Raw genomic sequence first — 132,815 nt, 5'->3', positions numbered from 1 at the left:
TGGAATCTGCACTCAGACAGCTGTGTGACCCTGGGCAAGTCACTTAATCCTGTTTGCCTCAGTATCCTCATCTGTAAAATGAGCTGGAAAAGGAAATGGCAAACCACTCCAGTATCTTTGCCAAGAAGACCTTAAATGGGGTCAAGAAGAGTAAGACACGACCGAAAATGAAACATTTTACATGTGAATGTGCATAATGTCATGTATATGTGAGTATACTTGTTTTTTGTTTTTCTGTTAATGTTCATTTGGCTTTGTTTTGTGTTATGTTTGTGTTATAATATCTATTTGTTAATTTGTTGTTTTGCATATATGCTAATATTTAGAGATAAGTTGAACTTTGTATATAGACCAATTGATAGCATTCTTATTGTTGCAACTAGCTAGCTTTAGTTTGTTAGGTAGCCATGCTTATTGCTTTTGAATGATTGATTACTGGGTATTATGATATTCATGTACTTTTGAAATCTACTGTATGTAGTTAGGTATGTTGTCACTTTAGTTCCCTCCTAGGTTATACTCTGTATAGTGCCATGTCTACTGCATGTACTGTTGATGTGTATTTGTTTTATTTTCAATGGTACCGAAGTTTGGCTACTTGGGATACCATGAAAATCACCCTTGTTGTTTTAAAGCACTGATGTTTGTACTGATACTGTAGAGTTACAGGTCTTGGACTTGCTCCAGCTGTTCTTCCCAAGGTAATGCAAAGTTTCAGCCCAAGGAAGCAATGTAACCTGAGTCCCAAAGCCCATTGGTATGGGCTCTCCTCATTGGTGGAGATCAATTCCTTGAGCCTAGGGATTGCCCTCCTTTTAAATTCTCAATAGGGCTACCTCCACTCATTGTACTCAATTCTCAGCCCACTTTCTTTGCTGTTTCATATGCCAATGGGCCAATCAGAATCCTCAAAGGGGAGCATCCCTTTCTCTATGACCTGCTCATTACCTCCTATAATCTTGTCAGATGAATTGTGGGCGGAGAGGAGAGTGAGGAGAGTGATTACTCAACTAATCAGTAGCTAGCTCTCTAAAAATCTGTTGGCTGGTTGCTGTATATATGACTCTTTGGTGACCCCATTTTGGGGGTTTTCTTGGCAGATACTAGAATTGTTTGCCAATTCCTTCTTCAACTAATTTTACAGATGAGGAAACTGAGGCAAACAGGGTTAAGCAATTTGTCCAGGGTCACACAGCTAGTAAATGTCTGAGTCTAGATTTGAACTCATGAAGAAGAGTCTTCCTGATTCCAAGCTCAGTTCTCTCTCCACTGCACCACCTCAGAAATGACATAGAGAAAAATAGAAAGAGGTATGATGGAGAGAAAGAGTGTGATTAATAAATGGCTATAGGTCTAATGGTATTTTGCAAACTGAATGCAGTTTCTGAAAAATAAAAAAAATTGAAAAATGTGATTTTAATTGAAATTTTTGACCAAGCTGATACTAGTGATCACTGCTGATACTTGAGTATAAGCTAATAGTTTACAAAGAGCATTATATGCACTATGCATGTTTCATTATAATATTAATGATATTTCTTGGCACATAGAGGTAATAAATACATATTGAATTGAATGATGTAACATTTTAAATTCATTAGCTAGAAGCATTTAATTTATTTGAAAGCAGTTAGCAGAAGTAGGATCCTAGAGAATTCCTTTTAAAACCAAAATCAATGGATGAAAGTAAAAATATATTGTTCATTCCTGAACAGTGTAATTTATTCATGTAATGGATTTAAATCATTTAGATTAATGTCCTAATACTGCCAAGTGAAATTTCTAACCTTCAGTGTACTAGCAACATAATTCTACTTCTCAGGGCTTTTATATTCTTGAAATGATAGGATTGAGATAGTCCAAAAGACAGAAGGAAAATTTAAAGAGGTGCTTTTTTTTCACAAGTTAGCAGGTTATGACAGATCCAAAGGCCTCCTCAATGGAAAAGTGACTGTTTTTTAAAAGTTTCATTTTTACCCCTTCAAGGAGCCAACTTTTTTCCGGGTAAGGAAATGGAATCCATTAATTTGTTGTTAAATATCTTGGCAATATTAAACATTTAACAAGCCTATTGCTTATATGCTGAACAATAATTAATATTACCCTTGGTTTCTATACTCTTATACCCTATACCCTATCCCCTAGAGGTAGGCTAATAATATGTACAGCACTGTGTGATAGGACTATCTAACAGATCCAACCTCAACACATGTATTAGGATAAGGCAGCAAAGCAGAGACACTTTTGGGGGGTGTCAAAATTGAGGAGGGGAGGAGGTAAAAGCCTGAAGCTCTACCTCCCTTGACACAGTTTTCTGGTGGCTTCTGCCTATGTTGATGTGGCTTCCTGGTTACCTAGAGGATTGAAAATTTCCATTGACGTGTTTTGGAGTCCCTTCTAACTTAATAGATATCCAAAGACTACATAAGTAATCATGGCCTGCCTGCTGACCAGACTATTTTCCATATGGAGATCATCCACCCTTCCCCCACTCCACCCCATATATCTGTAGAAGCTAAGTCCCACTGTATCCTTCTTGCATATTTTTACTATGTAAACCTTCTTTTATTAATTGCTCAGTTAAATACCATGGTCTTATTTCATTCCAACTGTTTTGTGATCTAACCTTTTGTTGTAATTCCCACGGAGACAGTGACACTTTCAAAAATCCCACCAGCCACTGACATCCTAGAACTGTTTGCAAGGAATTCAGGGAAGATGAAGCAACCAAGTGAACCAAGTAGAAACCAGTGGCCCCTTTGGTGAGCAAAGATACACCTTACAATCAGAGCAACTTTTTATAGTTTGGTGGTTACATAAAATCCAGTTATGCAAACTAAACTAAGACTATGACTACGTCACCTATAAGAAAGGTGAAGGGTGGATATATAGCACACTGACTGACAAGAAGGGGTCTCTAGAGTTCACAGCATGGAGAAAACACACAGCTGAATAACACTCTCTGGAAAGTCCAGTGACAGATACCACTTAACACCAGAGACCCGCTGCGGGGCAAAGTATCTCTTGAACAGCTTGACTCATCCACCAATCACTTTCTAAATCCCGCAAGAGACAGGACCAGAGATCCTGAGCCCCAGTGCAGTAGAGCAGGCAAACACCAACGCCAGGACCCTGTCACATGCCTCAGCATAGCCAAGGGAACAGCAGACTCGAGCTCTGAGAACCATCACGTGCTTCTGCATAGCCCTAGGGAAAGAAGCAACCTGGGTGGGAGGGGCAACCTCCCCCAAGCCTCATTGTAGCGCCTGGCAAAAAAGCAAATGCCAACCTTACCAGTACCAAAGTAAACAGGGAGCTACCAGTGCCAGACACCTGCCATGTGCTTCAGCATAGCCCTGGGCAAACAGGCAGCCACCAGCCTCCAGACCTCCATGTGCTTCAGTGTAACCCCAGGAAGACACAGAAACACCCCACCAGCCTCAGCACATGCCACACTAGGACCCTGGCTCAGCACCAGGTAAACTGCTGACCCCGACAGCCTCCAGTAATGCCAATCATCCCTCATCCCAACCCCTAAGTGCAGCACCAGAAACGGGTCCCATTCGGCCTCAAGACAACATTAGTAAAGCACCAAGTAAACAACCAACTCCTGCAGCCCCTGGCACAAGAAGCCTAAGACAGTCCCCTTCCACCCCAGAAGCAGAGCTCAATTTTAAAGCAAAGGAAAAAAGCCAAAAAAGATGAGAAAAAACAACAACAAAAGAAAAAAAGAATTTGACCATGGAAAGTTATTATGGTGATAGGGAAGATCAAGACACAAACTCAGAAGAGGACAAAAGTGTCAAAACATCCATGGGCAAAACCCCAAAGAAAAATGGGAAATCATCTCAAGACCTGAAAGAACTTATGAAAGAGCTCAAAAAGGAGCTTAAAAATCACATAAGAGAGGTAGAAGAAAAATTGGTCAAAGAAATGAAAGTAATGCAAGAGAAATATGAAAAAAGAGTCAGTTGCTTGAAAAAAGAAAACAACTGTTTAAAAAGTAGAATGGCCAGATGGAAAAGGAAATACAAAAATCCACTGAAGAAAACAACTCCTTAAAAAGTACAATTGGCTGTATGGAAATGGAAATATAAAAGCTTACTGAGGAAAACAACTCCTCTTTAAAAGTTAGAAGTGGGCAATTGGAAGCTAATGACTCTATGAGAAATCAAGAATCAATCAAATTCAAAAGAATGAAAAAATGGAAGAAAATGTAAAATACCTCATGGGAAAAACAACTGACCTAGAAAACAGATCCAGGAGAGGCAATATCAGAATCACTGGACTATCTGAAAGCCATAATCAAAAGGAGGATATGGACAGCATCTTTCAAGAAATTATCAAGGAAAACTGCCCTAATGTCCTAGAAGCAGAGGGCAAAATAGGTACTGAAAGTGATGGAATCCTAATAAAGCTGCCCCCAGCCCCAGTATTCTAACCTTCTGTTGCAACAATCTGGCTAGCAACTGCTGTGGGGGTGAAAAACCAACACAAGCCCAACAACAGGAACACTGCAAGCACGGGTTCTTTTGATCTGCTTTACTGTGGAGGGTAGCATTAAGGGGGTTAACAATCTTATTTCAATCCAACATATACATATATCTTTCACTTAGTTCAGAGGAAAAAGCCAGCATCCTGAACTTCAGAGCATATTGGTCATCAGAGCAAATACAAACAAATTACAAGCATACATTTATAAACAGACAAAACACAATTCATAGTTACCAAGAAACCATCAACATCTGAGTTCAGCCGGGAGGCTCTTACAGCAGCTGCCCAGAGTCCCGCGCCTCCAGGAGAGAGAGCCTAAAGCAAATAGCCCTGTTCCCTCTTTTCATACACTCTTTAGCTGTCATCAAACGTTATCTGAGCGACCAGAACTCAGGCTTCTACTATTGGCTCTGGTTTTAGCTTAGCTTAGGATGCTGAGGGCTTCACACCCACGTAGGCTTAGCACCTAGTAGATAGGGGTTTGGGCCTGGGGTTTAGCACCTAGTAAGACTCAATCAAAGACACCCAACTTAATTGATATTACACCTTCTTATAGGCTCCACTGAGCAGCAGGCCCACTGCCCCTACCTAGCCACTCACCCCCTCCCCCCCATGCGCACACTCTTCTTTATATATGCCTCATTGCTTATTAGAACAACAGGTGTGTCCATGAACTCATATATCTCACAGAACAGTAAGCATGTCTATGTTATGAGATCCTAGCCACTGCCTCTAGCTAGCCACCAGACCCATTCTTCACATTTCCCATAGAAACAGCAGGTGTGTCCATGCACTTGACCACAATCACATCCATCTAGTCTCAGACAAGGACCATAATAGTTAGCCAATCAGAAAGCAGCACCACCAGGCTGACCAAGCAGGATGTGAACCCCAAAACAATATAAGGGACTTTCCCTAAGTAGGCACCTGCACAGTAATAGTAAAGAACTGATCTGGAATAAACTTATCATGTAGGGAGGCTTATTATAATATCACTATCATACATATGTACCCCCCAAATGGGTTTTTCTATATGCATTGTAGGCAATCATATTCACAGTTCCTCAGTGGCTGGGACTCCTCCCCTATCACCTAATCCCTTTTTTTAATATTCATAATTTCTGTTATGTAATTGCATCTTCACCCTATAAAAATCCATCTTGCTTTCTCTGAAGTTGCTGGTTCCTCCTGGAACTTAGCCCACTTCATGAGAGGCATCAGTCTCAATAAATATACTTGGATTAGAGGTGGTCTGACTCTGAATTCTTTGAGGTGGTTCCACTACAACACCTCATGAAACTGTAACAAAAGAATGCACCAATCACCTCAAGAAAGAGATCCCAAAATAAAAACCTCAAGGAACATTATAGCCAAATGTCAGACCTATCTGGTCAAGAAAAAATATACTGCAAGTGGCCACGCAGACACAACGGAAATATCAGGGAGCCACAATCAGGATTACACAGGACTTGGCAGCTGCAACTTTAAAAGCTCAAAGGTCATGGAACATGATATTTAGGAGCACAAATCAAGAATCACTTGCCTAGCAAAATTAAGCATAATACATCAAGGGAAAAAATGGTCATTCAATGAAATGGAAGGATTTCAAGCCTTCATAAAGAGAAGACCAGAACTAAACCAAAAATTTGATCACCAATATCAAGACCCAAGAGAAGCATAAAAAGGGGAAAAGAAAACATAAGGGACTCAACAGAACTAAACTATTTATATCCCAACATGGGAAGATAATACTTGTAATTCTTAAAAATTATATCACTAATAGTATAGCTAGAAGGAATATACATAGACAGAAGGTACTGGTATAAGATGAATTTGAGGAAATGAAATAAAAAAAATTAAGGGATGAGAAAGAGGAGTACAATGGGTACAGAAGGAAAGGAGAGGTAGAATGGGGTAAGTTATTTCACATTAAGAGACACAAAGACCAATTACAATGGAGGGGAAGATAGGAGGGCAGACGAAGGGCTTCACTTGAACCTTATTCTCATTGGTATTAGCTCAAAGAGGGAATAATATACAGAATCACTATAGAAATCTATCTTATCCAACAGGGAAATAGGAGGTGAGGAGACCAAGTAAAAAAGGTGGGGGAGTACTGATAGAAGGGAGGGCAGATCAGAGGACACGGTAGACAGAAGCAAAACACTGGTGAGGAGGGAAAGGGTGAAAGGGAAAAGAGGACAAAGAGGAGGAAGCAAGGATGCCCATTATTGCCACTATTATTCAATATAGTACTAGAAATATTAGCTATAGCAACGAGAAAAGAAAAAAAATTGAAGGAATTAGAATAGGCAATGAGGAAACAAAATTATTGCTTTTTGCAGATGAGATGATTATATACTTAGTTCTAGAACCCAGGAGAATCAACTAAAAAACTACTTGAAATAATGAACAACTATAACAAAGTTTGAGGATATAAGATAAATCCATATAAATCATCAGCATTCCTTTATATGACTAACAAAGCCCAGCAGCAATATATAGAAAGAGAAATTCCATTTAACGTTACTGCAGATATTATAAAATACTTGGGCATCTACCCCTCAAGACAAACTCTGGGAACTATATGAACACAATTACAAAATACCTTTCACACAATTAAAGTCAGATCTAAACAACTGGGAAAATATCAATTGTTCATAGGTAGACCAAGCCAACATAATAAAAATGATAATTCTGCCTAAACTAATTTACTTATTCAGGGCCATACCAACCAAACTACCAAAATATTATTTGATGGAGCTAGAAAAAACAAAATTCATCTGGAAGAACAAAAGATCAAGAATATCAAAGGAATTAATAAAAAAAATACAAAGGAAGGTAGCCTAGCAATACCAAATATCAAACTATATTATAAAGCAGTAATCATATGCCTAAGAAATAGAGCTGTGGATCAGTGGAATAGATTAGGTACACAAGACACAGTAGTCAATGACCATAGTTACCTAGTGTTTGATAAACCCAAAGACCTCAGCTTTTGGGTTAAGACATCACTATTTGACAAAAACACTGGGAAAACTGGGAAAGACTAGGACACAAACTAGGTATAGATCAACATCTCACAATATATACCAAGAAAAGGTCACAATGGGTGCATGATTTAGACATAAAGGGTGACACCATAAGCAAATTGAAGAGTAAGTAATAGTCTATGTGTCGGGTCTATGGGGAAAGGAAGAATCCATGACCAAACAAGAGATAAAGAGCATTACAAAATATAAACTAGATAATTTTTATTACATTAAAAAGCTTTTGTACAAAACCAATGCCACCAAGACTATAAGTAAAGCAGAAAGCTGGGAAACAATCTTGACAGCAAATATCTCTGATAAAGGTCTCATTTCTCAAATATATAGAGAACTTATTCAAATTTATAAGAATACAAGTCATTCCCCAATTGATAGTCAAAGGATATGAATGGTTAGTTGTCAGGTAAAGAAATCAAAGCTCTAAGTATATGAAGAAGTGATCTAAATCACTTGTGATTAGAGAAATGCAAATTAAAACAACTCTGAGGACTACCTCACACCTATCAGATTGGCTAATATGACAAAAAAGGAAAATAATAAGTGTTGGACAGACAGGATGCGGGAAAATTGGGACACTGATGGTGGAGTTGTGAAATGATCCAACCATTCTGGAGAACAATTTAGAACTATGCCCCAAGGGCAAAAAACTCTGATCCTTTGATCCAGCAATTCTACTATTAGGTCTGTATCCCAAAGAGATCACAATAATGGGAAAATGACCTACATATGCAAACATATTTATAGCAGCCCTTTCGAGGTTGCAAAATTTTGGAAATTGAGGGGCTGTGCATCATTTGGGGAATGGCTGAACAAGTTGTGTTTGTTGTATGAATGTAATAGAATTTTATTATACAATAAGAAATGTTGAACAGGCAGTTTTTAGAAAAACCTCGAAAGACTTGTACAGATTAATGCAAAGTGAAATGAGCAGAACCAGGAAAATATTGTACATAGTATCAGTGACATTGTGTGGTGATCTGTCACGGACTTCCGAAGCCTCGTGACTACGCTCGGGGTTCCCCCCAAGCCCCAGGCCTCTGCCTAAGCAAAGGGCCTGATCTCGCGGATAATGTACGGGGCGGGAGCCGAACAAGATGGTGAATGACTCCGTTTATTATTTCAGCAAGCAGCACATTTATACCTTTAGTGACGTAGGTACATTCTTTGGTTACGTGGATGAAAGACAGGTAAAGCTAATACACCTGGGTCCTAGGACCACCCTGACTCCGCCTACTCTCCTCCCCCTCTCCTCCCACACTACCCAAAGCTCCCTGCGGGCAGGCAGTCCAGGCAAAGACCGGAAACTCCACGTGGTCCGGAAGTTCCACATGCTCTGCCAGAGAGCCGGAAGTTCCACGTGGTCAGGCAGGTCCGACCTGGAATCTCTAGGGAGGCAACAAAGGCGGGACCCCTCCTCCTGGCTCCACCCACATCCCAAAGCCCTGAGTCTATCTCAGCAGGCCCCTGGGCCTGGAGGTCCGAGGAGGACAGGGCTTGGCTCTAACTCTGCCCGTAACAGTGATCAGCTATGAATGACTCAGCTCTTCTCAGCAACACAATGATCCAAGACAGTTCGCACTGTCTTGAGCTCACAGAGGCAAATGCTATCTTATATCCAGATAAAGAACAAGAATGGAAGGACTTTGAATGCAGATCAAAGAATTTATTTTTTCATTTACATTATTCTTCCTCGTGTCTTTTTCCTTTTATTCTATTTCTTCTTTTACAACTGTGATTAATACGGAAATGTTTTACATGACAGCACATTTATAACCTATACCAAATCACCTACCATTTTTGGAAGAGGGAAGGGGAGGGAGGGAGGGAGAAAAATCTGGAACTCGATATCTTGTAAAAATCAATGCTAAAAATTGTCTTGACATGTAATTGGGGGAAAAATACTATTAAAAGAGAGAGACATAAAGACATAAAGGGGCAGCTTGTGGCCTTAAGATTTTGGTGCCCTTACTGACTCTACTGCTGAAGCCTATACAAGTAATTCCAAATCTGATCCATAGAGATTAGTTACAGTGACTAACTAAAAACTCTTAACAATTTATCAATCAACATCAATGGGAGAAGATGGTGCTCTTAGTACTAAAGAAGATAGGGCTTAGAGAGGTCATAATAACTACTACTGTTTGAGAAGCTATCATGTGGAAGTGAATAGATTTGTTTTGCCTGCCTCCAGTAGAGAGAATTAGCTGCAAGGGAAAGAAACTGTAGAGGGGAATGATACTCGCATTACCCAGCTAGTGGTTGGAAATGAGTACTTCCTCTGTCTTAAAGAGTTACATGTGAAGAGCCGCTAGGTGGTGCAGTGGGTAGAGCACCAGCCCTGGAGTCAGGAGGCCTCACACGCTTGACACGTGTGAAACTTGGGCAAGTCACTTAACCCCAATTGCCCTGCCCAACCCCCCCAAAAAAACAAGAGTTACATGTGAGTTGTTTGCTATCTTATGAGGTGATAGAAATTAATGTTCTCAGACTTTATATTTGTTTTTTATTCCAAACCTAAATAATAATAGCTCGTATTTATGTATTGCTTTTAAGCTTTGCAAAGTGTTTTACTTTCTCTCATTTGATCCCCACAACTACCCTGTGAAGTAAGCACTTTTACTATCCCCATTTTACAGAGGAGGAAACTTAGATTGAGAGAGGTTAAGTGACTTGCCTAGAGTCACGCAGGTAGTAAGTATCTGAGACGGAATTCAAACTCGGGTCATTCTGATTCCAAGTCCACTTGTGTGTGATCTTCCCCAAAGAGAGATGCTTTGTTTTGTCCAATTCCCATTCTTTAGCTTTGAACTGTAATGAAAAGAACTCTGCATTTGGAGGCAGGACATGGGAATGGAACCTGGATCTGTGACACATCACTCATATGCTACCTTTGGCAACTCAGTTAAATTATTACCCAACGTTTGGTTTTCTGACTGTAAAACGAAAGAGAGTGCTAAGGTGACCTTTACAGGAACTTCAGACTCAAATCATCTAAGGAGCCAAAGAAATCAAGAGTTTCAACAAGTTCCCCCTCTGTGCTTTACTGAATACATTTACAATGTATCCACAAGAATAGTCAAAATATGAGGTCAAGCCAGCCTCCGGTTGTGATTCTGCAAGCCTCTGGTTTCAGAGACCCATTCATTTTGTAGGTGAAGAATCTGAGTCTCATAAAACTGGAAGTGTTTTGCCCTCCAGAGTTCTCTTTCTTCTATTCTTCATGTATTTTGACTGTACCTATTTATCTTAGCTAGACCATGAAAATGAAAGCTCCTCAAGGGCACGGAGGACTGTTTTTGCTTTTTCTCTGTATCCCCAGACATTTAGGCACAGTGCCTTGGCTAAAGTATTTAATCAATGCTAGCTTAATTGTCTAAGGTCAAGTATACAGACAGGTGGAGGATCTGAACCCATGTCATAGAAGAGCTTGATGGGACTTTAAACACCATTTAGTCCAACTCCTGAATTTTACAGATAAGGAAATTGAGGCACTGAGAGATTATGTGAATTGTCAAGAGTCATGTAGTTAATAAGTGTCTGAAATGAAATTTGAACTCAAGCCTTCCTTACTGTCCTACCCAATGTAGCCCTATGTGCTATGTGTTAGTTACACCACTCCGCCAGGAGATGAAGGAAAGAAATTTTGAACCTATGTTGCCACCCTCAACTTTTAACCATCCCACCCCCCCCACCCTCCCACCCCCTCCCTTACTCCCTCCTCCCCACTCCTCGTTGTTTTATTGACCTGTTGTTGAGACTTGCATATTGCTATTGTAATTGGTAAAAGACCCGAATTCAAATCCTGTCCTGAATAATTACTAGCTGTATGACCCAAGGTAACTCATTTAACTTATCTCAATGTTTCCTTTGCTTTGAAAATGACATAAAATAACCGCACCTACCTTATAGGTTTGTTGTAAGAATCAAATTCAATACCAAGTGTAAAGTGGTTTACAAATCTTTAACGGTTTATAAATGTTCTAGCTGTTGTTGCTATGTTATCTGTATTCTGCCTCTCCTAGGGCTTTGAGATTAGGGTTTTCTGCCTTTACCCAGCTCAGAGTCCTGTCCGGCAGACCCCCCAGGAGCTTTTAGGGCGGGGATCTGGTAGCAGTGAAGCCACAACACGTGATGGAGACCTGTCCTGGGGCGTGAACTGAAGAGTGTGGAGGCAAGGCAGATGTGAGGCAAGGGTGATGGAGGAATACTGGAGAAACTACTAGAAGTTGGACTTCAACTTTAGATATCCTGAACAAGCTTCCAAGAGGAAACAGCATGGCAAACACAAGAGTGCAGACGCTGGAAAAGGCAGGCGAGGACTGGCACAAGAGCCGACAAAGCCCGAGGCAGGGCTTGGATAGACGGAGAGGGGCAAAGCCTGACTAAGATGGGGGCAGGGCTTAGGGCTGGTGTGGGACAAGTGAGGGCGTGACTAGGGCGTGCTCGAGGCGGGACAGAATCAGCCGTTCTGGGCAGTTAATAGCTGTTGGGAGTTTGCGGAGATGTTCTAAAATCCCTTTATCATCTCAAAGACTCAAACCCTAACCCAAATTGGTGGTCATGATGTTGGATCAGAGGTTCCCCTGGCTATGGGCTCTGATCCTGGCCTTTATGGTCACACAATCATCCCCTGATTTTACCCAAATACCATCAATCACGGATCCCAAATTTATCCAGGAATGTGTCGATATGCACAATCAGGTGCGCACTACAGTCGAACCGGTTTGTGGAAACATGAAATACATGGTGAGAAACAACTGCATAGAATTCTGATAATTAATCATAGTTAACATATATCTAGCATTTTATGGTTTACAAAGCCTATATTTTGTTTGAACCTTGAAAGAATCCTGTGAGGTAGGTAGTAGCATCGATATTCTTATCTCCATTTTACAGATGAGGTAATCAAAGCCTGGAGAGAAGCAAAGGTTAATAATTTCATAGACTTTGGGCTAGAATGGACCTTCTAGGTCATTTTAGTACAACTGCTCATTTTTCCATTGAAGGAATCAAGAGTGGTGAAGCCTTTATCGGAAGGTGACACAGACAGTAAATGATGGAACCAGGTTTGAAACCTGGGTGGTCCAGCTCCAAATAAGCATTCTGCCCATTGCATCATGCTGTACTGTAGTGTCTATGACAAGAAGGAATTTTTTTAAAATCACCTACTAGTCCAGCCTCTTCATTTTCGAGATGAGGAAACTGAGTACTCTCAAGGTCACACAGATAGTGTCAGTCCTCAGATTCATGCCAAGGACTCCTGATTCTAAATGCAGTGTCCTTCCATTACATCAAAGTAGCACAAATATCTTCCTTGATTGGATTGCTTCCTCTTCCTCCTTCCACTCCCATAATCTAATTGTAATCATCACAGTTATTTTATGACTGTTATATATAAAGGTTGGGAACACTTTGCCATTTTATTTTTTGTGTACTTTTAAAATTTTTCAATAACATGTTTAAATATTTGACTATTAAATTTTGATTATGTACCATATCTTTTTCTCATTATCATGCTTTATTCTCTTTTATCATAAATTCTGATCTCTACTCTCTGGATGGTCTGACTATGTACAGGAAGCCAACTCAAAAATAACTCCCACGTCAGTAATGTCTCCACAATTTCTCCCCACCCTTTTCTCATTTTTGCATTGAAATCACCAAATATCAGAGTGTTTGATAATTTGATATGGAAAGTTTATCAAGTTCTTAATCAGATTTCTCTACCACTTCATCCTCAGCAACTAGCATTGGTACTTCAGCTGCAGTTATTTTAATGGTGGTCTTTTACAAGTACTTCTCATTAGTCCAGTAATATTTGAAGACCAAATGTCTCATTAGATAATGTTTCTTGGAGTTTTGGGAAATAGGATAAAACTCACTGTACTAATTCCTTTTTTTTTCCTCTCCAAGGATCACCTGAGGGCCACCCTTCCATTCAACTGTAACTTTCTTTCTTCTCCCAGTTTCGTTGATGGCAAGAAGAGAAAGGATTTAGTTTCTCCAGTAATTTGTTCTCTCATTTGTCACTGAACGACAATCTCACATTTAGAGTTCCAACATTCAAATTAAAGTTCAAAAAGGATGTGATTCTTAACCATCCATCCCTCCCCTCCTTCATATCTCCTTTCCTACCAACTCTGTGGCCATCCCTGCAGAATGTCATACATAAATAACAAAGAGCAATAGAGTACTTTAGGTTGGGTAGGTACTTTATATGTATCATCTGATATGATCCTTAAAACAACACTATGAGTTAGGTGCTATTTCTATCCTCAGTTTATAGAAGAGAAAACTGAGGCAAAGTGAGGTCACGAAACTGGCACAAAGTCACATAGTAATTTATAAATGTCTAACGTAGGATTTGAACTCAGGTTTTCCTGACTCCAAGTTCAGTGTTTTACATACTGCTACTACATAGGACTGAGGACCTTTAAAAATGTTTTCTTTATTTCATGGGTTGTTATAGCCAAAAGAATTCCACATGTTTGGCATTCAGACAACATGGCCAGCCCACTGGAGTTGCATTCTCTGCAGTAGAATTTGGATGTTTGGCAGTTTAGCTGGAGAAAGGACTCCAGTGTCTGGTACCTTATTTTGCCAAGTGATCTTCAGAATCTTCCTAAGTCAATTCAAATGGAAGCGATTCAGTTTCCTGGCATGGTGCTGGCATACTGTCCAGGTTTCGCATGCATACGACAATGAGGTCAGCACAACAGCTCTGTCAACCTTTAGGTTGGTAGGCAATCTAGTATCTCTTCTCTTCCATACTTTCCTTTGTAGCCTCCCAAACACTGAGCTAGTTCTGGCAATGCTTGCATCCACCTCATCATCTATGTGTACGTCCCTGGAAAGTATACTGCCACAATAAGTGAACTTATCCACAGCATTCAAAATTTCATTTACTGTAACTAACAGTTCCATGTATGGATGGTGTGGCGCTGGCTGGTGGAGAACCTGTGCTTTCTTGATGTTAATTGGTAGGCTAAAATTAGCCCAAGCAGCAGAAAAATGATTCACGTTTTGTTGCATCTCAACCTCAGAGGCTGCATTGACTATGCAATCATTTGTGAACAAAAAGTCTTGAACCAACTGTCCCTCCACTTTAGTATTGACTTGTATAGCTTTTTCAAGTTAAATAATTTACCGTCAATGTGATAGCTGAGCCTGATACCATTTTTGTTCTCAATGAAGGCGGTCTAACAACTATCATGCTGGTAAACCCTGTGGAATTCTCAGTTTTTCATTTAGTAGCTTCTGAATTTCCCCATCACTTCCATTAAACCAGTCTTGATGCTTAACGGAGTGTTCTGGGCCAGATGAGTAAATTCAGTACTGTTCACCAAATCTCTGATCAATGCCCACACCTTTTCTACTCCACTGTTGCCAACTCTGCATTGGCTCAGTTTTCCCTCCACTTTAGTAACAAAGTATTCATGTGTATTGGCAATCAAGATGGGCTCTTTGCACTCATTCAACCAAGTGCCCTTGAAGAGTTTGACCTTTGTTTCCTTGATTAAATTAGCAGTCCTTGATGACCTCTTTGCCTCAAGGGAAAGCCCAGTTTACATGGGTTTGAGTGATGTGTTTGTGACATCAGAGGCTTTTAGACCATGTGAGTTTAAGTCGCATTTATTTATTTATTTATTTAACATATTTAGTTTTCAGCATTGATTTTCACAAGAGTTTGAATTACAAATTTTCTCCCCATTTCCACCCTCCCCCCCACTCCAAGGTGGCATATATTGTAGTTGCCCTGTTCCCCAGTCAGCCCTCCCCTCTGTCACCCCACTCCCCTCCCATCCCCTTTTCCCTTCCTTTCTCATAGGGCAAGATAAATTTCTACACCCCATTGCCTGTGTATCTTATTTTCTAGTTGCATGCAAAAACATTTTTGTTTGTTTTTGAACATCTGTTTTTAAAACTTTGAGTTCCAAATTCTCTCCCCTCTTCCCTTCCCACCACCCTCCCTAAGAAGTCAAGCAATTCAACATAGGCCACATGTATATCATTATGTATAATCCTTCCACAATACTGTTGTGAAAGACTATATTTTGCTCCTTCCCAACCCATCCCCCTTTATTGAATTTTCTCCCTTGACCCTGTCCCCTTTCAAAAGTATTTGTTTTTGATTAGCTCCACCCCCATCAGCCCTCCCCTCCATCATCCCCCCTTTTTTTTTATGTTCTTCCCTCTTCTTTCCTGTGGGGTAAGATTCCCAATTGGGTATGTATGGTATTCCCTCCTCACAGGCCAAATCTGATGAGAGCAAGGTTCACTCATTCCCCCCTCACCCGCCCTCTCCCCTCCTCCCACAGAACTGCTTCCTCTTGCCACCTTTATGCGAGATAATCCACCCCATTCTATCTCTCCTTATCTCTCTCTCTCAGTATGTTCCTCTTTCATCCCTTAATTTGATTTTATTTCTTTTAGATATCTTCCCTTCATCTTCAACTCACCCTGTGTCTGCGCTCTCTCTCCCTCTCTCCCTCCCTGTCTCCCTCTCTCTCTATATATATACATATATATATATATATATATATACACATAGATATATACATACATACACATTCACCCATATATATACATAAACATATATGTATGCATATTCCCTTCAGCTACCCTAATACTGAGGTCTCATGAATCATACACATCATCTTTCCATGTAGGAATCTCAACAAAACAGTTCACCTTTAGTAAGTCCCTTGCAATTTCTTTTTCTTGTTCTTTTTCTTGATTGCCTTTTCATGCTTCTCTTGATTCTTGTGTTTGAAAGTCAAATTTTCTATTCAGTTCTGGTCTTTTCACTGAGAAAGCTTGAAAGTCCTCTATTTTATTGGAAATCCATACTTTGCCTTGGAGCATGATACTCAGTTTTGCTGGGTAGGTGATTCTAGGTTTTAATCCTAGCTCCATTGACCTCCGGAATATCACATTCCAAGCCCTTCGATCTCTTAATGTAGAGGCTGCCAGATCTGGGGTTATTCTGATTTGGTTTCCACAATACTCAAATTGTTTCTTTCTGGCTGCTTGCAATATTTTCTCCTTAATCTGGGAGCTCTGGAATTTGGCAACAATATTCCTGGGAGATTTCTTTTTGGGATCTATTTGAGGAGGCGATCGATGGATTCTTTCAATTTCTATTTTGCCCTGTGGCTCTAGAATATCAGGGCAGTTCTCCTTGATAATTTCTTGAAAGATGATATCTAGGCTCTTTTTTTGATCCTGGCTTTCAGGTAGTCCAATAATTTTTAAATTATCTCTCCTGGATCTATTTTCCAGGTCAGTGGTTTTTCCAAGGAGATATTTCATATTGTCTTCCATTTTTTCATTCCTTTGGGTCTGTTTTAGAATATCTTGATTTCTCATAAAGTCACTAGCTTCCACTTGCTCCAATCTAATTTTTAAAGTAGTATTTTCTTCAGTGGTCTTTTGGACCTCCTTTTCCATTTGGCTAATTCTGCCTTTCAAGGCATTCTTCTCCTCATTGGCTTTTTGGAGTTCTTTTGCCATTTGAGTTAGTCTGTTTTTTAAGGTGTTGTTTTCTTCAGTGTATTTTTCAGTATTTTTTTTGGATCTCCTTTAGCAAGTCATTGACTTGTTTTTCATGGTTTTCTCGCATCCTTCTCATTTCTCTTCCCAATTTTTCCTCTACTTCTCTAACTTGCTTTTCCAAATCCTTTTTGAGCTCTTCCATGGCCTGGGACCAGTTCGTGTTTTTCTTGCAGGCTTTTGGTGTAGGCTCTTGCACTTTGTTGACTTCTTTAGGCTGTATGTTTTGGTCTTCTTTGTCAGCAAAGAAAGAATCCAAAGTCTGAGACTGAATCTGGGTGTGTTTTCGCTGCCTGGCCATATTCCCAGCCAACCAACTTGACCCTTGAGTTTTTCAGTGTGGTATGACTGCTTGTAGACTAGAGAGTTCTATGTTCCACGTTTGGGGGGGAGGTGCTGGCTCTGCCACACCCGCACTGCTCCTTCCCTAAGAACCCTCAACCCGGACTGGGCTTAGATCTTCAGCAGGCTGTGCACTCCTGCTCTGATCCGCCACTTAATTCCTCCCACCAGGTGGGCCTGGGGCCGGAAGAAACAACAGCTGTAGCTGCCCCACCTCCACTGCCCCTGGGGCTGGAAGCCGAACCTCGAACTCCTACTCCTGCAGCTTTTCCCACTAACCTTCTCAGCAGTCTTTGGTGTTTGTGGGTTGAGAAGCCTGGTAACTGCCGCAGCTCACTGATTCAGGGCGCTAGGGCCCCCTCTGCCCGGCTCCTGGTCTCTTTTGTCCATACAGCTCAGGCTGGGCTCTGCTCCACTCCGTTTCCAGCTCCCAGCTCCCAGCTCCGTGTGGGATAGACTTCCCCCAGAGACGATCCAGGCTGTCCTGGGAAGGAGCCCTGCTTCCCTCTGCTCTTTTGTGGGTTCTGCCATTTTTGAATTGGTTCAGAGCCATTTTTTATAGGTTTTTGGAGGGACTCGGTATGGAGCTCACGCTAGTCCCTGCTTACCAGCCGCCATCTTGGCTCCGCCCCCTTAAGTCACATTTTTGTGACAATTTTAGGTCATGTGGATGAGTCGCATGTGTGACTCACCTTTGACCCTGAACAAGATATATAAAACCAGGGGTTGGCTTTCTCCCTTGGAGCTCTGAGTCACAGCAGGAGTGGCAGATGACTCTGAGCCAGCCATTGTCAAGCTTCCTGGCTGAACTCAGATGTTGGTAACTACGAATTATATTCAGTCTGTTTATAATTTGATTTTATTTGTTCTGAAGTCCAAGGTGGTGGCTTTTTCCCCTGAACTAAGTGAAAGATATTTGTATGCTGGATTAAAGTAAGATTGTTAACACCTTAACGTTGCTTTCCTTAGTAAAGCAGATCAAAACGACCTGGGCTTTGCAGCGTTCTGTGTGCTGTTTGTTGTTGGCTTTATACCTCCATAGCAGCTGCTAGCTGGAAAGCAGTCCTGAAAAGTGCTTAGCAGCTCTCACACCGTCTAGGTACTAACTGATTTTTTTTTAACTTTCATCAATTTTAGTATTAGTCAACTAACATTCATTAAATACTCACTGTGTGTTGGAGCAAGTGCTGGGGATATAAAGAAAGTCAAAAAACAGCCCCTGCTCACAAGACACTTACAATGTAGTTGGGGAGACAATATTGAAATAACTATCTATGAACAAGACATATATAGCATAAGGAAGGTGAAAGCATCAAGGGGGATCAGGAGATTCCCCCTTTTGCAGAAGATGGGACTTTAGCTGAATCTTGAAGAAAACCAGGGAAGCCAAGAGGCTGAGATGATGAAGAGAGACTAGCAGGCATGGGGGGACATCCAGTATGGGTCCAGGAAAGGATGCTAATGTAGTTAACACTCTTGTTCTAAGACCAGACCACTTTGAAGTCAGATAAATCCTATTTAATAACTTTTTATGCTACTTCTTGGAAGCAAGTGACCAGTGGTAACACTTATCAGCTTGATTAAGACACTTAGTTCCTTTCAGTAGCTTTCTGGGTTGCCATTTTAATTCTTCTGAGTTGGCAGTTCTCTACCTTTCATATCCGTACAGCATCATGAGGAATTGAATGCTGGTTATTTGCAGTAATGATTAGTTTGGAATCATTGGCATTTGCAGGAACAAACAGTTTGGAATCTTTGAAATAATTATGTAATTTCTGAAATACAATCTAACTTGATCTCCTCCTACTGGAATCAAGGGAGAATTCACTATCCTTCTGCTGTATCTGTCTAGGATCCTGTAACTCAAAGTGCTGATCTTCCAGTTAAATGTCACACAACTGAAGTTCCTATCAAGTATTCACCCACCCCTCTATTCCACACCTGCTTCTATCATCTAATTCTGAACTTTGTTTCCTGTTTCCTCCTCGCTGTTTCCATTCTCATATGTGCTTTATTGCATCCTAACTCACATTATTGCTATTTGTATCCATGTTATCCCCTTTTTATTCAACCGTATATTTCTTGGATGAAAATCAATAAACATATATTAAGTGCAAATGCATGTAGGTCCTGTGCTAAGCACTGGAATCAATTTTTGTTTTACAGATTTACAATCCATCTGTACTGAAAACTTTCTAGAATGGAGCAGAGAAATGTTTTTTAGAACAGGATGTTTATTTGGGCAAAATAGTGCATGCTGAATACTCTAACTTCAAAGTAGAGTGCTGAGCGCAACATAAATGCTCAATAAATATTTGGTTGACTGCTCTGGTTTTTGAAGGAAATGAAAGACATGGATAAAATGAGACTTAAAAATATTTCATATTCGTATGTAGAGAAGTAGAAATTATTGCTGTTGGGTTTGAAAATAGATCCAATAGATAGCAATTTTCTTTGTTCGTTTAAGTCAAATCTCAACCTTTTACCAGAATTGAGAATGTATAACCATGTAAAATGGATTACATGAGGTTTTTTTATGTTTCATATATCATATATCATAGCTATAAGAAGAATCAGCAGACAAGTCTGACAAAATTAGGAAAGACCATTTACGCAAGTACTAGCCTGACAATGAACGATCTGCGTGTTATCTATGAACCAGCCTAATTAATTCAGAGAAGTTCATCTCTAGGTTGGTTGAAAGGTGATGACTCGTTCATTTGTTCATTTGTTCATTCATTCGTTTGTCTGTCACAGTAACTCACCAAGACCACCCATGATGTTGCAGAAGGGTTATGATTGGTGTTGGTATAAGACATATCCCTACTGACAACACGGCTCATTGATCAGTTACTAAGTAACCAAGGAGATTAGAGTATAGCTAATATAGCTAAGACTACACATTTGTATTTTACAAGAATAATAAATGTAAACTTTAAAAAACCCTTATTTTACTTCAATTCCTAACTGTGCCAAATTTGGTTGCTTTTATTTTTCTCTTTCAGAGTTGGGATCCTGCTTTAGCAAAGTCTGCCAGAGCATGGGCAAAGAGATGTGTTTTCCAACATAATAGTCTTATAGGCCAGAAACATGAATGCCATCCTACTTTTAGTACTGTAGGAGAAAATTTATGGATGGGCAAAATAACTGACAATGTTGTCAGAGACAGTATTACGGATTGGTATAATGAATCCCGATATTTTGAATTAGCCACCATCATATGTACAACATTCTGTGGCCATTACACTCAGGTAAATATCTTCTATTCTTTTGCCAATTTAAAACATGATTAAGATGATATTTTAAAAATCAATTTTGGAAAAAATTGTTATGCTTGATACTGTGTTCATTCTGTAGAGACTCAAAAATCTGCCTAGAGGTGGTTTATTTGGTTTAATGATTATATACCAATTTGTAAAACACAATTAACCTCCTGCCCCCAAATCTCTCTTTGGAAATATTTCATATACATACATACACACATACATACGTGTATGTTAATTATAACTATCATATGTTATTATGTATACAAAAGTCATATGCTCTCTTGCCCTCAAAATATTTACAATGTACATGAGATGATCAAAATAACACATACGTTTTTGCAAAATTATCAAGTCTGAGATCAAATGGTAGTTATAGACTTGATCAGAGTTGGAAGGTGTTTATCTGAGAATGCTTAGTGGAGAAAAACATTATCTGGGACTTGAAGGAAATGATGCACAAGGTGTAGAAAAGAGGAGCAAGTTGGGCGTGCCATTTAAGAAATAACAGACAAGCAAAGACACAAGGGCAGAAATTATTAAATTAGGGAACAGAATTTTCTAAATATTTCCCAAGAGTGCATATCTTTAATTCATTTGCATTTCAGAAACCTATACGGAAACTGATTCCATTAATCAAAACTCCTTAAAACCATTTGCTGGGCTCTCTTCTTTATGCCTGAAGGGAACCCCAAAGGGAAAGGCCCCTCACCCTATGCTTCTCTTTCATTCTTTATTATACCCTGCTGACCCATATAATGCTTCATTTGTATAAAAGTAGAAAGAAGGGTTTTATTAGATCACTTTCAGAAAAAACTCTTTTTTGGAGTAGAAGGGAGGTTGTCAAGGTATCCATGAAGTACTAAATGGCTCATTCCCTTGCTGCACCCCCCCCCAAATACAGTTTATTCCCAGATTGTCATGTAATGCAAGCATTGCCTTATAATTTTCAGGGTGTTTTATTTTTAAATCCATTTTCCTCTAGGTTGTCTGGGCCACTACCTATAAAGTTGGCTGTGCTCTTAAAATGTGTCCTAATTTAGGAAAAGATTACGTACTGTTTGTGTGTGATTATGCACCTGCGTAAGTAATTTTGTTGTTTAAAAGTATTTTTAAAATGGAAATAAGCTATAGAATTGTTCGCTATTAAGAACAGTAACATTAAGATCCATAAGGATTATGTAATTCAAGGGGAAGAGATCTAATAAAAAGGGGTTGGGCAGGAGTACTATATGGAAGAAGATGTAAAACAATGTAGCTCTGTAAAACACTATCCTCTACCTCCTCCAGAAATTATTAAGGCATTGTCACAGAGATGTTGGAGGATCAAATATGGACATGGTTGTCTAGAACTGTGGTTTTCAAAGGGTGTACAATGGCTAGTGTACTGCAAGTTTCTTTCATTAGTTATGATGCACAATTTTTCTCTGAACAAATTTGTTTAGAAATTCAAAAACTAGGAAGTACCTATTTTGGCCACCATGATAAGTCCAGCTCCTTTCGTATTTAACAGGCAACTCTATGAACCATTAGAATCCAAACATAATGCCTAAACTGAAGTTGCAAACTTTCTATTATTTTGAAGGGCCTTCTGGCTCCCTCCCCTACACTTCCACCTCATCATACTCTGAGACATAATCATTCCCTAGTCATTCCAAAGTACCTGGTTGTTCTTTGCTGCCTGCTCTTCCAGACTCCATATCAGATCACAATAACAGCTCTGACTTTGGAGAGGTACCATTAAACTTTCTCTGATAACAGAAACAAAAGTTAGGCAACATGGCCAAAGTAATATGGCCAACTGTGCCTGAGACAGGGAATGTTTTTGCTTTTCTTTGATCCCCAGTATTTATCAAAGGGCCTGGCTCTTAGTGAATACTTAGTGAGTGAGTAATTGATAAATGCTTGATTAATTAATTGCCAGGGCATGTAATTTCTCATATCCATAAAGAAAGGGGTGGTGTGCTTCTTTATCTCCTTCCTAAGGAGGAGACTGGTTGTTAAGATTAGAGTACAGCTACCCTGTAGTGTTGCTTTTTGCTTATTATCTTAATTCTATATTTTGTTCCTATAGTTCTACTTAATTAGCCCTCTGTCATTTCAAGTCATCCCACATTTCTCTGAATTCCTGATATTCGTTATCTATGGTGTTATGTATTTAGATACCAAAATTTATTCAGCCATTCAAAAACTGCTGGGTATCCACTGTGTTCTCAGTGTCTTGCTACCACAGAAAGTGTGATCCTGAATAATTTGGTATATGGGGAGTCTTTCTGTCTCTGATACACACACATGCACGCACATGGGCGTACACATCTCTTCCTGTGTGGCATCTTGTGTGTATTTGTCTGTATATATGTTTATACATATATTTATATACATACGTGTATATATGCGTGTATGTGTGTGTGTGTGTATATCTTCTTAGATAAAATATCTTGTGGAAGAAAGAATGCCAGACTTGTAGTCTGGAGAATCTACCTCTGATGGCAAGTTCAATGGTCAAAAAACTTAATCTCACTGAGTCACAAATTCTTTATCACTAAAATGGGTTAAAAAATATGGGCAGCACCAATCTCACAGAATCATTATGAGCATCCCGTGAAATAATATACAGAAATAACTTTCTGAATTTTAAAACATATAAATGTCACTTTTTAAAAAAATAATTTTATCTAGTACTTTTTATAGAGGTATGACATAATAGAGAACTGACCTGGAAACCAAGAAGAACCAGGTTTAAACACTCCTTCTAATACACACTAGCTGTGAGACTCTGGGCAGGTTACTTCTTGGTGCTCTCTAAGGCTCAGAGCTGCAGAGAAGGTGCCAGCCTGCATTGGTAGAGGGAGTTTTCTCAGCTGGGATTTCCCTATACCAATGAAATCACAGGTCCAGGCCTTTTTCCTTTCCCATTAATTTTCATATACAGGGCTTTCTGATAGAGATCAGCATTGTTTGCTTCATATAAAGAAATTATCTTCACAATTGTGATACATGCTACCAATACCTGTACTTTCAAAAAGTTACCAGCCAGTGCTTACAAAGAAATAGTACATATAATAATACATATAATACCTAAACTTTATCTTAATCCATGAAACAACATGACGACTTTGAGGTCTCTTCTTGCACTAAAGCCTGTCTAAAAGTGATACAAATCAACAGTGTATCTGAACCCATGGGCAACTAGGTAGAATAATGGATAGAGAGAGAACCCAGGCCTGGAGTTAGGAAGACCTGAGTTCAAATGTGGCCTCAGATATTTATTCTCTGTTTGACCCTGGGCAAGTCACTTAATCCTATTTTGCTTCATTTTCCTCATCTGTAAAATGAGCTGGAAAAGGAAATGGCTAATCATTAAAAAACAATTAAATCTACATTATTAATAATTCCTGTGATAATTTTCAAAATCCATTTGCAACATGTAGAATATTAGGGCAGTATTTTGAGTAATCATCTATATCATTGAGGAGGACCTGTGTTGGGATCAGATGAGAAGGCAGAGTAGATAAGGATTTGGACACACAGAGACAGGACAGACACAGCTCAAAGGTAGTCATCACATTTTCTAATGCAGTGTAGCTAAATTCCAAACTGAGGGAACAAAACCAAACACCCCAAATGGAAGGAACAAAACCTAACAGCCACTGATTTGGAAAGCTGTATCACAACCAATGGCATAGATTGTCACCTCTGACTTTCTCTGGTCTCTGTTTCACACTTAATTGTATTCTTATGCAGCAATGATCATGTAACCAAAGAAAACTAGCTCCTGATTGGTATATTATGGAATTAATGGGCAAACAATAAAAATATATTACAAAAGGCGTATACTATATTTTCTGTATAGTATTTGTCCTTCCATGTAGTTTTTGAACCTTGTTTTTAATTAGAAAATTAATTTTTCAGTTGAACATATCATCATTAAAGTATTTTGTCACATCCGTTTACTACTCTTTGCAAATTCTTTTTTTGTATTGTGAACTTGACAATCATCAACAAACATGAACATTTCTACATAAAAAACTGGAAAGGATTGCATTTAAAATAATTTATATTATGTATAGATTTTTTCTTTTTAAAATACATGTGAAATTTAACACAGTGATATCAATACTTCCCAATTTGTACCTCCTAGAAACTCTGCGCTTGTATGTGTTTTTAAATGATCCATTGGCACATCTTTCTCTCCTCTGTTCCTTTCTTTCTTTCTTCCTTTCTTTCTTTTTTTCCTTCTTTCTTTTCTTTCTTTCATTTTTTTTATTTCTTTCTCTCTTTCTTCCTCCTTCCCTCTCTCCCTCTCTTTGTTTCTTTTTTTCTTTGTATCGATATCACTGTCCTTCAACTACCCTTTACAACTGTCCTCTCTGCAAAATACATGCTTTTCTTTGTAACAAGTATAGTCAAGCAAAACAAATTCACACACTGGCTGTGTTTAAGAATGTATGTCTCATTCCACTACAATACTCTGTCACTTCTCTGATAAGAGGTAGGAAGCATGCTTCATCATCAATCTTCTAGAACAGAACAACCATGGCCCACAATACTCCCTAATACTGCCTGAACCAGATTAAAATGTAATTGGGAGATTTGTTTTAATTTTGAATATGTGGATTTTTACCTTTTATTCTGAAAGAAGATCCTTGTAGCAGTATCTATGAAGTCTTATAGTATTTCTCTTTTTTCTTTTTTTTTGAAATTTCTTTTTTATTAATTAATTTATTTTTAGTTTTAGTTTACAACATTCAGTTCCTCAAGTTTTTGAGTTTCAAATTTTCTCCTCTCTCCTCCCCTCTCTCAACCCAAGATGGCGTGCAATCCAATATAGATTCTACATATATCTTCACACTAAACATATTTTCACAATAGTCAAATTGTAAAGAAGAACTATACCCAATGGAATGAACCATGAGAAAGAAGATATAAAACAGAACCCAAAACAAAAACAAACAAAAAGAAAGAACAAATAGTTTGCTTCAATCTGCATTCAGACTCCATAATTCTTTCTCTGGATATGAATGACCTTTTCCATCATGAATTTTTTGGAGTTGTCTTAGAACCTTGAATTGCTGAGAAGAGCCAAGTCTATCAAAGTTAATCATCACAGATACCATGAGTCTGCAATTGTGTGTAATGTTCTCTCTCCTGGTTCTGTTCCCCTCAGCATCAGATCATATAAGTCTTAGCAGGTTTTTCTGAAGTCCATCTGCTCCTCATTTCTTACAGCATAATAGTATTCAATTACATTCATATACCACAACTTGTTTAGCCATTCCCCAATTGATGGGCATCCCTTCAATTTCCAGGTCTTGGATACCACAAAAAAAGCTGCTATAAATATTTTTGAACATATAGGTCATTTTCCAACTTGTGTGATTTCTTTGGGATACAGCCCTAGAAGTGGTATTGCTGGGTCAAAGGGTACATATATTTTTATAGCCCTTTGGGCAAAGTTCCAAATTGCTCTCCAGAAAGGTTGGATCAGTTCACAACTCCCAAAAATGCATTAGTGAATTGGGAGATACTTGACAAAATAAATAAAAAGAGAATAAAATAGAAAATGTTAACATGTGGTTTTCCAAGTCAGTATATGGCCATCAGGGATCCTTACGCACAGTTTAGTGACCCTGTTTCTATTTGAATTTGACACCGCTGTTCTAGATTCATGGTAAACCATTGCAATGATTAGAGTTCTAAGGCTTTCATTGTTGTTTTCCTTTACAATGTTGAAGTCATTTTATAAATTGTTCTCCTGGTTCGGCTCTCTTTACTCTCACACAAGTCTTCCCAGGTTTCTCTGAATCTATCCCTTCCATACTTTCTTAAGGCACAGCAATATTCTAATTCATTCACATAGCATAATTTGTTCATCTATCATCCAATTGATGGGAACCTCATTTATGTCCAATTCTTGGTCCTCTCCCTCAATCTTTAATCTCTTTGGTGTATATGTCTAACAGTGCTATTGCTGGGTCCAAGGGAGGCATAGTTTATTGACTTTTAGGATACAATTCTAAATCATTTTCCAGAATGGTTAGACCATTTCACAGCTCCCTAAACAGTGCAGACAGTGTTTGTCCTTCCAATGTACCCTCAACAGTTGTCCTTTTCTTCTTTTTTCTTGTCATTTCTATCAGTCTGTTGAGCATAAAGTAGAACTTGAGAGTTGTTTTGCATTTCTCGTTAATAACTTTCATTATTTTTAAAATGAATTCTGAGGAATGTTAGGGAGATGGGAAACATGTCTTAAATTATCAGAGAAATAAATTTGAAGGTAATGTTTGACATATCTACTTGAATAAACAATGCACAAATATAGTGTTGTTTCCTACCGTCTTTGCTTCCCGTAAAAAATGGCCCAGAAAGTTTGTTTTGGGGTTAATTAACAGGAAGTAGTGAAGTAGTTGCTTTAGAGATCCTTCTATTGGCCAATCAACATTTATCAAGTACTTATGATGTACCTGGCAGTGAGTGCTCCTACCAAAGTCGTCCCACCAAAGTGTTTGATTCCATTGATTGAGAAGTTTGAAAACTGTGTCTAGTATCTAGGTTCACTGTGGAAATCTAACAGTTGCAGCAAGATGGTCAACAAAATCCTGAGAAATTGGGGTGAATCCATTTAAATGCTATTCACTATCCTTTCTCAATAATGGCATTAATTCAAAATAAGTTATCTTTTTTCTCTTTATTATACTTTTTGTTCTTACTAGCTTCTTGCATCTAAAAGGCAACTGTTTTCTGCTTATATTGAGTGAAAATGAAGATATACTTTCCTGTCTTCAAAGAATTCTTTAAATTCAAAAGTGAAATGCCCCTTTCTGAATACTAGTTCATTAGAGTTTGTTTGTTTGCTTGCTTGCTTGCTTGCTTGTTTGTTTGTTTCAATGGGTCTGAGTCTAGAACTTTTCATCTTTTTGTGGTTTCTGCAGTTTGGTAGAGCCTTTGCAGAATAATGTTTTATATTCAAAAAATTAAAATACATAGGTTTAAAAGTAAGATAATTTTATTGAAAGACAGGTTCCAAAATATTTGAAAAAAAGTTAGTGGACAGCAGAACTCCTGGTCTAGGATGTATCCTAACCCTGTAGTATGCAATTAATGTTTCCTGAAGTGAATTATATTATTCAGAGCTTTCAGAAATCAGCATATTGTCTTAATTGATTTAATCATAAACTACTCATAGAATTTAAAAATAAACAATTGAAATGATAACTATTGATATCTACCTAACTAATGAAAATTATTGTTTTTATAGAGGGAACTTGGTTGGAATTCGTCCTTATCAGAAAGGACTGCGATGCAATCATTGTCCGGAAGATCATTGTGAAAATAATCTTTGCAGTAAGCAACAACAAACAACAACAGTAACAACAAATCACAAAAAGAATTAAATGGGATAGGAGGATTTCCATAGTTGAATGAGTTTCAAAGTTTTAGCTTCTCACTGAGTACAGAATGTTAGAAGGGATAATTATCAAAACAATAAACATTTGCATAGTTCTTTAAGGTTTGCAAAATAATGTTTTTATATTCAAAAAATTAAAATTTTATAAAAAAAGTTTATTAAGATTTATTTCATTTTATCCTCACAGCAGTCCTGGGAGGAAGATTATTATCCTCATTTTACAGATGAGAAACAGAGGTTAAGTGATTTGCTCAATCACACAGCTCAGTAAGGGTCTAAGGTCAAATTTAAACGTCTTGACTTCTTAACTGCCAAGCCTGGTGTTCTATCCTCTGTGCCACCAACCCATACCCAAACAAGAATATGCTCCACAGTACAGTCCACAAGTAGGCCTCCAGCCTCTGTCTGACAGGGAATTCACTCCCTTTGAGGGCAGTTCATTCCACTTTTGATTCTAATTGTTAGGGAATTTCTTTTATATTGAGCCTAATTTTGCCTCTGCAACTTCCATTCATTACTCCTAGGAGTAAGGAGAACAGGTCTAAATGCTCTTCTGCAAGACTGCCTGTCCAACACTTTAAGATCATTGCCTTATCTATCCTAAGTGCTCCCTTATCCAGGCTAAAGATTTTCATTTCCCCATATGGCATGATGTGAAGGCCCTTCGATATCTCTGTCCCTTCTTCTGGGGGGCTGGCTAGCTTGCCAGTATCTGTCTTAAAACAGCAAATGGAACTATAACAAGGAAGTGAAATCTCTTCAAGGATAGAGATGATAATATTGGCATCTTCCAAAGCTCAATGTACTATCGCTATAGTAGTCATTCAATAAATCTTTGTTGAATGAACAAAAACATAAGGCTACTTTGAGTTCACTTAATAATAACATGTTCTCTCCCCACCCCATCCCTTAGCATAATTCCTTAACCCTAATGTCTTTATCTGAAAACAGTGCTGTTCTTGGAGTCAGGAGCGCCTTGAATTCCAAAGCAAACTTCAATACTTACTAGCTTTGTGAATATGAGCAAATCAGAAGTATTTCTTCATCTGCAAAATGGGACTTTCCATGCTTGCCTCACAGAGTTATTATGAGGGCCAAATGTGATCATGTATGTAAAGGATTTTGTGTGATAATGACTCTAAAGTGCTATATAAATGTCAAGGTCACTGTTATTATTGTGAAGCTAATGGAGAAGAAGGGAAAGGGAGGAGAACAAGCATTTATATAGAGCCTATTATGTGCTAGAGAATATGCTGAGTGCTTTAAAAGTTTTATTTCATGCAATCCTCACAACCACCCTGGGAGGTAAGCGCTGTTATTTTCCCATTTTACAGATGAGGAAACTGAGGCAGATAAAGGTTAAATGACTTGCCCAGGGTCATACTGTTTGGATCCAAAGCTGGATTTGAACTCAAGTCTTCCTAACTCCAGGCCCACTGTTTTATCTACTGTACCACCTAACTTCCACTGGAAGGAATTTTAGGCACCATGATAGATTTTGCGGGGTAAATACTTTTTTTGTAGTTAGACAAACTTTTTCACCTTTCAAATAACATCACATAAAAGACTGCCTACTCCCTTTTTTCTGGGCCTACCTCTCCTCATACTTTTCTAGAGACAAGGAATAACTACTGAAGATATGATTTTTGCTGACTTGCAAATTATATACAGAATTAAATATGATTATTCAAACTTGTAATCATTCTCACACTTGGTTAGTGAGGTGCATGTCTCTGTCAAATTGGCTGGAGTACAGAAATCATTTGAAGAGGCAAGGAGATAGAGAGATTTGGGGAATTTGGGTTAATGGGGCACTCACTGGGGTCTTGAGGCAGCTAAGGGGCCCTAGGTTATGGCAAGGCCTCAGTGCCAGGATGGTTAAAAAAAAAAGGGAGGGGATTGAGAGGTACCAATAAGAAATCTTTCGTACTTCATAATTTTAGCTAGGATTGACATGTGCTTTGTACATAAAAAAACTTTTTACAAATGTTTTCTGATTCATAGTTGCTATTAGTAATTTGAAAGCATCAACTTTTAAATGCCGTATTTGCTCATCCCTAATCTTTCTATTATGTGTTTAAAACATAACTCAGACTAGCTTCCTAAATTGATAACCTTATTTAAAAAGTGAAAACAAAAACCCTAAAGACCTTTTGATTTGTATTTTTTCTCTTTCTAGGAAATCCAGCACGTGACAAAGTCTTAAGTATGTATACATTCAAATATTTAATTATTAGTTAAGTTATTTGTTTGGTGTGACATTATGCTAACTATTCTGTCTTGTTGTAACAGGTTACCCATATTGGAATCCAAGATGGGAATTTCCTCGTCGGATTACATGTAATCCATTCTGTCAAGTCTGTGTGTCACTTAGACTGGGAGGAATGGCTTTAGCCACTGTGGGTGTTATTGTGCTACAAAGGATAAAGCCACACATGCATTTAAGGACTTAGTTTATGACTAAGGCTTAGCTACCATCAATCCAATTCTCTACTAAATCTCCATGCCCTAAATGTCACTTCTATTTGAATTAAATAGCAGGTCAGAGGAGATCCTGTAGAGAAGAAAAGACTGGACTAGCGAAATAAGGTAGTAAGGCTGACAAAGTAATTTATGTGAACGTGGCATTATGACTACATAAATGTGAGGAGATTCTCATATTCCTGTTTCCCAATAGAATGAGTGCCTTTGCATTAAAGATAAAGTAGCTGTAAACTATAAAACAAATGAATTGATGTATTTTGCTTTAGCTCCAAAACTTAACTTTGAGAACATTGCCACCAAGATTCACAATAAAGAACAAATGAGCATTTTTAGTTAGATGTGTGACATAGGGGTTGCCCAACATATTTATATAAGCATATTTTTAAAACAATATTAAAATTATAAATGTTAGGATAGCTGTATAGCAATTAACAGTGGAAAGAAATCTCAAAATGAAACATGACATTCTGATGTAATTCATTGAAAGGGAAGTCTCCAAGCTGACTATAAACTCTCAGTAAGCAAATTCAGAGTTTTTGAAACTCAAAAATCATATTTTAGGACAAGCCAACAGGAATGGCTTTATTCTGACCAAGTTAAGATAACAGTACAAAAAATTTTATCTTTTTAAACCTAAAATAAAAATGTGAGTAATGAATGAACATCTGCTCTGAGATGAACAATGACCAAAATGTTAATTTAGCATTTTCCTACGTGGTGACAAAAGAATTAGCTTTTAGTTCATTCAGTTTTTAAAGTTCCATTCATTGCCTGGGTACCAAATTGACTTAATTTTTGTCACTGTTAACCAATATTGTAAAAAAGAAAAGTATTTTGTAAAATGAATTGTTGTGAAATAAATAGTATTTTTCCATTAACTTCCATTATACTGTGAGAAATATATCCTCGAAAGGGAGTGGGGAGGAGTAGCTTCTCTGACATTGTGTATTTCAGCTGAAATAGCAGTGTTTTTCAGCTAGCAAATGCCTATATTGCCTCTGGGTTATTGGATATTTCTACACAATAAAAACATTAGCATTAAAGTTAAAAATGCCAATCTGCAATGTTTGTGTTTCCAAGTATTTGAATATTTCCATTTATCTGAATAATTGATAAAATATAAGCAGATATGTCCAGGTTCTTTAATTTTTTAGCTTTTGAATCTGGTGTTTTGTTACATCGTAGATGCAGTCATTGCCTTTATCAGGTTTTAATAATACAAGTCCTTTCATTATTAAAATTTGAGTAAACAACGGCTAACAAACATGGTTTAGACAAGATAGAGAAAAAGTCATATGAGAGCAATACAATGTTGGAATTCACATTGCTTTGCTATTTATCTAATTTCCATTTGCCATTTGATTTGTTGTCACGCTGTTAAACTTTTGTTTAAAATTAAATGTATAATTAAAACATCATCTTAGAACAGAAGTCTTCAATTACTCAGATTAATTACAATTAACAGTTTGACAAGATATTTGAAAGATTATATTGTAAAGAACTACATGTGTATACATATATAGAGATTAATAATTTAATTGGTCCATGCAATATGATAAATATACAATATATAATACTATATATATGTACACACATATGTGTGCATATATGTACACGTGTATATATTTCTACATAACAATTTAAAATAACCTGATTTTCGCTGGCTTTCTTAAAGAATTATACTAGAGTTGATATTTTCTTAGGGTTTACTGTTAACATTTTTTAAAATTTAAAAACAGAGACAATTAGAGAATTTCCAATTAAATGCACAGGTCCCAATGGTAGTCCTTAGGCTATGTAAATTACCATATTCATTGTTCATAAAGTTTGTAGCAATCTGTAGTCTCTAACAATGTAAATATTTATGTAACTGTATTCTGCAACCCACAAATAAAATTAATGTACATAATAAAATGCTCACAAAACATAAGGAAAAAGGTCTTCATTTCTAAATGTTAGAATTCACTTGCTGTTATGTGATCAGGAAGATGATTGGGAGTGGTCACTGTTCCCCATATCTTTCCAACCTAAAAACTTCCAGAAACAGGAAATAGCCACCAAATCTATAGTAATTAAAGCTAAATTCACAAGAAGGCAACTACCACAAAAGGTAGAAGCTTCATGAAATAACATTGGAGACCCTCACTCCAAACCCCTCCTCCAAGCCTAACCTACCACAGGATCTCTTCAAGCAAACTCACAGGCCTGTTTCCGTCTGGTTCCTCTACTGTAACAAGTCAGGATGACTTACTCTCCCTTCCACAAATGCTTGTCCATGTGAAAGAAAGGGAGTACAACTGTCCATTTTAGCAATCATCATTTCTACTCCTTTTCCCCCCTCTTTCTTCACGTGGCTGGACAAAATTTCCAATTAAATACACAGTTTCTGATGGTAGTACTTGGGCCAAGTAATTAAGTTACCGTATTCATTGTTCATAAAGGATTTTTTTTTAAAAGTGGTATCCCAAGGACCCACTGGGGTGAACTTTTGGCTAAAAAAACCTAATAGTCATTTAGTTCCTAGGTTCCTACTCTCCACTCAACCTAGTATTTAGGGACAGAGACCTCCAAAGAGTCATAAGGGCCCAGAGAGGGATTGCAGGATAATCTGATTTAGATCTTCAAGGATTGTTGCTCATTCATCCCATTTAAAAGAGGGGATCATGAAAGTGACATGAGAAATGGGGGCCATCAAAATAGCTAAATAGAGAATGTGGGTTCTCCAAAACACTAAAAGTCTTAGTCTCTGGGCTTCTTTTATAGATTGCAAGGAAGGAAGAAACTACAGATTTTTCTGGACTGTGTCTGGGAGGATCTGGGTTCTCATCTACTCCATTTCTCAAAATTTGGCACAATTGGCTATATCTTGTATTTTCTTAGGGATGATCTGCCTAGAATTGTCCTTCGTATGAGATATCATCTTGTCAATATTACATCATGAATGTAGTGGTAGATGGCAATACTGTCAGGAAGAAGGGTCTTTTCAAATATCTGCCAACCAGACTGTGAAAATATGAAGTACAGTTCAAGTAGCACTAGAGAAAGACAGGGAGGGAATATTGGATTCCTCCCCATCTGAAAGCCAATTGTTTCTGGCTAGTCTCAACTATATAAATAAAAAAACACATTAAGTTCGTAACTGCATACCACTCACCAGTGGCTTAGATTACCTGGAACATTACATTGATAAGGTTAGGAATGGCTTCATCAATTGATGTGACATCTTTGTTCAACTAGTTGCAGTCAATGTAAGTCACCAGAGACCGTGTGTTTTCCTCACTAGACACAAAGAGTTATTGTAAAGGGATCCAATGCAGTAAAGTGCTCTACCCTCCAATTCCATCTCCATTTCTAGAGAGGAAATAGCTTTCACTCCTTCTAACACCCAATATTCTTTAGTGTTAACTGTAGGGAAAAGGCTCAGGAAATTCCAAGCGTTTCTGTATGTCCCATTGCCACAAGAATTGATATAGTTGTTAACATAAATGTCTGTATAAAGCTCATGATATTTTTTTCTCTAAGGGCAGGGGGAGGGAGAGCCATCCTTCAAAAATCCTCATGGAAATTAGGCTGTCCCATGGATCAGTTGGGGGTACCTTGGTATGATAGCCTCATATCCAAGTGAATTAGGTGCTTTCAAATATGCCTTGTCCTTAGTTGGGTTGTAGGGCGCTTAATGCCATGGAGTTGAATGTTGTCCTACAGTTTTATTAGTACCTCTGTAAAAAAGTGATCTATTGCTTCTTTTCAACCCCATGTTTCAGGAGCCATACCTAAAGCTATCTCTAGAAGAGTCTGCTGTCACCCTCCTACTACTACTATGACTCCTGCCATCATCCAAGATATACAGAAGGCCACTCTTGTTCCATTCTCCTAGGTACATTTCACCAGTTGACCCGTTCATACTAGTATGGTAGTGTGGTAGGGGAGGTCCATAGTTACCACTGAATGAGTTGTGTAGAAAATTACATATGGAAAATAATGGAAGATGTTAATTAAAGGTTGGGTAGTGCTGTGCACACTCAAAGGGCATTTATATGTCAGAAGGATTTGTAATCAAGATTTGTAATCTTGAAATCACATGTAAACACAAATTTTAACATTCGATGCTTATTTCTAGACAGATATCATGGAAGATTGGTGTATCATCTCATTATAATTACATACCCAGTGAAAGTGCCATGTCAACATTTACTTATATCTTAGGTTCTTTCTTAGGTAATGGTTTATTAAAAGAGGGAAGGGGAGGGGCAGAAAGAGAATAAGCATTTATATAGTACCTAGTACACGCCAGGCATTGTGCTAAGTGCTTTAAAAAAATAAAAACAAATATATTAAATTACTATCTTTCATGTCACTATCCAGTCCGGCCAAAATGGCCTTCTTGCTGTTCCTCACACATGACACTCCATATCTATATCCATGCCTCTGTAGGGGCTGTGCCAATGCCTAGAATGTACTGCTTCCTTACCTCCACTTCTTACAACCCCAAATTTCCTTCAAAGCTCTAAAGCCACCCTCTACATGAGACCATTCCTGATACATTCAGATGCTAGTACCATCCCCTTCAACTTACCTTGCATTTATTTTGTACATCTTGTCTCCTTGGATAGAGTTTAAATGCATATTGATGTATTAAAGTAGTATATTATTTTTTGCTTTTATCAAGTCAATTTGAGAGCTTCTGACTCTCAGCTTCAAGAGAGAACATGGAAGAAGCAAATCCTACTTCAGGTTGCTGAAGGAAAAAAAAAATCTCTGAAAGGACATGAGAGGCATTGGCAGTTTCCACCATACCCATCAACAACACAGATAATAAGGATTAATTCCCTGAGGTCTCTAGTGTGGCAAGCTGAGGACAAGGTTGGAAAATGCCAATGCCTCTCATGTCTTTCCAGAGTCTTTTCCTTCAGCAATCTGAAGCGCTATTGGCTTCTTCCGTTTTCTTTCTTGAAGCTGAAAGTTAGAAGCACCCAAATTGTCTTGAAAAAATTCTGGAGCGATTCAGAACTTGAAGAGAAGTGAAGAGCTCTTCTTTCTCCTGCAATTGCTAACTCTGTCCTGCCCTTCAACACAGGCCAGTATTTGCTAAAAAGGAAAGAGACTCCTACCATTGGGTTTGGGGACTGAGGTGACACATTAAAACCCGAGAAATAAATAAAAATGAAAATAAAGTGATTCTAGGAAGCATTTGGAATTTTAGAGTGTAAGGATCAAACTGGAAAGAACATGGGTTCTAAAGTATTTCCCTAGGGGGCAGCTAGGTGGCGCAGTGAGTAGAGGGCTGGCCCAGGAGTCAGGACCTGAATTCAACTTCGACCTCAGACACTTGAAACATTTACTAGTTTGCCCTGCCTTCCCCGCTCCAAAAAAAAAAAAAAAAAAAATAAAAGGAAAGAAAAATAAAGTATTTCCCTAGAAGTTGAATGTGGGGCTGTGAATTATAGATAAGGATTCTTAACATTTTAAATATGTATGGTGGACCCCATTGTCAGTCTGGTGAAGCCTGTGGACCTCTTTTTAATGCTTTAAATGCAAAAAAATGAAATTCCATAGAATTATAAAAGAAATATAATGGAAATTCCATAGAATTATAATAGAATTATAATTCCATAGACTTATAATTATAATTATACAGTGCCTAATTATCTTGAAATATAAATTTTTTTAAAAAGTTCATGGATCCCAGGTTAAGAATCCTTTCCCTAGAGTGTTTCCTTCAGGAAGTTTGCAATCTCCTTCTTCAGTTAAGTACGGTCTTGCAGGTATGAGGGATCCTGCCATTCAAAGCATGGGGCAGGTGCAAGGTAGAGTGGGAGGAGAGGAGGCAGGTCCAAGGTATCCTGACAAATCACAGTCTGGGAGCTCTGAGTGGGCTTGGGATAGAAGAACCCGAAGGTGGGGAGTGCTGGTGTAGCGAGGGATCCTTCCAATCAAAACTTACGGAGCTGTCATGGTAGGTGACGCTGCCCTCCAACCAAAGGCTTGGAAGCACGGGGAAAGGAGAGGGGCAGAGGGACAGACAGGAGAGAACTCTCCAATCAAAGCCCTGGGAGCTCTGGGAATGGGCAGGGCAGACAGGAGAGAACTCTCCAATCAAAGCCCTGGGAGCTGAGGGGGCACGGGAGGGGCGGAGAAGAGGCGGGGCAGGTAGGAGAGAATTGTGCAATCAAAGGCTCGGAAACTGGACAGGCACAGGCTTGCTGCGCATGCCTGGTACCCGAGGCGTGAGGCACAGTGGCCAAGTTGAAGCCATGAGGCCTTGCCTGAGCGTTTTCTTGCTCCTAATCCTCAGGGTCAAAGGGTCGTCAAAGAGCAACGTTCCCGAGATCGATGATGTCGAATTTATCCATGAGTGTGTGGAGATGCACAATTTGCTTCGGACACGGCTTACCCCGCCAGCAGCCAATGTCCAGTTCATAGTGAGTGGACTTAAAAATCCTTTACCGCTTATATTTTAGTGTCAAGTATAATTAGCAAGTTATAGTTAAAACTAAAAATATTTAAGAATTGTCAAATGGTTGTATTTTAGGATAATTGATTTCCTTTGTAATCTTTTGCATTTTATTTTTGGCATTTAGAAGCATTATACTGAGAAGGGAGCCATTGTCTTTCACCATGATGCCAAAGGGGCTTGTGGCTTGTAAAAAAAAAATTAAGAATACTTGATTGAAGCCAACCCCCTCATTTTACAGATGAGTTAGTCAATAGCCATTTATATTAAGCACCTACTATGTGTGCCAGGCACTGTACTAAGCTCTGGGAAAACTGGTGATGACCCTGCCCTTGTTGGCTGGGGCCCCACTCAAACTCTACGGGTTGCCTCACCACAATGCCCGATGGGGTATGTCTTGTCTCCAGAAACCAAAAGGCTGATGATACATTGGATGTAACAAGGGGTCTCTCTCTTTGGTGGGATTGTCTCACTGAACACCCAGGAACTTGACTTGTTGAGTGGGCTGCTGGATCTTACTGTTGTTGGTAGCCCAGCCATCACCGTCGAGCAGCAAATGAGGCCTTCAGAACCTTAGACAATGTCCTTACTCAGCCCAACCAGGATGTTGTTATCAGTGCAATGGAAGATGGCCATTCCAGGGGCACAATCGAAGAAGCCAGTGTACATCCCATTCATTGGAGGCAAGTTGTGGGAGTTTTCCGGGAAGGACAGCAAAGGTGCACTGTCTACCTTGTCATCTGAAGAAGGCTCATCTAGATAGATGAAAAACAGCATACCAGTGTCTGGAAGTAGGGGTCAAGTGGCCCATGGTGGTAACTATCTTCAGGACCATTGAAACAGTAGGTGGGACCTCTTTGTTGAAGGTCCAAGTCAGTTATCAAGCTCCATATGCCACTGGCTTTGTGTACTGGCCAGACAGGACTATTTAACTAGAAAGTGGTCAGTGACAGCAACCTTGTATCCAGGAAGTGTAACAACAATGCTACTGTGGCTGTGTAAGGCCAATAACACCAGCACACAGGAGGGTTACTAGCACAGATTCTTTGATCTGCTTTTCTAAGGAAAGCAACTTTAAGGGGTTAACAATCTTACTTTAATTAAATATACAAGTCAGCACTTCAGAGAAAACACAAACAGAAATTACAAGCAGAAACTATATAAATAGAGCAAAATAACACAAATCAACAGACAGGCTTTTAGCTGTCTGACCAAGACATTACATACATAGTTACCAGAGAGAAAAGCACCAACATCTGGGTTTATTCAAAGCTGGGGAGCTCTTAATGGCTCTCCAGAGTCTTGTCTGGTCAAATCACATGACACTTCCAGTGAGCGGGCCCTAAGCAAAATGCTAACCTCAGAGTATATATACACGTCTTCAGGGTCAGTGGGCATCACAATCATGCGACTCAAACTCATGTGACTTAGGCTTTCTTGTGACTTAACAGGTCATCAAAGACTCTTGATTCAAACAAAGGACACAGTCAAAGGCACTTGATTGCCTTAGTGCTGAGAAGCACTCCAAAATAAAAGACAACAAAAAGTCCCATCCTGCTTGCCACTACAGGAGGGACTGGATGATGGTGAGTAGTCTTGCTCTCACCTCCAGATATCTGACATTGCTTCACTGGCATTATTTGATGGGGAGCCAAAAGGTAAGAAGATTATATCTGGAGACACTACCAACTATATTGAACAGCAGTCAGTTGCTATTTGGTGGGGGCCTATTTCTGGTGCTTTGCAGTATTATTAAAGCAATGCAGGATTAGTTCCTATATATACTGCTTTCTGCAGAAGGGGTTCACAGTCTACCACAAGGGCTCATATAGCCCCACACTGATAGTGACAATCAGTTGGGTGTCCCACGTTAAGTATTCATGTCCAAACAAAACTATCAAAAAGTGGGTCACCCGGACTGTTGGGACTTCCCAGGATTATAATCACTTAGGTGCCAGTGTCCAGAAATCTCATGAAATGAATTCTTCTCATGAGAGCCCGTTGTAGTGACAAGGCTAAGTGAGATACTCCTAGTCCACCTTGGTGTCCTTGATATACAGTTAGGTCAGGGTAGAGACAGGCATTGTCAGATATTTGGCCTCCAGATGAAGTGATGACTCCCTAAGTGAAAGGCCTTCCTCCTCCATCTCTCCCAGAGGTCCCCATTCTGATCTCTTGCCTATGTAATTGCTCTGATGATCCTCTTAAGTCCGCTGTTGAGGTTCCCCTTGGGGACCTTTCTGCATCTCTGTATTTTCTCCATATGGTGAGATTGGGAGTTCTCTCTATTTCTTCCCTCTTCTCTCCAAGGTCTAAAAGCCAGAGGATGAACCTTCTGCCTCTAGCCCTACTCTTGGATGTATAGCCCACCTAAACTATGGACAGTAGCATAAGCATCTTACCTTTCTCTATGGCTGGGTCTGTCCTTGGTTTCTGCTGCCCCCCACCTCACCCAAGGCCAAAAGCTGTTTGGGGAAAGGCTTAAGTTCCCCTCTAAGATCTGGGAAAGGTAAGTTACACATAGCATTCCTTCTAAGTTACCCACTTTCAACAAGAGGGCCACAGGTCAAGGACAAATCATCTGGCATGTTGGCATTGCCCTCATTGTCATATAATCAAGGGGCTACTATCAATTGCCTCACTATCCTAATTGTCTCACTGTGAGTAGTCAGTTGGGGGGAAGGGTCTGGGGGGGGTGAGAATCTCTTGTAGGTAAATCGTAATAATGAACACTTGAACTCATTCTAATAAGGGAACAATAATGAGTTTGCCCTAATCATCTTATCTCAGCAGTGAACATGTTGCCTGCTATAGGGCATTGGTATTGACCCAACTCCTGTGTTTATCTAGGTGCCATCTTGCTATAATGGTTGTTGAGGGTCCATCATCCATTTACCTAGAGGGTCCTTCTCCTTTTGCTGGAGGCCATCCCATTTTGTGTCTGGCATTGAAAAAGGGGATAGTTTCACAGTGGAGGATCCAAAGTGGTCTAGAATTCAGAATCCCACAGGGTTCCTGTTTATGGACTATGTATTCCATGATGGTCAAAAGGAAGAGGCTTGTTAATACATTAGAAAAAATTTTATGTAATTGAATGTCATGAACATGGTAATAGTAAATCTAAGATAGGACAGGATGTCAGAATACTTTAATATGTGGTACAGAATATTATATAAAACACGGCAAAACAGCCAAAACAAACCCAGGAACTAGATGAACACAATTACAAAACACTTTTCACACAAATAAAGTCAGATCTAAATAATTGGGAAAACATCAGTTACTTGTGGGTAGGCAAAGCAAATATAATAAAAATGACAGTTCTACCTAAATTAATTTACTTATTCAGTGCCATACCAATCAGATTGCCAAAAGATTATTTTATAGAGCTAGAAAAAATAATAACAAAATTCATCTGGAAGAACAAAAGGTCCAGAATTTCAAGGGAATTAATGAAAAGAAATGCTAGGGAAGGTGGCCTAGCCATACCAGATATTAAATTGTATTATAAAGCAGCAATCATCAAAACTACTTGGCACTAGCTAAGAAATAGAGTGGTGGGTCAGTGGAATAGGTTAGGTACACAAGGCACAATAGTCAATAATTATAGTAATCTACTGTTTGATAAACCCAAAAACCCCAGCTTCTGGGATAAGAACTCAGAATTTGACAAAAACTGCTGGGAAAGCTGGAAAATAATATGGTAGAAACTGGGCATAGACCAACATCTGACACTGTATACCAAAATAAAATCCAAATGGGTACATGATCTAGGTATAAAGATTGATATTATAAACAGATTAGGAGAGCAGGGAAGAGTTTATCCATCAGATTTATTGAGAATGGAGGAATTTCTGAGCAAACGGGAGACAGAGAAAATTATGAAATACAAAATGGATAATTTTGATTACATTAAATTCAAAAGCTTTTGCACAAATAAAGCCAATGCAACCAAGATTAGGAGGGATGAAGAAAATAGGGAAAGAATTTTTACATCTAGTGTTTTGATAAAGGCCTCATTTCTCAAATATATAGAGAACTGAGTAAAATTTACAAGAATACAAGTCATTCCCGATTGACAAATGGTCAAAGGATATGAACAGGCAGTTTTCAGAGGAAGAAATTAAAACTATCCATAGTCATATGAAAAAGTGCTCTAAATCACTATTGATTAGAGAAATGCAAATTAAAACAACTCTGAGGTACCACATCACACCTATTAGATTAGCTAACATGACAAAACAGGAAAATGATCAATGTTAGAGAAGATGTGGGAAAATTGAAACACTAATTCATTGTTGATGGAGTTGTGAACTGTTCCAACTATTCTGGAGGGCAATTTGGAACAATGCCCAATTGACCCAGCAATACCACTTCTAGGTCTATATCCCAAAGAGATCATAAAATGGGAAATGACTGTCATGCAAAAATATTTATAGCAGCTCTTTCTGTGGTGTCCAAGACCTGGAAATTGAAGGGATGCCCATCAATTGGGGAATGGCTGAACAAGTTGTGGTATATAAATGTAATGGGATATTATTGTGCTATAAGAAATGATGAACAGGTGGACTTCAGAAAAACCTGCTAAGACGTATATGAACTGATGCTGAGTGAAGTGAGCAGAACCAGGAGAACATTGTACATAGTAACAGCCACAGTATGCAATGACTGACTTTGGTAGACTTAGCTCTTCTCAGCAATGCAAAGACCTAAAACAGTTTCAAAAGACTCATAATGGAAAATGCCATCCACATCCAGAAAAAGAATTGTAGAGTCTGAATACATTGAATTCATCTGAATACACCAGATAGATTGAAGCATACTATTTGCTTTCTCTTTTTGATTTTTTCTTTGTTGTGGTTCCTCCCATTCATTCTTATTCTTCTATAAAACATGACTAATGTGAAAATATGTTTAATAAGAATGTATATGTAGAGCCTATATCATATTGCATGTCATTTTGGGGAGGGGGAGGGAGAAGGGGGGGAGCAATTTTAAAATTTATAGAAGGGAATGTTGAAAACTTAAAATAAATAAATTAAATAAAAAAGGCAAAATGAAAAAAGGTAAAGTTGCATCAACTCTGCGTAAAATGTTTGCAAACAACTACAAGAAACAAAATAGCATGATAAGAGATGGAGCGCCTTTCAGCTGTATAGTTTGAAGATCATAATCAAAACATTTCTCTTAGCCAACTTGCTCTTCAGACAGAAGTTCCAAATTTATAATATTTGAGGCAGTGAAAGAAAATGGAAATGAAGTGGAGTGAAGAAATTTACTGCAAGCTTTGGTTCAGTTGCTTTAAAAATTAAGTTCAGTTGTATAATGTTAAAATTATTAGAGAGGAGGCCATTGCAGATGAGGATATGGCAGCTAAATATCTTGATATTTTAAAGAAAATAATCAAAGAAGGTGATTAAGGGCAGCTAGTTGGTGCAGTAGATAGAGTGTTGGGCCTGGAGTCAGGAAGACACATCTTCATGAATTCAGATCTGGCCTCAGATACTTAGTACCTGTGTGACCCTAGGCAAGCCACTTAAGCCTGTTTGCCTCAGTTCCCTCATCTGTAAAATGAACTGGAGAAGGAAATGGCAAACCATTCCAATATCTTTGCCGAGAAAACCCCAAATGGGATCACAGAGAGTCAGACATGACTGAAAATGACTGAATTTTAAGTTGATTGGTGAGTTCCCTCTGTCTCTCAGACAAATCTCATTTTTCTTCTTCATTGGAATTGTTTCTCTTTGTGTCTTTGGTATTTCATTCTTGAGCATACCCTATCCCTCCTGAGCTAATTTTACCTGAATCATTTTAGTCTATGGTATCCTACTTATCTTTCCTCTGAACTCATTGAAATCTGCCTTCCCAAAATCTAGGGTGCAAAGAAACTAAACTAGTTACCCTCTCCTTTTGTACTATAAATTCCTAAGCTTCCCATCATTTCTTCCCCAGTTCTCCTGTTGGCGAGAATCAGATCTGTAATAGAATATCTCTGTTTCTTCTAACTTTTGAAATATGAAATTATCACTAAGGCAAGTAAGGAGGTTATTAGCTTCTCTGCTTTTAGGCTAAGGGTAGACATGGGGATAGGCAGACAGAGAGACAGATGGCTCCAGCAGATGTTTGGATGATTGAAGTCCCTTATTGCTACTATAACATTTTCAGGGCATGTTTCTTAGATGCTTAAAGAATGTTCACATATATCTGTAATTGTGAAACGCCCACAAAGTTTATTTTCTAATCCTCCCAGGTCATTCACAGATATCTCATGGTTTACTGCCAGCACTGCCAGAACTGATGAGGCTTTAGGCTTCATGGCTTCCTTATCAGGACTTTCATTGACCAGGGACTTGGCTTCCTCCTAATAGCCTTTATCTAACACTTCAAAAAGGTTATTTTGATTCAGGCCTTCTAACTGTATTTAAAATCTTCTAGGCCACCTTGATACTAGAACAAAGCAAGACATTGAGAAACTGTTAACAGTTAAGAAAAATAGGTTATGAAGCCACAGCAAGGAAAGATTATTCAGCAAGGCCATAGTATTGACTTAATTGATCACAATTTTCCTGCAATTGTGTTGGCCGTGCCAATGTGGACGTGGACCCTAAAGGAGGAGCTTCTGCTTGGGTTTGTTTTTATACTTGATCCACTAGTAAACTATGTCAATGTCTTGACAGTTTCACTATATTTTTTATGGAAAAACTCATTTAACTTATGTGACAGGAAGAGTTTATGTTACCACTACCATAAGTCCCAGTCAAACAAAGTTATGTCTATAACATTTAAGGATGAAAATGGTAGGACAACAAACAAAAAACAATTGAAAAGATCTGCAAAGATTTTTCTTTGGTCTAAACACTTTAATTTTTTCAAATAGTATTTTATTTTTTTTTCCAGTTACACATAAAGACAATTTTTAACATTCATTGTTTTATAAATTTTGAGTTCCAAATTTTCTCCCCCACTCCCTAAAAAGGTAAGAATTTTAAATAGATTATACATGTGCAGTCTTATAAGACATATTTCTATATTAGTCATGTTGTGTAAGAAGAAACAGACCAAAAGAAAAAAAGTACAAAAAATAAAGTGAAAATAGCATGCTTCAATCTTCATTCAGACTCCCTCAGTTCTTTCTCTGTGGATAGCATTTTCCATCATTAGTCCTTTGGAAGTATCTTGGATTATTGTATTGCTGAGAAGGGTTAAGTATTCGTAGTTGATCATTGCACTATGCTGCTGTTCTCCTGGTTTTGCTCACTTTACTTCTGTGAAGATTTTAAAACAAACTTTCTTCACAGTCAAAGAAAGGGGAACCACCACACTTGGACTTTAACATCACCCTCCCTTAGGTAGATGGTAGAGATAGAAATGACACTAAGTAAAACAAAAATGGAAAAAGTACCTGGATTAAACGATCTATATCTATATCTATCTATCCACATATATATATATATATATATATACATATATATATATATATATACATATATATATACACACACACATATGTATACATATATACACAAACATTTATGAAATTGGTGCTGGAGTCAACACAGTTGTAAGAAACAATGAAGGATTAATTAACAAGGTATCTAAAGGAAGGAAGACGTCCCATTCGGAAAAGTCTGGAAGATTTTTCCGACCTTATTAAGATTTGTTAAAGTGCCTGAGAAGACAAGTACTGATCTACCTACGTATTTTCCCATATATATAAAATTTTGGTTAATATTACTGTGTCATTCTTGATGTAAGGATGTCAACAGGGAATATCCCAATTTTTAAGCCCTGTTCCATAGAAGACCTCCCCTTTACCATCACACAATTTACTGAAAGATAAAGAGTACAAGATCTCTCTGTGGTTATTGTTTGTTGGTTACCAAAAAAAAAAAACCAAAAATCAGATGATTCAGTAAAGTAAAACATTGCCTTAAAGGCTTTCTTACAACAAAGTATTACCCATCTACATATCAAGATCATGTAAGATTTCTTGAGAGATACAATAATAGATAACTTGTTTAATAATTCTCTTATCATAGATCAGCTAAGGCATAAAAAAAGAGTGCTGAAGATATTTGCCAGTGTGATGAAGGAGATGTAGTGTAGAGTCCAAGATGATGAGAAATTTATCTTCAAATAACAGGGATTCTTAAACTTTTGTGTTTGTGTGTGTGGTTGAGGAAGACTGTGAGCCAGGCACTGAACTCTTTAAGGAAAGAAGAATGTCTTGGAGTTTGATAGATAGATGACAGCTAACAGGATTTTGATTGGATGGTAGATATGGATTAATTAAACCTCAGCAGAGGAAAAGAGGTTACTGAATCGTAGTAGTAGAGGACACATGGAAAAGAGTTGCCCAGCATGGGAAGACATGGATAGGTTGCAATATGCGTAACTGGAGAAGACATTCAAGTTGATGAGAGCACAGGTCCATTTGGGTGTATTTTACATGTGTTTTTCAAATGAAGCAATTTTTAAAAAGTTCATTCCTCCATTCTTTTTTTTTTTAACAGAGATGTTTAATCCATTCATATTTAAAGTTACAATTGTCAAGTTTGTACCTTCACTAAACTATTTTATATTGTATTCCCTGCTGTCCTCTTTGTTGGGGCAGTATTAGTCTTTCTGATTTGTTTTGTTTATAGTAAAATATCCCTATGTCCTCCTACTCATTCCCCTTTCCTACCCAATTCCAAGTTCCTAGAATTTACTTTTATTACTGCTCTTTCTCCTTCTAATTTGTAGCTTCTCTTTCCTAAATATATATTGTTCCTATTTCACTCCCTCCTTCTTTACTCTTTCCCCTTCGAATACTCCAGTCTAATCCCTCCTGTTTAAATTTTGTGCTTACATCATCTTCTCCTCTTGGCCTTATCAATCTGCACTTTTGGAAGACACTTGCTCTCATTTCTGACCAATTGTATATCTCATTTTAGAATGCTGAAACAATTTAAAGCATAACTCAGATTTATTTGTTTTGGTTTGCAGACTTGGGATGAGGGTTTGGCAAAGACTGCCAGAGCCTGGGCAAAGAAATGTGTTCCTGAAGGTAATATTCATTTAGAAGAAATGAGAAAATCTCATCCTGTTTTTAGTGGCCTTGGTGAAAATATATGGACTGGGCCTGATAATGAATATTCCGCAACTATTGCTATCAAAGCTTGGTTCAGCGAAGCCAAGTTCTACAATTATGAAAATAATTCATGTTCAGGCATCTGTTCTCATTATATTCAGGTATGTATTCTTCATCCTATTGTTTATTTCAAAATTTCTGAAGTGCCTAAATTCTTACTGATTAGATTTCTCAGGGATTATTTTTAACAACTTAAGTAGATGAAATTATTATTTGTAATAATTCCAATAGAACTAAAACTATTTTTAGTATTTAAGTTTCATTTCAAAACTGTATGGACTAAAATAATTTGCATACAAAACCCATATTTTATTAAAGGATATATTTAAAATTCAAAATGTCTTGATGTCATTAACCTTTTGTCCATTAAAGAAGTGAAAAGCACTCCTTTGAAAGTAGTTTAGAACCCCAGCTTCTGGGATAAGATCTCACTATTTGAAAAAAAAAACTGCTGGGCAAACTGGAAAATAGTATGGCAGAAACTGGGCATAAAACAATGTCTTAGACCATATACCACAATAAAGTCCAAATGGATACATAATTTACATAGAAAAGCTGATACTGTAAGCAAATTAGGAGAGGAAGGAATAGTTTATCTGTCAGATTTATGGAGAACAGAGGAATTTATGAGCAAACAAGAGATAGAGAACATTATGAAATGCAAAATGGATAATTTTAATTACATTAAATTGAAAAGTTTTTGCACAAATAAAGCCAATGCAACCAAAATTGGAAGAGAAGCAGAAAACTGGGATTTTTTTACAACCAGTGTCTCTGATAAAGGCCTCATATCTAAAACATATACAGAACTGAGTCAAATTTATAAGAATACAAGTCATTCTCCAATTCATAAATAGTCAAAGGATATGAACAGGCAGTTTCCAGAGGAAAAAATTAAAGCTATTTATCATCATATGAAAAAACGCTCCAAATCACTATTGATTAGAGAAATGCAAATTAAAACAACTCTGAGGTACCACATCACACCTATTAGATTGGCTAACATGACAAAACAGAAAAATGATAAATGCTAGAGAAGATGTGGGAGAATTGGAACACTGATTCATTGTTGGTGGAGTTATAAATTGATCCAGCCATTCTGGGGGCAATTTGGAACGATGCCCAAAAGGCTATAAAAATGTGCATAAATTTGACCTAGCAATACCACTTCTACAGCTATATATCCCAAAGAGTTCATAAAAATGGAAGAAGGACCCACATGTACAAAAATATTCATAGCATTTCTTTTCATGGTGGCCAAGAACTGGAAATTGAGAGGATGCCTATCAATTGGGGAATGGCTGAACCAAGTTGTGGTTTATGAATGTAATGGAAGAAATGCTGAACAGGTGGACTTCAGAAAAACCTGGAAAGACTTATATGAGCTGATACTGAAGGAAGTGAGCAGAACCAGGAGAATATTGTACACAGTAACAGCCACAGTGTGTGATGACTGACTTTGAAAGACTTAGCTCTTCTCAGCAATACAAGTACCTAAAACAACTCCAAAAGACTCATGATGGAAAATGCCATCCACATCCAGAGAAAGAACTATGGAGTCTGAATGCAGATCAAAGCATACTGTTTGCTCTCTCTTTTGTTTTGTTTTGTGTTTTTCTTTCTTGTGGTTCCTCCCATTCGTTCTAATTCTTCTATACAACATGACTAATGTGAAAATATGTTTAATAGGAATGTATATGTAGAGCCTATGTTGGATTGCATGCTGTCTTGGGGAGAGAGTGGGGGAGAAAGGTGGAGAAAATTTAAAACTTACGGAAGTGAATGTTGAAAACTAAAAATAAATTAATAAAAAATAATGATAACTTTTAAAAAGTAGCTTTAAAAGTAATGTAACTTAAAACAAGTAATTTAGAAGCAGGAAAATAAAATAACTTCTTATAATGTTCACTTTAAGCATTAGGAAAACTATAGACTGTATTTAGACAAATAAGTTATTCTACTGTCTGGATTACATTATGCATTGTAAATTATGCAATAATTACTAGAGCTCACTAGGGTATTGTTAAGTTCTATAATTTTGTTTCCTCAGAAATTTGATGGTTTTTTTTCCACTGAGTTGTACTACAGTCCATCTGGAGTGCATTAAAAATTGTTTTAAGCTATTATTGAATCTCAGTGGTACTGTATTCCAGCCTTACAGCTGTCTACTGTATCTAGACTTTATTTCAGTTCTTCTTCTTTCAAATTCATCATGCCTTGTGAGGGTAAAAAACATCTTATTCAAACATCAAATTGGTCATGTTGCTCCCTTTAGAAGTTTATGGTGGCTTGTTATAAAACACAGATTCCTTCAAATTCATTCAAGGCCTTAATTAGCTATACCTTTCTGCCTTTACAACTTTGCCAGTATAAGTATTTTCTTTATCATTGTAAATTGCAAACTAACCTTGCATTGTATGGAATTATTACCTCCATATTTCCATAAATGCTTAAAAATAACATGCAAAGATTTTCTGGAGTTTTTTTTAATGTTTTGTGGATACTAGTTGTGATAGAATCAGTGTTTTCTTGATTCACCGTCACAGAGTTCTCTGACTTCCTTCCCACCATGCAACCTCATTGGACCCAGCTTTCCTGACATAGCATCTTGGCTTGGGGACATAAAAAGTCAAGAGGCATCTAGGTGGTGCAGTGGAAAGAGTGCTGGGCATGGAGTCAGGAAGACCTGAGTTCAAATCTAGCCTCAGACACTGTGTGACGTTGGGCAAGCAACTTAATCTCTGTTGCCTCAGTTTCCTCCACTGTAAAATGGGGATAATAACAGCATTTACCTCTCAGGGTTGTTGTAAGGATCAAATGAGATACTATTTGCAAAGCACTTAGCACCATGTCTGGCACATAATAAATGCTTAAATGTTTATTCCCTTCCCTTTCCTTTCCCCTTCCCCACATGTAGTCGATGCTTCTCAGATTCTCAATTACCTAAACCCACATGAATCACCATATTCTGATGATGTGCTGACTAGATGTGTTTCCAGATTGAGGTGAAAGAGATTGCACATCCCGGATGAGCCCTTTGAGTTTGGGGCAGCTAGGTGGTGCAGTGAGTAGAGCACGGGCCTTGGAGTAGGAGGACCCGAGTTCAAATGCGGCCTCAGACACTTGACACATGTACTAGCTGTGTGGCCTTGGGCAAGTCGCTTAACCCCAGTTGCCCTGCCAAAAAACAAACAAACAAACAAATGAAAGAAGCTGCTCATCCAGGGAAGCTAAGTGACACTATACTCTTGCTGTGTATCCTTGCTGTTTGAAGACAGTAAACTTCATTTGTTCAATGACCCATGAGTGCCTTGTTTCGTCTCAAAATCCAATCTGAACTCAGAGAGCTCTGGGTGTAGAGCTGTGTTTACAAAACCAACACTTTGACTGGCTATCCATTACACTTTATTCTTAGTGTAAGTTTGGCCCATCTTTTCTGGCCATACATCAAGGGTCCCAGCCTTGACAATGTTTTTTATGCTGCTGCTTGTGTGCAGGTCATTGTTGGTAACATGTTACAGCTTTCTTAGACTCAGATTGCTTTCTATTGGCCTTTTATTCACTTGCAAATTTGCATCCTCTGTAATGTTGATGTTCCATGATTCATAGTCACATAGTATAACCGAGATCATGTTGGTATTTTTAAAATGTGCATTTGAAAAGTCAAGCAGATTGGAATCATTGGAAGTTCTTCTTCATTTTCCAAATTTAATTTTGTCCAACTTAAGTCTATTCAGTTGTGGACCCAGCTCCTTGTCCTCTAGCACTTGGCCAAAATAAATGATCAGTAAAGCAGAATTCATTACTAAAGGCTCTTTTCAGACGAGGAGCCTTCCCTGCATGTGTTAGGTATCTATACTCATTGTCTGCATTTTTTTTTGGTCTTCTTACTTCTTAAGCATTTGCATTTTTCTTTCAGACCTCATGATGAAACTGAAATTACCCTCCCTGAAGTTATTGATTTCTTTATTTCAAAATCCAATGACCTTTTCTCATTCTCCTTGACTTGTCTTCAACATTAATTCGACACTATTGACCACACTTTGCTCTGGGATACCTTTTTCTCTCTGAGTTTTTGTGACAGTGATCTCTCTTGATTTTTCTCTTTCCTCTCTGCATGTTTCTTCTCAGTCTTTTTTGCTGACTCAAGAGGGGCAGCTACATGTCAAAGTGGATAGAAGTGGACTTCGTAGAATTCAGGAATATCTGAGTTCAAATCCTCCCTCAGCTCTTGCTAGCTTTGTGACCTTGGATAAATCATTTAATCCCTCTCTGCCTCGGTTTCCTCTGTAAAATTGTAGTCCTTTTTGCTCTCAACTTTGAATGTTCTTGAAATGGCTGCTTAGTTGGATAGCTTGTCAAGCTCTATTTAAAAAAAAATAGTATTACAGTAATTCTTGAATACAAAAAAACCAATAATGTTCCTCACACATGGACCAATATTAGCCTATTTAAATTATTCATTTTCAACAAAATTTTTTAGAAGAACAAATCTTATGGTTCTATGAGCACAGCACTGCTCTTTTGTGGTGCCAAAATAACTAAGTTTTTAAGTGAACAAAGAAGATCCAGCTTAAGGGAAATCATGGATTGCTATATATTTATTTGTAAAACAAACAAAAGAAATAGATTATCAAATAAATCTCTTTCTTGCAGATAAGTATGTAGGAAATTTAAAGAGGGTACAGGAAGTTTTGTTTTACAAAATCCCCCAAATCATAAAATCATTATATATACTCGTCAAACTTTCTTTGTGCTGGTTTTACTCTATACTGCTTATCTTGGTTATATGAAATGATACTGCTCATAGTCATTCTTATTTGTAAGATTTTACAACCCAATGTTGCCTTTAGAAGGTATGCAAAACACCTGACCAAGGTGTTAAAATATACAACATATAGAAGGAAACAAACATAATAGCAGTGTATGATAAATCTAAATGCCCACATAGTGGAGTAAAAGACTCAATATTTGACCCACAAATAAAGCTGCTGGGATAACTAGAAAGAAATCTGAAATAAAATAGATTTAGACCAACAACTCCTACCCTATTCCATATTCCACAGGCAGTTCAAATAGATAGTTAACTGAGATATTTAGGCTCAAATTATAAACAAATTAGAAAAAGATGCCCTTTACAACTATTGGGAACGGAAGAGACCTTGACCAAACAAGAGATAGAGGATCACAGAAAATAATTGTTGTGTGGAATCTTTGTTGCCTAAAATTGAAAAGAATTTGCATAAACAAAATTAATGCAGTTTGAAGGAAATCAGCTTGGGAGAGAGGGACTCTTTACAGTACATTTCTCTGGTTAAAATTTCACTTCCAAGATACATTAGGAACTGATTCAAATAGGTAAGTATGATGGCTGTTAGGCAAATGGCAAATATCAAAAAAGTATGAATAAGTAATTCTTAAAGGAAGACATCCAAGCTATTGGCAGGCATTTGAAAATATGCTCCAAATCACAAATAATTAGAGAAATGCAAATTAAAACAACATAGAGGTTTTAATTCATAGCCATCAGATTTTTGAAGGTTACTAATGAGGAGAATGACTTGTTGGAGGGGCTGTGGGAATATAGGCACATTAATGCACCTATGATAGAGCTGTGAATGGATCCAACTATTTCAGAAAATAATTTGGAACTAATTACTAATCTGTGAATACCCTATGATACAATGATTCCTCTCCTGGGGTCATACCCATAAAAGATCAAAGAAAAAGAGAAAAGAACCATATATGTGAAAATGTTTGTAGCAACTGTTTTTGTTGTGCTAAAGTATTGAAAATAAAGTAGGTTTCTACCAATTGTGGAAAGACTTTGAAAAAAATGTTATGATGTATGAATGTAATCGAACATTATTTCATGGTTCTAAATGATGAGAGGGACAGTTTCTAAGAAGCCTGGGAAAATTTATATGAACTAATGCAGAGTTTAATGAACATAATCAGAACATTTTATATAATAGCAATATATGCATGTATATACAATTTCAGTCTTGTGAATTTGTTTTGCTTATTTGTTAAAACAGCTCATTTTTTTTCTTTTCCTTTGATAGGGTAGATTTGAGTGGGAAGAGGGGGATTAGTGATAGTCCTGACCAACAAAAAAGAAAAGAAAGAAAAAGGATCATTAAAGAGAAAATTAAAGAGAACAGAAGGCAGTTTAGAGGTCAGCATAGACAAGCAGGCAATTTGTGAAAGGAGAATTTTGAATTTATAATATGCTTTTAAAAAGCAAAATATAAGTAATAGAGATTAGTAGTTTCATATGCAATCCTCTTTTCCTTTGTATATGGAATGCTCTTTTGTATTTTTGAGTGTTAAATGGAGAATTAAAAACAAGTAAAGGTTAAAAACAAACAAACAAGTATTTATTAAGTGCTTTCTTGTGCTAGGAACACAAATAGAATGAATGCAACAGTTTGTATTTTTTCCCACCTCTATGCCTTTAACCTAACTGTCCCCCATATCTGGAACTTACTACCTCCTCACCCTTGCCTCATTGAGCATCTAGTAAAAGTAAAGACTTCATTCATTTGCCACCTTCTAATGAGGACCTCCTTGATCTCCCTTCAGCTGCTAGAATATGTTTATCCCCTCAAGAAATTACCTTATATTCATTTTAGCTATATTTTGCATATGCCTTTATATGTACCTGTTTGTCTCACCTAGTTAAATGTAAATTTATTGAAGAGAAAGACTTTGTGTCTTTTGTCTTTGTATCTTCAGTGCCAGCACTATTGCTGATATATAGTAAATGCTCAAAACTTTTTGGAATGTTGGATACAGAATTCCATGGCAGATGGGATATAACTTTGTTCAGCATTTGATTATCAATATTCGCAAGGTATAAAATAGGGAAATGTGTACTTATAGAATGTGTACATTAGTATCATATGGAATATCTTGTGAAAACTCTAAATAGAAAAGGGATTATCTATTCATGGAGAATTTTTCCACATTCATCTCTTCATGAGTGACATTGTATTGGTTGCATAAAACTCTAGAATACCACAGGACTCTTTAAATGAGATTTATAAGCACTTTCCTAATAATTTATACAAGGGGAAAAAGTGGAGAAAGAATGACCCATATTGCCAAGTTTATAACAGAGTTGGACAAGTTACTTATTGTATTAAGTCATCAGTGTCTCCCTACTGAAATTCCCTTTGCTTTTTCATACATACTTTCTGTAGCAGCCAAGTCTGCTTATTGTTGCCCCTGAACAAGATGGTTCAGTCCCATTTCTGTTCCTTTCTGTTCCCCTTTTCCAAATCTTTGAATGTTCTTTATTCAAAATTAGTTTTAATCTACCAGGGTTTGATATTGAGAGAAGTAGGAATTAGAAATGGGTTCTCCTCTCCTTCAATGTACTCCACCCCCGCAGATAGAAAAACAACAATAACAAAAAGAAACATGTTTTTCACCCACTTGTAGCAATAGAATAAAATTAAACTCATATAAAAATGACCAAGCCACACACTTCAAGAAAGCATAAAATAGAAAAATGCAATATACCATATTCACTGCATATTTTTTCAGATTTTATTCCAATTTTTTTTTCGCAAAAGTGGGGTACAACCATTACGTGAAGCTTTTTTTAAATGTGTGCCAGTATTACTTTAAAAATCATTTATTACCAAACTTTCTTTGGTGCAAAATATTTACCCATAATCAAAAAGAAATGTTTCACACATTAATGTACCACTGGTAGACAAACTGTACAGTTTAGTTAGTGCGGGAACATGCAAGTCTTACCATATCATGTGACTTACTCATGGCAGCTTCACTTGCCCACCTCTTCCCCTTGTGCCTACAGCTCTTCCTTGGGTTGAGTGACAATACTGTTAGTACTGTAGTGCTCTAAACAAACCACACTGACAGCATGCATGCACTGAGAATTCTAGGCTCACAGCTCACAGTGTGTGAAAGATAAATAAATATCCATATGCTACTGGTGAATATATCGCTACTCTGCCTTTTAAGCAGTGTGACAAACAGTCTTATACCATGTGACAATTACGCAGTGAAAAGTTATAAACCAATTTTTGGACTATGAAAACAGGATGTAATGATTATGTGGTGATGATTATGTGGTAAAATACAGGATATCTACATATTTATATTTGTACTTTTTGCAGTTGCGAAGAATTAGAAATGCCACATGTCCCCATCAAATACAGAATGACAAAATAAATTGTGGTACATGTATGTAACAGAATATTATTGTACCATGAGAAACAATGACTTGGACTTTTGGTTAAGTCCTCCCCCACAAATCCCAACAAATTTCTAGAGAAGATGCCAGACAGAGCTGTGATATATAAAATTAAAGGGAAACAAAAGTAAGCTCTTCTGTACACTCTACAGCTATCCCAAAGGACAAACAAAGCTGGAAGAGGCTGTGAAGGGACAGTCAACATAAGAACCAGCATAAATTCTGGTTAACTGGCTGACTGGATGAGGCTGAGAGAGGAACATAGTAGTGAGAGCTCTCATAATTGATCTTGAAATCTTCTGTGCTCTGAGCAACGGATTGGCTTGGACACGAGGATTGCAGTTATGATTGGAAGAAATAAAGCAAGAAATAAAAAATGAAATTGGTTTTCAGAGACACATTGAAGGGTTAATAAATAGCTTAGAAAAGAAGGAGGAAAACATTACCTAAGTGGTAGACACCCTGTAAAACAAAATGCAGCAAACAGAACAAAATGACTCCATTAGACAACAAGAAATATTAGAACACTGTGTGTATGTTAATGTGTGTGTGTATAGTTATGGGAGAAATAACTTCCTTTGGAGTTCATGTGATAGGTAACTACTGCCTAAACTTATCTACCACAACATAAAAATTATAGAGGTAAAAAACTAGGTTTTATTAGTATGTGCAGGTTCAGGCCTCCGGAAAAAAAATAAACCTGAACAAAGATTTGGGTTGTAAAGAGGCTTTTTATAGACAAAATTACATTAGAGTACTAGAGAAATAATTATTTTACATATTGTACCTTGTACATTCTTTTAGACTATAAAAGGTTTTAAAAAATCAGATTCATAATCCCTTGCTTCCTTCAATGTCATAAAAATTGAACAAACTTAAGCAGAATCATGTTCTGTTGCATTGCCAAAGGAAACAAACCTGATTAACAAATACAACTACATTTAGAGAGTTAACAATGAGCTAATTGAGAGGAGAGATTTATATACCTAGAGTCTCATCAGGAGAATCTTTCCTCAAGTCAAAGTACTTGGGAAGCCATGACTCTTTTTTTGGTCTCTTATCTGAAGAATGTTTGAGGACTTAATCAAAATTTCTTACATGACAGATTTCAGCCAACTCAGTAACATAATTAGGAGAAAAGACCCTATCCTCTACTCAAATAATAAAAATTAATTAAATGAAATCAAAGATAGAAATATTATCTATATCAATTTTAGTTCTGGAGAAACAGGTAGAAGAGAAATAATTTTCAAAAATTTTAGTCCTCCTGAAAGCTATGACCAAACAAAAACCTAGTCACTATATTTTAAGAAATTGTAAATCGTGGGAAGCCTGGGGCCATGGAGCCAAGATGGCAGCTGGAAAGCAGGGACTTGCTTAAGCTCTCCCCCAGATACCTCCAAACACCTGTAAAAATGGCTCTGAACAAATTCTAGAGCTGCAGAACCAACAAAATAGCAGAGGGAAGTAGGTCTCCAGCCCAGGACAGGCTGGATGGTCACTTGGAAGGGTCTATCACACAGTCCTGGGAGTGGAGTGCAGCCCAGGTTGGGCCCTGCCCAGACCAACCACACCGGGAGTTGGGTGGAGCAGGCCTGAGGGCCATGAATCATTGAACTGTGGCAGTTACCAGACTTCTCAACCCACAAATGCCAAAGATCATGGAGCAGGTTAGTGGGAAAATAGCAGGAAGCTCCTGCAGCTGCTTCAAGAGCTCCAGTGTCAGCTGCTTCCAGAGTCCCTGACACACACGGTAGGAGGAATCAAGCAGCAGATTGGAGCGGGAGTGTAAGGATTGCTTTGCTGGTGAGGAGGCAGATTCTCTCGCTGTGCCCTGCTTGGATCTGGGTCACAATCCTTGTTGGCAGTTCTTGAGGGAGGAGGAGCACTGCTGTGGCAGAGCTCATGTTGACGGTGGAGTAGAAGTAGCTCTGAAAACAGCAGTGCAGCCCCTAAAACTTGGGACAAAGTACTCTCTACTCTGGCAGTCATACCCTGACAAAAAGCTCAAAGGTCAAGTAGTTGGCTGGGAACATGAACAGGTAGCAAAAAAGGACTCAGACTCAGACTGAGACTCCAGAATCTTTTTTTGGTGACAAAGAAGATCAAAACATACAGCCAGAAGAAGTCAACAAAGTCAAAGAGCCTACATCAAAAGTCTCCAAGAAAAATATGAATTGGTCTCAGGCCATGGAAGAACTCAAAAGGATTTGGAAAACCAAGTTAGAGAAGTAGAGGAAAAATTGGGAAGAGAAATGAGAGTGATGCAAGAAAACCATAAAAAAACAAGTCAACAGCTTGCTAAAGGAGACCCAAAAAAACACTGAAGAAAATGACACCTTAAAAAATAGACTAACCCAAATAGCAAAAGAGCTCCAAAAAGTCAATGAGGAGAAGAATGCCTTGAAAGGCAGAATTAGCCAAATGGAAAAGGAGGTCCAAAAGACCACTGAAGAAAATACCACCTTAAAAATTAGTTTGGGCCAAGATGGCGGCTTGAAAGGAGCAAAATGTAGTTAGTCTTTCACAACATGAGTATTATGGAAGGGTTATACATAATGATACACATGTGGCCTAGGTTGAATTGCTCGACTTCTTAGGGAGGGTGGGTGGGAAGGGAAGAGGGGAGAGAATTTGAAACTCAAAATTTTAAAATCAGATGTTCAAAAACAAACAAACAAAAGTTTTTGCATGCAATTAAAAAATAAGATACACAGGCAATGGGGCTTAGAAATTTATCTTGCCCTACAAGAAAGGAAGGGAAAAGGAGATGAGAGGGGAGGGGGGTGATAGGGGGGAGGGCTGACTGGGGAACAGGGCAACCAGAATATACGCCATCTTGGAGTGGGGGGGAGGGTAGAAATGGGGAGAAAATTTGTAATTCAAACTATTGTGAAAATCAATGCTGAAAACTAAATATGTCAAATAAATAAATTTAAATTAAAAAAAAAATTAGGTTGGAGCAAGTGGATGCTAGTGACTTTATGAGAAATCAAGATGTTAAAAAACAGAACCAAAGGAATGAAAAAATGGAAGACAATGTGAAATATCTCATTGTAAAAACCACTGACCTAGAAAATAGATCCAGGAGAGAGAATTTAAAAATTATTGGAGTACCTGAAAGCCATGATCAAAAAAAGAGCCTAGACATCATCTTTCAAGAAATTATCAAGAGAACTGCCCTGATATTCTAGAACCAGAAGGTAAAATAGAAATTGAAAGAATCCACAGATCACCTCTTGAAAAAGATACCAAAAAGAAAACTCCCAGGAATATTGTAGCCAAATTCTAGAGTTTCCACATCAAGGAGCAAATACCACAAGCAGCCAGAAAGAAACAATTTGAGTGTTGTGGAAACACAATCAGGATAATACAAAACCTAGCAGCTTCCATATTAAGGGATTGAAGGGCTTGGAATATGATAATTCCAGAGGTCAAAGGAGCTAGGATTAAAACCAAGAATCACCTACCTAGCAAAACTGAGTATAATGCTCCAAGGCAAAATATGTGCTTTCAATAAAATACAGGACTTTCAAGCTTTCTCAATGAAAAGACCAGAGCTGAATAGAAAATTTGACTTTAAAATAAAAGAATCAAGAGAAGCATGAGAAATCATAAGGGGCTTTCTAAAGTTGAACTGTTTTGTTTACAGTCCTACATGGAAAAAGGATGTGTGTAATTCATGAGACCTTTCTCAGTATCAGGGTAGTTGAAGGGAATATACATATGTATAGACAGAGGGCACAGTGTGAGTTAAATATGAAGGGAAGATATCTAAAAAATAAAGGGTGAGAGAGGAATATGTTGAGAGAGGGAGGAAGGGAGAGATAGAATGGGGTAAATTATCTCACATAAAGGTGGCAAGAAAAAGCAGTTCTCTTGGAAGGGAAGAGGGGCCAGGTGAGGGGGAATGAGTGAATCTTGCTTTCATAGGATTTGACTTGAGGGAATAATATACACACTCAATTGGGTATCTTACCACACAGGAAAGTAGGGGGAAGGGGATAAAAAAGGAGGGATGATAGAAGGGAGGGCAGATAGGGGGAGGAGGTAATCAAAAGCAAACACTTTTGAAAAGGGACAGGGTCAAGGAAGAAAATTGAATTAAGGGGGACAGGGTAGGATGGAGGAAAATGTAGTCTTTCACAACATGAGTATTGTGGAAGTGTTTTACATAATGATACATGTATGACCTATGTCGAATTGCTTGCCGCCTTAGGGAGGTCGGGTGGGAAGGGATGAGGGGGGAGAATTTGGAACTCAAAGTTTTAAAAGGAGATGCTCAAAAAAAAGTTGTTTTTGTATGCAACTGGGAAATAAGATATATAGGGAATGGGACATAGACATCTATCCTGCCCTACAAGAAAATAAGGGGAAAGGGGGAGTGGGGTGACAGAAGGGAGGGCTGACTGAGGAACGAGGCAATCAGAATATATGCCATCTTGGAGTGAGGGGGGCAGGGTAGAAATGGGGAGAAAATTTGTAACTCAAAATCTTGTGGAAATCAATGTTGAAAACTAAAATATTTAATAATAAAATATGAAATAAATTTTAAAAAGAAATCATAAATAAAAACTATCCAGATCTATTAGAACTAGAGGACAAAGTTAATATGGAGAGAATTTGACAATCATCTAAAAGAAACCCAAAATGAAAAGACCTACATATGTCTTAACCCATTTTAAAGCTTCTGATTTGAAGAAATACTACAAGCATCCAGAAAGAAAGACTTCAAGTATGAAGGAACCACAGTCAGAATCACACAAGACTATGCTATAACAATTATAAGTAGAGAAGATATTGGCTAAAATATGCCAACAAGCTAAATAAATAAGGAAATGGATAAAAAATTGATAAATAAATGAATAAACAAATATAGACTTATAACCAAAAATAACAACCTGTAAAACTAAATATAATTCTTTAGGGAACCTACAAGAGAATAAAGAATTTTGAAGCATGCCTAATGGTAAAGAGAGACCTGGGTAAGAAAAGTAAAATGCACACACAAAAGGCAAGAAATACCTAGAAATTTAAATACAACTAAGAAATTGGAAGGCACTAAATGAATATAAAGTACTTACATTAGAATCCTACTGTCTTCAAAGGGTCACAGAATGAATTAATAAATCAAATAAGGGATCTAGGGTTTATTTTTGTTTTCTTATGTTTTTAAGAAATGAAAGAAGAGGGAAGAAAGTAGCAAAGAAATCAGCTAGATGAGAGGAACTTACAGAAAAGAAATAAGTGGCAAGATGAATGGGCATCTCATAAACCTCACTCATATGAGCAAAGGAAGGTAGAACATATGTTCAAGGAGTTTGGTGTAGAAATACTTTATACTCAACATACAAAGAGGCAGGGTAGGGAAAGGAGAAAGGAAATTTAAGGGGAGGGTAGCATCAAAGATGGAATAGTCATAAAATTAATTTCAACTTCCAAAAGTTGGTCATAAAAGAGAGATTAAGAAGAGAAAAAGAAGTATGAGCTAGAGATTTGAATCTTTAGGAACAGATCACTTCATTTACAGATTTCTGTTGTTGATCAAATGTGTTCACATTTTCTTTGTAAAGAGGAGTAGCGGGACAGAGGAAAGAATAAAATATACAATATTATGATGGAAATATACAACCAATAATCACGACAGTGAACCTGAGTGTGATTAAATTACTTATCAAACAGGGGATGCTTGCCAAGTGAATTAGAAAGCAGAATTCAATAATATGGTTATTTATTAAAAAATTGTTGTAACATAAAATTCAAATCAGGGTGGAGCAGAGTAGAATTTATTATGCTTTAGGCAAAGTCAGAAAAGTGAGGGTAGAAATTATCTCAAAGAGAGCAACAGTTAAAGTTAAAAGAGATTAGCCAGGAAAGCATATTATGATTAAAGCAATCATAAATAATGAACTAATATTAATACTTAATAGATATGCATCAATTGGAATGATATCTTAAATACTTAAAGGATAAATGAAGTTAGTTATAAGCAGAGGAGAAACAGCAACGTTGTAAGGTCTAGAAACTTCACCATCCCCCTTTTAAACCTATATGAATTTAACAAAAAGATGAAAAATAATTTAAACACCTGATAGAATTTTAGTAAAGTTAGATGTGATAGATAAATCTCTGCAGATTGCTAAATGAGGAGATAGATACAGGGAACAGACCTACGATTTCTTTGGTAAAGGGAACCCCTGGGTGATGAAATGCCCTTTACCAGTGGCGGTTGGCAATATCTTTGCAATTTATAATTTTAGAGAGTTGCCCAGGATCACATAATCAGAGGCCGGATTTGAACTTAGGTTGTCCTGGCTACAAGACCAGTACCGTACAATGCTGCCTTATTTCTAAATGGGAACAGAATTAAATATTGATACCTCTCAGCTGTGAATGGCACCATTACCAAAACTGACTGATAGGCCATTAAAAATTATAAACGGTTGTAAAAAAGCACAAATATCAATCACATCCTCTGTGATCCATAATGCATTAAAATTATAATCAAAAAGAGGAATTAAAATGTATTCAGATTTAAAAGATGACAATTTAATGACAAGCTCAAAGAATAAATCATAAAAACAACAGATCATTTCATTAAAGAAAATGACAACAATGTGGCAATATACCTAAACTTATGTGATGTAGCCAGAGCAGTCCTTAGGAAAAAAAAAATGTATCTGTCTAAAGACTTTAATCAACAAAGGAAGGAAAGAATAGATTAATGAATGGGAATCCAACATGTTTTTTAAAAAAAGGAACTTTTTTTTTTTGAAAAAGAAGACAAAAATAAGTCTGAAATTAAAGAAGGCATAAAATTGAAAAGAAAACATTAAATCAACAGCATTAAAACTTGGAATTAATAAACTAATAAAGTAGATTGTTAGCTAATCTGATTTTGGAATGAGGAAAGCCAAATTGCCAGGGTTTTTTTTTTTATTTAAAAAAGAATTCATAACAAATGAAGAAGTAAAGGAAATTATTATAAACTTTTGCCAATAAAACTGGTAAATTACATGGAGGAATGTTAACAAAAACATAAAATACCAAGTCTAACAGAACAGGAGCAGGAGAATTAAAATAACTCAGTCAAAGAATAAAGAAATTGAATTAGCAATAAAGGAACTCCCAAAGGGAAATTACCCAGGGCCATATACATTTAAAATTAAATTTGATCTAACATCCAAGGAAAAATTAATTCCTACAATGCAGGTATCTGCAAAGAAAGAATACTACCAATCTTTGATGAGACAAATATGATATTAAAATCTAGATGGGGGGGACAGAGCCAACATGGCAGAGTATAAGCATGAACCTGCTGGGGCTCTCCTCCAAAACCCTCAAAATACCTGTAAAAAATTACTCTAAGCAAATTCTAGAGCAGCAGAAGTCACAAAATGACAGAGTGAAACAGATTTCAAGCCCAAGACAATCTAGAAGGCCAATAGGAAGGGTCTATTGCACTGGCCTCGGAGCGGAGCCCATCCCAGCATGGACCGTGCCGGCACAGACAGGACTGGAGCAATGCAACAACAACTCATAAATCCAAAAGTATAATAATAATAATAGCTAGCATTTATATAGCACCTACTGTGTGCTAGGCACTGTTCTGAGTGCTTTACAGTTATCTTAGTTGATCCTCACAAAAATGCTGTGATTAATAATAATAACAACAATGATGATAATAGCTAACATTTATATAGCACCTACTGTGTGCTAGGCACTGTTCTGAGTGCTTTACAATTATCTTATTTGATCCTCACAAAAATGCTGTGAAGTAATAATAATAATAACAGTGATAATAATAGCTAACATTTATACAGTACTTACTGTGTGCCAAAAACTGTGCAAAGTGCTTTATAATTGTCATTTTATCCAATCCTCACAACAACCCTGGGAATTGCTATGACCCTGTTTTACAGTTAAGAAGACTGAGGTAAAACAGAGGTGAAATAACTTGCCCAAGGTCACACAGCTAGTAAGTGTTTCAGGCCAGATTTGAGCTTGAGTCTTCATGATTCCAGGCCCAGTACTTCCTCCTCTGGGCCGTTTAATCACCATTCCTTGGCAGAGACATGATGTACTAGAGGTGCAAAATGAGATATACATTTTAGACATAGTCACTCCGCGGACCTGTTTTGTGTGACTATACCTATTGGTTACAAGGTAGGACTTTTATCTTTAGGTGGAGGGAGAGTTAAGGGGAGTGTGGAAGTTGGAGTAATGGTGATGAAAAAATGACAATCCCTGCTGTCAAGGATCCTACATTCCACTCTCCTAATTCTTTTTAATTTCTACTATTTTCCCCTCTTTTCCCCGGTGACGTAAGTAGGTTCTCAGATATCACTCAGTAAGTTTAATTCGACAAGAGGAATTAGTAGCCAAAAATGGTGCTGCCCCTTGTACTGTAATGTATTTTGTAATGTACAGAAAAGGAAAATGAACTCCATTGTATATGACATTCATTGATTGAAAGGTCCTATAGAAATTGAATTTTTTTTGACATTCTGGTGATTAGAACCGTAAAAGGTAAAATTGTCTGAAATCTCTTCCTGAGCTCCAGGTGCCTGCCAGTAGCCTTTTTCAGTTCCCAGTTCAGTGACTGTAAAGGATAGTTGGATTTTACATCTTTTTAAAAATTCTGGCATTATGTGCTTTTAATCTTCAGTTATTAGCTTTCATTGGATCTCATGGTTCATGAGTGATGGTTGAATTTTTAAAAAGAAAACCTTGCATCTGTTGGACTAGGTCAAATATAGGCCTAGTCTACAGTAGTTTCACATTATATTTGAAATCAGTATTGTCAGGGGCACATTTATTTATGAGCAGTCTGCAGGGAGAGTTCTCAGGCTCTGTAGTCTTAAATTAGAATCTGACAAACAAACATGATAAAGTAGCTTTCATATCTTCTCAAGCTTAATCCTGGAAATTATTTGTGTTTAAGGACCTATGTAAAGAATGTTTTAGATCAAGATAGAACTATTTTGTCAAGTAAGTTAATAAAAAGACTCTTGGTAATGTTAACCATATGGGACATAGTACATTATCTCAGGGAATCTCTGACAGGAGACACCTTTGCTGTTTAAGCTTCTAAACAAACAGCTTTAGTTCTTTGTACTAGATCCATTAAACAACTCTCAGAACAGTGTTTTAGTTTTTGTTCAGTAGTGTGTTTTTCTTCCTACTGGCCCACAAATGCTTAAGTTTATGACCTATTTCATGTCCATCCATAATAGGAAACTATGCGGATTAAACGGTATGTTTTGTTTTGAAATTGTCCTCTAGGTTGTTTGGGATAATACCTACAAAATTGGCTGCGCTGTTACTGAATGTCCTAGTGTTGGAACTGTTCTAAATGCGGCACATTTCATATGCAACTACATACTAAGGTAAATTATTTTTAATGATTGCTTTAATATTTTATCTCAAAACTGTAATTTTATCTGTTGATATAGATTAGAGCTCCACCATGGTTTAGTTTAATGAACTCTACTGGTAAAGACCAACCAAAGTCCTCATGTTATTTCACCATGGCTTGGTTGTGGCCTAAGGCTCTCAAAAGTAATGTCAGCAGAGTACAATCTGTCTTAGGTCCTACCAGACTGAAGAGGCTTTGAATACATCCTTGTCTGTGTACTCTGCTATTTTTGTCCAAAAGCCAATATAAATTCAAGAAAAATGATCAAGATTGGCCACCAAGTGATTATAACTGTTATTAATTATTACTATTACTGTTGTTGTTTGGTAAATTATTTAAAGATTTTAAAAATCCAATCTATTTTCTTAAACTCTTTTCCCAGATCATATAGTCCGTATGTGAAAATGCTTTATAAACAGTAAGATGCTATGCAAATGTGAAATACATTTAAAAATAGAATAATATAGGGAAACAGTGTAGGCATATTGATTTTTCTTTGGGGAGTCACTTTATGCAAGTAGTAGAAGATCAAAATATTATCTCTTAGGAACTCCTTAAGTTGTAGTCTTAAAATCATAGTATTGGAAAGGACCTGAGATCAAAATTATTAAAGGGTCTATTGATTAGGTACTAATTTAACATGCATAGATAGTTATCTGAAGAGTTTATTTATGTCTAGAGTATAGGCTTGTTGGCATGAAGTGAGTAGGCCTTGAGCATTAGCTTCAGCAACCTTATATAGAATATGGCTATACAAGCAGCATTGAAAAATGGAACCTTACAGAAAGCAGGAGAGAAAGATAAGAGTATATTGCTGTTGAGTAGTTTTAGTCATGTCCAACTGTGTTGGTAAGCAAAATGGGCTCTTAGCACTTAGTTGACCTTTGTTTCCTTTGAGTAATTCAGTGTATTTCATTGAGCCCTACTAGGTGCTAAGCCCCAGGCCCAAACCCCTCATAGGTGTAAAACCTATGTGGGTATGGATTGGTAACTAAGGTGGGGCCCAAGGTGGGGCTAACTCAGGGGAGGGCCTAGTTTTACACATGAGTTTGAGTGATAGGTTTGGGACATCAGAGGCTCTTAGTTGCCTCTTTGTGACAATTTTAGGTCACGTGGGTGAGTCGCATGTGTGACTCACCCCTGACACTGAAAAAGATATAAAACCAGGGGTTGGATTTCTCTTCTTTGGAGCACTTACCCACAGCAGTGGTGGCACGCATGACTCTGGGTCAGCCCTTGTTCTGAGCTCCCGGGCTGAACCTAGAATCTGTATTTGGTCTGTCTGTTGATGTTTGTAATTTGTTTGCAATTTGCTCTGAAGTTCAGTGTGCTGGTCTCTTCCCTTGAACTAAGTGAATGATATTTGTATGCTGAATTAAAGTAGGCTTGTCAACCCCTTCACGTAGCTTTCCTTAGTTAAGCAGATCAAAAGAACCTGTGCTTTTGCGGTGTGCTGGCAGCTTTCTGGATGCTGACTGTTGGTGGATCTCACACCCCCACAGAAGCTGCTAGCCAGATTGTTGAAACACCAACTCTTCCTGAGCCCATTTGGGGTTTTCTTGGCAAAGATACTGAAGTTGTTTGCCATTTTCTTCTCTAGCTCATTTTACAGATGAGGAACTGAGGCAACCAGGTGCCTAGGGTCAACCCACCAGCAAGTGTCTGAGGGTAGATTTGAACTCAGGAAGTTGAGTCTTCCTGACTCCAGGCAAGACACACTATCCACTGCACCACCTAACTACACATAGTGGGAAATAGAGATAATATAAAAAGTAATATATCAATTTAAAAATTTTAATTGCTTTACATTTATCTATAAATTCTACGTGTCAGCTTTTCAGTTCTACTAACCTGTTAACTCTTAGAGGACAAGGTCTAATCATGTTTTATTTATATTCTTATTTCTTCAAACATATAGTACATTATGTTGTTGAAAAATGAAGGTAGGAAGGACATCAGCATTTACTGTGTGTCTACCATGAGCTAGGCATTTTACGTGTTTCTTGAAGACAATCACTATATCTCAATTCTTCTTGCATTCGCCACATCATGTACAAAAGTGCCTTGTTCATAGTAGAAGCCTAATGCATTTGTTGAGTGAATAAATGAAGGAACAAGCGATGAGAACAGCAATGATGATTTGGCTTTAAATTATCAATGCTTGGTAGACAGGATCAAAATAACTTTTGGCTCTTTGCAAAAAATCAAATCATTCTTCAGAGGATGAAGATTTGCCACTAGGGAGTGAAGATGGCAGAGCAGAGGAAGCTTTACAGCCAAGTTCTCCCAACATTGCCCTCCAAACAACTTTAAAATAACATCAAATTAAATTCTGTAGCCGCAGAGCTATTTCACGATGAGACATTTTTCCAACTGAAGACAACTTAGGAGGTTGGAAGGAGAGGACTGCGACATTGAGGAGTGGGCCTAGAGCACATACAGTGGCAACACCAGCTGTGGGACTTAGAGGCAGTTATGACAGCAACAGCAGCAGCTTCAGGAACTCTCAGCCAAGAGACAGTAAGGGGATTGGAGAGCTGGTCAGAGAGAGATTATAAGGGACATATCTGTGCTAGCATTGGGCACAGGATTGGCCACAGTTTTGCAGCTCTTGTTGCCCATACCCACTTGTGGGTCACAGTTCCAAAGTGGAGAGGAATGCTTGTGGTTACAAGGAATCAGGAGCCCTGAGAAGCAATAGTGCTTGTGGCTATGGCTATAAGGTAACAGGGTCCTTTCCTGGGTAAAGACCGGAGCATAACCTTATAGAGCAGTGATCATACCTCTCTCTGGATCACACTATCTTGGAAGCACCAAAAACTTACAGATCCCTAGAACTAGCTCTGCAAACAGCAGGACATAGGAGAAGAAGATGATCAGCAGCATCAAAAGCTATATAGAGTGCAGCCAAGATGGCAGAGAAAAAGCAGTGACTCTCCTGAACTCTCCCCCAACCTCAAACAATGCCACAAAACAATTCCTGGAGCAGCAGAACCCACAAAATGAAGGGATGAAATAATTTTCCAGCTAAAGACAACTTAGAAGGTCAACAGGAAAGGTCTGTAGCACTTGAGCGAGAGGGGAGCATAGTCCAGCACAAGCCATGCAAGCACAGACTCAGACCCAGCAAACCAGGAGCAGGCCTTGGGAGTCATTGAATCAGCAGTGATAGCAGCTGCTTCTGTAGCTCTCAGGCCACAGACTATAAGGGGGGATCAAATAACTGATCAGAAGGAGATTATAGGGGGTCTGTTTGCTGGCATTGGGGGCAGGATTGCTTTGCCCATACTCAGATCTGGATTGCAATCCTCAGGGGCAATCCCAGGGTGAAAAGGAGCACTGGCACCCCAGAGCTTGTAGCTGCAGTACAGCAGGAATTGTCATCACAGTTCAGGGCAGAAATGAGTGCTTGTGGTCCCTTGCAGACCAGAGCACAGGACAGGAGAGTAGTAAACATACCTCTCCTTAGATCATACCACCTTGGAAGAAGTGAAAACTTACCGGTCCCTAGAAGTATCTCTGAAAACAGCTGCACAAAACTCTAGGAGCCTGGGTTGCAGTGCCCTCGGTGCTGGAAGTAGAACCCAACTTTAACAAAGAGTTAAAAGTCAAGAAATAAACAGGAAAAATGAACAAACAACAGAAAAAATTCTGACCACAGAAAGTTACTATGGTGACAAGGAAGATCAAAATACACACTCTGAAGAAGACAACAGAGTAAAAGCTCCAATATCCAAATCCTCCAAGAAAAATATGAATTGGTCTCGGGCCATAGAAGAGCTCAGAAAAAGATTTTGAAAATCAAGTAATAGAGGTAGAAGAAAAATTGGGAAGAGAAATGAGAGTGATGCAAGAAAATCATGAAAAAAGAATCTTTGTAAAGGAGACACAAAAAATACTGAAGAAAATAACACCTTAAAAAACATGCTAGGCTAAATGGTAGAAGAGGTTTAAAAAGCCAATGAGGAGAAGAATGCCTTGAAAAGGAGAACTGGCCAAATGGAAAAATAGGCACAAAAATTCACTGAAGAAAAAAAAACTTCTTAAAAAGTAGAATTGACCAAATGGAAAAGGAGGTACAAAAGCTCACTGAGGAAAATAATTCTTTATAAATTAAAATTGGCAAAGTGGAAGCTAATGAGAAATCAAGAAACAAACAAAACTAAACTAAGACAATGAAAAATAGAAGACAACATGAGATATCTCATTGGAAAAACAACTGACCTGGAAAATAGATCCAGAAGAGATAATTTAAAAATTATTGGACCATGAGAAAAAGAGCCTAGACATCATCTTTCAAGAAATTATCAAGGAAAACTGCTCTGATATTCTAGAACCAGAAGATAAAATATCAATTGAAAGAATCTGCCAATTTCCCCTTGAAAGCAGTCCCAAAGTGAATACTCTTAGGAATATTATAGCCAAATTCCAGAGTTCCCAGGTCAAGGAGTAAATATTGCAAGCAGCCAGAAAGAAATAATTCAAGTATTGTGGAGCCACAGTCAGGACAACACAAGAGTTAGTAGCTTCTACATTAAAGGATCAGAGGGCTTAGAATATGATAATCCAGAGGACAAAGGAGTTAGGATTACAACCAAGAATCACCTACCCAGAAAAACGTTATATAATCCTTTAGGAGAAAAAATGGATATTCAATGAAATAAAAGACTTTCAACCATTCTTGATTAAAATACCAGAGCTGAATAGAAAATTTGGCTTTCAAATACAAGAATCAAGAGAAGCATAAAAAGGTAATATGAAGGGATGGTATCTAAAAAAAATTAAGGGGAGAGAGAAGAATGTACTGGGAGAAAGGGAAAGGTAGAATGGGGTAAATTATCTCACATAAAAGAGGCAATAAAAAGCTTTTGCAGTGGACAGGAAGAGGAGGTAAGGTGAGAGGGCATGAGTGAACCTTGCCTTCATCAGAATTGACTCAAAGAAGAAATAATGTACACACTCAATTGGGTATAGAAATCTATCTTACCTTATAGGAAAGCAGAAGGGAAAGAGAATAAGAGAAAGGGGGTGATAGAAGAGAGGTTTGATTGGGAGTGTGGGTACTCAGAAGCAAAACCCTTTTGAAGAGGGAGAGGGTGGTATAGGATGAAAGGAAATACAGTTAGCAATAGTAACTGAAAAAAAAATTTGAAATAAGTTTTTCTGATAGAGGCCTCATTTCTCAAACATAAAGAGAACTCAGATTTATAAAAGTAACAGTCATTTCCCAATTGATAAATGTTCAAAAGACACAAACAGTCTTCAGATGAAGTAATCAAAGGTATATATAGTCATATAAAAATGCTCTAACTCACTCTTAATTGGAGAAACGCAAATTAAAAACAATTCTGAGGTACTACCTCACACCTTTTTGATTCATTAATAGGACAAAAAAGGAAAATGATGTGTTGGAGGGGATGTGGGAAAGATGAGACATTAATGACATGTGATGGAGTTGTGAACTGATTCAACCATTGTGTTGGAACTGTGCATACCTTTTGACCTAGCAATACCACAACTAGGTCTATATCCCAAAAGAGATATATAAAAAAGGAAAAGGACCTATATGTACCCAAACATTTATAGCAGCTCTTTTCTGGTGGGAAAGAATTAGAAATAGAGGGGATTACCATCAGTTGGGGAATGGCTGAACAAATTGTGGTATGTGATTATGGTGGAATATATTGTGCTATAAGAAATGATGAGCAGGATGCTCTCAGAAAAAACCTGGAAAGACTTACTTGGCATCACTGATGTAAAGTGCATGAGCTGATGTAAAGTGGAATGTACTGTGTACAAATAGATAACAATATTGTAAGGTGATCAGCTGTGGATGCCTTAACTATTCTCAGGAATACAATGATTCAAGACAACTAGGAAGGACTTATAATGAAAAATGCTATTCATCCCCAAAGAAAGTACTGATGGTGTCTGGATGCAGATTGAAACATACTTTTTTACTTTCTTCATTTTCCTTGAGGTTTTTGTTGTTTGTTGTTGTTGTTGTCATTTTTGGTCTGTGTTTTTCTTTCACAACATCACTTATATGGAAATGTTTTGCATAACTACACATGTATGACCTATACCGAATTGCTTGCCTTCTCAATTTGGGGTGAAGGGGAGGGAGGAAGGAAGAGAATTTGGAACTCAAAGTTTTAAAAATAGATGTTAAAAATTATTTTTACTCGTAATTGGGAAAGAGTAAAATACTAAATAAAAATTTTAAACAACAAAAAGCTATAGTTTGAGGAAAATGATGATTGAGAGAGGCCATTAAAATCGGCAATTAAAAGATCACTGGTAACTTTGAAGATAGTAGTTTGGGGTGGTATAATGAGGTTGGAAGCCAGATTGTAAGGGTTAAGAGGAGAGTGAGAGGAAAGAAAGTGAATTTAACTCCAGAGGGCAGAAGTTATACAGAACAATAGTTAGTGGGTATGGAAGGATCCAGTGAGAGGTTTTTTTTTTGGTTTTGTTTTGTTTTTCCAAAGAAGCAGGAGATATGGTTGTAGGCGGTAGGGGGAGGAGCCAGTAAAAGAGAGAGATTGAAGGTAAGTGATAGAGTGGAGGGTGACAGAGGGGATAAACTGTTGGAGGAGACTGGAAGAAATGGGATCACTAATGTAGTGAAGTGTGGGCCTTGGCAAAGAGTAAAACCATTTCTTCATGTGAAGTGGGTGAAGGAGGAGGTAGTGGCAGAAGGCAGATAAGTGGCATAAGATAAGGAAGAGGGGAGAAGAGGGAGCTCACAGTAAATGGCCTCAATTGTATTCTGTAAGATAAGAGGCAAGGTTCCCAGTGAAGAGCAGAGAGGAAGAGGGAGCCAAGGAAGGGTTGAAGAGGGATGAAAAGATTTGAAAGAGCCATTGTGGAGAATGGGATAGTGCTCTTAATGCAATATTTTATTTCAAGATCTCCACTCATTTAGAATGGTAAGCTATAAAATTTTGTGTGATGCTGACACTGATCGTTTTATTTGGCTGTTTGCAGTATTTTTCTTCAACATAGGAAGCTTTTGATTTTGGCTATAACATTTCTGGGAATTTTCATTTTGGGGTTTCTTTCAGGACAAGATCAGAGGAGCTTTGGATAATCTTTTTGCTGTGGATATTCTCTAACTTATTTGGGCAGTTTTCATTAACAAATTCTTAAAATATGATTAGCAAGCCCTTAACAGAGATATAGTATGTTTGCCTAGTGACCGTGAGGGCCCGGTTAAGGTTGTGTAACATAAATTTGTTGTGGACCCAGTCAGAATAGCTGCATATTTTTCTCCACCTTCATTCAGCAGCATGTGTGTAGGAGCAAAAGTGGCAGATAGGTGGCAGATAGGACTGATCCGAGGCTGAGGCTTGGACAAAACTCACTGATAAAATAGTTAGTTGGAGAAGTATATTAAAGAGAAATTGATGACTCCATGTGACGAGAAATATTAAAAGTCAAAATACTGAAAAATGTACATGAGAATATATATATGCATATATATATAAAAGATATATATGTATATATAAGAAATACTTCCTACGGAATATAACTGATCTGGAAAACAGTTCAAAGAGAGATAATTTAAAATCATTGGACTACTTGAAAACTATGACCAAAAATAAGGGCTTGCGTATTATAAAAATACAGGCTTACAACCAAGAATAATTTGCCCAGAAAACTGAGTATAATCTCATGTGAGGAGAAATGAAATTTTAAAAAGAGGTCTTCCAAGCATTATTGATGAAAAGACTAGAGCCGAGTATAAACTTTAAAATGCAAATGTGGGAATCAAGAGAAATTTATAAGGGCAAATATTGGAAATTGGATGGGATTACATAAGGATGTGTTAATATAGCTGGGCATGGTGGTACATGCCTGTAATCCTGCTACTTGGGGCCCTTAGGTGGATTCCTTGAGTTCCAGAACTCTGAGCTTTAGTGATACTAAAGCTAATATATTGTCCACACTAAGTATAGCACCAATATGATGAGCCCCCAGGAGTGGAGTGCTCTCTTATTCCAGTATCTCCTCCTCTGCGTTACAGGAAGAGGTGGCCCTTCTCTTTGCCAAGCAAACCCCTCTGCATGCACAAGTGATCCATTCCATCCCATCTACAGCAGATTTCCCACTCTATCAATCATCCCTGCTCTCTCACTAATTTTCAGTCTCTGTCTACTGGCTGCTCTCCTAATGACTACAGACATGCCCATTTCTTCTACATCCTTAAAAAAACCCCTCAGTATCCTATCCCTTCTAGTTATCATCTCCATATCCTTCCTCTCATTTGTGGCTAAACTTGAAACCATCTACAATAAGTGCCTCCACTTCCTTTCTTCTCACTCACTTGATATTCTACCATCTGGTTTCTGATCCCCTCAATTCACCAAAATCTGCTTTCTCCATAGTTAGTGATGAGCTCTCAATCAAGACCTTTTATCAATCCTCATTGTTATTGTTCTTTGTACAGCCTTTGACACTATGAGTAACCTTCTTGATACTCTCTTGTCTACATTTTCATGACACTACTGCTTTTTCTCCTACCCATCTGATCTTTCCTCTCTTTTTTGCTGATCTTCATCCAAGTTACGCCCCAGTGGGTATCTCCTAAAGCTCTGTCCTAAGCCATCTTCTCTTCTTCCTGTATACTATTTCATTTGGTCATCTCAGTAGCTCCCGTGGTTTTATTTGTTATCTCTATGCAGATAACTCTCTGGTCTTCTTGTTAGCCCTACGTTATCTCCAACTGCCTGTTAGACATCTCACACTAGATGTCCCTAGACATCTTAAACCCAAAGTGTCCAAAACTAAACTGTTTCCCTTCTGAGGCAGGATGTTGTCCAGAGAGGCACAACACTCGCTCAGAGGAAGTGGACTACCTGGGCAACAAATCACTGAAGATCTTACCCGTTATAAGGTCCTCCTCTTTTTGCTGAGAGACTAAAGGAGGTATTTTTCCTTCTTTATTTGCCATTAATTTGATTAGGCCACATCATACCTTCCCCTCTATCTTTCATCTCCTCTCTCCTTTTTTTATGTACCCTTCCATTCTGTAATTTAGTCCTACAAAATACATTGATTCACTTGTGGTAGGGGGATGGGATTGTGAGGTTTAATCCATGGTTTCTCAAGCCTCTTCCTCTACTATCACTTCTATTTCTTTACGTTCTTCTTTTATCTTTATCCCCTTTACGTACAAATGAAATGAGGAATGTCTTAATGATTCCTCTGATATTATAGCTTTTCTTTGATGTATTCAAAAGTCATATGATATGTTTAGATCTATTTTTGAGGAATGCTCCAGAATGCCTCTCTTTTTCTGAACATTCATTCATCTTTTTTTTATTATTGGTGATTAAACCTGAGTGTTCCGGGTACATCATTTTAGGTATTATCTTGAGCTCCTTTGCTTTTTGGAATATATTCCAAATTCCCTTTGTGACTTCTGGTGGGTGCAAGGTAATCTTATTTTATCCAAACTTCCTTTATTTTTGAAGGTCTTTTCCTAGTTGTTTGTGGAATTAGTTGTCATTTTACTTGTTAAATTCTAGAAAGGATCTGTAGATGTTTTTGTGATTTTTGCTTTATTTCCATATTCAAAAATTCTGGGGTTTTTCTTGAATTTTTATTGCATTGTGATAAACAGATTTCTTTCTTGTTACGTTGTTCTGGAAGGCTTTTCATCTTTTAGCTGTTTCTGTACATCGTGTATTCAAAATTAGTCTGTTTTGCTAGTAAGGAGATGTTGTGTTCTTTTAATGTTTCTTTTTCTTGCTGATTTTCTTCCAGATTGCTTTTCACTTCAGTGTGTATTCTCAATAGGTTGTTCATATTTTGGAGAGGTGTGCCACCATGGATTGAAGTTTTTCTCTTGTGCTAGTTATTTCTGCTATGCGGGCCATGAGTTCTACCTTTTGTTCCCTTTTAGCTTGTATTGAGATTTTGATTTCTTTCTTTCCACATTTGGGAACATCTTCCTGGAGTTTCATGCTGCTATGGGAATCCACAAGGTTCTCTGCTTCATCAAGTATTGGTTCAGTCTTCTTTGTCTTGCAATAGAATTGATTTAATTTATTTCAGTTACTTGGTCAGTATCTTCTTTTTTGTTTTAATATCTTCTGTGGATTTATCTGCTTGTGCTATAAGTTTTTACCTGAGTTTTCTTCCTCCTGGTAGCTTTGGTGGTTTAAGATCTCTTCCCAGTCTAAAATTTGGAATCCATGTATGTATTTGAAACTTTATTCTAGGATGACGGGCTGACGCCTTTAGTCCTAACATTAACTTTTTGTTGGACTCCAAGTATACCTCTCAGTTCCAGGGAGGAACATCCCTATCTACCTGCCTCTGAACTGATCTGATTTGTCCTTCCCTATATTCCCTTTTAAAAATAATGTCGTTTCCCTAAGGCTCATTCTGTTACCCTGTACATTTCTGCTTAGAAGTTGGTCTACTGCTTTTTCTACTTGTTTGATTCTGTTATGCTAATGTACTTTATCTCACTAAACAATAGAAGTTTGTGCCTTACCTTAAATTATCTTTCTGATCCTATATTTATTGGACATATTTAATATATCTATATACTTTCCGTTATGCTGGTCAGTCAGCAAGATTGATTATTGTCATCTTCCCCTCAAACAAACATGTTAATACTTTTAAAAACTCTCTTTACTTAATTTTCTTTTTAAATTTTGCTATAGGAAATAGCACATATATATGCATATACATAGATAGATAGATATAGATGTATTACTTTCGAGTAAAAAAAACAATACTTTTCTTATAATTTCCTTGCAAGATCAGTAGTATAAACACTATTATCCATATTTTATAGATGATGAAACTAAGACTCAGAAAACCAAGGGGTTGAAGTATAATTTGTGATATAAATTGAGGGAGGTGGATTAGCAGTTGTGGGAGACAGAATTTCTATATGAGGTTAAAATCAGGGAAAGTTTTAAAATCAATTTTCACTTTAAATTATGCTGCTTTCTCTCTGGTACATGAAGAACAATAGTTACAGAAGAATCTATTTTCTTGGTTAAATATTTCCTTGAGGTCATTTTCTTAATTCATTTTTGTTAAGAATTGACAGATACGTGTTATGTAAATTCATATGAAAATTGATATTCTAACAAAATGGCTTTTTTTTTCTGTTTTTACAGTGGGAATCCTATGAGAAGGCCCTATAAAGCAGGAAGATTTTGTACCCAATGTGACGAGGGAGATGAATGCCGGGATATGCTATGCAGTAAGATTAAGGCAATAAGTTGAATGTGGAAAGAAAAGAATAATATCCATAAATGTATTAGATGACAGTGATATGACATGATATAATAGTGGTTTCTTACTGTCATGTTATTATTGTTCCACCTGTAGAATTATATCGTGTTAGAGCTGGGAGCTACCTTAGACGTAACTTGCTTCAACTTATGACTATATCATCCTTTATTTCATTTAAAGCATGAATTCCCTTCTAACAAGTGATCAATCAACAATTGTGCTTGAAAATAAACTGGCTCCCTAAATGGCCCCTTCGTTTTCTGATAGTGGTGCTTCCTAACACTGAACTAAAATCTGCCTCCCTGTAAATTCCACATATTGGTCCTAGTTTTTATCCTCCGAAGCCAAGCAGAGTAAGTCTAATTTTCCTTCCTGGTGTATATATGTATACACACACTCACAAATATGTGTGAGTAAATATATATATATATATGTGTGTGTATGTGTGTGTGTGTGTACATGTATATATGTGATGTGACATATTATATATATGTATATATACAATTGTAATCTTCAAATATTTAGAGATGTAGATATAGATATAGACATAGATATAGATATAGATATAGATATAGACACACATACACATCTCCAAATATTTAAAGATTGCAATAATGTTGGTAGCAAGGTCTTCTCTTTTCCAGACTAAACTTACTAGTTCCCTCATTTCTGGTCTTTTGATCAAGAATGCTTGGAAATCCTCATTCCTTTAAAAGTTCATTTTCATCTTTGTATGATTATACTTAGTTTTGTAAAATTTTATCTCTTGCCTTTTGGAATATCGTATTTCAAGTTTTCCTCTTCTTTATATTTGTAGTTGCTAAGTATTGTGTAATTCCTATTGTGGCTCCTTGGTATCTGAACTCTATTTGGATACTAGTATAATTTTTTTTCCTTTTAGTTGGAAACTCTCTATTTTATTATGATGTTTTTGAGTTTTCATTTTGCTCCAGAGATTTCTCTGGGATGTCTTTCATCAGTTTCAGAATCAGCCCACTGACCTGTGGTCTCTGTCTTTGCCCCAGCCTTCTACAGTGTTCTAGAGCATTTCTCAGATCAGGCCCCGAATTGCCACCAACTGAGTACTGTCTAGGTTCCCCCATGCTGCACTTTTGCCTGCCATGTGAGTCTGGCCTCCTGAGCCTCATAGGACTTAACATCTCCATATGCTATGAGGCTGAACCTCAAGAGAGAATCTTTGCTAGTCTAATCACCTCCTTCTTTTAGCAGACTTCTCTCCAGTTGCCTATATTCTTCTTGGACTCATTCCTTAATGGTTACCATACCAGCGGGCCCTCCACCCCATACTCTCACATTCCAGTGATGTTAAACTCCTGGCTGTCATTGGACAAATGTCATTCCTTATCCCTTACTGCTCCCTTTCTTAGTCTGTCCTGTCTGCTATGTTTTCTGGTTAACAAACTCCGTGGTTAAAAAACTCATTTTCATCTTAAAACTTTTCCTTTCCCACTCCCTCCCTCTTTTTGGCTCTCACTGTGATCTGACTCCCTCCTAATGATATGGTATCCTTGGCCACTCTTTTCAGTACTAGTTGTACTTCCACTCATACCCCTTGGTTCACTGGTCATGGTGATGGACTCAAAATACTTCTGTTACCTGGTCTCACTTCCAGAATATCCCTCTACTGCCATCACTCAGTAACCTTTCATTCTTTGAAGTGTATTTACTTATCAAATTTATCACCAAATCAAGATTCTGATAGACATTATCTAGCAACCCCCAGGACATCCACCTTCCTTCCCCAGTGAATTTAATGCCTTAATAGTCTTTCTCTCCAGCTGTCCTCATACTAAGGGATTTCAACATCAATATTAATATTCCCTCAAACACCCTAACATCTCAATTCCTCAGTCTTCTTGGTTCTCTTGACCTATTTCATTCTCTTTCATTTCACCTTTGCTACAAACAGAAATGGTCACACTCTTGATGTTACTATCATCCTAAGGTGTTCTACTTCCGTGTTTGTGAACATTAAAATTTTTTTACCTGATCATTAATTGATGATTCCACATTTTTCTTTACTTAGTTATTCCTAACCCTATTCTTTGTCCTTATCATAACCTCCAATCTCTCCAAACCTAAGTTCTTTCTAGGTCCACACCCTACACTGACTACACTCCCCTTTCTTCCCTATCGCCACTTCTTGCTGAACCAGTTCAGCTACACTATCTCCTATACTCAAATCTCTTGTACCTTTATCCTGTCACTGAACATGCCTTCCAAACCTTCAGTCTTGGATTACTTTCACCATCCATTGCTTTTATGCCTATGCATGTGCTCCTAAACAGAGCTGGAGAAAAAAAAGGTGATGAATGCATCCACTGCAAATTTGTGATATATCTCACTTGGGCCCTCCCTGCAGCAAGGCAATTTCAGACTTTTTCAGACCTCCTTAAACCTTACTTGGCACTTTCTCTCTTCATGCTCTCAATGGTAAATCTTGCATCATGCTTCGAAAAAAGTGAGGCCATTCACCAAGAGCTCCCCATACCCCCCTCCCTTCATCTTACTTTATTCATAATACCCACTATTTTTTCCTTTACCTTCACATAAAGTCTTTCTCCATGCCAAGACATAAACCCTTCTACTTACATCCTTAATTTCATTTATACTGTCTTCTCCAAAAGATTCCCTCCTGATCATTCCTACTCTCCTTTAAATCTTCGGTAGTCCCTATCTTCTGACTGCTTCCATATTTCTACAAACATGTCCATTTCTTTTCCATCCTTAAAAGGCCCTCACTGAATCCAGCCAACTTCACAACCATTATCCTATATCTCTACTCCTTTTCGTAGCCAAACTCTTTGAGAAAGCCATTTACAATAGGTGCCTCCACTTCTCTCACTTTCAAAATCATTTGCAATCTAGCTTTGAATCTTATCATTCAACTAAAATGCTCTCTCCAAAATTGCCAATGATACCTTAACTGCCAAATCTAATGGTCTTTTCTCAGTTCTCATTTTGACCTCTCTTCAGCCTTTAACATTGTCAATTGACCTCTTCTCCCAGATACTCTGCTTTCTATGTTTCATAAATCTATTGTCTCCTAATTCTCCTTCTGTCTGAGTGCCCCTACTCAGTCTCTTTTGCTGGGTCTTCTAAGCTGTGTTATTGGTCCTCTTCTCTTCTGAGTCAATATTGTCTCCTTTGGTGATGTCATCAAGTCTCATGGGTTCAATGATCATCCCTAGGCAGGTTATCCTCAGATCTAAATATCCAATCCTAACATCTCTCCTTACCTCCAGTTTCACAATCCAAACTCCTTATTAGATAGCTTTGAACTGGATGTCACATAGACATCTCAAAATCAGCATGTACAGAACAGAACTTGTTATCTTCCCCCTGCACAGACCTCCCCTCTTCCCAGTTTCTCTATTACTGCTAAGAGTACCACCATTTTCATCATAATAGCCCAGGCTCACAACCTTGGTATCATCCTCAACTCCTCACTTGCACTCACCCCTCATATCCAACATGTTGCCAAGTCTTGTCATTACTACTTTTGTATCTCTCACATATAGACTTTTTTGTCCTCTGACACTGACACCACCCTGATACAGGGCCTTGTCACCTCTCACTTACACTATTATAATACCCTGCTGTTTGGTTCCCCTGCCTCAAGTCTCTCTCAATTCCAGTTCATACTCCAATCAGTTCCTAAAGTGAGATTCTTAAAGTACGGGTCTGACCATGTCACTCGCTACTTATTAAAGGCCAGTGAATCTTTATTACCTCTAGGAAAAAACATAAATTCTTCTCTTTGGCCTTTCATAACCTAGTCCCTTCCCACCTTCCTAATCTTACACTTTATTCTCTGCCATATGCTCTACAATCCAGTAACACTGGCTTTCTTGCTGTTCCTGACACAACTCTTCATCTCCCTACTCTGTGCCTTTTCACTGGCTTTCCCTTTGCTTTAAGTGTTGTCCTTTCTTACCTCCACCTTCTAGATTCTCTGGCTTCCTTCAAGACTTAGCCCGGATCCCATCGTTTGCAGAAAGCCTCCTCAGTTAGCCCCTTCCTAACACCTTCTTTCTGAGATTACCTCCATTTTAGCCTGTAGAGCATAAAGTGGCTTACATGTTTTCCTTATTAGAATGTGAACTCTTTGAGGGCAAGGGCCATGTTTGCGCTTCTATTTGTAGCCTCAGTGCTTAGCATAGTTCCTGGCACCTAGTTAAGTGTTTAATCAATGCTTTTTGTCTAACAAAAGTACTTTAGAAATATGAGCCAATGAGGGGTGGGGCCAAGATGGGCAAGTAAAGGGAGCATTTTTTTTTCTAAGTTCTTCCAATACTCCTCCCTAAACAGCTTTTTAAAAGTATATAAAATTGAATTGTCAAGCAAAAATAGAAATATTTAAGCAATAAAAAGTCAGAGTGAGTTATTTTTCTAGCCCATGACAGCTTAGAACAGAAAAGGAGGTCTATGGACTGGGGTAGGGATTGTCTGGGAGTACAACCCAGCTATGAGCCTTGGAGGCGATACCTGCAGTGGCATTAACAGTACAGGGAGCACTCAGCACTCAGAGATGGTCAGAGAGGTCAGAGAAAGATTCTAGGGGAACCCTGTGCTAGTACTGGGCACCAGATCAGGTGCCATTTTGCAACTCCATTGCCCAATTACAAATTGCAGTTTTAGGGCAATGAGGAGTGCTTGTGGGTGTAAACAAGTAGAGGCCTAACCTGGGTACAGTAGCAGCTCCAGGGCAGAGAGAAGTTGTGGTCACAAGGAAACAGGGGCCCTACCTGGATAAGGACAAGTGTGCAGACAGGGAGAGTAGTGGCCACACTTCTCCCCAGATCACACCACCTTAGAAAGACCAAAAACTTATAAGCTTCCCAAACTAGCTCAGGCTATAAAAGCACTATACCTGAGACAATCTTCCCCCCTCCCCCAGTCTCCACAAACACCCAGATATAAGCAGAGCCCAACTCTAAAATAAAGTGCAAAGTCAAAAAATAGGCTAGGAAAATGAGCAAATAACAAAAAAAAAAAATGACCTTAAAAGCTACTCTGGTGATAAGGAAGCTCAAGATACAGATTTAGTGAAAGAGAATAACTTGAAAACATCCACAAACAAAGCCTCAAATCAAAATGCAGGTTAGACACAAGCCCAAAAATTCCTAAAAGAGCTTAAAAAGAGAGATTAAGAAAAAAGCAAAAAAAAAAATTTTTTTTAATCAAATAATTGTGGTGGTGGGGAGGGGAATTGGGAAAAGAAATAGGAATAATGTTAAGAAAGTTATGAAAAGAGAAATAACTTGGTAAAAGAGGCACAAAAATACTAAAGAAAATAACTCCTTAAAAATTAGAATTGGTCAAGTGGAAGCTAACGACTTCATGAGACATCAAGAAACAAGAAATAGAGGGCATTTTTGGACAAGGTCAATAAATAGTCTAAGGAATATTGGGCTGGGAATAGAGGGGCACAAAACATATGCTTTGCCAAATGGTGAAGTGGTATCCTTGAATGGAGGCAGGGTTCAAAGAAACAAAATGGAGGTAACTTCTTTGACTTCATCATTTTGCTTTCTGGCTCGTCATGCTACCATAACAGTCTTTCTGTTTGACCTAAACGTAAGCTCGTGATGTCTTTATCACTAGATGTGCTGAAACATGCCAAATTACCACTTTTCAAGGGTGTTATAGAAGGAATTTCTCATTTGGGTAGTAAATGGAAGTAGATGACTTTGAAACTCCATTTTAACACTTAAAATTTAGGAGTCTTTGAAAAGATTTTAAAATAGATTAATCTTGTTGGCAGTGTTGTCATAAAGGCAGTGTAGGACTTTTAATCATTTTTTGCAGATGATATGATGATTTACTTAGAGAATCCTAGAGAGTCAAGTAAAAAACTACTTGAAATAATAAACAACTTCAGCAAAGTTGCAGGATATAAAATAAACCCACATAAATCCTCAGCATTCCTATACATTACTGACAAAGCCCAACAGCAAGAGATAGAAAGAGAAATTCCATTCAAAGTTACTGTAGACACTATGAAATATTTGGGAGTCTATCTGCCAAGACAAACCCAGGGCCTATATGAACATAATTGTGAAACACTTTTCATGCGAATAAAGTCAGATCTAAATAAATGGAAAAATATCAGTTGCTCATGGTTAGGACAAGCTAATATAATAAAAACAACAATTTTACCTAAATTAATCTATCTATTCAGTGCCATACCACTTGAACTACCAAAAAATTATTTTACAGAGCTGGATAAAATAATAACAAAATTCATCTGGAAGAACAAGAAGTCTAGAATATCTAGGGTATTAACAAAAAGAAATGCCAGGGAAGGTGGCCTAGCTATGCCAGATACTAAACTGTACTATAAAGCAGCAGTCCTCAAAACTACCTGGTACTGGCTAAGAAACAGAGTCGTAGATCAGTGGAATAGGATAGGTACACAAGATGGAGAAGTCAACAACTATAGCAATCTACTCTGTGATAAACCCAAAGAATCCAGCTTCTGGGCTAAGAATTCACTATTTCACAAAAACTGCTGGGAAAATTAGAAAATGGTAGGGCAGAAACTGGGAATAGACCAATATCTTACACCATATACCAAAATAAAGTCAAAATGGGTTCATGATTTAGGAATAAAGGCTGATACTATAAGCAATTTGGGAGAGCAAGGTACCTGTCAAATTTATGGAAAAGCAAAGAATTCATGACACAACAAGAGATAGAGAGCATTACAAAATGCAAAATGGATAATTTTGATTATGTTAAATTGAAAAGTTGTTGTATAGAAAAGCCAATGCAACAAAGATTAGGAGGAAAGCAGAAAACTGGGAGAAAATCTTTACAACCAGTGTCTCTGATAAAGGCCTCATCTCTAAAATATACAGGGAACTGAGCCAAATTTATAGGAAAACAAGTCATTCCCCAATTGAGAAATGGCCAAAGGATATGAACAGGCAGTTTTCAGAGGAAGAAATTAAAGGTATCTATAGGCATATGAAAAAATGCTCGAAATCGCCACTGATTAGAGAAATGCAAATAAAAACAACTCTTAGGTACCACATCTCTCCTGTCAGATTGGCCAAAATGACAAAACAGGAAAATGACAAATGCTGGAGAAGATGTGGGAAAATTGGAACATTGTTACATTGCTGGTGGAGTTGTGAACTGATCCAGCCATCCTGGTGAGCAATTTGGAACTATGCCGAAAGGGCTATGAAAATGTTCATACCCTTTTGCCCCGCAATACCACTTCTAGGGTTGTATGCCAAAGAGATCACACAAGTGGGAAAAGGACCCATATGTACAAAAATATTTATAGTGGCTCTTTTTATAGTAGCAAAGAATTGGAAATCAAGGGGATGCCCATCAATTGGGGAATGGCTGAACAAGTTGCAGTATATGAAGGTAATGGAATACTATTGTACTATAAGAAATGGGGATGATATGGACTTCAAAATAACCTGGAAAAACCTACACGATATAATGCTGAGCAAGCAGAGCAGAACCAGGAGAACATTATACACAACCACAGATATATGGATTCTGTGATGACTAACCCTGATAGACTGCTTTTCTCAGCAATACAAGGTGCAAAGACAACTCCAAAGGACTCACGATGGAGAATGCTATCTACATCCAGAGAATGAACTATGGAGTCTGAATGCAGATTGAGGCACACTTTATGCTCGCCTTTTTTTTCCCTTTTTTTTTCTCTTTTGTTTTTGTTTTTGGGGTTTTTTTTTTGGTTTTGTTTCTTCTTTCTCATGATTCATTCCATTGGTCATAATTCTTCTTTACAACTTGACTAGTGTGTAATTAAGTTCAATGCGAAGTTATATGTAGAAGATATATTGGATTCCATGCCGTCTTGGGGAGGGGGGGAGAAGAAAATCTGGAACTCAAAATTATGTAGAACCGAGTGTTGTAAATGAAAAATAAAAAATCTCGAAAAAAGGACAGTAGAAAGGGCCCTGGATTTGAGGGGAAGGAGGTGCTCAAAGGGGTTCAATTCCTTGCTCTGCTGCTTAATATCTAGATGAACTTGGAAGAAACCACTTCATTTTCACTTTTTATCCCAACTTTTTTATTTTATATTTTATCCCAGCAGCTAACATAGTTGCTGACACATAGCAACAATAAATAAATATTTGTGGATTAAACTGAAAATCAGTTAAAATCTCGAGGCCTATTTCCTCATCTCTAAAATGAGGTATGTGGCCTAAATGTCCTCTCAGGGATTATCACTTCTAGTTCTAATTGATGATTTTGTAATGAAACCATTTGGATTTCCCTTTCTATTCTTAAATTGTTTTTCTTTGCTTTCCTTTTAACACGTCTTCCATTCTTCCAAAGAATACATTCTTGTCTTTAACAAGCCAGATTATAGAGATGCATTGTTCTGACCTTTTTAGCTTACATTTAGCAAGGAGATTGATGCGAATTTTCTATGTATATAGTTGCTAATTGGCTCTGGGGAAAACATATGTGTATCACAATCTCTTTAGTTTATTAGAACATTTTCCCTATGTTTCTTATTTGTGAAAAGTGAAGCATTTGGTTCTCTGTGACACTTCCTGGAAACTCTAATTGCTAACTGCTACAGTAAGCTACATCTTTTCTCTTCAATCATTTGTCAAATATTTGCTCAGTTCTTTATCCATGCATTGTATTGTGCTAGATTCTTTAATGGATATAAAGAAATAGAAAACAAGGCTCCTGATCTGGGGGGTAGTTCTTAAAATCTACTTGGATAGACAAAACACACATCCATGTACACAAAGAAAGTGTTAAATTAACAATACAATATACAAATATAGATTAACAATAAATATGCACTTAAGCACCACATGATTGGTGTGGGCAATAAGTGTGATATGAGATCTGATGTGGGAAATATGACTGAATAAAGTGTAAAGTAAGGCTTCGTGGGGAGGTTAAATTTCGAGCTGAATGTGAAGGAAAGGATAGGCTTTGGTGTAGAGAATGAAAAGGATGTCCCAGAGGAATAGAGCATGAACGAATAGGCTTTTTTTGATTTTAAATCAATTTTTATTTTATTAATCATAGCAACATCTATATATATATATATTTGAAAAAGTAACTTGTAGAAGACACTAATTATTTAATATGCAGAAGGTGTATTTACTCATTTATAATTCACATATGAATTTACAGAACTCTTGCAGTAACTCTTCAACCCTCCAATTAGAAAACTGGTTTGGGGTATTAAAACATGAAATTGATCAACATAGAAATACCATATATATATAAAGCTAGAAAGATTTATTTAGTTTGGCATCCTTAGGTATGCTGAATACATCATAACAAATTGTCTGAGAGGCTGAGGTATGCAAATACATTCAAAGGTGCATATACACATATTCATTTTGTTACACCAAAGGATATGTGATTTTGTGTTTGGATATCCCTTCCAAAACTTCCAAGTTTTAATAGATTGATTACATATCTTATTGTGGTCAAAGAAACTACATTTAAACAACTAGATGGTTAGAGGTGTGTGTGTGTGTGTGTGTGTGTGTGTGTGTGTGTGTGTGTGTGTGTCTTTGTGTCTTTGTGTCTGTGTGAGTATGTATATACAGGGGCGGGGCTTGTTTTGGGGATAATAAGTACAACAGTCTAACAAGATCAGTCTGCAATAGGGGTAGGAGGAGGTGAGCTGTCAGTATTGATTAGGACTGGATATTACAGTTATCCCTTCTACATCCCAGCTTTCCCCGTCATGGTTTCAATATGTCACATGTTGGCGTAAGATATTAAATGGAAATTTGGGGGAGTTTTGAGGATTTGAGGAAGCCGCAAATGACACACAAAGGTTAACTGACAACATAGAAAAAGTTTAGAAATTCAGAAATGCATAAAATATGTATATAGTATTACATATTTTATGCATTTCTGAATTTCTGAATTTGTAAAATTTGAGCTAATATCATGTGTATAGTATTACATAATATTAGCCCAAATTTTACAAGAAAGTATTGTAAACCCCCATAAAAGAAGAAGAAAAATCCAGACTTCTTCTGCTGTACAAAAGGAGGACCAACAAATTTTACATGGATATCCCAGATCACAAGGGTGCCACACCCCTAACCCCTACAATGTGGAAAGGATAATTGTAGAAGACTTTGAATGCTATGAAAAGGTAGTCAGGGGCCATTAAATATTTTTAAGCAGAAGAATAATTTTAGGAAAAGTTTCTTGTTTTGTTTTTGAAAGATCTATCTAGCAAAGGTGTGTTGTATGTGTTAGAGTAGGGCAAGACTCAATCCTGAGAGACAATTTAAAAGGCTATTGGCATTATACCTGCATAAGGCAATAAAAACCTGAGGCATGGTGATTAATTATCCTGGTGTGAGATAAGAACTTACACTAGTGTAGTAGCTTTGAGAATGGAAAAGAAAACAATGATATGAGAGATTATTTTTAAAAGTATCTAGTGACCTGCTGCCCATTTGGATGTTGCAGGCAAGAAGAGACAGGAGTTGAATGTGACTCCTCAAGCCTGAGCCTTCTTAAAATAACTGTGCCATTAACAGAAATATCTATATCTATATCTATATATAATTAGAGAAAATAATTGCCTTGATTATTTTCAAGAAGAGGCTGGATTACTACTTTGGGGAGATATTATAGAGGAGATGCCTGTTCCGATATGGATTAGGCTAGATGACTTCTGAGGTCTCTTCCAACTTAGATTTTGTGATTCTGAAAATATCCCTTTTATTTAATATGGTTATTTACATACTTTTTCTCCATCTTTCTAGGTAACAATAAGCGTGAGAGAATTGCACGTATGTATTTTTACCTTTCTCTAATTCTTGAATAATTTGTCTTGTCTGAGTGAAAGCAAGAATCCAACTGCGTTTTTATTTACAGGTTATCCTTTCTGGTATCCACAGTGGGAAGTACCTCGACCAATTGTGTGTGATCCCCGATGCATATTTTGTTTAGTATTTAGACTCTTTTTATTTGTAGTGGCTGTTGCAGTAGTTTTCCTACTACAGCATAAATTTCCAAATATACGGTTAGAAAAAGATCTATTGTTGGCTGAAATGTTAGCACAGAAACAATCAGAGAAAGAATCAGAGAGCAGTAGCATCAAATCAGATGTGAGCCCCCAAAACCTAGACAAAGTAGCCAAAGCCTAAAGGATTGGGGAAAGGCCATAGAATCAATGAGCCTGAATAAAAGTGAGAAGAAAATCTATAATAAGCCATTAGTAGCTATTCTTTTTATCCCTTTTGTTTAGCTCTGAATATGGACAAGAAATTGAGCAATGAAATTAACAAAAGTTTTAGTCATGTTTATGGTCCAGCTCCTTAAAAGTGAAAAAAATTCCCTATGCTATTACATTTAATAAAGATATTTCCATTTTAATTGTTTTTTAATTTAACTTCATTAAAGTTTTTTTAATGATTGATTAAAGTTGCCCAGTGTTTTTCACAATATATTCATAAACAGTCAATATAATGACTAACTATTGAAGAGTCCATAAGAGCAGGTATTTATGTTTGGAAAGGTTTTTAAAGACTTCAGAATAGAGTAGCTATCTTTGGATATTCCGTGCAATTGAGATATGTATAACATCTCTACACTTTATTGAAAGATTTAGATAATTGTTAACTGAAGTTTTGTAAACCTAGCTAATTATTTTACCGTGTTTCCTTGCTTTTGCTGCCAGCCGGTGTTAATAAGTACCAAGTTTTCTGTTGTTGTTTTTTAAAATTGTGATTGAAGACTCCAGGCATTTTGTGTGTATGTAGAAATATATGTGGATGTATATATGCATATATGGAAATAACAGAAAGATGGAAAACTATTAGTTTATAAACCACTGTTAATTACTTGCAAATTCAAAATATTATGCATTAGTTAGGAATTAGTAAATGGATAAGAGAACTGAAGAAGACATGCCTAATGTAGCAGAATGGACATGTGACATAGTCTTTACAACCATATTCTAGCATCCTTTGCTTTATTGTAGTTACATTTGAAAAAGAGCTTTTGCTTATGTTCTTGGATATATTATTCTCTTTTTTAAAGTCCTATTTCGATGTTTAGGGCAATTGGAGCTGCCCTCTTTTGTCATTACCAGTCTGCTGAGAGTGAGATGAAAGCTCCAGTTTGATTTGCATTTCTTTTGTTACTAGCAATTTTTTGCAGTCTTTCACAGGGTTGTTAATAGGTTTGCAATCTGTCTTTTTAGAACTACTTGTTCATAACCTTGGACCATTTATGCATTGTAAGATAGCTCTTGCTCTTTATTTGATTTAATTCCATTTATCTTACCAGACATTATTCCATGGGAAGATACTTTCCTAATCGGGTTTTTTTCCCCTTATCCTAGCTGTTTTGATTTTTTCCCCTGTAAAGATTTTTAAAATTTTCATCTAATTAAAATTATTTCATCTTCCTGGTCTTTTTTTTCCTTGTTTGACTAGAAATTCTCCTCCTATTCATAGTTTTGAAAGATATCTCCATTTTCCTTCAATTAAAAAATGTGACTTTATATTTAAGTTGGTCATCAGTTATTTGGCATGTATGGTGATTATGTGAAATAGAACGCTTGTCTAAGACCATTTGTTTTCCAAACTGCTTTCTAGTTTTCTCAGAACATCTTATCAAGTAGGTAGCTGTTCAAGTAAATTTTCTTCTTGACTTTATTCAACATTGGGGTTGTTGAGTTCACTTGTTTCTGATTCTTGCTTATTTCATCTATTCCATTGATCTATTTTTCTCGTTTGTAAACTCTATCAATAGTCTTTATGACTGTTGCTGTTGTTTTTGTCTTTTAATCATATCTGGCTCTTCGTGACCGATCGACCAGACCGTGTCAGGCCTTTATATCACTTACTATATCCCATAGTCTGTCCAAGCACATGTTCAGTGCTTCAACAACACTTATCTATCTGCCTCATCCTCTGCCATCCCCTTCTTCTTTTGTCTTCAATCTTTCCCAACATCAGGATCTTTCCCAGTGAGTCCTGTTTTCCCATTGTGTAGCCGAAGTATTTAAACTTCAGCTTCAGTATTTGTCCTTCCAACAAATAGTCTGAATTAATTTCTTTAAGTATTGATTGATTTGATCTCTGTTGTCCAAGGGACTCTCAAGAGTCTTCTCCAGCACCACAATTCAAAAGCATAGCCATTGTAATTATTTTGAGTAGGAGTTCACTTTCTATGATTTCCTCCCATTCTTTAGTATAGCTATATAGCAATACTTTGATGAAGTTTGTGTATTTAGCTTGTATCCTTCTACTTTACTGAAGCTATTAAGTGTCTTAGTCTGGGCTTTTCTAGGCAAACCATCATGTTTGTGAATAGGAATAACTTTATCTCCTCTTTGTCAGTGTTTATGCCTTTAGTTTCTTTTTCTTGTCTTACTGCTAATGCCTATATTTCTAAACCATGTCAAGACATAGTGAGGAGAGGGCATGACTTGACTTTACCCTTATTGGGCTGGTGCCTTCTGTTCCCTACAAATAGGCCAGCTTTGGGGCTTATATGTGTAACTTTTAGGAGTAGAAGTTGAGGACTGGGTCTGTGATTTCATTTGTGCAGGGGACTCCCAAGTGAGGAATCTCCCTGTCGTAATGCAGTTGAGTACCTTTCCCTGAAACTTGTAGGCTTAGACAATTGCCTAAGATGCTACAAAGTAAAGTGACTTATTCAGAATCTCAGTATGTTTGAGAGATGGGACCCCGGGGCTTTCTGACTCACAGCCCAACTCTTTATCCATTATCCAGCACTGATCTGAATGTACTTTTTGTCATATTAAAAACGACCCTTCTGTGCCTATGCTTTGTAGGTTTTAGAACATAAATTAGTACTGTGTTTTATAATAATAACTAACTTTTATGTAGTGTTTACTATGTGCTAGGCACTATGCTAAATGCTCAGCAATTTCTAAGTTATCCTCACAACAACCCTGGGAGTTAGTTGCTCTTAGTCCCATTTTACAGATGAGGAAACTGAGGCAAACTGAGGGTAAGTGACTTGTCCACGGTCACACAGCTAGGAAATGTTTGAGGCTGGATTTGAACTCAGGTCTTCCTAACTCTGGGCCCAGGACTTTTTCACTGTACCACGCAGCTGTTTCATCAAAGGCTTTTTCTACATCTATGGATATCATGTGGCTTGGGGTTTTTTATATGTGTTTAATATAATCATGTGAATTTTTTTTCAAATGCCGAATTCCCCTTTTGTTCCTTGGTGTAAATCTATTCTGGTGATAGTAAATAATTTTGTTACATTTTGTTATTCTCGTGTTAGGATTTTGTTTAAAATGTTTGTCCCAATATTAATGATATTGGGTTATAGTCCTCTTTTGCTTCAATACTTCGTAGTTTAAGTTTTAGGATTCTATTTGTCTTAAAATGGTTTTTTCTCGATTTTTGTGAGTACTTCGTATAGCATAGCTATACATTACTCTTTAAATGTTTGATAGGATTCACTGGTAAATCTGTCTGGCCTTATTTTGGGATTGGGAATGTAGTTGGTGTTTTATGGTTTTGTTCATTTTCATTTCCCTAGTTTTGGTTAAGATCTGTATTTCCTGTCCTAATTTACATATTTTACATTTTGGAGATAATTTCCTTTCAGTTCTTGGTTTTGCTAGCATCTTATTTTGTACAATAAATTTTAATATTATTTTATTACCTATCGTAATTTTACTTTTTTAAAAAATTTTGGTAACTTGATCGTCCTGCTTATTCTTTTTGAGCAGTTTAGCTAATTGTTGATCAATTCCACTACTGTTCAAAGAACTAACTTTTTTCTATTTATGATTTCTGAAGACTTTTTTCTTTACTTTTTATCTACTTTTCATCCAATTTTTGAGATTTCCTCAAGGTTTTATATTTTCTCTGCAATAAGAGGTTTCCTCTTTTGGGCTTATTTTGGGTTTATTCAGTGGCTTTTTATTTTTTTTGCTTTTTGGCAGGGCAATTTGGGTTAAGTGACTTGCCCAAGGTCACACAGCTAGGACATGTGTCATGTGTCTGAGGCCAGATTTGAACTCAGGTCCTCCGGACTCCAGGGCCAGTGCTCTGCTCACTGCGCCACCTAGCTGCCCCCAGTGGGTTTTTTTTAAAATCACATAGTTCAGTAATGCTTTTTTCCAATTTGTTAATGTATGTTTTCAGGGATATAGAGGTAAGCAGATAGGTATAGGGGACATAAAGTCAGGAAGACTTGAATTTGAATCCTTCCTCAGATACTCATTAGCTGTGTAATCCTGGACAAGTAATTTAACCTCTCTCAGCCTTGGTTTACTAGTCTGTAAAATGGGGATGAGATTGGACTTACAGATTTATGAGGATCAAATGAAACAGTATTTATAAAGTGCTTTGCAAGCCCTGATATGCTATTAATGCTATTAAACCCTAAAATGCTATTAATATTGTTATTGTTAAATACTTTTTCCTTGGCTTCTTTGCATTATGAAATTTATCTATATGTCTCTTCATTGTCATCCTCTTTCACATAATTATCAATTCACTCTCTTCTGCTTGTATAATTGTTTTAACAACCCAGCTAGCAGCTTCTGTGGGGGCGTGAGATCTCCCCCCTCCCCCCGCCCACAGCCAGCACCCAGGAGGCTGCCGGGACGCCGGGAAAGCACAGGTTCTTTTTATCTGCTTAAACAAGGAAAGCACAGTGAAGGGGTTGACCAGCTTACTTTAAGCCAGCATTCAGTTAGCATACAGACAACATTCATTTAGTTCAGGGGAAAAACGCCAGCATTCAGTTAGCATTCAGTTAGTTCAGGGGAGCATACAGACAAGCATCAAGAGAAATACCAAATACAGATTCATTCAGTTACTTCAGGGGAAAAAGCCAGCACCCTGAGGTTCAGAACATTCATTTAGTTCAGGGGAAACGAACCAGCACCCCAAACCTCAAGACCAAAATACAAACAAGTTACAAATATCAACAGAGAGACCCAACACAATTCATAGTTACCAACATCTGGGCTCGGCCCGAGAGCAAGGGCTGGCCCAGAGTCACGCTTGCTTGCCGCTGCTTCCCACACCAACCGGAAAAGGAAAAAAAGAGAGCTTCAAGCTGTCCTCTTCCCTCTTATAGAGTTTTTGACATCATCAAGCGCCGCCTGAATGACCAGGGCCGATTGGTTCTTGAGTTGGCCCCTTTCCCTAGGTTAACACCCAATAGGGTGTGGCTCTGGAGTCAACACCTCCCCTCAGCCAGCCCCATGACTCATCACACAGGAAGTTCTCTGCTTCCTGGCATGGTTTCTGGGCTTCCTGCCCCGGAAGAGAAGCCCCAGTACCCCTCAAGGCTCAATGAGGTAAGCTGAGTCATTCAAAGAAAACAAAGGCCATTCTGGTCACAGTAATTCAGTATACCATTATTACGTCTCTATTTAGGGTTATAGCTTTTCTTATGGTCCCTGTGCTTTTGCTGTTTTCATTATGTAATGGTCTTTAAAGAGCAACAGCATGGCATATGAACTGAGAGCCAGCCTTGAAGTAAGGAGGCCATAAGTTCAAATCCTGCCTCTGACATACCATGTGACATGGTCAAGTCTGTCAGCCTCTTATTGTCCCAATCAGCTAAGACTGTAGCTTACAGAACAGATGTTCCTGCAGAATGTTCCACCAACGACAACCTGCACTGGTAGAGAGTTTTCTCATCGGAGCATTCCCTTTGCCAATGAAATCACAGGTCTAGTGGCCCGAGAATAGTAAGGGCTGAATTTAAAAGGAGGTTCAAAACCCAAACAATCCAAAATAATGTGTTTTTGTGTGTTTTGTGTACATTTTCTACTTTATTTCTGAACGTACGTTAAAAAACATAAAATTTTAAATTCTGTAACAATGATGGTTATTACTCCAAGTGAAAGCTCTATTAAAGGTGCGGCAAATAGGAAGTAGTATGGGATCCATGAACTGAGGACTATCATCCTGTCAGGTCAGCAAGCATTTCTTAAGTACTTAATAAGTACCAGGCTAGGGATCCAAAGAAAGAAATTGCCCCACCTCAAGGAGTTTACAATCTAATGTAAACAATTGTGTATAAATAAGATATACAAAGGATAGACTGGAGATCATCATGAGAAGGAATGTACCAGAATTATGGGGAATCAAGAAAGGCCTGAGATTTTAGGAATGTGAGATTTTAGTTGGAGCTTGAAAGAAGTCAGGGAGGCTGGGAGGTGAAGGTGAGAAGGGGGAGAATTTTAAGCATGGAGGACAGCCAGTGAAAATGCCTGAGAGATAAGAGTGTATTGTGTGAGGCAACAGCAAAGAAGCCAGTGTCCAATTGCAAAGTATGCTGAGGATAGTAATGTATCTGAATATTGGAAAGGCAGGAGGGGGACAGGTTGTGAAGGGTTTTGAATGCCAGAGGATTTTTTTCTTTTTAATCCTAGAGGTAATAGGAAATCACTGGAGTTTACTGAATGGGGCAGAGGGGTGGTGTGACATGGTCAAAAATGTTCTTTAGAAAGACCAATTTGATGCCCAAGTGAAGTATGAACTGACAGTCATCTGAGAGTGGGGAAGAAACTTGAGGTAGAAGATTGGTTAGCGCTATTAAGGGGATTTGTTCTGTGAAATTTGGATTCAAAGGGCCAAATTTGAGGACCTAGAGGGCCACATGTGGCCCTGAGGCTGCAAGTTCCCCACCCCTGGGCTAGACAGAGTGATCTGGGAATCATCTGCACAAGAAATAATAATAGAATCCATTGGACCTGGTGAGATCACCAAGCAGAATAGTATAGGGAACAGACATCTGCAATACTTTATAAAGATGAATGAATTTCTGAAAAATGTATAGATTTATAGAATGCTATACTGGGGAGAGATTTGGGAATTCATTCATTTATTCATTTAGCAAATGTTTAGCATACCTACTGCAGGCAAAGCACTGTGCTAGGCACAACAATTAGATAAGGCAGTCTCTGCCCTCAAGGAGTTTACAATCTAGGGTGTATGTGTGTGTATGTGTGTGTGTGTGTGTATATGTGTACATATACATAAAGACTCCAAATTGTGAAGTCCTTAATACATAACTTGAGATTTTTAACTTTACTCAGCAGAGACTAGGAAATAACTGAAGAATGTTGAGTCTAGGAGTGACATAAACAGATCTAAACACAAACAAGATTAATTGGGGAACAGTATGAAAAGTAGATTAGAGGGGTGAGTAAGTGGAGGCCTCTGAAATGCTTCAGGTGAGTCATAATGACACCCTATAGCAGGGTAGTTGCAGGGGACTAGAGAAGAGGGGAGGGAGCACCAGGGCCAGGCCAGTGGAATCAGAGCCACTACCTGGGTTCAAAACACAACTTTGCTACTTGTGTGGCCTTGGGTAAGTCACTATCTCTGGTCCTTAGTTTCCCTGCCCATAAAATATGGGAGTCACAATAGATTCCTGTGATTCTATGTGGATTCAGCTCAGCCACCTTTGTCTTTTTACCAGTGAGGAAACTAGCTTGGTGGAGGTTGTGATGTGCATAAATCATGATTCTACTAATCACAATTTTAGTGCAGTATAGCATATTGCTCTTTAGGGGAGCTAAATGGTAAATACTTGGGTGAAATGAGCAACTGCTAACGGACCTCTTTTGTAAGTCTGAAGTTGAACTTCTAGATCCAGAAAGCGCTATTAACTGAAACTGTTCAATTGGAGGTCCATGGGTAACTGAGGAAAGGGCCCCATAACAACAATTTGATGACCTTACCTGAGAAAAAAAATTAAGCACAAAACCTTACAAAGTGTGTTGTAGTGGACAGAATGCTAGCCAGAATCAGGACAATCTGGATTCAGATCATGACACAATGTGACCTTCTGTCAATGAGCAAGTTACTTAATCTCCCTGACTCTGTTTCCCCATGAGGAGTATGATATCAGCAACACACAGCTACAGGGCTAGTGTGGGGCTCAAGTGAGCTAGTGCTTGTAAAGTGCTTTGGAACCTTTGCATTTATTAAGTTATTATTAAATACATTTATGAATGTAACAGGTTTTGTGATGGTACCTTCTTCTTAGAGGACTTTCAGGGGTGAAACAAATTAATGAAGCACTGTGGAAAATAACTATTAATATATACAAATCCCTGTTAACTCTGATTTTGCCCTTGAAAGACCCTGGTATGCCATTCCATTGTTTTCTTCCCATATGACCAAGGGCAAAAAAGCAGAGATAGAGATATAGCTGTTTATTGGTCCAATGCTTGCTGCTTGTTGCTGTTATAGCCCTAAGAGACGGCAGCAGTGACTGCTGAGCTGAGACAGACCCTGAGAGCAGCAGCAGAGCTGAATTCCCTGGGACAGTGGCCTTGCAGGCTGACTAAGAAAGATGTGGACATGGACGTGGACATGGACATGGACGTGGACGTGGATGTGGACATGGAGCAGGACTGGGTTGGCAGCTGCTGAGAAACTGATCCCAATACTTGACATGTTCCCTTGTTTCTTCACTGCATACAAGACTGCTCCACACATATTCTAACACGTATTCCCTTCCTCTGATCTTTCCTATGACCTGCAGGCTGTCAGGAGGTCCAGGGGAGATGATGGACTGAAGCAGTTTCTTAACGGTGTGTTTGTTCTTTGTGCAGTGTAGGTTGTGGCCACAGTGTGAAATAGAGTGGCTTGTTGAGACTGAAGCAAATTTCCCAGAGAGGACTTTGGAGATTTCCATAATTGCAATAATTCAGAGTTCTGTTCCATTCTCATGTCCCTAGATCGGTGGTCTCCAAAGTCGGGTACATGCACACCAGGAGTTATGTGAAACAACTGATAGGGAGTCATAGAAACAATCAGTCAGATTGTTGGACACATTCCACCCTAACCATGACAGACAATCACAGGGCATGTTTGAAACATGACCTTGCCATGCCCTTCACCATCCACCCCTGGTTCTTCTGCCACCATCAGATCAAAGCTCGCTGCACCTGCTACAAATTAAGTACATCCCATAACCCACACTGTGATTCCCAGACACTGGAAATTTCTCATTTCTAGGTGGAGACAAGTGTATATACTTGTTGGAATCCCCTTCTCTCCACAGTCTGATCCCCGTCTCCACTCACCTTACCTCCACACTGGGTCCAAGGCCCCCAGACCAGTTTCAAAGTGTCATAGTATAGCTAGAAAGAAAAACTCCAGCTCTGGAGTCAGAGGACCAGGGTTCAAAGTTTGCCACTAACACTGGCTTGAAGCAAGTCACTTAATTTTCCTTGACCTCAGTTTCCTCATCTGCAAAGATGAGGAAGTCGAACTTGATGGTTTCTGGAGTCCTTTCTAGTTCTAAACCTATAATCTTATAGACTTTCAGTCCCTCTGCCCCACTCCTGCTAATCAGGCAGCTCGGCCCTGGGACCCAACCTAGTTCCCTTTACCCAGGTAACCATTTTACACATATGCACCCACACATGTGTGAATATATACATGTATGTATCTAACCATGTGTACACATGTATGTATGTATACATCATATATAATATATACTTATAGTTGTGATAAAATAAAATTATTTTAAAATGTTCTCTGTCTCATCTTTATCTCATTTTAATTTTTTTGTTTTTGTAATATCCATAATGTATTTATGTAGTAGTACATGTATATCATTAATAAATGAACATATATCAAGAGTACATACTTTTTTTTTAATATATGGGGTAAGTAATCAGTAAGGACAGCTAGGTGGTGCAGTGGATAGAATGCTAGGCCTTGAGTCAGGAAGACTCATCTTCCTGAGTTAAATCTGGCCTCAGACGCTTAATAGCTGTGTAACCCTGGGCAAGTCACTTAACCCTGTTTGCCTCAGTTTCCTCATCTGTGAAATGAATTGGACAAAGAAATGGCAAACCACTCCAGCATCTTTGCCAAGAAAACCCGAAATGGGGTCATGAAGGGTCAAGACTGGACAACAGCAATCAGAAAAGGTTGGAGACCGCCACACTAGATTAATAAGTATTGAATTAGGACCAACACGCATCGTGGCATGAACTGTGCAAGCTCTGTATTTTTAGAGTGGGTGAGTAATTGGGAAGTTTTTAGGCTGAGCTCCCTCTGGTGAACAATAGTGATACTACAGCCTTTGGGATGCCTACGTGCTCTGGACACACTTTGATGCGAACACATCTAGTAGCTTGACCATAGCACCACCTGATGGTCAAATTGTTTATTACATGAGCTCTTTTACAGGTTAATTGCAGAATAAAATGACAACCAACTTTTCTGTCCAGGATTACAGAATACAGGACACTTGCTGGCAGGATATTGCCGCTGTGTCACCTCAAATATCACCTGGAATACAAGTGGCGCAGTCATGCATTGCTATTGCAAAAGCTTGTCTTTTGTAGCTTTTGGGTGAGCCATGCCCCCTCTCTTCTGCCAGATTATTAGTCATTTTTTTCACAGAAACAGCTGAGTCCTTATACTTTGAGGAAGTCTGAGACCTCTGTCCCTGCTTTAGGAGCAAGGAGATCTGTTCACATCAGTCCTCTGCTCCAAAATCTTTACTGACTATTTCCTTCAGCATAAAATTCAAATTCTTTTACACTTGGTTGGCTCTTACATCATTAGTATCCTTTATTAATCCTGATGTTAATGAACTTGAAGTCAGATGAAAGGTTAACAATAGTGATATTTATTAATTGGTTGTTGGGAAATTTTTATAAGAGAATAGCAGAAGAATATTTAACTCTGGATAGAGCTTTATGCCCTTAATAATGACTGCTCTACAGAAAAAGACCTATTCTGGGTGAAGGAGATATGTGAGAAGGAACAGGGATCCAGAATGTGGTAATTGTTATCATATGTCTTCTCCAGCCATTAAGTACTCTGGTAGTAACTCATTTGTCTTCTCTGTTTGTCTTAACAACAGCCACATTCTAAAATATGGGCTATTTGTATCCCATATACCATGAGGAGACATATATCTATGAATATAAAGGAGTAAAAATGTTTGCTCAAACATTCAGCCTAATGGTCCTCAAATAGCTGATGACTTCTGCCCAAGCTATCGGGAACAAACATTTCCAAATCTGCCACAGGCAGTGTGTCTTGACAGGAGGCTCTAACAACATCCTCGGAGTATCAGCCAGTCTAAAGGAAAAATCCACGTTTAGAGCATCACTCACATCTGTCTCCTCTATTTTTACTGTCACCACCATAATATAGGCCATCTTTACTACCCATTTGGACCATTGTAACAGTCTGTTAAATGGTCTTTCTACCTTTCCTCTTTTTCACCTTCATTTTTTCTTTCTTGTTGCTTCCATATTTATCTTTCATATGATCTATTCATGTCTGTCCTCTGCTCAAAATAGTTTTTGACTGCCTATTTCCTCCAGAGTAAAGTTTGAATTCCTTTACATTGCATTCAAGTTCCACAACAACCTGGCGCTAACCTACTTTATCTAATGTAATTCCCCTCCACATACTTTATACTCCAGTTAAACTCATTAACTTTATATTCTCCAAATATTCTTTGTTCCTTCCTGTCTAGTGCTTTTATTGATATAATTACCTATACCTAGAATGTCTTCTTTCACTTCTTTACTGAAATGATTATTAATAACCAATTATTTGGGGAGCTCCAGATTCCCCTCCCCCTTTTTCTATAGTCCTGATTTCAAAAAGTTCAGTCTCTTGAAGGACATTGCTGATAATGAAATTGGACTTTTTTTGTTCAGACCCCACCCAAGTAGGGCAGCCATTGTTTTCTTCTCAGGCTTGGGTGGGGCATAAATTCAGTCCATACTAGACTAGTACGGAATATTACCAAAAGGAATAGCACTGTTATGTCACCACAAAATATTGGAGACCTTATAGCAAAAGTTACTGCTCCACATATGAGTCTTGGCCACTCATGTTCCTCAAGTGTGTGCTCCTCCACACATACCCACATGTCTACACATATCGCTTTCATGTATACCACTCCATAGATATGGAGCCAATAATACATTTCCCTTATGTGTATTCCACCCCGCCCCCCCTCCCCCCGCCATGTGAGCTTTGCTAGCCACATGTTCAATAGGTGTCTCCATTCTTCCTGCTTATACTGAATGTGTTTGTGAGATTATGCCCCAGGTTTGGGGGAAGATGTTTTATGTCTATTTTCCCTATTATGCTGTTTCAGCAAATACCACTTAACAAAACAAAACTATGTCTTATGACTGACTAGCAAAAAGCAAACAGAAGCAGAGGTTCTTGTGCTATTGTTTTTGATGAGATATAGATGACATTGGCATTGCAGTGCACCGAACTGCATTCTCTTGGAACCACCAACCCAACTGTTGCCTTAGTTCTCTAGACTGTGTGTGGAATGGCTTCTTCAAAGGCTGCAGTCTCCCCTAAGGCCACCAGAGGGTAGTCAGGCTGCAAACATTTAGGTTGTTCCCCCAATGATGTGGGGCAGGGCTTGCAAACCTCTGATCTCCCTGTTCCATAGTGCCTTTGGGCACTCACCAGAGACAAACAGCTTCCTGGCATCTCACAAATTCCAGCCTCATGCACTTGCTAGTTTGTGACCCTAGGCATACCACTCTAACCTCTGTTTGCCTCAGTTTTCTCAAATGTAAAAGGGGGATAATAATAGCACCTATTTTGCAGGGCTGTTGTGAGGATCACATTAGGTAATATTAGTAAAAAGTTCTTAGCACAATGCCTGGCACATAATAGATGCTATATAAATGTTTATTCTCTTCTCCTTCCCTTACCCCTCTACCTAAGGCAAGAGAAGGGAAGGAGGCTGAGAACAATGAATAAACTATTCACTGAAGGAAGGGAAGAGATAGAGCCCATGAGAGAGAACAGAGCCTTGCTAACAAATGGAGAACTCAAATTCATTGAGTGAATGAACCAACCTCATCACTCTTCTGTGATAACTAAGCTATAAGCTTCTCGAGGACAGGGACCTAGGCCTCTTGCTACATACGCATTGTTCCAGGCATAACATAGGTGTCTAATTAATGTATACCTAGATGTGACAAATGGGGGAAAGATCTGTTTTCTTTCAAAAGAAAATTAGTTAAAACTTCAGTAAGAGAGGAGGTCAGGCCTCTGGTAAAACTTTATACAAAGCAGATTTTGAGCCTTAATGGAGAAAAAAAGATGAGTCCTCCCTCTAAGCAGGTTGTTGAACTGGGTTAAAGAATCAAATTCTCTTAGGAACTGAGGCCATAAAGAGTCAACAATTAAAAACATTTTAATGTGAAATATTTAATATGGAGTAGTCTGTGAGATATACAATGTGTTCAGACTCAGGCTACTTACTACCTAACCCAAGTTCTACTCATTGGATTCTGCTTGGAGACTAAAGTAGACCAGAAGCAGTAGAGGAAAGGGGAATAAGGAGAAATGATCGAGGAAGAGCATGATGAGGTAGAGAATGAAGGAAAATACTCCAAATGGGATGGCTTCAAAATTGCAGCCAAAAAAGACTAAAGGCCAGGGCAGTTTGTAGTGTGTGGGGGTGGCAGGAGTGGGGTCGGGTGTATGGGTATGGGGTGCCATGACTAACTCCCTAGCACCACTCTCAATCAGAAAACTAAATGAACTGAGTCCCCAAAATGATTGTACAAAATGATGAAGTGGGAGAAGCTGTACTCTTCTTTGAATACAACAAAGAGAGTTGGCATAACTGTGCTGTTCACACAAGAATCAAACTGCTGGCCATCTAGCTTAAAGGGTGGAGCCTGAAAGCCTGGTTGCCCAACACTATTTTTTCCAACCAACACTTTGGCCAGTACCATGACATGCCCAAGCTCAGGGTTATAAACTGATCTCAGCAAAGAGGCAGTTTTAGCATACAAGGAGAAGTAGGTTCCATAGCCCAAGATGCCATCGTATCGGCTTAATTTAGAATCCAGGCCATTGGCTGCCAGATCCTTGAGGCTCATGGTGGTTTCATGAAAGAGATGATATTCCAGGATGGTGGGAACACCCTTGTGGACTGTCATCTTTGCCTTCTGCCTAAGGGGATCAAGGTAAGGAAGATATTGCATATGTATGTTATCACTGTCTTCCCCAACACCTTCCCTTATTACACAGAGTCAAAGAACCTAGAGTTGGAAGGGTCATGAGCATTGCCCAGTCCAATGCTTCCCTAAAACATGTACCTGGTCCCCATTATCTTCTTTACTATGATCACCCCTCTGATACCCCCACCCTTCTGATTTCTCCCCCCACTCCTACACCTTTTGTATCACTCCCACAGTGCTGGGTTATAGAGCTGTAAGATCCTTAATACCACCAACTGCTGGGGGTTCATGGAGAAATAGAAGAGCTTGCAACAGTACTGGTATGTGGACTCTGAAGGCAGAATTTCCATCAGAATGAAATGTTGATTCTCAGGTATCTTCACCTTCATTTTAAATTCTGAGTAATTGTCTAAACACGAATCTAATGCATGTTCACCCCATATGGCTGGGTCTTTTGGTTTTTCCAGATTCCATATCCTGGTAAAGAAATGGGGTGGGCAGAAAGAACAAGGAATGATCAATAACAAGTGAGAAAGAAAAGTTCCTACTGAAAAGGTACAGTATGGGAGAGGACCACAAGAGAGCAAAGCTTTAGACAGTGAGCTCCTCTACTTCTCAGGAAATTTCAGATCCCTTTTTCCCCTTCTACCAATGAAACAATGCTAGCAACCAAGACTCTGGAGAGAAATGCTATTTCTACCTTGTGAAAGAGAAACCAAACACTAAGGGAGATAAGACTTTTTAAAACCTGGCATCGCTCTTTATATGTGCCCTCTCATCTGAATGTCACAACAACCCTGTGAGGTGGTTAGAACAGGTACTGATAGGAAATGTGAGACTTAGAGATAGGGAATGACTTGTCTCTGGTCAAACAGCTGACGTCAGAGTAAGGATGTGAACCCTGACCTTCTTGATTATAGCCAATACCAGTTCCACAATTCAAAAAGCCCTATATTCCCATGGAATAGATACTTGCTAGCGTCTCTTCCAGCTCTAAATCCTGTGATGTATATAATGAATATCTCTTCCCCAAAATGTTCACATGGTCTACTTATGCCCAACCTATGGTAGAGCCTTCAAAGATTATATTGGTCTGATCAGCCATAGCTGGACACACTGTAACTTGACTAACATAATGATGTCATTTTGTTCCTCTTTGAGAATGAAGGACAACAACCAACCAACCACTGTCTCTTCCCCAATTCTCTGTGTATTCTAAGGGCTGATCCCCTTCTTACATAAAAGGGTGAACTTGTGTATGTTGGGGATCAATGTAGATACTCATAAATGCTCATTTATTGCAGATCAGAGACAGGCAGAGGGTGAGCAGGACAGGGTGGAAAATGAGAAAGAGGATTTAGCAGGCAGGCTGGTGCTGTGTACCCTGAGAGAAATGATTATTAAATAACCAAATATCGGGGAGATTCAAGATTTTTTTCTCTTCCTCATTTGGAGATTAAGTCAAAACTTAGTTTTCTGAAGGGTAGGGTGGTTGAGGAGATGAAATCTTGGAATTGTTACCTCCCACCCAACTAGAGAATCTTACAAAGAATTTAATCTAGGGTGAATTCCATCCCACTGTGTTCCACTCAGCCAAGTCTGAACAGAGGTGGACCTGTTTTTGTCTAGATTGCCTGAGGCAGGAGTAGTCTGGATAAAAAATAAGTTTCTTTGTTTAAGACTGAGTGATCAGAGTCACATCTACCAACTCCTTATTAGAATAAGCCCTCCTCTCATTAGGAATATCCATTATTCTTATAATTGTTCATCAATCAGAGTTAATTGCCATCCTCAGGAACACTCATTCTTCCAAGATCATATAAGCATAGATGTCCATGAGGGGTCTTTGACATTCAAGACTGTCAATGACCCCTTTTGTTAATTATATGCTAGAAGATTAATAAAATGATTAATTACCTAAGAACTATGTCTCTCTAAATTTTTATATGTCACATATCCCAAAAGAGAAAAAGGAGCATTTACTAGGCAATGAAAAGGGGAAGGGAAAGGAATAAGCATTTATTAAAGTGCCTACTATGTGCCAGGCACTGAGCTAAGTACTGTATAAATATTATCTCAGTTAGAGATAGTTGGAACTCATCAAGAAGCTAAGAAGTTGAGAAATAAGAAAACTAAAAGGATTTTTTTTAGTTAAATCAGAGTGAGAGCTTAGAAGAGAAGAGAGTGAGAAAATGCATTAGATTTGGGACCATAGGGAATCCTGAACCAGCAGGCAGCCTTGAGGGGAGCTTTCTGGACAGTATTTCCATACTACATTCTCTACACAACTATGATCATATTCCTAATTCACAAAGCTGATGTCGCTTCTGTTGCGCGCGCGCACGCGTGCACGCGCACACACACACACACACACACACACACACACACACACCACCTTTCACTGACTCCCTATCTTGAGGTTAAAGTACAAATTCCTCAGTCTTTCATTTAAAAAAAAAAAACTACAATCTGGTTCCAACTTACCTTTCCAGAATCATTTCATATACCATCATCCCTACTTCATTCACTCTATATGCCTGCCAGACTGGCCCATTACCTGTCCCCTGAGACTCAACATGTCCCTCTCCCCTTCTATTATCTTTTCAAAGACTGGTCCCCATGCTCAAGCTGCTCTCTCTCACCTGGAGCACTGAAGTATTAAGTAACTTGGCCAAGATTACACAAACAATATATCCCAATGGCAAGACTTGAATTCAGGTCTTCCTGACTGACAGGCCAAGTGTCCCATCTATTATATATTATAGAAATATGAGGTATTATTTTTACCTCCCAGAGCTTTGTATTGTATTTTTAATGGAGAAGAAGAAGCTTTGTGGGTTGGTTGAGATGAGGGAAAAGTGTAATATGGTGGACAGAATTCTAAACTTATAAGTAGAAGACCTATATTTAAATCCCAGCTATGCTACTTACTCATCCAGGTCACTTTATCTCTCTGCAAAATAGGACTAAGACCCCCTTCCAGTTCCAGCATTTGGTAAGACTTGGTATGGGGTTTGTGACAATGGGGGGATGGGAAGGAATAGAGGTGTTGGGTAGAATGAGGGCACCTAAGGAAGGCCATGGTAGGGTTCTAGAGGGGATGAATAAGGTCTAAGACAAACTTATTGGAAGCCAGAGATTGAAGAGTTGGGCACCCTCACAAAACATTGTGATCTTGCCCTCAGTGTATCCTTGTAGTTCTCTATCCTTTTATTGTGATGTACTCCTCCTTGCCCCTCTTCAACTCCCACCCCACCCCTATTTGGCATGGCAGAAGACCACTGGTCTTGGAGTCAGGAGTATCTGAGTTCAAATCCAGCCTCAGACACCTGACATGCTTACTAGCTGTGTGACCTTGGACAAGTCACTTAACCCCAATTGCCCTGCCCTCCCCCTCCAAAAAAAGCACAACCAAACAAAAATCTCATTTGATCCTCACAACAATCCTGGGAGGTACGTACTATTTTTATCTCCATTTTACAGTTCAAGAAACCGAGGGAGACAGAGACCAACTAACTTACCCATGGACCATATTCCTGAACCCCAACTTCCTAGTCTTATAGTCAGAGAAAAGAGGCTTCTTGGGCAGTGTGAGGCTGGGGGATTACTTCAGAAGTAACTCAAAATCTGAGAGTTTAAGAATGAGATATTCTGGAGAGAGGGAAGGGGGTTTCCTGGGCACCACTCCTTCTTAGAGAAGGAGGAGGATCAATTATGTGGCCGCCATGGCAAGAAGAGCATTGAGAGAGACTTGTTACTTGGGAAAAGAACTTGGCCTTGGCACTTCATCCACCCACCCCAATTCCAGGGAGTAATTTGGACAATACTAATCTGATTGGAAGAAGTTGCTTGTTCAGAAGCCCCCAGACATGATTGTTCCTGGGAGGGTGTTTTATTTGAATTCTTTGTGTATTTTTTTATGTCTTATGAGCTCTTCTGAATACTTGGTACTTTCTGAATTTTCTGTGGGATGACATAAAGGCTATCCCAGGTAAGATTCACATTTATTACCATGAATGCTTGTATGGAAGGTGGGGATTCCTTTTATCTACCTTGAAGGAAATCTAGAAATGAGCTATACTTAAGATATATATAGATATATATGTGTGTGTGTGTGTGTGTGTGTATGTGTGTATGTGTATGTATGTGTGTACATGCGTGTATGTGTATGTATAAATACATATGTATACATATACATATACATATACATATACATATACATATATATGTATATGTATGTATGTTTATTGACCGGCTCTATCTGAAGACTGTAATCTCCTTCAGTGTACATAATGAGCTCAAGAGAAAAACAGACTCTTGAATCAGCTCCAAGAAATGAACCTGGTGAGTGGCTTTGGGTGGTACCGGGTTACATATATCTATTTTGTGTTCATATTTCTATGTATAATTTATTTCTTCCTCAATCCTACAGTAGAATATAAGCTTCTCACTTGTCAATTTTGTCTTTGTATCTTCACCACTTAGCAAAATGTCCGGCACCTTTTAGGTAGATGGTGCTTGCATGGAGTTTAGTCAGCCTTTCACACTTAGAAGTTAACTCATAGTTATCTAGACTGACCTATACCTCAACAGGAATTGTCCCCATCTCTAACATCTTATCTAAATTCAACTTCCTATTTCTCCCTGCCCCGACTTTTTTAGGCTAGGTCTCTCAATCTCACCTGGGCTAGAAGTACAGCGTCCCCTCATAGGAGAAATCACACTGCTGATTGGCCCAGAAGCTTTGAACTGCTCTGTTTCTGACCTGGGCAGATTTGCTCCTCCTTAGGCAGCCTTGTCTCTGCCCCCTACCCTTCCCCAAACTCTGTAGGACTTGCCATAGTGGCATAGACTTATTGATATTAGCCCTACTTCAGCTTAGAAGTCCCAAGCTCCAACAATCCAGCAGCCTCACCTTCTCTTGTGGCAGGAATTACAGGTATGCATTGCCATGGCTGGGCCCCCTCATTTTTTTGAAAGGGAAAATTGAGGCACACAAAGTCAAAGCCACTTGCCCATATTCACACAATTGCAGGGTTAAGATCTGAATCTATGTTTTCTATTTCCAGATGCAGGATTCTTTCCACTCTCTCATAATGCTTCCTCATATCGATAAACCTATATTCTAAAGGGCTGGTACAGTGTGTTGCTAATGAACCAAGACTGAAGAAGATAACTTAAGGAATTAAGGGGTGTGATTATGTCCCCTAGTCAGCCTAAAGAGAGGTTCCCCTCCTCTTTAGCTCCTTGTAGGAAAGGAGTTGGGACAGATAAGTAGAGCTACATTCAAAGGAAGCTTCCTTTGGTAGTATCCCTAGAATTATAGGGATACTATAATAAACCTGTCTGGGAGACAACACTCCCTCATTGTCTCTAGTATGAGAGAGATGAAGAAAGAGACTACAGTTGGAAAAACCCATCCTATCCCAAATGAGATGCCCAGAGCAGAGAATTCTCACCTGAGATTCTGCACAAGTAGATGGAGGGGTATGTACCTCGGCCAATAGCACATCCATATTTTCCATTCATCCTTGGGTTTCAAAGAATTTTTTAAGTCTGGTAGTACTTTTCTCCCATCATCCATAGTGACTATCCTTTCTAGCCCCAAACTGTGGGCTCCATCCTATACATTCTGAAGAAGATAAAAGTAACGGCAGAGTAAGACTGTGACTCCAAGGACCACTTTCTATGCTATCCCAGTCTTACAGTAGACACTCAGGGGTGGGGAGGGGGAGACACTTTGAATTTTTCCAATCTTAGCTCCACCACCAAAGTATCACTAATTGGTGGTCCTGGTTCTCCCATGCCAAATAGGGGTGGGGTGGCTATTAAGGAGGGACAAGAAAGAGTATATTAGAATAAAAGACATGATGGCCAGAACACAATGTTTTGTTAGAGTACTCAACTCTTCAGTCTCTGGCTTCCAATAAAATTCTCTTAGACCTTATTCCTCCCCTTTAGAACCCTACCATGGCCTTCCTTAGGTCCCCTCATTCTACCTTATACCTCCATTCCTTTCCATCCTCCCTTTGTCACAAACTCCACACCTGACCAGATGTTGGAACTGGAAGGGGGCCTTAGTCTTATTTTACATGATAAAGTGACCTGGATGAGTAATTAGCGTAGCTGGGACTTAAATATAGATCTTCCAGTTCTAAGTTTAGAAGTCTGTCCACCATATTACACTCTCCCCTCATCTCAACCAACCCACAAAGCTTCTTCTCCTCCATTAAAAATGCAATACAAAGCTCTAGGGGACAAAATAAATCTCATACTTCTATAATCTATAAGATTTGTCAAGAGTAGATAGGTAGATAGCTAGATTGATCGATGGATAGATAGATAGATAGATCGATAGATAGATAGCTAGTTGGCACAAAATAATAAATAAATGGCATGGATGGATGGATGGAAGGATAGGATGGGATAGGAGGGGGAGGGATGGTATGGATGGATAGGATAGTACAGATAGGATAGATGGGATAGATAGGATAGGATGGATAGATAGATAGATAAGATAGGTAAGATAGATAGATAGATGAACAAATAAATGAATAAATAAGTGGAATGTGTTATTTATGGCTAATCTGAGGGTGGCTAATCTGATCTACCTTAAATTGACTATCATGGTCTTATCCTTGAAATCTTCCTAGTTTGATTTAGAACTGTGAGAGCTTATACACTGATAACATAGCCTCTGAGAACCTCAGGTCATACAAACTTGATCCCAAAGATGTGTGTGTGTACGCGCGCGCACATGCGCCCACATGAAGTACATGAATCCAGCATATGGGAAACATCAGACTCATTTGATACACTGGTTACTTTTACTTTCCCTCACCTTCTTAACCCCTTTTAAAATTCTTTGTTAAAATAAATAACTTTCCAGGTAGGTGAAGGACATAGAAATATATTTAACAATAAAAGTGATATTAAAACAAAAGATGTCATTTTTTAAAAAAGCCTCCAAGCCATAGTGAGGCATTAGGAGAAGACTGTAGTAGAGGCTATTTACAATAGTTGCTAAATATCTGCTGAATAAATTCTGGGGTTTTATATCCCCCTCACTAGTTTGCGATACCCTCCTTTGACGCAATGCATTGGAAAATTCCATCATTATTTAGGCCCAGAAAAGATGCAGACTGGGCAAAATACCAGGGGACTAGGCAGTGTCCAGCAGTTTAAGTCAGCATTCATCTACAGGGAAGAGTACAGACTACCCCACAGGCCAACAAGAAAATGTCTTTGCAGTTGTCCAATGCTTCTGAGAATTCTTTCTCTAAACCTTTCTTCCATTCCTTCTCTCCCCACTATTTTTTGTATCCTGTTAATACTTACCGGGTTGAAGAGGGTCCAAACCTTACCATTAAACTGATAAGGTATATAGCATGAGGCAAAGACACTGTCTACTTGGCAGGAGAGCCTCCAGCAGAAACTGTAGTGAGAATGTTCTGAGAATGTCTGTAAAATCAGGTCCAGGAGAGGGGTAGCATGTCTGCGGAAAGAGAAGCAAAGAGATATTAAAAAGCAGCCCCCAGCAATGGGATCTTTCTCACTAGTCTGTGCTTTGCAATCTCTCTTCCTTTCATCCAGCCCCATTCATTGTTTGTCCTTTAAATCTCCAAAAAGGAAACTGAAAGAGAATACCATTCCTAGAAATTAGTATGTCATAGGCAACCCTAAGATAGAGTCTAGAATGGAGCTCTTTTTTGGTGATGTGGGGCTCTCTGCTGGCAGAAAAATCAGGTTCTTGTTAATACTAGAGAGAACACTGGACTGAATTCTCGGAAACATTGTCAAAACCTTCAATGTGTCACCAACTAGCTCTGACCTTCATTTCTCTAAACCTGGGTTTTCTTTTCTATAAAATGAATGTGCTGGGTTAGGTCCATTTATGCAACAAATGTTAAACATCCTATTATGTGCAAGGCACTGAACTAGATCAGTTAGGAATGGAAACACATAGATGCGTATGGCACAGTCCTTCCCTTAAGGAGCTCACAGCTTAGTAAGGGAGGAAAAGAAGAGACAAAAAAAGTATAAGATTGACTGTGACAAGTGAAGAAAAGAGAGATACAAAGAAAGTGGTATTAGAGCTCAGTGGAGGGAGAAATTATTTCCAGCTGAGGGTGGAAGGGACCAGGGGACAGATCACTCCGTAAGTTAAATGCCACCTCTCCCAGGAGAAGTGGGTGGACTATTAACAGGCAGAAAGACTGTTGGAGTCATGGGGAAGGGAAGAGGATATTTCATGTGTGTGCAAAGGCAAAGACATAACTAAGGAGAGGTTTTTTGGGGGGGCAGTGAGTGTATATGTTTTGGAAACGTTAAGTTGTTCAATTTGAATACCTACAGAATAATAAGAAATTAGGATAAAGAGGTTTGTCGGGGCTTGATCATAGCAAGTTATAAATGACAGGTTAAGAAGTTTTATCACAGGGCAGCTAGGTGGCGCAATGAGCAGAGCACTGGCCCTGGAGTCTGAGGGACCTGAGTTCAAATGTGGCTTCAGACACTTGACACACTTACTAGGCGTGTGATCTTGGGCAAGTCACTTAACCCCAATGGCCATGCCTTCCCCCTTCCAAAAAAAAAAAAGAAAATAAAAATAAAAAAAGAAGTTTTATCATTTTGGTAGGGAATAGAAAATCACTGAATATTGTACATGGAGAAATTAGGCAATGGAAGAGGAAGGAGATAGGAACTTTCCACAATCCAGTCCCAATCTACCTTTCCAGCATTCCTTGCACTACTTTTCCCCCTGACTGCTTGAAAAGCCCTAGATGAACACATCCCATACTTTCTTCACTTCCTATTTTTACCCTTTCCATCCTCTGTGATCCTCTTCCCTGTTCCATCTCACCTGGTGAATTCTTATCTGTATTTCAAGGACTAACTCAAATACTGCTCCCTCTAAGGAAGTTTCTTTGCAGCTCACCCAACTAGAAGCAACCTGTCCCCTAGCTTTGCACTACTCTGACAAAATTATTATTTGTCATTATATATTGAACATCAATTTTGTCTCTCCTACCAGATAATAATTTTGAGGACAATGACTGGGTCTTTGTATCACTGTTAGTTAATTGCATATAAGTGTTTAATAAATGTTTATTGAAGCTGCCTGGGAAAAAATTTAGTCCAGGTAAGAGCTAATGTAAGATGAAACTAGGGCAGTGTTTGAGAAAGGTGGAGATGGATGAGAAAGCTCCCAGAACTCAGCTTAAGGTGGTGGACTGACAGTACAGAATGCAACAAGTATTTTCAGACATGACCCTCATGGTGATTTGTTTATCTTGATTATAATTATTTGTTACAAAGAATTGATCTATTGGAGAGTTGGTGATGTCAGTGAAATAAAAAAGAAAGATTATCAACAAAACTTTTTTTTTAAGGCAGGTAGGTGGTGCTGGACCTGAAGTAAGGAAGACTCATCTTCCTGAGTTTAAATCTAGCCTCAGACACTTAATAGCTATGTGACCCTGGGCAAGCCACCTAAGCCTGTTTGCCTCAGTTTCCTCATCTACCAAATGAGCTGGAGAAGGAAATGTCAAACCATTCCAACATCTTTGCCAAGAAAACTCCAAAAGGGGTCATGAAGTGCTGGACGTGACTAAAGAAAGACTGAACAACAACATCTCTTTTTCAGAAGAAAGCTATTGAAGAAGTAGGATCCAAAAAGACTCAGTGACCCCTTAGTTATCAAGGGGAAAAAGGGGGGGGAAATCAAGGAACCAACCAATTTCATGTCTTGGTGAATAGGAATGGCAGTTTTTTAAACTAAGTCATGAAAGGTAGCTATTTGGAGGGCTAAAGTAATTTGGATGGATTATGTTTGAAGGACAATCAGGCAGAGAATTCCTTGAAGACAGTAGAATTCAGGTGATATCAGACAATGGAAATAAACAAAATGGAGGATCAACCACATAGAGTTAATAAATAAACCACAGCAGTGAATGGAGAATGCCTGATAGATTGTAGACTGGGAAGAAAATTAATGACAAGATCTGCTGTACAGAATGTCCCTAAAATCTGGACACATAGAAAATCTCATTAACATCTCATTAACCATTTCACCAAAGACTCCGTGTTGTTCAGTGACTTCTTTTTCTGGGGAATGCTAAAGGAAAAGGTGTACTTAATGAAAATCACAGATGCAACACACTTGATTGAACGCATAAAGAGTGAATGTGCTAAAATTGACGGCAATGTGGAATTATTGCATTGAGTTCACGTGAATCTTGCAGAGTGCATCAACTTTTGCATCACAAATGATGGAAATCATATTGAAGATGTTATTTGTTAATATTCCACTTAAATAAAATGTTGTTGAAAATATGCATTTTGCCTATGTGTCCAGACTTTAGGAATACCCTGTAGAATAAGTTGGTGGGGCAAGAAAGACCCTAGAATTGGAGTCAGAAAGCATAGGTTCAAAACCTGGCTCTGTTTTTTAATACTTATCTGACTTTGGGTAATATTCAGCCTTTCTAGGCCTCTGTTTCCTAACCTATATGGTAAAGGGGTTAGACTCTCAGAGAAGATGGAGAAAACATAAATTCAAAACCAGTTAGATGGCCAGACTCAAAGATCAATTGTTAGTGGTTTATTATCATGGTGGCAGGAAGTCTCTGGGGAGAACCCCAAGAACTTATCATTGTCCCTGTTCTGTTTAACATTTTTTATAAATAGTTTGAATGAAAGCATTGCTGATATGAGCAACTAGCTGGCACAGTGGATAGAGAGCCAGGCCTGGAGTCAGGAAGACTCATCTTCATAAGTTCAAATTTGGCCTCACTTATTAGCTATATAACCCTGGGCAAGTCGCTTGACCCTGTTTGCCTCAGCTTCCTCATTTGTAAAATGAGCTGGAGAAGGAAATGGCAAGCTACTCTAGTATCTTTGCCAAGAAAACCCCAAATGGGGTCGCAAAGAATTGGACACAACTGAAATAAATGAACAAACGCAATTTTTACAAGAATTTTTTTTCTTCTTCCCCCTCCAAAATAAATGCTTGTTAGTTGAAAAAAATAATTTTAAAAATAGAGAAACTGATCAGTGGATAATAATAAAATGCAAACCAGAAGCAGTGAAACATAATAATGAGCTATGTAGTGTCTGATAAACCCAAGGACACCAACCACTAGGGTAACAATTCCATATTTAACAAAAACATCTGGTAAAATTTGAAAACAGTCTTGATTTAGGTCAATATCTTACATGATAAATTCCAAATGGACACGTGACCTGAATATTAAAGATTATATCTTAGAAAATAAAACGTGGATGGAAAGAAGTACCTTTTATAATGACAGCTAGGTGAGGAATTCATAACTAAGCAAAGTAAAGGTGAACTTAGAGGGAAGGCTATTGGGACTTGAGGTGTGGTGAGTTAATGGGGAATGACATACAAAAGAAACATTAGAAAGAGATAAATAGTCAAAAGAAAAAAATAATTTAGAAGGGGTTACAAACTTTTCAGTATGGCACTAATTTATTTAATTTATATTTCATAAACTATAGAATAGCCCCTAGATTTATACAATCCTCTTTCTTTATTTTTGCATGTATAATATGTATGTATAAATATTTGCATTTGTTGATAATCAGGTTCACAATTGAAAAAGAAAATGCACTAAACTTAATAGCCTTTGATTTATCAACCCCACCATTGAACATATACCACTGTGGCAATCAAGTCCAAAAAAAGAAAAAGGTCCCATGTATACCAAAATATTCTTAGGAGCACTCTTTTTCATAGCAATAAACTCAGTAGAAGGAAATGGATGTTCATTGATAGACTGGGAAATAAATGAATATTCCTACCCTCCAAATGTAGACCTCTCTCAAATTCATTCCTTGGCCCCTCTGCACTTTCCTCTTCACAATCTCAACCTTGGGGAGCTCAATCTTTCCCATGGTTTCTTTTGGAGTGAAATTTCCACCTTTTATCCTGAAGTATATCCCAGATGCCATTCTCACATCTCTAATAGACTAGTAGAGGACATCCTTGTTGACTGTCAATCAGCTCACATGCAATATGTCTTAAACTTAATTCCTTTCCCCTACCCTACCTCTCTTTATGATACCTGCCCCACAAAGAGACAGACAGAGAGATGGAGAAAGAGATAAAGAGACAAAGACAGAGAGGGAGAAACAGAGAGAAAGACAGAAAGAAAGAAAAAAACATAGACAGAAAGAAAAAAAGACAGAAAGACAGACAGACAGAAAGAAAAAAGGAAGGAAGGAAGGAAGAAGAAAAAAGAAGGAAGGAAGAAAGAAAAAGGAAGAGGAAGGAAGGAAGGAAGGAAGGAAGGAAGGAAAGAAGGAAGGAAGAAAAAAAACACTTTGCTCTTTCTCTTGGCCTCCTTATTTCTGTTAATGGCATCACCATTCTCCTGTTCACTCAGGTTCAAAAACTCAGTGTTATCTTGTAACCAGAATGGCCTTTGTTTTCTTTGAATGACTCAGCTTACCTCATTGAGCTTCCCTGGACACTGTGGCTTGCTCTTCCGGGGCAGGAGGCCCGGGGAGCATGCCGGGAAGCAGACCAACTTCCTGTGTGAGGAGTCATGGGCTGGCTGAGGGGAGGTGTAACGGCTATGCTGGGGAGGGGCCAACTCAGGAACCAATCGGCCCTGGTCATTTGGGCGGAGCTTGAATGATGTCAAAACCCTATAAGAGGGAGAGGACAGCTTGAAGATTCTCTTTCCTTTTCCGGTTGGAGCCAGCGACAGTTTACATAGTCAGTTTACAGCGACCGTTACATCGTCAGTTTCAGTTGCAGCTTCAGTTACAGACACAGACACAGCTGAGGCAGGAGCTGCCAGTAGCAGAGCTGATCTAGGGAGGAAGCTGAACAAAGACTTCAGGCCAGTGGGTAATCTTATTACCATCGAGGGGGAAGCATGATTTTGCTTTACGCAATCATGCTTCTCTGTAGCCTCCTGGTTACTCTTTCAAGGCGTACTTATTGGGCCTGGAAGATTATGATCAACATATCAAAATGGGGCTTCTGGTTCATGGGTTGGTTACTGTGGAGCCTAAATAAATGTTTTGATTCTTCTGCCTTCTACTTTGAGAGTTTCTTATATCCGGCGGTTCCGAACCTTTCAGACATGTTTATGATCCTCTTTGAGATTATAAACTCTGCCCTCCTGATACATATCTCTAACTTCTTCCTCCTTAAAGATTTTTTAGTTCAGGCCATTTTCTCTTCTGGACTATTAGAATTACCTGTTCTCCCTACCTCCTCTCCTCTTACCAATGCATGGCAATTCAAACTCTCCAAAATACCATTTTCCAGTGGTGTTCCAGTGAATATTCCTCTATGCAAAATCTTCTAGGACTCCACATTACCCAGAAACTGAAATGCCATTTCCTTAGCTCTCCAAAAAAGTGTACTTTTTGGCCTTTGTCTCCAACTCTTCCCCTACCTAAATATTCTTTGACCAAACTCCAAACTGTCTAAAGTCCATACTTTTGCACTATTCTTCCAAACTTGAGTCTTCTCTCTCTTCTTCTTTGTCTACCTAATTCTCAGCTATCTATTAAGGCCGCCTCAAGTTCCTCCTCTATTCCACTTCAGTCTTTATTCATCTCTTCCTTCTCTGAACTCATAGAAAGTCTTAGAATGATGGAACATAAAAGTCAGAAAGGATTTTAGAGATCCCTTAGTCACCCTCTTCTCTTCAACACACACTTCACAGATGAGGAAACTAAGGCCCAAAGAAGAATAACTTGCCCAAGGTCACATAGCTAGTCATGGACAAAACCAGGCCTGTAGATAATAGCTAACATTTATATAACTATATTAACTAACATTTATAAGCCTTTCAGGTTGGCAACATGCTTTGCCTATATTGTCTCATTTGCTCCTTAAAACAATCCTATGGAATAGGTGTTTTCATTATTCCCATTTGAGAGGTGAGGAAAAGGTTAAGTGACTTGCCCAGAACCACACAACTAATAAGTGCAGAATTTGAACTCAGGTCTTTCTTACTCTAGGTCTAGCATTCTCTCCATTGTTCCACTCAGTTGCCTGTATTCTTTCCACTATTGTTTTCACCTCAAGCTAGCAATCAGGCATCCAAATCTCTTCTGGGCTGGGCTCTGGCCCTGACTACGGCCTTGCCATGCTCATGGGCTCCCATCAGAATAGTAGTCACGATTCAGAGATTACCACGTTAAGAGCTGTTGGGATCTGAGAAGAGCATCTCCAAGTGTAGCTGTGTGCTGCAGAAGACACTGTGCCATGAGTGATCTATCTTCCTTTGATAGGAACTGCCAGTGGAAAGGGAGCAGGGTATGGTAACCAGGGCAGTCTAAGCCCTCCTGACACTTGCCCATTAAGAACTTGTCGCACACATGCAAACGTTTTTCAAAAGCCCTGATTCTGTGTGTAACATAATCTTCAACATAACCCCTTTCTTCATGGGGCATGAAATACAGAAATATAAAGGGAAATAATACTTGGACACCCTCTGCCCACGCCTGGGTTTGGAGCTACTTTGTTCTATGGCTGGATCTTAGAGTACAGACTGTGGGCTTTCAATCTGGCTCTTTGTGGTTGGACTTTGAAGCTGGCCATCCTGGCTTGTTTCATGGGAAATCCTGGACATGACTTTCATCTCTTTCTTAAGTGGTTCAGAGTTCTGCTTTACCTGAAATGTACTGGTTTGGGGTTCCTCCAATCTATGAGGGGTTAAGGGCATAGTCTACACCTCACTATTTTGGGATGGTTTTTGTGCTTCCCCTAGAAGAAAAGAAACCTGTAGCCTAGTTTGGCTCCCCTCTGTCTCTTGTCTCACAAATAATCCATTTTGGGCCCTTTCCATGGATTTCTAAGACAGTGGCTTTTGATCTTCTGTCTTTAGAGGTAAATAAACCTTGGTCTCCTGAGATGACCTAGCACTGGGTACTGAGTCTATTAGAGATGGCCAGGGCTCCCCCTCTGGAAGCTTCCCAACACAGTCTTGATGTGGCCTTTGAGCCTCCCCAAAGTCAACTGGGCATGACATCAAGTTTGCCTTTGGCTGTTTAGTCCAAGCCTTCAAATCTACCTCAGGTAATCTAGACAAAGCCCCCAAAGCTTCCTTATCTGGCCCAGAACAGGTTTTCGAATCTGCTTGAGATGGTTTTTCCATGGCCCCAAATCTTCCTGAGGTGGCCCAGAGTGGGCTTTCAAACCTTCATTAGGTTATTCTTCCATGGCCTCTGAATCTGCCTGAGATGAGTCAGACTTAGCCTCCATATTCTCCTGAGCTATACTAGTCTGAGAGTCACCAGCCCAGGATATCCTGGCCTCTGATCTTGAGTCCTTCAGCCTTTTGACTAGGCCTCTGTCAAGTTCACAATAGACAGGTTCCCCAACTCTATTTCCAAGGATATAAGGAGAGGAATCAGACCAAGTTTTCCATAATTGGCCAATAACAGGGAGTCAAATGCCAAGGAGTGGTAGGAAACTTGAATCTTATCTCACCTCTCCAGCAGTCTGAGGGCATTTATTGCTGAAGTCTCTCACCTGGGGCTCCATTAGCTAATTTGCTTAACCCTTTCCTTCCAGACTCCCTCTCTCTGTTTATCTGTTTCTATGTTTCCTTCTGAATGTCTCCAGTTCTGTCTTGGTGTGTCCTTCTCATCTTTAATCTTCCCTAGCCACTGGTTTCTTCCTCTGATGTTGACAAACAAATCCAAATGGGGAAAACCATTCACTAGGCCCTACTATCCCCTAAAATTATTACCCTCTATGTCCCCTCACTTTTTTAGCCACACTCCTAGATGAAGCTGTCTATACTTGCTGCTTCCATTTCCTCAAATCTCAGTGACTTCTCACCCACTTGCATTGAGTTTCTGAACTCTTTATGAAACTGAATATGTTTTATCCAATGATCTCTTAATTGCCAAATCTCAGTCTTCATCTAGGCTGGGCTCTGGGCCTGACTACAGCCTTCCCATGCTCATGTGCTCCCATCGAAATAGTGCTCACAATTCAGAGATTATCACTTTGGAGTTGTTGGGAGTCTGGGAAGAGCATCTCCAAGTGCAGCTGGGTTGCACAGGAGACACTGTGCTTTGAGTTATCTTATTTCGATCAGAACTGCCAGTGGATACATCTGACACCAATGGCCACCTTCTCCTTCTTCACGCTCTCTCTAGGTAGTCACAACAATGCTCTCTTGATTCTTCTCTCGCTTGTCTGACCACTTCCTGGTCTTCTTTGCTAGTTTGACATCAATGTCATGTCTCTTAACCATGGATGTGTCCCCAGTCTCTGTCCTAGATCTTCTCTTCTGTCTCTTGACTCTCCCTTTCGGTGACTTCATAGGTTCCCATGGGTTTAAATGTCATTTCTATGCAAATTCCTCACATCAGCATTGATCTCTCTCCTGACCCTCCAGTCTCTCATCACCGACTTCCCACTAGATATTTCAAAGCAGATGCTCCGCAGACATTTCAAATTCAACATATCCAAAGCAAAACTCCAGGTTTCCAAACCCTAAATCCTCTCTCTGCCAAAATTGCCTATTTCTGAGGACTGTTTCCATCTCCCAGATCTTAACATTTGTATCATCCCTCAACCTTTTATCCTCTGTGTGTGTGTCTGGGGGGCTGGGGTGGGGGGAAGGGCAGTGTGTGCCTGATGACTTGTCCCAGGGGTGGAGCAAGTCCTAGGGAAGTACCCATCTCATGAACCCTACCCTAAGGGTTAGGCCCTGGAAAGATTCTTTGGAGAAGCAGGATCTGAGTATCCCTGTTGTAGCCTGAATTTCCTCTGTCTTCCCCTATCTTCAGGTAGGTATGTGAAGCCAGAACTAGGGCACATATGAAATATGCCCTGCTTTTTGTGGTGGAGATGGAAGAAAGAGAATAGGACTGGAGAATGACTACTTGCTCATCCGCCTTCTTGTGTGCCTACCTTGCTATCTGCCTGAGAAAGAGCATCTGTAGCTAATGATTCAGCACAGCTGTCACTGCTCCCAGGCAAAGGGAAGTAAAGACAGGCAGTGTCTTCAAGTGCACAGAGTATTTGTGCCACCCTCATCTCGAATATTTCTTCACACGCTAATCTTGCACACTTCCTGGGGTGCACTCAGGCTACTTTGAAGATCCCTGCTGGAACTAATGGATGATTTCGCCACCCACAACCAGCTGATTTTTAAATGACTATGTCTATAAACAATTATTTGTCAGTTTACATATTAAATGTCATTTTTGTTGTGTTAAGTCTTTTTCATAGAATATGTAGAAATGGTGTTCAGACAGTTAGGGGGAAAAGTGGATAGAGCACTGGATCTAGAGACAGAAAGACCTGAGTTCAAATCCAGCCTCAGATATTTACTAGCTGTATGACCCTAGCCAAGTCACTTAACCATGTTTGCCTCAGTTTCCTGATCTATAAAATGAGCTAGAGAAGGAAATGGCAGACTATTCTAGTATCTTTGCCAAGAAATCCCCAAATGGGGTCATGAAGAGTTGGACACAATGGAAAAACCACCTTAGTTTCCCCAACTGTAAAATGAAGATAATAAAGCACCTACCTCCCAGTGTTGTCGTGAGGATCAAATGACATTATATTGGGGGGGGGGTGGAGCCAAGATAGTAGCTTAGAGGCAGCAGCTTAGTCAAACTCCCCCAACATTGGCCTCCAAAGAACTTTAAAATAATGACTCAAATATAATTTTGGAGTGACAGAGCCAACCAAAGGTCAGGGTGGAGCATTTTTCTAGCCTAAGACAACTTAGGAGGTCAATAGAAGAGGTCTGCGACACTGGAGAGGAAGCCAGCCCAGAGAGTATATGGCAACAGTAGCTTTGAGAGCTCTCAGCCTATAGATGATAAAGGGGTTGGACAACTGGTCAGAGAGATTATAGGGGATCCTTTGTTGGCAATGGGTACAGCTAATGATGATTGGCAACTCTATTGCTCATACTGGGTTCTGGATTTCAGTTTCAGGGCAGAGAGGAGAACTTGTGGTCAGTCACAAGGGAACAAGGGCCCTGGTCGTAGTTCCAAGGCCAAGAGGAGGACTATGAACTTGTAAATGCAGGTGAACAGGGGCTCTTCCTGGGTAAAGACTAAAGCAGAGACCAGCATAGCAGTGAGTACACTTCTCCCTGGATTACACCATTTTGGAAGCACCAAAACCATGCAGATTCCCAGAACTAGCTCTGAAAACAGCAGCATGACAAAGACTGAAGCTTGGGTAAGTGCCTCCCCACCCCAAGGTGAGCAGAGCTCAGCTTTAACATAAAGTTGAAGTCAATAAATGGGCTATAAAAATAGGCAAACAACAAAAAGAGAATTTGAACATAAAAAGCTTCTACCGTGGCAGGAAGAACAAGATATAAATTCAGAATAGCTACAACCAAATCCACAAAGAGAAGTACTAATTGAACCCAAGCCCAACAAGAATTCCTGGAAGAGCTAAAGAAAGTGGTAAGACTGGGAGAGGAAAAATTGGAAAAAGAAAAGAGAAGTATGAAAGAAAACTATGAAAAGAGGATTAACAGGATGGTAAAAGAGGCATAATAAAATACTTAAAAAAGAACTCCTTAAAAAAGTAGAATAGGCCAAATGAAAGAGGAGGTACAAAAGCTCATTGGAGAAAATAATTTCTTAAAAATTAGAATTGGGCAAGTGGAAGCTTATGACTTCATAGATCAACAGATAGGGCTGTTATGAACCAGGACTCTCTGGAACAGAACTGGAGTAGTTCAAGTTAACTTTGTCCATAAGTAGATTGCCCTGAAATCTAGCTATGAATCCTTTGAGCAAAAAGTACATAAAGAGTGCCCTATGGTTTCAGTGGCAAATTTCCAAGGCCCTACTACCACCATCAAATGAACTTCCTTTCAGGTTCCTTTTACTTCCTGTGGACTGCTCTTTTTTTTGAAGTTTATATTGCCTTTTATTTTATTTTTTTTGTTTAATTTGTGTAATATATTTAGTTTTCAGCACTGATTTTCACAAGAGTTTGAATTACAAATTTTCTCCCCATTTCTACCCTCCCCCCCACTCCAAGATGGCGTATATTCTGGTTGCCCTGTTCCCCAGTCAGCGCTCCCCTCTGTCACCCCACTCCCCTCACATCCCCTTTTCCCTTCCTTTCTTGTAGGGCAAGACAAATTTCTATGCCCCATTGCCTTTGTATCTTATTTTCTTGTTGCATGCAAAAACATTTTTGTTTGTTTTTAAAACTTTGAGTTCCAAATTCTCTCCCCTCTTCCCTTCCCACCACCCTCCCTAAGAAGTCAAGCAATTCAACATAGGCCACATGTGTATCATTGTGTATAACCCTTCCACAATACTCATGTTGTGAAAGACTAACTATATTTTGCTCCTTCCCAACTCATCCCCCTTTATTGAATTTTCTCCCTTGACCCTGTCCCCTTTCAAAAGTGTTTGTTTTTGACTACCTCCACCCCCATCTGCCCTCCCCTCCATCATCCCCCCCATTTTTTTTTATCTTCTTCCCTCTTCTTTCCTGTGGGGTAAGATTCCCAATTGGGTATGTATGGTATTCCCTCCTTAGGCCAAATCTGATGAGAGCAATGTTCATTCATTCCCCCCTCATCCGCCCTCTCCCCTCCTCCCACAGAACTGCTTCCTCTTGCCACCTTTATGGGAGATAATCCATCCCATTCTATCTCTCCTTATCTCCCTCCTCAGTATGTTCCTCTCTCATCCCTTAATTTGATTTTATTTCTTTTAGATATCTTCCTTCATCTTCAACTCACCCTGTGTCCGCTCTCTCCCTCTCTCTCTCTCTCTCTGTATATATATATATATATATATATATATATATATATATATATATATATAGATATAGATATAGATATAGATATAGATATAGATATATATATACACACACATAGATATATACATACATACACATTCACCCATATATAACATAAACAATATGTATGCATATTCCCTTCAGCTACCCTAATACTGAGATCTCATGAATCATACACTCATCTTTCCATGTAGGAATCTCAACAAAACAGTTCACCTTTAGTAAGTCCCTTGCAATTTCTTTTTCTTGTTCTTTTTCTTGATTACCTTTTCATGCTTCTCTTGATTCTTGTTTGAAAGTCAAATTTTCATTCAGTTCTGGTCTTTCACTGAGAAAGCTTGAAAGTCCTCTATTTTATTGAAAGTCCATATTTTGCCTTGGAGCATGATACTCAGTTTTGCTGGGTAGGTGATTCTAGGTTTTAATCCTAGCTCCATTGACCTCCGGAATATCGCATTCCAAGCCCTTTGATCTCTTAATGTAGAAGCTGCCAGATCTTGGGTTATTCTGATCGGGTTTCCACAATACTCAAATTGTTTCTTTCTGGCTGCTTGCAGTATTTTCTCCTTGATCTGGGAACTCTGGAATTTGGTGACAATATTCCTGGGAGATTTCTTTTTGGGATCTATTTGAAGAGGCGATCGATGGATTCTTTCAATTTCTATTTTGCCCTGTGGCTCTAGAATATCAGGGCAGTTCTCCTTGATAATTTCTTGAAAGATGATATCTAGGCTCTTTTTTTGATCATGGCTTTCAGGTAGTCCAATTATTTTTAAATTATCTCTCCTGGATCTATTTTCTAGGTCAGTGGTTTTTCCAATGAGATATTTCACATTGTCTTCCATTTTTTCATTCCTTTGGTTCTGTTTATAATATCTTGATTTCTCATAAAATCACTAGCTTCCACTTGCTCCAGTCTAATTTTTAAAGTAGTATTTTCTTCAGTGGTCTTTTGGACCTCCTTTTCCATTTGGCTAATTCTGCCTTTCAAGGCATTCTTCTCTTCATTGGCTTTTTGGAGTTCTTTTGCCATTTGAGTTAGTCTGTTTTTTAAGGTGTTGTTTTCTTCAGTGTATTTTTCGGTATTTTTTGGTGTCTCCTTTAGCAAGTCATTGACTTGTTTTTCATGGTTTTCTCGCATCCTTCTCATTTCTCTTCCCAATTTTTCCTGTACTTCTCTAACTTGCTTTTCCAAATCCTTTTTGAGCTCTTCCATGGCGTGGGACCAGTTCATGTTTTTTCTTGGAGGCTTTTGGTGTAGGCTCTTGCACTTTATTGATTTCTTTAGGCTGTATGTTTTTGGTCTTCTTTGTCAGCAAGAAAGAATGCAAAGTCTGAGACTGAATCTCGGTGCGTTTTCGCTGCCTGGCCATATTCCCGCCAACTAACTTGACCTTTGAGTTTTTCAGTGGGGTATGACAGCTTGTAGACTGAGAGTTCTATGTTCCACGTTTGGGGGGAAGTGCCAGCTCTGCCACACCAGCACTGCTCCTTCCCCAACCCCCAACCCGCTGGGCTTAGATCTTCAGCAGGCTGTTGCACTCCTCTCTGATCCGCCACTTAATTCCTCCCACCAGGTGGGCCTGGAGCCGGAAGTAACAACAGCTGTGGCTGCCCCACTCCGCTGCCCCCGGGCTGGAAGCGGAACCGCGAACTCCTTCTGCTCCCGCAGCTTTCCCACTAACCTTCTCCTCCGCAGTCTTTGGTGTTTGTGGGTTAAGGAGTCTGGTAACTGCCGCAGCTCACTGATTCAGGGCACTAGGGCCCCCTCCGCCCGACTTCTGATCTGGATGGTCCACGCCGTTCAGCTGTGTTCTGCTCCACTCCGTTCCCAGCTCCCAGCTCCCAGCTCCATGTGGATATACCTCACCCAGAGACCATCCAGGCTGTCCTGGGCTGGAGCCCTGCTTCCCTCTGCTGTTCTGTGGTTCTGCCATTCTAGAATTGGTTCAGAGCCGTTTTTTTATAGGTTTTGGAGGGACTCGTTATGGAGCTCACACTAGTTCCTGCTTACCAGCCGCCAAGTCCTGTATTTTATTGAAAATCCATATTTTGCCTTTGAGCATAACACTCAGTTTTGCTGGGTAGGTGATTCTGGTTTTAATCCAAGCTCCATTGACCTCCGGAATATCGTATTCCAAGCCCTTCGATCCCTTAATGTTGAAGCTGCTACATCTTGTTATTCTGATTGTGTTCCTACAATACTCAAATTGTTTCTTTCTGGCTGCTTGCAGTATTTTTCCTTGATCTGGGAACTCTGAATTTGGTGACAATATTCCTAGGAGTTTTCTTTTTGGGATCTATTTGAGGAGGCGATCGTGCATTCTTTCAATTCTATTTTACCCTCTGGCTCTAGAATATCAGGGCAGTTTTCCTTGATAATTTCTTGAAAGATGATATCTAAGCTCTTTTTTTGATCATGGCTTTCAGGTAGTCCAATAATTTTAAAATTATCTCTCCTGGATCTATTTTCAGGTCAGTGGTTTTTTCCAATGAGTATTTTACATTGACTTCCATTTTTCATTCCTTTGGTTCTGTTTTATAATATCTTGATTTCTCATAAAATCACTAGCTTCCACTTGCTCCAGTCTAATTTTTAAGTAGTATTTTCTTCAGTGGTCTTTTGGACCTCCTTTTCCATTTGCTAATTCTGCCTTTCAAGGCATTCTTCTCCTCATTGGCTTTTGGAGCTCTTTTGCCATTTGACTTAGTCTATTTTTTAAGGTGTTGTTTTCTTCAATATTTTTTTCAGTATTTTTTGGGGTCTCCTTTAGCAAGTCATTGACTTGTTTTTCATGATTTTCTCACATCACTCTCATTGCTCTTCCCAATTTTTACTCTACTTCTCTAACTTGCTTTTACAAATCCTTTTTGAGCTCTTCCATGGCCTGGGACCAGTTCATGTTTTTCTTGGAGGGGTTTTGATGTAGGCTCTTTGACTTTGTTGACTTCTTCTTGCTGTATGTTCTGGTCTTCTTTGTCACCAAAGAAAGATTCCAAAGTCTGAGACTGAATCTGAGTCTGTTTTCGCTGCCTGGCCATGTTCCCAGGCAACTTACTCAACCCTTGAGTTTTTTGTCGGGGTATAATTGCTTGTAGAGTAAAGAGTACTTTGTTCCAAGCTTGAGGGATGCGCTGTGTTTTCGAGCTATTTCTACACAGCAAGCTCTGCCACACCAGCACTCCTTCTTCCCCAAGAACCGCCAACACGTACCTGACTCAGATCTTAAGCGACTCTGCACCTCCTGCTCTGATCCGCCCCTTAATTCCTCACCCAAGGTGGGCCTGGGCCAGAAGCACTGTAGCTGTAGTTCTGTAGTGGCACCACCTCTGCTGCCTGGGGGTGGTGGCCTAACCGTGAACTCCTTTCACTCCCTGTAGCTTTTCCCACTAAACCCTGTTGTCTTTGGTGTTTGTGGGTTGAGAAGTCTGGTAACTGCCACAGCTCACTGATTCAGGGCACTAGGGCCTGTTCCTCCTGGCTCCTGGTCTGGTTGGTCCACACAGCCCATGCTGAGCTCTGCTCCCCTCTTCTCCCAGCTCCATGCATGATAGACCTCACCCAGAGACCATCCAGGATGTTCTGGGCTGAAGCCCTGCTTCCCTCTACCACCTTGTGGGTTCTGCAGTTCTAGAATTTGTTCATAGCCATTTCCCTTAGGTTTTTGGAGGGACTTGGTGGGGAGCTCACGCAAGTCCCTGCTTTCTAGGCACCATCTTGGCTCTGCCCCACTGTGGACTGCTCTTAACTGAGGGTTGTCAAGTATGCTTTTTATTAAATTGTTTCTTCTGAATCCTTGCGTTTTGAGTGGTTCATTGTGCTAGATGTGGGAACACCAAGGACAAAGATGGGATCCATTTGCAGGAAGTGAAGAACAGGAGACCTTGGCCCTTAGGTAACAGTCATCTGTCCAGTAGGCAGCTGCTTAAGCAACACTGGTAGCAGAGGGACAATGGGGAGGGCAGTGGCAACTTGGTCTTTGTGTAGCAGCCCCCCCCCCAATGAGCAGGGAGGTGGAAGGGAACGCAGGGACAATCTGCCCACTGGTAGTGAGACAGTGATGTTAAGAAGGATATCTGGCCCACAGGCAATAGCTTGGATAGCACTAGAAGCATCAAGACAATGGGCCCTCCCATTGGCATCCTGGCCTTCAGAGTGGCAGCACCAACAACAGTGAGGTATTAGGGAGGGGAGTGGCATTATGGCCTGTTAGTGGTAATATCATAGGCTTTCAAACATCTGGGGGAGGGGCATTATGGTACCCCACAATTGGCCTATGGCCCTGTGCAATTGTTGACTTGACAAGACCCTCACCCACCCTCTGTCTTTGTTGCAAGGATGAAAGGGTAGGCGTTACACTATGAGAATGAATATTTATTACCCTGTCTTCCCAGGTTATTGGAGACCAAGAGTCAGGAGTATAGATTGTTGCAGTTCAGTACTCTAATAGACATATAGCAGCTTGAGTTAACCCCTTCTTTACCTCACTCCACTGAACAAGGCTGCTATGAGCCAGGATGCTATGGAAAAGACCTGGAGCAGCTTGAGTTAACTATGCCTCTGGGTGGATGGACCTGGTTGGCTTTTGCTTGTTACCATCAAGATATGCCATATGTTTGCTACCTTCTTCCAGAGATAAGAAGCCAACACAACCAAGTTCCAGAAGTTTATTAGTCTTTATATTCTCTTAAAATACATCATAAGCTGCCAGTGCTTTTAGGGGTACATATCGGGCATGAGTTTCACATGTCTTAGTTACATCTTTAGCCTCCTTAGGCCAGTCAGATCAGTTTCTTACTTCTTTTCTCTCATCCCTTATACCTTTTGCTTTGATACTACCTTCCCATTGAACCTACGTCACATAGTTCAACCCTCTCTGAGCTTCCTGGAATCTCAACTAGATATGTCCTCAAAGTGGGAGTAACCATTTAGACACAAGAACTCCATCTTAAAAAGCTGATCTCCTAAAGTGTGCAAATCTATGCCCCCAACAGATTTCTGCTAACTTTTTGTCTCATCTATCCTATTTCTGTTAATTACCTTCACCCTCTTTCCAAATGGCCTCAGACCTGCTGCTCTCTTTCCCCATATCCCACTTTTAGTTTGTGATGACTCCTACCCAACTGTTTTACTTGCCCAAAGGCAGGGGAAGAAATTGAAAGCTTCTCATCTTTTTTTTTCTTTCAAGTCCTGACCAGTCTCCCTCTTTTCCTCTCCCATCTTAGACTTGTACTTCTATTTTTCCTTCCGTCTAAAAATATTGATTTTCTAATGAGCGGATGATCTCCCCCTTCCCTGAAATACTCATTCCTTCTCTCTTAACCTCCCTGGAAATCAGTTTTCTGTATCTATCAAATGAAAATGATGGACCGGATGATCCTCTGAGGTCCCTTCCAGATCTAAATTTGTGATTCTACTATAGTTTAATTATCTCTCAGTGTACTTTATCCCACTGATGCTTTCTTTGCCTCCTTATTGTATCCCAGATCATGAAAATTTTTTTTAAAAAATAACAAAAAGTTTTCTTTACTCAAATCATGTCCTTGTAAAAAAATTTTAGTACATGAAAAAAATACATTGCACCATCTTTAGTTTTGATTACTATTAGAAAGTTTTTTACTTATTTCTGCTTAGTCTATTTGCAAGTTGATTACCTTCGCACATCTTGGGTTTATTAAAGTGGTGATTTCAGTGTTTCCCTGTTGCCAGATGTTGCATTCTTCTTATGTTTGAAGATCAGGTTTACAGAATATGTCATTCTCCATTGTCAACTAAGCAATGACTTTCATCTATCAACATTTAGCAATTATTTATGAATACAGAAACATTGAGATTTTTAAGAGATATACCATGTTAACAAATTCAACAATTGCATAATAATATTTTCATGGGAATATAGGATAGGGATAAAGTCAAGCTACTTTGGATAAGCTCATCAAAAAACAAACAAAAATTAAAAAATGATTATTAAAAACAATTCTTGGATACAATCAAAAAGAACAAAATTACTTTTGTGTCTAGGGAAAATTTACTTCTTATGAAAATAAAAGAAAAAAAGGCTTTTTCCATAATGAAAGGACAAAACCCTTTCTGAGATAAAAATGACCGCAGCAAAAATGTGTGATGCTTTCTTTTAAAGTCAGAGAAGTTTCCTCTCACTTAAATTGCTAGCCTGAAACAACATCCATTCAAGTGCAAAACGATAGATAAAGAGAAGATATCAAGATTCACTATCACCGGGGGGAAAATCAGTCTGAGAAAAAAATACAGAACAAATCATTTCTTCAAAGTCACTAAAAATAAAGGCAGTGTGCATATAAAGTTAAACTGTAAGCCATGCAGTTTTTTATTTAAAAAAATTATAATTTAAACTCATCCTAGGATAGCAAAAACATAAAAAACACTTCAAGCAATAAACATCTTAAAATTGAAGCCTGGGGTTTAGGGGCCATACAACATCAATTCAGGGTGAAAGGCTCCTTAAGTTTTGCCAGTCAGCAAACTATGGGCCACATCTTGGCAACATACTTCTCCTCTCAAAAGTAAGGCAAAACATTTGTCCAAGTCTTAGAAAAACTTGCAAAAAAAGTGACTAGGAATTATTGCTATGTTCCTGTGGATAAGCTCACACATGTAGAGCATAGATATTATCCATGCAGGTTTTGTGTCTGTCCGCGTGGGTTTGTCTAATTGTGGCTAGAAGAAGGGGGGTGGGGTGAATAGGTATCTCTAGAAGGGAAACTTCGATTCCTGACTGGAGGGGAATAGGAGATTGAGGCCACAAGGCTAGCCCATTCTACTTTCACTAGAGAGGGGATATGGACTAGAATTGGGTCTATCTGCCTCTTAAATATTGCTAGGTTAGGGAAAATCATTTTCAGGTTCAACTTCCTTTCTTGTTCATTTTCCTTTAATGGAGGAGGAACTCAAGTCACACCCAAAGGCTTGACTCCTTTCCCACCAAATGCTAGTTATATAAAGGCCATAAGAACTAGCGGATAGCAAAGAAAACTTTTATAAAGCAATCAGAAATCTGAGAAGTTATAGATTAGAACATACACAACACAAAGAGTGAACGAGCTTTCTCTCTGGAAATGAGATATCTGAGAGAGACAGAGAGACAGACAGAGAGACAGCGACAGAGAGCGGGACAGACAGAGACAGACAGAGACACAGATAGAGACAGAGAGACAGAGACAGATACACACACAGAGACAGATAGAGAGAGACAGAGAGAGAGAGACAAAGAGAGACAGAGACAGACAGAAACAGAGACAGAGGAAGATGTCAAGAAGTTGGCTCCCCTACATATTCTCAACATATTTCTCTACAGCTTCCTTCTGTCCCTCCAGTGGCCTCTCCTTTAATGGATCCTAGAAGTGCAGAAGAATTTCTCCTCTCCCTAGGTCTCCTGACCTTTAACACAGATACAGGGCATCATGTAATCATTCTCTCTAACAGTGGGAGGGTTTTATGAAATACACTATCCTTGAACCCTGGGTTACATTCATAAGAGGCAGAGAAGTATAATAGAATCCTGGGCTTAGAGTTAATACCATTCATTCCAAAATCTTGTCTCTGATGTTGTTTGACCATTTAGCATCATTGAGTCTCACTTTCTTCAATCTATAAAATATAGATAACTGTAGTACTTAACTCATGGGTTTCTTGTGAAGCTCAACTGAGATGATGCATGTAAAGAACTATATAAATTTTAGCAATTTGTGGTATATTGAATTGAAATATGTAAATATTAAAATAGAAAATATTTTAATACTTATGCATTTCAATACCTAATTGTTGAAATATGAAATATTTAGCAATTTCACACAACACACCAAAAAACACCTAAAGCATAGCAATATAAATCCTCTGCATAAACCCAGGATAAACTTCCATATTATATATGCTATGAGTGAGATGAGTGAACACATGTAAAGGATCATGTGTGTAGGGAGACAGAGAATACATACAGCCAGCACTCATGTGTAGGGAAAATGTGACCAGAGCACAATGTGTAGGAGAAACCCCAGCATCTAAGTGCCACTGATATCTTCTGGCGATGACTTTATGCTGCTCTCTAGCCAATATCAGAATGTCTATTGCTTCCTGCTAAGTGCTGCATCTCTTTGCCCTGACTCCCGAGCTTCACACTTTTTTCTTATTGCCACTATCTACTGGGTCTCAGCTACAGCTGCTATCTATTCCCTATAAAAGGAAGAATTGGGTTAGCTAGCACCTTCTCTCCCTCTCCTCTTCTCCCTCCCCCTCCCCCCTCCTCTCTCCCTACTCTCTCCCTCCCCCTCTCCCTTCCCCTCTCCCATTCCCTCCTCTCCCCCTTCCTCATTTCTCTTGTTCTCTCTCGTCTCTTCTTCTTCTTCTTCTTCTTCTTCTTCTTCTTCTTCTTCTTCTTCTTCTTCTTCTTCTTCTTCTTCTTCTTCTTCTTCTTCTTCTTCTTCTTTTTCTTCTTCTTCTTCTGCTCTCCCTCTCTCTGTCTGTTCTTTCTCTGTCTCACTCTTGTTCTCTCTTCTCTCTCTCATCTCTCTTCTCTCCTTCTCCCTCTCTCTCCTCTTCTCTCTTGTTCACTCTCTTCTTCTCTCTTCTCTCTCTCTTCTTTTCTCTGTCTCTCTCTCATTCTCTCTTCTCTGTCCTCTCTCTCTCTCTCTCTCTCTCTCTCTCTCTCTCTCTCTCCCCTCTGCTCTCTTGTTCTCTCTCCTTCTCTCTTCTCTCTCTCTTCTTTTCTCTGTCTCTCTCATTCTCTCTTCTCTCTCATCTTCTCTGTCTCTCTCTCTCCTCTTCTCTCTTGTTCTCTCTTCTTCTTCTCTCTTTCCTCTTCTCCCTTGTTCTCTCTCTCTCTCCTCTTCTCTCTCCCCTCTTCTCTCTCTCGTTCTCTTGTTCTCTCTCATCTCTCTTCTTCTGTCTCTTAATCTCCCCCCCATTCTCTCTCTCATCTCTCATCTTCTTTTCTTTCCCCCCCTCCCCTTCTCTCCCCCTCCTTTCCCATTCTCTCTTCTTTTCCCTCTCCTCTCCCTTCTCATAGACTAGAGGCTAAGCTTTACTTCTTTCACGGAGAAAAGTCAGCCCTCATATAGTCAATAATAATTCTACGGAAGAAACAAAGCTGCCTTTTGGATTTCCATTAGGAGACAACCCTGTGAGCTCCCGAAATCTTGGCCCCTCAGGCTAAGCTCTTTTGGAAGGCAGACTAGTCAGCCAGCTAATTATAACCCATGGGCATTTAGTCCATTTTTTGAACTGACTTCCTCCGGCTAGTAGAATCAAAGTCTTGTTCCAAGGTTTTAACAGGATTCAAAATTCCCTTTTTATCCTAGTTTCATTCCTGATTGTCAAGCTATATTTCCACTCAAATCCACTGGGGGTTTTGTTCCAACAAGCTACAAAGGGCTAAGTGGATCTGAGGCACCATAGCCTCCTTCGGTCCCCCCCAAACCCAATGGGTCTTCTATGTAAACAAGGCGGGGGGTTGGAGAAAGCAAGAACACAAGGGTAAAGTGGAGCATCTGGGAGACCGTGACCTGACACCTCCAACCCTTTGTTCTAAAGTCCTGCCTTTCATGCATAAGTGGGGCTGGTAACAAACTTCCAGGCTTCAAGCTGCCTTTCATATTATTTGTCTGGCAACTATACCTTGTCCATGGGACCTCTGTAAAGGGTCTGTGGGTCCCTGCGGTTCAGTGTGCACTGCAGTTTGGACACATGAACAATGGATGTCAAAAATAATATAGAGTGACCATTAAGCTGGGCAAAGGGTGCAATCACTAAACAACAGGACAGATGAGATGGTAAAGGAGCAGTAGCCAGAGCACGGTAAATGGAAACAGAGAGAGGTAATGCAGCATCATAGCAAGATCCAGCTCATGAGAAAACAGTCTTTGAATCCTTCCTTGTATACTTACTAGCTATGCTACCCTGGACAAATCTTTTAACCTTTCCAAACCTTCATTTATTTATCTGTAAAATGGGAATAGCAATATAGCCAGTACTTATATATTGATATACACATAATATATAGTATATAATATATAATAATATATTATATAAATATATGATATATGAAATATAATATATATAATATACTGTATATATTGAAATTTGGAAAAAACTTTGCCTATGTTACCTCATTTGATCCTCATAACAACCCTAGGAGGTAGGTTTGTTTTTTGTTGTTTTTCATCATTCAGTCATGTCCCACTCCTCCTAATCTATCTTGGCAGAGATACTGGAGCAGTTTGCCATTTTTTTCTCCAATGGATTAAGGCAGGCTAAGTGATTCAAGGTGCTATTATTAGCCCCACTTAATAGATCAGGAAACTAAGGTTTAGAGAAGTTATGTGACTTGCTCCGGGCCACACAGCTAGTTAAGTATCTGAGATGAGATTTGAACATGAGTTTTCCTGATGCCAAGTTCAGCACTCTTCTCACAGTGCCCCCTAGCTGCTTCCAGTGGCTATAGATGCCCTGGTTTTCCCATTTTACTAGGCTGTGTCACTTGATGGTAGGGACTGTTCCTTATAGCCCCAGCATATACCTAAGCGCTCCATAGCACGTATCTCTTAAATCTTTAGTGCTTGATTGATATGTGTGGTCGTGCTACCCACTGAGCAATCTACCGCATCACAGGGTTCTGATTATCAGTTGAGATAATAAATGTGAGTAGTAGAGGGACACCCCCAGAAGGCCAGGAATGGAATCATAAAGTATAATGTAGGTAGTAAGGATTTTTTTTTCTATAACCCTACAACAATGTATGAATTAAACCCTTTAATCAACTTGAGAGAATTATAAGAACTTGGTTGCCCTTTGTAGGAGAGAAACTAATGCCATGTGGGAAACACCTTATTCTCAGCTTAGAAAACCAGTCATACCTCCTAGCCTATATATCAAAGAAGCAATCTATTCTATGTTGGAAAACTCCAGGCTCAGTAGCTGTTTGTAGAAGAGACCTCTGCATGGAAAGAAGGGGATTTTCTGTCCTCCTACTAGTATCATGCTACCCCCTCCCCCATCACTTATGTCACTGGAGCTTCTGAACCAGTAAAAGTCAATGCACATAACTGGGAACAGACACACACCTGAGGATAGGTACTGCCACAGAGGGCTCAATACCTGTGCAACGAGGCCATTTAGAGAATATGACCTCTTGTGACTAAGAAGATAGTCAGCTATGGATTCCAGAAAGGAGGAATGCGGAATGTGTCAGACTTACACCGAGAAACCTGAAAGCAGTCAATCTCACCGATCCCCCACCTTCATTAAGCAACTTATGACTGAAACTTGGGGGAGTAGCCCCTCGTGTATGTTACAGACCTAAGAGTATTTGTACACCTTGACATGCTACAGAAATGTCAGCTGATATGATTTTATAGTCTCTGTCTAGTCTTAACAGTTTGCCTCCAAACTGGTCACTGTTAACATAATGGGAAAAGCAACATAACTAGATCACAGAGGCAGGAAGGAAGCAGATGTGTTTGTAAGGCTAAGAACATATGAGTGTCCGAGACAAGTTTGTGAGTGTAACACATGATGCACGTACCCAACAATTGACTATTATGTGTGCAGACTAGTGTGACAGAAACACTAATTTAGACATAAAGTCACCATCGCATGTAATCAAACTTTATTAACCTAGAATATTTGGTGATCTATTCAGGAATTAAAAAAAAAATTAACCCCCCTAGGAGCAAATCACCAACCTGATCCCTAAAGATCCTGCTCAGCATGTCTCATCCTGGTGCTCATGGCAAGGTTTGTCTCTGCCCACCCAGGTGGAGGCTGTGTATCTACCTCTGGAGTCATATTCTGGCAAGTCTTCTCAGTCCTCACTGCTCCCAAACAAATATGGGATGCTCATTTTTTGTAGTGCAGGGAACACAGGAATCTATTCTTTGTTGACTAACATTTTCAGTCGTGTCAACTCTTTATGACCCCTTTTTGGGAGGTTTCCTGGCAAAGATACAGTGTGCTTTGCCATTTCTTTCTCCAGCTCATTTTACAGATGAGGAACTGAGGCAGAGTCAAGTGACTTGCCCAGGTGTCACACAGCTAGTAAGTGTCTGAAGCTGGATTTGAACTCAGGATTCATCCTAAGCTACAGGCCCAGCACTCTATCCACTGAGCCACCTAGTTGGTAACTCCAAAGCAGGATGATGACTGGGGCCTCTGATGGGTTTTTATAGTTCTAAGGGTATGCACAAGTTCTATCCAAATTCTGATTGGTGATTGATTACCTAAGCTTATGATGGAAACCATTAATCAACACTCTAGTGTCCCAATATAATTAGCATAAGTGTTAATCAGATTTGGGACACACATATACATCATTACCATTTCTTTACCAGATTTGGGGTTTGTAAGGTCAATGGGGAATAAGATCTTCCCCTCCCATCAATAGGCCTCATGTGGAGTCCATTAAGGGAAACTTGCTTGCTTGTAGGAAGGCTTACACACCTTTTGTTAATTTCTAATTAGGCACTGAGTCAGGAGGGTTCTGGCTCTGAGCCTTTTAGTTGAAAGAGCATATATTCTGGTGGCTCACTTATAAGAAGGATCTTGTGATTCCCTGGTCAAGACTCTGAGTGGCCATATGTTCAGAGCTCCCCGACCGCTCAGAGTTAAAGGCTCTCTCAATCCAGTGGTGAATGTAAATTATATATAGCAATATTGTTTTGTTTCTGGCAGTAGAGCCCTGTCTGTTGGTCTTTATTTCTCTTCTCTGTATTTTTTTCTCTTTAATTAAAGAAGACTGTTGACCCCTGAAGCAGGTATCTTTCCTAGTAAAGCAGTTAAAAGAACCTGTACTGGCAGACATCCTGGGTATGCCAGTGTGGTTGCTGTTACAGGGTTACACAGACATCATTGCAGGTGCTTATCTTATTACAGAAAAATAGCTTACATGACAGCTACTTAGTCACAAAATGGAGCCTTAAAACAAAATG

General features: G+C 38.7%; 2 protein-coding genes across 2 annotated transcripts; both read left to right on the top strand.

The window, feature by feature from the left end:
* Positions 1–11,999: 11,999 nt before the first annotated feature.
* LOC118852193 (GLIPR1-like protein 1) lies at positions 12,000–32,525 on the top strand. The gene is made up of 6 exons (XM_036761866.1): positions 12,000–12,290; positions 20,444–20,689; positions 21,687–21,784; positions 27,960–28,045; positions 30,289–30,315; positions 30,402–32,525. Exons 1-6 carry the CDS (start codon positions 12,105–12,107, stop codon positions 30,560–30,562), a joined length of 804 nt encoding a protein of 267 aa, XP_036617761.1. The 5' UTR covers positions 12,000–12,104; the 3' UTR covers positions 30,563–32,525.
* A 4,406-nt stretch (positions 32,526–36,931) lies between these two features.
* GLIPR1L2 (GLIPR1 like 2) lies at positions 36,932–86,353 on the top strand. The gene is given in 7 exon segments (XM_036760726.1): positions 36,932–37,015; positions 46,036–46,281; positions 63,693–63,796; positions 74,970–75,055; positions 85,869–85,895; positions 85,981–86,213; positions 86,216–86,353. Coding segments are annotated over 7 exon segments (891 nt in total). The 5' UTR covers positions 36,932–36,958.
* Positions 86,354–132,815: the final 46,462 nt, after the last annotated feature.

Source organism: Trichosurus vulpecula, chromosome 5 (genome assembly GCF_011100635.1).
Source record: "Trichosurus vulpecula isolate mTriVul1 chromosome 5, mTriVul1.pri, whole genome shotgun sequence".
NCBI lineage: Eukaryota > Metazoa > Chordata > Mammalia > Diprotodontia > Phalangeridae > Trichosurus > Trichosurus vulpecula.
The sequence above is the reverse complement of the archived record's forward strand: the minus strand, read 5'-3'. Positions and strand labels throughout refer to the sequence as shown.

What these genes read in the sequence shown, in the direction of transcription:
- LOC118852193 (XM_036761866.1), top strand. Translation starts at nt 12,105, where the DNA reads ATGATGTTGGATCAGAGGTTCCCCTGGCTATGGGCTCTGATCCTGGCC. An exon ending in GTGGAAACATGAAATACATG is followed by an intron (nt 12,291 to 20,443) that starts GTGAGAAACAAC and finishes TTTCTCTTTCAG; the next exon opens with AGTTGGGATCCTGCTTTAGC. An exon ending in GTGTGTGATTATGCACCTGC is followed by an intron (nt 21,785 to 27,959) that starts GTAAGTAATTTT and finishes TTGTTTTTATAG; the next exon opens with AGGGAACTTGGTTGGAATTC.